Here is a 144,179-nt window from a genome sequence, read left to right on the forward strand (position 1 = left end):
CATGACAAAAGATTCTTTCTGCTAAATAAAATTAGACAAATGAAGAATTAAGCTGGTCTTGTTCATCCTAAGCCAAATTTTTACTAGCAAAGATTCATCGCGTTAGAATGGCGGTGTGTCTGAATAAATTGTTTTAATAATAAACCATGGTAAAAGAATATAAACTGCAGATGTATATAATATAAATAGTTAGTTTAATTTAGAAACCCCGCTATGATTCAGCTGCTCTCCAACTGAACCTCATCTATCCATGAAGTAGAGAGAAAGTGCGTAAGTGATTTCATTGTTATGGGCCCCACTGATGAATAAATGTGCAAATTGTGACTGCAGGGGAAATTGATGAGGGTTTTAGAAATTATTTCCGGAGAGGCGCTGCATCAGTACACATTTTTATACTGGAACCACTGTCAGTGGTGCAGTCGGAACTTCCAACATTTAATTAGAGCGCTCACCCTAATAATAAAAAGCTTTCAATTAATGACCCAGGAATACAAGTTTAAACAGCATTAACATATGGACGAAAATATTAACTTCACTGCAGACAGTGCCCTTCCCTGATCCATAATGTGGTACTGCAAACTGGCAGCCAAAGGGTTTGTGCTGCAGGGGGTTGGGCCTAATTGTCCCAAGAACAAAATACATATGAAAACTTGTTGCCCTTGACCCCAAACAGTATGTCCTGGGCTTAGGAATTCCACATCCCTGTCTGTGCCAATGTTTACGCCAGAAGGTATTTGCGAGGGATCATGGAGGAGGCAGGCATAGATACATCCATGGCTGGGGCGCACTCCACTAAAGGGGTATAGCCTCTAAGGCCTTCCCTCCTAGATGCTGTTTGGAGGATATCCTTAACGCGTTGCAATGGTCTTCAGATTCTACTTTCAAGAAATGTTATTTCAAACAATTGATGGGTTGACATCATTGCTAGTAAGTTAGATTTAAACTTGCATAATCTAAGGCTCAGGCCTTGACATATACTGAAAAATTTTTCTAGCTATAGTGAAGGAGAGTTTCAATTCAATTAATAACACATGCTGGTGCCAGCAGATATACTTTAGCATAGCTTACCCATTTTCAGATGAATCACACCAAGAAAGGCTTCAACATCACCATTTCCTTTGTAGTACTACTGGGATCGGCCCTCTCAGAAATCCTGTTTACCACCTACGTGGTGCTATCACATCATGTATTGTCATTTCATCATACTGGCTATCTCATGTATGTAGTTAATAACCAAATGTACACAATGTCAGTGGAAGGATCTGGCATCCTCAGAGTAGGAACTGCCTGAAAACTGTCCTGCACTGGATGAACCAAAGTTGACTATCTCAAAAAACAGATGCTATTCTTAGAACTAGTACATCTATCACCCTTCTCCTCTTCCTGATTCCAAACCTCTAATTCCATCATAGACAAGCTATCAGGTTATATTTGATTGAAAGCACTTGTTTATACCACAGATCATGCAGTAACCAAGAAAGCATTCCACCACACACACCAACTTCACTAAGTCCTTCTTCTGCTGATACTAGCTAACAAAATAATGTTGAGTACGTAGGCGGTATCCTTGCAATAGGACTACTGCACTTCTATCAATCTAACACTTACAAAAATCTCTATCAAACTCCAGAGAGCCACAACCTAAGTTGCCCGGATCATATTGAATGTGAAATGCCATGATTACATCAAAGAAGCCTGTAAAGTTCTCCCCCGGCTTCCTGACAAAGAAAGGCTACAGTTGAAAACAATGAGCCTGGTTCAACAGTCGTCGCTGCATGATCACATGCTGTGTTATCTTTCCAAGATAACCCAGCCTAACCAGCCCAGAAGTGTGAAGTTTTCCAAATACAACTTCATTGAATACCAGCAAACCACATTCATATGATTCGAAGCAACACTGATTCTACAGTGGCGGGGCTAGGGAGAACATGGCGGCTAGCTAGAGAGACTGGTCGGGAGTGCCGGTCCTAGGCGGCGTGCTACAACGGGTGAAAGACGGGAGGGATTTCAGAAAAGCAAGTAAGGAAAATGATCTGCATAGGTTTGTAAAATACGCTAATCCGCGTAAACCGTGCAATATTAACGTGTGCGAGCCAAAGCCTGAGAGATACTAGCGGGACAGAGACGCTGTGGGGCTAGAGCCCTGAGAGGAGTGAGAGGCGGAGGAGAAACGGCCGGCGAGAGAAGTTGAGGCTGCAGTATATGGAGAACGCGGGAGAGGATAGTACGAGCTGTGCTGCACTAGTGGCAGTGGAAACAGCTGAGGAGGGGTCTGAGAAAGGAGCCACAGGATTGCTGGTGCTACCTTCGCCTTCGCCGAAGGGGTTTGACCGCTGGAGCTGTGCTGCGCTAGAGAGAGGCAGAGGCAGGCGAGCGGCTGAAAGGCTCCAGTTCTCTGCTGGTGGGGCTGTGGGGAGAGGGACAGCGCAAGAGGGAAGTCGAATGCAAAATACTGTGAGTTTGCCACAGAATTCAGCGGTGGGTTTAAAAACCCATAAGGTGCCAGACACACGGCCAAAAGAAAAAAGAAGGAGCCCCCAGAAATTTAGTTACGCTTTGAGGAGCATAGGGAAGCCTGCAACAGAAGGTTTACCCCCAGATAACATACATAATACACAACAAAAGATAAAAACTCCATTTAATTGAAATTTTAAAAAAACGCAAACAAGTAGGATAGTAACACTTGGGAAGAAGAAAATTTCCATTAATCCATCTCTAAATTCCTACTTCAAACCTGTTCCTAAGACATTGGTTCTTGCAAGAGATTGCAGGCAAGGAGAGTTAATAGCTGAGGATTGGGCAGATCACTTGACCCCAAATCGTTACAAAATTTTGGAGGAGGAGGAGGTTGTGGTTTCAGAAGCAGGAGAGGTGATGCCTGAGGTGGACAGTATGTCAGAAACTTTAATAGAAGGGGGTCCTTTGAAAAGCCCGATAGAATCAGGAAATAGCAAGGAAGGAAGTGTTAACCAAAACGGGGGAGAGTTGAAAGGGCTCGAAGAAGGGCTTGAAGAAGAGGGGGCTGTTGCAGGAGATGAAGTGTTACACTCTGCTGCAGGAGAAGAGGCGTTACACTCTGATAGCATGGTTATCGCTCTATTGAGAAAATTAGATCTAGATGTACATCGGGGTTTGAGGAATCTAAAAACAAACAGGATGGAATCAGGGAGGCAGTAGGTTTACTGGAGGCTAAGTTCGATGAGTTAAGTATAAGGACAAGAAAACTTGAACAAGAGGTTAAGGAGATACAGGAGGCAGTGGAAGATAATTGTAAGGAGCTTGATGAGGTTAAAAACAGAGAAAGAGCATACGAGGATCGGTTAGAGAGGTTGGAAAATATGCAGCGAAGAAATAACCTGAAAGTTCTGAAGCTTCCAGAGGGAAAAGAGGGGGAGGATTTAAAAGGTTTTGTAGTCCACTTATTAAAATCTGAGCTGCAGATGGAGGAGTCTGAAGAAGAGATTGCTGCTGACATACAGAGGATCCATCGTGATCCCTTCAGACTGAAGTCAAATCGGTCCAAGCCTAGAAGGGTCTTGATTAATTTTCTTACCTATAGTCTTAAAGAAAAGATCCTTACCATGGCATTGAAAAAGGGCACTCTTACGGCAGGGGAGGCAAAAATTGAGATTAGATCTGACCTGTCGGTAATTACTGCAAATAGACAGTGGGAGCTGGGGAAGCGTATTGAACCCCTAAGGAAGTTGGGGGCAACAGTGCAGTTAAGATTCCCAGCTTTTCTAAAAGTTATGTGGAATAATAAAATGTACTCCTTTAGATTTGTTGAGGATGTAGACAATTTTTTAGAGCACTGCCAAGGCGGTGGTGCGGTGGTGCATAGTTAACCGTGCAGTTCTGTTATTTGTAATTGGTAAATTGTAAATAGAATATAATAACAAAATCAATAAAAAAAAATTAAAAAAATGGGTTATGTATAGAAGCTAGGGTAGCACGCTTGTTGGGGATCGGCACTCAAAGGGCCTAGGTTTGGGCCTTAGGAAGATGGAAGGGTTTTCCCAGGGAGGGGGGGGAGGGGAGGGGGGAGCTGGTTAGGGCTTAGAGGTGGGGGGGAGGGATAGGAAGAAGGGGGGGTGAAAAACAAAAATGTTCTTATATGCTAAGGACCATCTTGAGGGTAAGGAGTTGGATTTCAGTATATGATGGTGGAGGGTAAGAATGTGAGGGTAAAAACACAAATAGTGAAATGGGTGTCATGGAATGTCAATGGTTTAAGGGTAAAAGTAAGAAGAGACAGGATTATGAAGTACTTAAGGGATTCTCCCGCCAACATAATGATCCTGGGGATGAGTGTAAACAATTCTTGGGTCGACTTAGGTGGATAAAGTATTTTTACAGTTCACCACAAACAAGGGTCACCAGAGGAATATTGGTGATAATTAGAAATGGGTTATATTGCCAGGTAGAGAGTAGTATAGCAGATGAGAAAGGTCGATGGTTGATTGTGACTTTAAAGATAGCGGGTTCATTATACAATATCATTGGCTATTATGGTCCTAATCAGGACGATGTTGCCCCGCTGCTGGGACTAACACAAGAGATGACTGGCCTTTCAGGATATATAGTTCTTGCAGGGGATTTCAACACCGTACTGGATGCCAAGCTTGATAGGTCTGTGAACAGCAGAGCCCAGGGAAATTGTAAAATGGCAGCTAGAATTAAAAATATAATAGAGCAGTTTGGGCTCTGCGATATTTGGAGGAGGCAGGCCGGGTCTGGGCTTGGATATACATACTATAACAAAAAATATAGTCATAGATCTAGATTAGACTTTTTTCTGTTAGATGCAAGATTAATTGACAATGTGAAGGAGGTGGTACACGTAGGGGTTCATTTGTCCGACCACTCAGAGGTCTCCCTAGAACTGGAAATTGGGTTCTGTGTTGTGGATTCAGTTTGGAGGCTAGATCGTACAGTTCTGTATGACCAGGAAGCAATGCAGTCCCTTCAACAGGAGCTTGAGGCATTTATTGAACACAATATAGGATCAACCAAATTAGATATTGTTTGGGAGGCCACTAAGGCCTTCCTTCGAGGCAGGCTGGGAGCATTGGGTGCTAAGAGAAGGAGGGCATACTATCAGGAAGTAGAGAGTCTGGAGCAGAATATCCGAAAAAATGAAATTACGATTATAAATTCAGGGGGAGCTCCTCTGGAGGAGACTCTTCAAGAGTTGGAAGGGTTAAAGGAACAACTGACTGCGGTGATTAATAAAAGGGTGAAAGAAAGATGGGAGGCTTCTAGGCAGGACCACTTTGAATATGGGGAAAATTCAGGTAAACTTCTAGCTTGGAAGGTTAGAAAAGATCGGGTTAAAAATAGGATAAAAGAGGTTAAGGTGGGTGCAGAAGAAAAAGTAGTCTCAGATACAAATGAGATTGTGGAAGCATTTCACAACTATTTTTTGGAAGTGTATAGTGAAGAGTTACATCCAGATAAGCAGGAGATGAAAGAATGGGTCAAAGTTCTAAAATCTGCTACAGAAGAACACCGAAGACTCTTGAACAGAGAGATCAGGCAGGAAGAGGTAGAGGAAGGTATTAGGAAGGCAATAAAAGGCAAAGCACCTGGCCCTGACGGCCTTCCTGAAGAAGTATACAAAAGTCTGAGGCAAGGGCTGGCACCATTAATAACAAAGGTGTTAAATGAGGTTTTTTTGGGAAATATGAAGATTCCGGCATCATGGGACCAGGCAAATATAATCATTATACCTAAACCTGGTAAATCTCCAACACATATGGATTCATATAGACCCATTTCACTCTTGAATTGTGACTACAAACTGTTTACCAAAATCTTGGCAGAGAGGCTGGGCAAAGTGATTCCGTACTTTATCCATGAAGATCAAAAAGGATTTGTGAAAGGTAGACACTTGAATGAATTAACATATTCCCTGATAGGTAGCATAGATGTTGTGGTTGAGCAAAAGCTTCCCCTGGCAGTGGTGGCTTTGGACGCCGCCAAAGCCTTTGATCGTGTCAATTGGGAGTTTCTGAAGGTATTACTTGAACATCTTCAGCTAGGGGAAAACTTTCTTCAAGCGATGTCACAATTATATCATACGCCAAACTCCAAGGTCTTGGTTAATGGGGTTCTTACAAAATCAATCAGAATTGCGCGAGGAACTAGGCAGGGATGCCCCTTATCCCCACTTCTATTTGATCTTTATATTGAACCACTGGCCTGCAAAATAAGACATTCAGAGAACATTCCTGCTTTCAGGTTCCAAGGGTGGTCAAAGAAGATAGGGCTATATGCAGATGACATTGTAATTTTAACATCAAATCTGACAAAATCATTGGTGGAAATCGAAAGCATTACTAAAAAGTTTGGGGAAGTTTCAGGATATCGACTAAACTCGGACAAAACTGAAATTATGGCTTGGAACATGGCAATAGAGCCTGGGATCGCAAAAAAACAGATTAGATATCTGGGGGTACAAATTACTCAAGATATAAAACAGTTAACATCAGTGAATCTGGCCAAAGCAAAGAAAGATATTACAGCCTTACTAAGAAACTGGAGTTCAATACCATTGACTATGATTGGCCGGGTAAATCTGGTCAAAATTATGGTGCTTCCGAAGTTGACCTTTTTATTTGACTCAGTTCCCCTCATGTTTGAGAAAGAAGGCCTAGCTAAGCTACAGAGTGAAATTGGTTCATTTATCTGGGGCTCTAAGGGATCAAGGCTATCTTGGAAAAAAATTCGGAGAAAGTATACCAAGGGAGGTTTAGCAGCCCCAGACTTTCAATTCTATTCTTGGGCTTTTTTGCTCAAGAACTGTAGAATGCTTCTTGGAACTCCCAATAGTTCATCAATAGGGGACTTTTTTGTGGCCATGTTGAAAGTAGAAAAATGTCACAAGCCCGGCTTTCTATACGGATTTGCAGATCCAAAATACTTCAAAAAGTTAGACTGAAGGTTTTAAGAGACCTATCCACGGTGTGGTATCGTATTAGACGTGTGACAATAATTCCATATTTTAGCGTAGCTGCACCAATTTGGGAGGTCCCGGGGGCCCCAAGTTGGACGGAAGATGCTTTAGCGAGGGCATTGAAAACAGAGGGCCCACAGGTCTGGGGTGAGTTGTTTTGTGAAGGAGCCCTCCTACCCTGGGCGGTCTGCGAACAACTATGGGGTCGTAACTTTGCAAAATTTAAATACTTGCAGATCCAAAGCTGGGTAGTAGGTAAGGGAAAGTTAATTGGAAGACATAATGAGTTCGAAGAGAAGCTGACTTCAAACATTCAGATGAAAAAAGAAGTGGCAACGTGGTATTGGGAAATTGTCGAGATGGAGGATGGCCCTTTCCTACTTCCAGAGCTCCTGTGGGGAGAGTGCTTGCCGAAGATTGCAACAGAAGAACAATGGCAAGTAGATATGTTGATTCTCTACAAAGTGGTAAAACCTGCAAATTTAAGGAGGAATCACTTGTTTACTCTCCACAGGGCATACTGGACTCCAAAGAGACTTGCAAAATTCAAGGATGGGGGCACGGTGTTATGCCCAAAGTGTAAAAGCCCAAATGAAGATGACATTCACATGTTTGTGACCTGCTCAGAGATTCAAGATTTTTGGGCAGCAGTAAGTGAAATGTTATCAAAAATGTTGGAGTTAAATATTACGGTAAGCTCTGAACAGATCATTTCGGGCAGACTGGATATACAAGGTAAGGGCCTCGATGATAATTCTAAGCTGTTTTTCTATGCCATTTTGATTGCTCGAAGGGAAATATGTAAACTTTGGATTTCGTCAGAGTCTCCATCAGGACTAATGTGGATTAGAGCTATGAGAGTAATAGCTAAGTTGGATATGGCTGGGCAAAATAGCAGGAAGCACCAGTTCTGGAATTTATTTTTAAATCACTATGGGTAAGGGAAATGGAAGCCAAATAACTTTTGACTTCATTGATGGGAGTAAAATAAAATAAGGTCCAATGATTAAGTCACTTCGGAGGCTCTTGGAGGTTAATGTAACCTGTATGCTTTTCTGCATCAGACAAGGCTGTGATACCTTCCACTTTTCTCAAGCCTACAGGTATGTAGTGTAAGCAGTAGGAAACAACCTCTTATAGTTGAGTTTGAAAACCACCCAAGGGCATTACAAGATACGAAGAGGTGGGAAGTGGCGTATGAGGACTAAACAAAAAAAAACAAAAAAAACACTGATTCTACAGCAAAAGTAAAACTTAAAAAAAACTTTTTCAATTTGTGGAAAGGTCTGAAAACACAGCTCTTCCAATCTTGTCCAATCAGTCTATCATAAAAATTCGACCTTCCTTTATAAGCCAATGCAAAACTTTTCAGCACCCAAAAATCTGATCAGATACCTAAGACTAGACTCAACGTTTAGCGCTTTCATGGCTGATGCTTGACCTTCTTGTTTTTTCTCAGGTTTCTAACCACTCTTTTTTTATTATTCAGTCAGAGATCTGCAATGGCATGGGAGCTGGGCAGCCTCGTGTCCTTTCTCTGCATCAGTTTGTGCAACACAATCTGCATGTTGTACTGCCCATAGAGCTCTAAGGAGGCCTCCAGTAGCATGACAGGTCTCACAATTACAGAAAATAAAGTAAATAAATAAACCTTTGTTGGAAGCTAATGTATACTTGTATATATCTTGCTTTTAGCTAACCAGAAACAATTACAGTTACTGAGAAATGTGGGGGTGAGAAATTATAGACACACATTTTTATGCATATTATTTGCAAACTGCCCTTTGACGTGTCATCCTCTGCCAACAAACATTAGGCCACAGAAGAATAAGAACTGGAGTACAAACTCAGATACAATATCACTTTAAAGACCAGGTCACAAATATGTGAAACATAGTCTTTCATCTCCCAGTTATTTCACACAACTTTGTTTTTTATTAGTTGCCATTTGCAGATTTTTGTATGGGATGTATTTTAGATGATGAATGATGCATTATACAGCACTCCTTATAACTAAGGTGCAATCTGTACATTATTAGTGAGTTTGAGGCATGTGGATAAGAAGGTGCTGAACTGGTTAGAAAAATAAAAGAGAATGGAGTCCCATATCAAGGGACTGTTGTCATAGTGGGCCATGGGGAGAAGACACATGAAAACATGTAAGCTCTCCTTTCCTCTAAAGCTTGGATAAATGTAATTTTCAATGGATTAATAGAGCATGTCAAATTTCATTCATATGCCTCAACAGTGCCGATCTTTGTAGGGGACATAAAGAAAACCCAAGCTGTTTCCATCTCAGCCTGTGGATGAAGCTTAATTCTTTTGTGAAATGGGACTTCAGAAAAGATAAACTCATGATTGGAAATATAATATTCATAATGATTCAGCCTATAAAATAAACTAAGCAAAAACTATATGTAACTGCATATTAAAGTGGAATAGGATTGTAGGTCACATCCTCAGTAGCTGAAGTAGGTAAGTGCGCACAAACATAGCAATCTCTAGCATCTAAAATGTATGTGTATTCTTGAACTAATCTAGAATATACATTTAAAGTGAAACCCTCCTCCAGAGCATCTATAAATGAAATCTTTAATTTCTCTAATCTATTGTATGTGCCGGTGGTGTAGGTGCAGGGGTGGATTTAAGTATTACTATCTCAGGGTTGATACTCATACACACTAACGAAACAATGAATACTAACACAACAGCTGTTAAGGGTATAGCAATTACTATCCTACAGCTGCAATACAATTACATACAAAATACAATTCATATCATTAAAAGGGGAAGGACAAAGGCCCCGATAGTATGACTCATATCCTAAACCTAAAAACAAATAGTGCTTTCTACCAAAGAGGGCTGCTAATTGTCCAGACAGGCCCTGGTCCTCACTGAAGATTTCAAGTAACCCACGATGAAAATAAAAACAGTCAGCCTGCAACAATTGCAAATACAAAAGAGCTGGGCGAACCGGATTAAAATTCAACTTCTTTAAAAGGGGGAATAAAAAATATCTACGTGGTACCTCATAAAATCTACAGAACTACATAAAATGTAGCAAATCCTGTGGCGACACACCGTCGCAGCCACAGGTTGCTAACAACTGTTCTCTACTGCACCCTTTCGGAACAGTGAGTAGCTAATGAAAAAACCCAGACGAAACCTGGGCAATAAAAACCGCTCGTATGTAGACAGTGACCCCAGGAGATAAGGCTCTGTAGATGGATTTGTTTTTAGCATCAGGAATTTGTGGACGCTAGGTTTTCGCACTTCTAGCACAGTCAGACTTTCAGTAGAATATATCAGCAGGCAGACTTAATATTCTGTGTTTGATTCTACTTGTGCATGACAAGCAAACCTTGAGGATTACGTTGCAGTTATTTCATTCAGCTTATATACAGCAGTCTTCTTGAGGCATCCCTAGCCCTACTACTTCTAAGAATGTCAACCCTACTCTCACTGCAGCCTTGGGCCCAGGGAATTTTTTTTACTTGTTTTTATTTGTCTTAGTTCTTAAGATATAATTGATATGTTTGTCTATCAATTGTCACAGTTTATTCAGCAGCTCAGTTTTGACAAAGATCATAGTTCAAAGAATTCATTATTGTTGAATTGAATCAAACATCAAGTGAGTTGAGCTTAATTATGAATTTGTTTCAAGAGTTTCAATCCTGTGCTGTGATAATTTGGCATATCGTGGAAGTTCAGCTCTCAGTTTATTCAGATCATAGGCTGTGGGATTAGGCACACTATCTGTATAATAAGTCTATTCAGGTGCTGAATACCTGCGACAAGGTACTCTTGCTCTCTTAGATTTCCTAGGTGTCTGTTGATCTTACTCTGTTTATCACTTATACACTAGATTTTGTTTCTTCGACGAGAGTTTGTGGTATGCGTTCAACAGACACACTGACTAGATTGTACTTGTCTCCTGCTCTTTGTTCCATTTATCTCTCCTTTGAAGTCCCTCAATTTTCAAGCTTGTTCCTTCATTAGAATCATTTAGTAGCCCCTGTAATGTTTCTGCAACGTCCTCTCTTTCAGATCTCAGATCTCCGTCTTCAGGGGATGCTTCCACACCACTCTCCGAGCCTTCAGGAACCTGGAGGGGAGGGACCCAGATGGATGTCACCCCCCTCTGGTTCTTCAGGACATAAGGGAGAGGGTGTGCCATAATGGCCAGAGACGCTGACTGCGGAGCTGGTGATCCAGGTTTGTGTCTCAACATCGGCTCAACATCCTATGATTCTGGGCACATCACTTAATCTCCCTGTGCCTAAAGACAGTGCCTAGAGACTCTTATGGGTGATTAGCCACACTATACAAATCAAAGTATTATTATTTATTATTACGGACACAGGTCACAGACTTGCTTCAAATGTCACCACTTCATCAAGTGAGCAGCTAATCCTGTTGGCATGAGAGGTATGAATCCAGTTGGGTATCCCACCACACCTCACAGCGCCACGTCCACCTTGGCTCTATACAGGATTTTCAAACATGCTTTGTTATTAGGACCTAATCGCTGGGGCCAAGTGCATGGCATTGCTCATGACTTGGGATGGCAGTAGCAGTTTCAACCTAGTGAGAGACAGAAAGTACCATAGCAGCCAGTCCCTTGCAGTTGTCAAGAATAATTTCATCTGTGATATTAACAAGTGCATCTGCAGGCACAGCAGGCAGTCACATCGCACATCTCATGAGTATTTTGTGTGGTGATGATCTTCTTCTTTCAGGAGTGCTTCGGAAACTCATCAACACTAAGGGTAAGGCATCTGGCCATTTAGAAAATGTGATGTGCATACTTTGGCCAAATTAGATTTTAGTGTACCATTAAGTTGTTCGACTATTCCTGAAGCTTCTGGTCGGTAACTGCAATACAATCTCTGTTCCACTTGTAATGCCACACACAGCATTCTAAGAATCTCATTATTAAAATGACCCCTTAGTCTGATGCCGGAGAAACCAGAAATGTGAACCTAGGTATGAGTTCCAGCAACAGCAGTTTGGCTACAGTGAGACTGTCATTTCTCCGTGTTGGGTAGGTTTCAACCCATCGGGAGAAAATGCACACTATGACCAGGATATACTTCGGCCCATTTCAAACAGGCATTTTGATCAAATCCAACGGCATTCTGTTAAAGGGTTCTCCTGAGCTAAGTATGACATCATGGTTACTAGGGTTTTTTTCCCTACATTTATTTGCTAACAGGTCACACTTCTGTGGCACAATTCCTCAACCAGAACTGTAAATTGGGGATTGAACCAATTCTGCTTGAACAATCTTGCCATGGCATCCCTTCCGATGTGCGCAGGGCCATGAACATTTCATGTCAGGGATAATAACAGGCTATCAGACAACACAGATCTTGATCAGCTGAGGAACAAATCTCATTTGCGTTCTTAACACACCCTGCTCTGACCTATCCTTGTTGCTCTGCCTCTGACACTTCTTTCTGAAGTCTCTTAATTTCCTCCCAAGGATTGGCTACTAACAACAGCATTGAGAAGGTGGTGTCCTCATCAGATTTATTTGCATATTCTCCATTAAATGTGCATGCCACAATTGCACAATACTGAGCAAGTTCACCAGCCTATCTGTTTCCACAGTGGTGTGGAATTGCCATATTGTTTGGGGTCAAGGACAAGTGATTATGTTTATTTTGTCCTTGGGGGGACAAGCAGGCCCAAACTCATGTAGCACAAACTCTTTGGCTGCCAATTACAGTACCACCTTATGGATTAGGAAAGGGCATTGTCTATAGTTAAATTAATATTTGTGTCCATATGTTAGTGCTGCTCAAACTTATATTGATGGTTCAATAATGGAAAACTTTATTAGGGTCAGTGCTCTAGGGAAATGTCAAGTTTGGGCTGCACTACTGACAGTGGTTCCAGTTTAAAATATGCACACATGTTTGCGAAGTTTAACAATATGAGGCTACATATACTGCTTCCACAATGCTCTCTGAGTAGATGCACATTTTTGCACAAGCTTGAAAGCAAGATTGCAGAATCTCTGCTTTAAAAAAAGAAAGTTCACAAAAAAATGCAACTCGGAAAGAAAAACATTTTGCTAAACTACTGTGAAGTGTTAGGCACTATTTATTTGAAGCATCTTTTAGTAAAATGTCTTGATGCATACTCTTAGGTCCCCAAAATATTCAGAATGGAAACTCAGTGTGACCAGTTTCAGCAAGAATAATGGGAAAATTAAAATAAACATGCATTGGCAAAGCCAATAAGTGTGGTCAGCTGTTTAGTGCTGTGAAGGTGTGTCTTGTTTTGACATTGTTTTTGTAAAACTTTATTGTTGTGGGAGATGCCAAGCCCTCACCCTTATAATAAACATTGACAAAAAGCAAAAATATTTTAGGTCTAAAAAAGCACACATTACCGCAGTAGTCCCTGGCACTGAACAATACCACTTTGTGTGCCGAAATGCTCCTCGTGAAAGACTGCTGTCACTCGCAGTGAAGCAAGCTGATTAATAGAGAGATAGAATTTTAACCCTGTGGGTGATAATAGTGTGGCAGTTGCGTCCTCAGCTGTGGCGCTCGCATGCTGAGGACGTAATTCTTATGTCCTGGCACTCACCCACGGGGGAAGCGCTCGCGCTCCCCCGTGGCCTCCCATCTGCAAGCCCCCACTGGGGATAGCAGCAGAAGAGTTTCCACTGTTACCCCGATCCCTCCCTTGACGATCTGATGACACGCGCTTATGTCATCAAAATAGCCAGAGACACACTGGAAGCTGATGGCTTCCAGCGCGTTTAGAGAAGAAGTGAGTTTCTTCTCTGAGGGAGGGAAAGAGCTATTCCTTTCCCCTGGTGTCTCATAGCAATGCATTCCTGCTGTGCAATCATGGGTGGGGCAGCGATTGCGCAGCAGGAATGCACCCACTAGTCCACCAAGATTTTTGGGCATTAGGAGTGGCACCTTGGGCAAGGGCCACTTTTTATATAATGGCAAAGTTTGGCCATTTGTGCCATATTTTTAGGCTGATCTGCCCCCAAGGGAGGCAGAAACCTACAAGAAAGCAGGGATATTGCTATATGGCATGTGGTGGGGGAGCTGCATCTTAGGCAAGGGTGCTCCCCTTTTTTGAGGCATTATTTTGTCGGTTTCTGCCCCCTTGGGGACACATCGGCCATATTTTTAGACTGATCTACCCCCAAGTGGGGCAGAAACCTACTAGACACCAGGGATATTGTAATTTGGCATGTGGGGGAGTGACCCCTTAGGCAAGGGTGCTCCCCCTTTTTTGTGCATTATTTTGGCAGTTTCTGCACTGCTCGTGGGCAGATCGCCATATGTTAATGCCGATGTGCCCCCAAGAGAGACAGAAACCCACTAGACACCAGGGATAATTATTTGTTCAATGGGTGGAGAGGCTCCTTTGGCAAGGGTGGCTAACCTTTTATTTGGCCACATTTTTTGGCAATTTTTGCCCCAAGGGGAGCAGAAAGCCACTAGACACCAGGAAGTTTTATATTTACATGTCAGGGAGCGGCAAGGGTTGCTTCCCTTTATTAGAACAAGATTTTGCCCATTTCCTGTCCCCCCTCGTACAGGTCGGCCATAATTTTATGTCCATCAGCTCCCAAGAGGGACAAAACACTACTAGGCGCCAGGGAACGTTTCTGTGTGTGTGAACTGGAGTTTTTACCTATTCTACATGTTAGTCACCCCTAAGGTAGGAAAGGAGAATCCACCCTCGCAGGCGAGGGAGAAGGGTGTCACCTGCCAAATGATACTACTGGAACGTAAACACATCTCAAAAATGATAACAAGAACCAAGCTAGATACAACTTCAGGGAGAATGCGACACAAAATGGATACAAAAATTATAATACAAAAAAGCTGAATTTATTAGAAATACTTTAAATACAATCAATTTAATTTGTCAAGGAATGCATCAAAAAGCAAAATAAACATATTCTGATTCTTTTTAGTCCTTTTACGAGCCAACACATAGATTCAAAAAGTGGAAATATTTCGTCCCCACAAACAGAGGTATCAGCAATAAAAGACGGACCCCAAACACATACACAAATGCTCTCATCCGTTTAGCTAAACACACATTCAAACCAACTCACATACGGCAATGACACCATAAATATAAACAACCAAATGCAAAAGGAGAAAGGCAGACACCAAAAAATAAATAGTGGAGTGGGCAATAGTGCATAAGTATTCAAAGGGAATTCTTGCCCAATGGTCTCTGTCTTGCACGGTGCCAACGCGCATTTCGGTGCTGGGCTAACTAGTAGCCATCACCTTCCGGGAAGGACATGGCTTTTGTAGTTCGGACTGGACTGTTCCCATGGGGCAACAGGGTCAGCGCTGATTTGCATATCGCCATTGTCTAACCCAGGGTGGTGTGGAGTGGAAAAACGATGGATTTGGGCCCAGATCTTTGGACTGGGGTGAATGTGTGACATTGATCCACATTCTGTCCATCATTGTTGTGTTTGCAGTTACCGCTCTAAGTGTACTGGGGATGCTCAGACGTGAGTCCCAGACACTCCACACCACTGGAATCAAGCTAGCCGGGCTGATGAGAGGTGTTACCTCGAAACCGGGCCGGTCCTCGGATGCTTGTTTCCGTTCTGGGAAGGACATGGCTTTTGTAGTTCGGACTGGACTGTTCCCATGGGGCAACAGGGTCAGCGCTGATTTGCATATCGCCATTGTCTAACCCAGGGTGGTGTGGAGTGGAAAAACGATGGATTTGGGCCCAGATCTTTTGACTGGGGTGAATGTGTGACATTGATCCACATTCTGTCCATCATTGTTGTGTTTGCAGTTACCGCTCTAAGTGTACTGGGGATGCTCAGACGTGAGTCCCAGACACTCCACACCACTGGAATCAAGCTAGCCGGGCTGATGAGAGGTGTTACCTCAAAACCGGGCCGGTCCTCGGATGCTTGTTTCCGTTCTGGGAAGGACATGGCTTTTGTAGTTCGGACTGGACTGTTCCCATGGGGCAACAGGGTCAGCGCTGATTTGCATATCGCCATTGTCTAACCCAGGGTGGTGTGGAGTGGAAAAACGATGGATTTGGGCCCAGATCTTTTGACTGGGGTGAATGTGTGACATTGATCCACATTCTGTCCATCATTGTTGTGTTTGCAGTTACCGCTCTAAGTGTACTGGGGATGCTCAGACGTGAGTCCCAGACACTCCACACCACTGGAATCAAGCTAGCCGGGCTGATGAGAGGTGTTACCTCGAAACCGGGCCGGTCCTCGGATGCTTGTTTCCGTTCTGGGAAGGACATGGCTTTTGTAGTTCGGACTGGACTGTTCCCATGGGGCAACAGGGTCAGCGCTGATTTGCATATCGCCATTGTCTAACCCAGGGTGGTGTGGAGTGGAAAAACGATGGATTTGGGCCCAGATCTTTTGACTGGGGTGAATGTGTGACATTGATCCACATTCTGTCCATCATTGTTGTGTTTGCAGTTACCGCTCTAAGTGTACTGGGGATGCTCAGACGTGAGTCCCATACACTCCACACCACTGGAATCAAGCTAGCCGGGCTGATGAGAGGTGTTACCTCGAAACCGGGCCGGTCCTCGGATGCTTGTTTCCGTTCTGGGAAGGACATGGCTTTTGTAGTTCGGACTGGACTGTTCCCATGGGGCAACAGGGTCAGCGCTGATTTGCATATCGCCATTGTCTAACCCAGGGTGGTGTGGAGTGGAAAAACGATGGATTTGGGCCCAGATCTTTTGACTGGGGTGAATGTGTGACATTGATCCACATTCTGTCCATCATTGTTGTGTTTGCAGTTACCGCTCTAAGTGTACTGGGGATGCTCAGACGTGAGTCCCAGACACTCCACACCACTGGAATCAAGCTAGCCGGGCTGATGAGAGGTGTTACCTCGAAACCGGGCCGGTCCTCGGATGCTTGTTTCCGTTCTGGGAAGGACATGGCTTTTGTAGTTCGGACTGGACTGTTCCCATGGGGCAACAGGGTCAGCGCTGATTTGCATATCGCCATTGTCTAACCCAGGGTGGTGTGGAGTGGAAAAACGATGGATTTGGGCCCAGATCTTTTGACTGGGGTGAATGTGTGACATTGATCCACATTCTGTCCATCATTGTTGTGTTTGCAGTTACCGCTCTAAGTGTACTGGGGATGCTCAGACGTGAGTCCCAGACACTCCACACCACTGGAATCAAGCTAGCCGGGCTGATGAGAGGTGTTACCTCGAAACCGGGCCGGTCCTCGGATGCTTGTTTCCGTTCTGGGAAGGACATGGCTTTTGTAGTTCGGACTGGACTGTTCCCATGGGGCAACAGGGTCAGCGCTGATTTGCATATCGCCATTGTCTAACCCAGGGTGGTGTGGAGTGGAAAAACGATGGATTTGGGCCCAGATCTTTTGACTGGGGTGAATGTGTGACATTGATCCACATTCTGTCCATCATTGTTGTGTTTGCAGTTACCGCTCTAAGTGTACTGGGGATGCTCAGACGTGAGTCCCAGACACTCCACACCACTGGAATTAAGCTAGCCGGGCTGATGAGAGGTGTTACCTCGAAACCGGGCCGGTCCTCGGATGCTTGTTTCCGTTCTGGGAAGGACATGGCTTTTGTAGTTTGGACTGGACTGTTCCCATGGGGCAACAGGGTCAGCGCTGATTTGCATATCGCCATTGTCTAACCCAGGGTGGTGTGGAGTGGAAAAACGATGGATTTGGGCCCAGATCTTTTGACTGGGGTGAATGTGTGACATTGATCCACATTCTGTCCATCATTGTTGTGTTTGCAGTTACCACTCTAAGTGTACTGGGGATGCTCAGACGTGAGTCCCAGACACTCCACACCACTGGAATCAAGCTAGCCGGGCTGATGAGAGGTGTTACCTCGAAACCGGTCCGGTCCTCGGATGCTTGTTTCCGTTCTGGGAAGGACATGGCTTTTGTAGTTCGGACTGGACTGTTCCCATGGGGCAACAGGGTCAGCGCTGATTTGCATATCGCCATTGTCTAACCCAGGGTGGTGTGGAGTGGAAAAACGATGGATTTGGGCCCAGATCTTTTGACTGGGGTGAATGTGTGACATTGATCCACATTCTGTCCATCATTGTTGTGTTTGCAATCACCTTCCTCAGGGCACTGAAAATAAAATCTCTGTTACTAAACTACACAAGTGGGGGAAACAAGGCAAGGCAGCAACAACTTATATACATATATATTCAGTCTGCGGCACGGATCCCAAGTCAGGTATACTTTGTGTATGGCCGTCCCGTCAAAATGCAAATCAGGAAAGGCAAACACTTAAAAAGAGCTCCGGGTATAGTGAGATGCACATGTAGCTGATAAAACTCTCCAGACAAGAAAGGGGGCTGGTGGCTTAAATAAGCAATCGAAGACTTAGTCCAAGTGGAAAAGCAAAAAAGCTTGTTCAATGGCTGGACGATGGAAAACTCAGGGACCAAGGTAGAAGCGAGCATGGCAGCCAGGGGCCTCAGCTCAAAGAATGTTGATTCACAGAATCTCATGTGTTTAGAGTTGCGCTCCCATGGTAGCGCCCAGCCGGGCGAAGAAGGCACAAAGTGTCCACGGGTTCCCGGTGTATATAATTTAGGTAATCCTCCAAGAATGGCGGTCAAAAAACGATCAAAGTCCCGGGCTCCAAACACAGGTTACAGCGTACGTCACGTCAATGATGAAAGGCAGGCCCAAGGTATCCCTATGGGCAGGTTGCATTGTATGTGAAAGGTAGGGCATGCCCTGATGTGTCTGGCATGATATGATAGTGAAATGCTGCCAATTTCGTTTTTCATTATTGCAAGGCTATCTGTTCCCATAGGCCAGAATGGGGAGTTGGTTTATAACATCTTATAAACATAACTGACTCCAGGAACAATTTAGGAAAATAAAGTTCAGTATGCCTGAACTCAGAATGTTAAGATGCATCTTTAAGTGAGGGTTATTTTAACATTCGGTGTTTGAAAATACCACTTTTAGAAAGTATGCATTATCTTGCCTAACCATCCAGTGTGCCTCTGCTAGGTTTGGATATTGCATGTCTGGCTTTGGGATGACAGGGGCTGGAGGAGGGCCGTGGCACCAGAAGTCGGCTGAGTCAGGGCTGGGCTGAATAGGCTTGGTCTGCATTTGGAGTGGTGGGAGGAGTAGCATCTTCACCTGAATAGGGCTGTGCCTGCCTTCCACAATGACGTCTTTGTCCCCTGTGGTGTGTCTGTTAGCGTCGCCTCTGTGGCACGCGTTCGAGGGCCGGCCCCCACTGTTCATTTAAATTTTCGTGGCCATCGTACTTATAAGTAAGTAAGTAAGTTTATTGTGTTGATTATTTAAAATCTTACAATGTTACACATTCAAAAAAGGTCAGTAAAAAAAACTGTATTCATACATAGAACAGTTAAAATATCATTCAGAATTTAAATATTTAAAATAGTTACATCTCCTAGTTTCCTTTTAACTGTCAATAAAATTTTTACAAACGTAGTGTTTAAAATAATATCATTCGAGTCCATACACCTTATCAGGGCCTGCCTGCATAACCTTATGCCTCGTGCGTTCAAAGGATTCTTAAGCAGAGTTTTTCTCTCCTGGAAGAGTTTCGGACAAATACAGAGAAGATGGAGGATATCCTCCTCACCGGCGTTGCACAATCTACATTCCGTTTGCATTACCATTCTTAACCTGGGTGGACGATGGCACAGGCCTGGCATTGTTCCGAATCTTGCATTGAGGAGGACCTGTTTATTTTTTTCCGTCCAAGGAGTCACCAAATATTGCTGGATTTCTTTCTTTTTGTAACCATTTATTATTGTACAAGCATGTTTTCTTTTAGTAAGGATGGCTTTATCTTTTAGAATAGATAGGTGGCTTGCAGTTTTGTTAATTATTCTCTTAAATGATGTCTTGGTTATATTTGTATCCCATATTGTTGCCACCTCAAACTCTTTTATTGCTTCCATTAGGTACGACCTTGCCAGAGAGTTCGTGTCATTACATAATTCTTTCCATAAAAGTTGCGATATTTCATTTTAGTGATTAGTTTTTATTTGATTCCATATTTTTATGAAGTGTGCTTGCCTTGTATAGTGTTGGTTAATTAATCCGAACTCCAACCTTACTTGTGCAGGGGAAGCGTTTGCTGGAAGCCGGAATAGAGCCCGATATACTCTGGTTATATTTTTATTCAGGATTTCAGTATCCCTACCCATCGCAGCTTCACTACCGTATGTGATAGTCGGTTCTAGTCTTGCAGAAATAATACTGAGTAGAGGGCCGTAAGTTAGGCTGGGAAGTGATTTCTGCACAATTCTAAATGCAGCAGACAATGCGTTTGATTTCCTTTGGATATCCCTTTTTTGCAGTTGGAGGTTGCCTTTCGCATCAAATAGAACCCCCAGGTATTTATATGACTCCACTTGCTCCAGCTCGATGCTATCCATAAACATTTTAATGGTATTTTTTTGCATTATTTTTGGTAACTATCGTACTTATGGCACTACCACGATACGATGTGGGAAACTACATTTTCCTGTTGCTAGATGGTGGCTGCGGTGTTCTGCAAGTGTACATTGAGCACCGCAATATGTTTTCCTTGTATTTTCCTTTCATTGTCCATTTTCTTTTATGTGTTTTCCTTTTCTTTTTCCGGACGTAGCTATAGGGGGCCACATATCCCAGAATCCTCACACAGCAGTCACTTTGGGTGTAGTCTGGTCTGCCTTTTTCACTGTGGGTGTGGTCTACTGCCTATGGGTGTGGTCTGCCTTTTTCCCTGTAGGTGTGGTCTGCCTATAGGTGTGGTCTGCCTATAAAAGGAGCCACGCCCCATTGGGTGTTGCTCACTATTCTGGAATCCTGCTGAGTGGGAGCAGCCTCAGTCTCCTCTACAGACTTGTGAGTTCATTCCTTTTTATCTTGGGCTTTCAGGTAAGCCTCTGTTGTTTTGAAGGCAAAAGAGAATCTTAATTTCTGCTCTTTATTTGTGATACTCATATTGAACATTGTTGGGATCCATGTGCTTTGGAGCTCATTTAAATTCTGTATTTGGCAAACATACGATCATGCGCTTTGAAGCTCATTTGCATGCTGTAGCGGCACACATACGATTGTGCGCTCTGGAATTCATTTGAATATTGTATTGACACTCTTATGATCGTGCACTTTGGAACCCATTTGAATATTGTGTTGTTGAGTACAGGGACCAGCGATTACAATCTAGAGCCCTGGGCTCATTTGCATATGAAGTTGTCGAGCATAGGGACATGTGTTCTGGGCTCATTTGCATGGTGTATGTGGAACACTCAGACAAGCCCTTTGGAGGTCATTTGCATGTTGTCTTTTCAAGCGTTCGGGCTAGCGCTTTGGGGCTCATTTGTATATTGTGTAAAAACTATGAGCATATGCCTCAAACATTGTTGAATATTGCCAATAAGAAAGTGTGTTAGTAACACATTCTTTAGAAGTTTCTTTCCTGTATGACTAGTATCACGGGCTCATCATGATAAAGTCATATATAGACTCTTTAGCCCACAAATTCCGCATATCAGAGTCCAGCATCTGAGAATTATATATGCTAATTGTTATTGTTTGTATGTGTCTTTATTTGTTTTACAGGTCTCCTTCCCAGCTGTTCTATTCCCCAAACCCTTCCCCCCACTTGGTCACTTCAACTTTCAGTGCTGTAATAGCATCCTGAATTGGAGGTACCGAGAGGTGGGCTCATAGAGCAAAATACAGACTGAGGAAGTGGCGCCTTGACAGTGTCTGAAGCCAGGGCTCACACCGACAAAGGAGGTTGTTGTACACTTGCAAAGTACCCCACAGAACTGGTTTTGGCTGGGTACAGACACTCTCTGCCTTCAGAGAACAAAGGATTTTGGTGTATAAAAAGAGGGGCCCAGACCCCAGACTTTCAGATCACTTCTGGGAAATCAAGAGGAAACCTTTGCCAAGGAGAAGAGCCGGAGAAGCTGAGGAAGAATACTGCCCCTGTGCTGTTTGCTGTCTGGGGTTGGCCTGCAGGGCTGCTTGCTGCCAAGGAAAGGAGAAAAAGACTTTGCTGTTGCTTTGTCATCTTGAGGAAGATCTCCAACGGCTTGAAGCTAGCTTGCCTACTGTTCTGAATTCTCAGGGACACAAAGACTTCACCACCAGCTCCCCTGAATTTCCTTGCTGGGAATTCCAACCAGCAAGGAGGTGCCTGCTGCTGTTTAGGACCTCTAGAGACTGTTTGTCGCTGGGAGCTGGAAAACTGAATCAACGGCGAAGAAGCTGGTCGCATCCGCACCTGTTCCGACGTGTCGCCGAAGAAACCGCTGCAGTGCCTGCCGCAGCTCAAGAAAATCGCTGCATGACGCATCGGGTTCAACGATCTCTGAAGTCCGAGATCACCGCACCGATACCAAAGCAAGCCTGCTGTGTGGCTGCATGAAACCACGCATCATACCGGATTGACGCGTCGCATCAAGGCGCCAAGAGTGTTGCATTGTTGGGGGATGCAGTAAAAAACCGACGCATCACCTCCCCACGCGGTAAAGAACCCGATGCATCACCTCCCCCAAAGCAAGGAACAGACCCATCACCTTCCCGGCGGCCATTTTGTTTGTTTTGCGTGACGCATCCAAGGTACTTTGTGAGAAACGTTTCGCATTTACAACTTGCATTAAACTGAACTATTTCTACCGTTTACAAGCCTTATTTTTAATACTGTGTTGTGGATTTTTTGTCGTTTGGTCTTGTTTTGATTTAGATAAAGATTACTTATTTTTCTAAAATGGTATGGTGTTCATTTGTAGTTTTTTCACTGTGTTACTCTCTGTGTTCACAAATGCTTTACACACTGCCTCTGAGATAGGCCTGTCTGCTCCTGCCAAGCTACAAAAGTGGTGAGCAGGGGTTATCTGAGAAGTGTATCCCCCTTACCCTGACTAGAAGCAAGGGTCCCTATTGGACAAGGGTACCTACCTATGCCAACTAGAGAGCCACATTTCTAACAAGAAGAAAAATAGGACGGTGTGTATCTTGAAGACTATAGGATCTGTTTGGGACTGAGATAGTGCCCTACACCACAGCATAAGTGCCAAGACCAAGAATGGGATTTCACACACTCTCTCAGGATGGATAAGAGGTGAGAAGTGCTGGAAGGAGGTCGGTCTTGTCCTTGTCGTTTTACCCACTCTCCCTCACTCTTTTGTAATTAAAACAGATAATGGTGGATGTCTCTACACATGGGCTAATCTACCTGGTGAGTCGGGAAAAGATACAAAAAAAAGAATATAAAAAGAAAAAAAACGTTTGTAATGAGCCAATTGGGCTGATTCTCCAAGGCCTTTCTGTCTGCTTTATTTTATTCATCACCATGTTTACTGGGACTTTACCTTGAGGGTTTTCTGGCAGTACCAAGTAAAGCGAGGGAGGAAAATTTCACCAAGATTAGAGATAATTAGCCCGCTTTCACTGTTAAATGAAATCTTCCCATTTCTATTTGGCCTCCTGAAATAGGTGAGTAATATTATGTGGCATTGATGTCAGCTTCTTAGGGCTTCTGGCCCTGATCCCACAGTGTCCGATGCGAAACCCGCAGTGTCCGTTCCTAACCCTGCTCCCACAAAGTGTGTCCCCCTTTTAAACAAAAGAGAGATAAAAATGTCCCGGTCACTCACCACCTGTGCCGCAGCGGCAGTCGCACTCCTCCTAGGGTGGAATCCACCAGTCTTCACTCCACTCTTCGGGCGACTCCTCTTCATCCCCAGTTTCGCAGTTTCCACTGTTCGGCTTTCCTCGTTGGCTTCCCTCCTCGGCATTCTCCAGCACCTCTTGGCTCCACCTCTCGACCTCCACTTCAAACTCTTCCTGTTCCAGGGTGAGGCCCTTTTCTCCACCTTGCAGGCTCACAGATTGGTCTTCTCCTAGGTGGGCTCCTCCTCGTTACTGTATGGGAGAGGCCAGGAGGAATGATTTAACCTGTTCTTTATCTTTTTCTTTCCAGGTTCGGGATGTTCTCTGCGTCCTCTGAGTTTTCACGTGGGACAATGGTTTTTTCCCCCAGTAAGTAGTGCACTGCAAGGGAATTGGTGTCCGGCTCTCTCCCACATCCCCATTCCCTAACTTTGGGGCTTGCACGAAACGGATACAAGGGGCACCAGGATAGTTAGTCAGCGTTGGTTTGTTTTTGTTTTTCTATGATGGGTAGTAAACCGAAAGGGTTGTAAGGCCAAGAACCAACTCAAAATCCTGTCATTATGTCCCTTGTTTCGGGAGAGCCACTCTAGTGGGGCATGGTCAGTGTACAGAGTGGACTCCCAGCCATCAAGGTAATACTTTAGCGATTTGATAGCCCATTTGATGACCAGGGCCTCCTTCTCTACAATAGCATATTTTTTCTCTCCAAGAAACAGTTTTCGAGTGATATATATTATAGGCTTTTCTTGACCTTGGGAATCCTTTTGGGACAAGGTGGCCCCCGAACCGTATTTGGAAGCATCAGTTTGTAATATGAATGGTTTGGTGTAATCTGGACTGAGAAGTACAGGCTTGGTTGTAAGAGATTGGTTTAACTGATAGAAGGCTTGCAAGACTTTCTCTGAGGGTTGTTTAAGCTCTTACGTCCTTTTTAGGAGATCTGTTAAAGGGGCAGCTATTTGAGAAAAGAAGGGTATGAATCACCATTGATATATCCCAAGATACCCAAAAAGGCTTGTAGATCCTTTTTAATATGGGGAAAGGGTAGAATAGAAATGGCTGCTACTATCTCCTCTTGTGGTTTAATGTAGCCCTCACCTAAACCCAAGGTATTTCACTCATCGGGCAGCTAGATGGCTTTTGAACGGATTTATTGTTAGTCCTCCTTGCTTTAATGCCTGGATCACCTTCTTAAGGTGTGTAAAGTGTTGTTCACAGAATCACTATAGATAACTATATCATCTATATAAGCTACGGAGAAGGCAGCATAGGGTTTCAGGATCATGTTAATAAGTCTTTGAAAGGTGGCAGGAGCTCGATGTAACCCAAAAAGGAGCAAGCGGAATTGGTATAGCCCCCTGGTGTGGAAAATGCGTTTTTTTCCTTGTCTTGTTCCCTCAGAGGCACATGCCAGTATTCCTTACACAGGTCTACGGTACTAATGTACTGGGCTTTACCCAGTCTTTCAATCATTTTGTCCACTCAGGGTAATGGGTATGCATCAAATTGGGATAGTTTATTGATCTCTCTAAGATCAATACAAAACCTGAGAGAGCCATCAGGTTTGGGTAAAAAATGTATTATTTCAGGAGTATTTGTTTAGCACACTTTTCATAAACAAATTAACAGGGAGAAAAGGACAATCAGAGAACACAAAGGTCCAATTTAAGATATACAGATCTTATGCAGAGAATCCGGGAGGGTTAATCAAGTCCTAAGGGTTTAGATTATAGAGCAAAATCCAGGTAACAGTTGACAAGTGAGAGCAAAACAACATATGGAAATTAGATAAACCCATAAGATATGTGACATGGCGTAAAATGAAATGATAGGAATAAAATGAAACAAGTAAGATGAAAGGGAAAAGAAGGGGCACTAGTAGGTATAGAGACAAAACACATGGATCGGTGGGTAAAATCCAAGGAGTACTTAGAGCATATAAGTGCAGGTGCATTCCATAGAGTATGCTCCACTCTTTTTTGTTTTTTTAAACATAGTTTATTCAATTTTCTCCAATTACAGTACATGAAATTTAAAATTCAAGTAATCATGTTTTGCATAGCAGGATAACACATATATACAAGGTGGTAGAATTAAACACATACTATTACTGCCCAACTTTACTTTGGACCACCTTTATAATCTCGTCTCATATGAGACCCGGCTCTGATGCCTGTGTCTTAATATGGCATCTCTTCTCATCCTGCTATTACATCACTGGTACTATTTTCTTGGATATAGGCAATACAAGTAACACACATTTTGCAAACTCCCTTCCCTCCTCCCCTGCTGATGGGCTGCAATGGCATTTTGAACCCTCAATCTGCAAGGTTGCAACTTAAATCTAGCTTGTAAAAAACAGGAAAAAGAAGAAAAAAAGGAAGTTGGGATGTCCACCCAGGTGGTTGGGCACTAGGCAAAGTAAGGGCAATTAGAAACCGGAACCCATCTTGAGTCCGGTCATCCTCGTGTTTTAGCTGCAAGCTTGAGGATTCCTGTCTGGGCACATGAGTAGTGGTAAAGTGGAATGACTTCTACATGACCTCCTGTGGTGAGGGTGTCCCAACTCATAGCGATCAGTTCCTTTCTGAGGCCTCTTTTTTCCTCTCGTCAGATAGCTATACTTTCAGCCAGTCCCCATCTTTTGACTTCTTCCTTCCAGCTGAGCAACGTTGGCGCCATAGGATATTTCCACCTGCTGGTAATACCTCGCTTGGAAAGGAGAAAAGCCAGATCCGTTAATCTGGCTCGCACCTTGTGTTCTTTACGCCTTCTGTACAGTCCTAGTATACCTGTACCTGCTGTATGCCAGGGTCCAAGGGAACTAATTTAAAGCACAGCGAGGAGAGTATCCCCTAATCTTAATCAATAATAACAACAAACAACCTTGGGTCTATGTTAGCACACAGGAAATATACAACAGGCAGTGTACGTGAGATAGTAGAAGGACTGGAGTAAATCAAACTCTCCCCTACAAAGAAGGGGGGAAATCCCTTTAAGGACGGAAACCTTCACCCACCATAGGTGGCATGCTCCATCATATGGGTTTCTCCTCCCAGTAGGAAACCTAGTCCTACTGAGGGCTACAAGTCCCTCACTGTGAGGAAGGAGGTCAGGGATGTTTTGTTAAGATGGTCATAAACTATCTAGGTTGCTAAAATCCCATATGTGAAATAGTTGTGGTGAGAGTGCTGCGCACTGAAGCGTGATAATGAATATGTGCAGTGGTGGGATAAAACTACCTAGTGGATGCAAAAAGTAATCTTTATTGACTCCCTAGAAGGCTTAAAAAAGCAGTGCAAAGGGTAGTATTGATTTGAAACTACTCAATGGATATAGGTCGACATGTTTCAGCCTTCTAATGATCAATACAATGTATCCAGGCTTTCTTCAGGACCAAGATGAATCAGAAAATTGCTGCTGCTAAGACAAAGTGATAAAAATAGTGAAAAGATAATACAACACCAGTAATCCTATATGTTGATGTCAGGTATTACTGGGGATATCTGTAAGGGTGAGAGAAAACAAAACAAGATACAACAAGTCAAAAACACCAATCTTTCATTTACCATGTTGTGCATATAGTGCTATAAGGTAAAACTTTTAACCTTAAATAGCAAATTCTCTTGTATTATATTAGAGAAAACACACTTACCAATATAGTTAGGATAAGTAGCCTCACCTCTACCTGGCAACAGCTCAGGGAAAAGGGGCCCAGCTCTGTAAAGAACAGAATCATGTGTCACACTTCTCATCTATACATGTGAACAGTGATCTCAGTTATACTGTGTGTGTTCAAGACAGCAGACCATCCAGGACTTCACGTGTAGGGAGCTTCTAAACCTCTCAAAACATATCTACAGTTGTTTATCTGGCTACTAGCTCCAAAACATAAAACCTCATAACTAACAATATCTGTACTGATGGTACTACTTGCAATACATGGCAATATTGGCCAGTAGTGCTTTTCCATATATCAGCTGTACCCTGAGTCTTAAATAGACCTAATTTGGCCATCCTATAAAGTATACAGCCACAAGTACATGGGCATAGGAGGTCTGAATAAGTCAGTATCTTACTAGGGATACTCTCATAAGCCAACAAAGTGCATGCATACCTCTGTCATAGAGAACAATCGCCAGGTGACAGACAGTGTTGGTTATCAGAGGCAAAACAGTTTAAGTTAAAATAATGGCAGAAAACTGCGAGTTTCGACGCAAATACGTTAGAGAGCCACTTTCAAACACCCACAACACGTGCCATTTCTTAAACCAAACTAAATTAGTTACAGACCCCACTCACCTCTCGGTCGGTACCCCATCGCGGTACAGAAACTGCCGCCGGAGGTACCGACCCGAGGGGAAGCCCGCTTTTAAATAGTGATATTAGTCTGACAACAGTGCTCGGCGTTGAAGGCCCCATAGGTGTCCAAACAAGATGCCCGTGCCCTGCTTTGAGAAGTCAGCCCTGGGCATGCTCAGAAATCAGAAGACTATACTGAGTGAAAAGTCTACGTCAATAACAGTCTGCGCATGAGTGCAGGGAGAAATGTTCGTTCCAGTCACAAGTGTGTTTGAATGGAGTAACTTTATCAAGTCACACGCTGATGTTGTAATATTCAAATACAAGAACAATGGTAAAGTGTACAATTATCGAGCGCATAATCGCCACATAATGTACTAAAAAACCTTGGTGGAAAAAGGCATACTGCCCAAAAGTTAGTGATTAGCAGATTGTTCAACGGATGGAACAGTCAATGTGCAAAAACTCTACCATCCAGAATCACTACTTAAAGAGCACCATATAATGTTAAAACAACCTATATGATGTAAGAATGCTAACTATCTGCATGCCCGTGGGATAACACCACAAGTAGAGGATTGTACCACTTGGGGTGCAGTCTTTGCTGCCATATATACCAGGACTCATGGTATTCCTTCCTTAGCAGTAGTACCTGATGTATTAAGACAAATACAAAATGAGTACGAAGCAGAACCTGCCCTAAACTTAGGGATGAAGTTACTAGGTTAGAATGACCAGGTATAAGCCATAATACTAGCTAATATTAAAGGGGAAGCAACTTCAGTGGCTATCTATTAACGCCTAAGGGAGTTCAGTCCTGTAGATCAACAAAACGAACTACCCTAAATAATTGAAAATGCATATGCAGAGCCAGTTTGGGTGGAAAAGCTTTAAAACCACAACTGATGGGCAGTCCTGAAAAGGACACTACTAAGCAGAAACCTACTTCTTCTAAAAAGAAGTGGGATAGCAAAAAACAGCAAAACTTTAAAGTAAACAGATCTCAATCCCGAGGTAGATCTCCTCCACAGGAGCCCTCAGAAAAGAGGTATAATCTCAGGAATAGGGATAATATTAGGAAACCTGACAGGTATCAGGATACTGATTCACGTTCCTCTCGTGCCTTTCAGGGTTCATCAAAAAACTCTGAGAGAGAAGGACGGTCAGAACACAAGGAAGAGCGTACAAAGTCCAGAGACAAACAGCACGCTCAAGAATATACTTCCAAAAAAGAAAAAAAGCCAAAATCAAAACCTCAGTTTAAAAAGAAGAAAGTTGCAGGCCTGAAGATCAGACATGCCCAGAATTCTGAGGACACAACTTCTGAACGGGGAATGGGCTCAGACGATGATAGACAGTGGGGCAGAAGTAACAGTAGCTCGCCAGAACCTGATGGAATTTCTGGTGACAGTGGACTTGAATGATTACATCACGGTGGAAACACCAGATACGAGGGTAAGCGTCCCACATAAGTTATATGAAATAACACTCCAAATGGAGGGGGACAAGCCCAGTAATGTTAAAGGTCTCTTTTGGGAAAATCTGTCATCCGGATATGACATCCTATTAGCTGAACAAGATTGGCTGCCAGCATTCGTTATGGAGTGCCCTAGGGGAGAAACTGTAATTTTTCCAGCCTTCTCGTAATTCGTTCCTATTCACCTTAAACACACATATGCAAGGGAGTGGGCAGTTGCCCTAGCTCCAGCATTGTACAAAAATCAAGGCGGATGGAATGAGAATTCAACCCACCACGTGATCCCGTTAAAAGTTTCACCAAATGCACAGAGGCGATATCCAATAAAGCAAGAAGCTAAAAAACAGATCAGGGAGATCTTAGATCAACTTGAATACTAGGGGTTATGGAAATATGTACCTCTCCAATGAACAATCCTTTGTTTCCTGTCAGGAAACCTGACACGGCAAGGGGATGCAGAAGAAGTCTGCAAGTAATGCGCACTGTTCCCTGGGAAAGAAAATTATTTCCACAATATTTACACAATGTTAAAGTTTTCACATGTTATTTACATTTATTAATATTCAGATCTTCATAAATCATATTTGTATATCATGATTCCATATTTGATTCAAAATCGTGCATGAATAAACATACATTACATCATATTGCCTACTTGTGAATGTATTTTAGTTAACACTATTTCATTCCATAGCATGTAACATTATTTTATCAATGGGCCTATTTACAGAAAGAAATGCAAAAGAAGCTTTTCTTCATAAAGGTGTTATTCTCTCTTTTTGACGCCGATGCCCAATGCATTTCGGGAACTGGTCCCTTCATCAGGGGCGATATCCTATAAAGATGAGTGCAAGTAATTTTAGATATCTTACTTCATATAGCATGAATTGAATGTTAAAGACACAGTCGGGGTGCCCTTTAGCGATAGAAATGCGAAACCTTATCTACCCAACGTTACGAGCAGTTAAAAAGCTTCACCATCAGTGTTAATGTATTTATACCACTTATGCCTGGTCGTGTAAGCTATGCGTGAGTTGTTAATTAGGAAGATAGTCATCAGCAGTGAGCGAGTATCTATGCCCAAGTGTCAAAACCCATCTCAAGAAATAAACGTACTCTCTTGTGCAAACGAGTAAATGTACCTGGAAAGAACAATGCTGGCTTGCTTGTTCTTTAGTGGTATAAACAGAACGCAAGATCACAAATTTTGCGTACGTGGTGTTCCTAAAACGGAGGTAAACGTGCAATTCAACTAAACCTATAATTTAATTGTTCTTACGTTAGATTATCTCAGAGTAATCCAAGGAGTTAATCATGGGAAAAACATCTTTTGAGGTTGATTAGTACCACGGCCCACTTATTCACTGTGTCTTGCAAATATCACTGAGGATGCAGTGATATTAAAAATAATAATCCTGTGTAATAATCTTTCTAATCTGGTCTAAAGAGCAAGGCAAACTGAAAAATTTGATTGATGAATTTCTTACCAGAAATCCAAGAATACAATTTACATTCGCGATCAGCACATCAGTAGTCAATTTCCTAGATGTGTTAATTTCAAAGAATGAAACCTTACACAAATTGACAACAGACATTTATACCAAACCGACAGACATAAACAGCACATTGATCTATTCGAGTTTCCTCCCTAGGAGTTTGCTCACGAACCTTCCATATTCGCATTTTCTGAGAATTAAAAGAATTTGCTCTGAAAATGACATGTTGGAAAGACAACTGAGAAGGCACACTAGTAAATTTGAGGATAGAGGTTACCCTATAGACATTCTGCAACAAAGTTTGGATAGATTGACAATCAAAGACCGAAGCACACTTCTGACTCCGACCGCAAAAAAATCAACCACAGCTTTTACCTTTGTTTCTAGATTTTCAACATCCTCCAACCAAATCAAAAACATCATAAACAAAAGGTGGGATCTTTTAAGGAATGAGAAGGATTTCAATGGGATCTACGAGGAGAAACCAATCTTTTCCTTTTACCTCTCTTAATTGAAAGTAGGCTTCTATATTGGTGTTTTTAGGACAACGCACTTCAAGAGTCAGATTATCAAATGGTCTGCGAATATGGGAATTCGTGGGGACTGATCTAAGTGGAGTACAGGACAAATTATAAAGTAAGTTACACAGGATGATTGCAGGACATATTTGGAGCATTAAGGTAACAACCCGGTACAATTAGGTGTTTATTTATTTTTCTCTTGGATTTAATTAGATTTACATGACAAGATTCTATATTGGATGCTGTGATTGCTGACAGCTAATAAGGATTAACACAATACCCTGAGCATTAGGTAAATAGTGAGAGTGGTCCATTAGATAATTACCTTCATAGTCAGACCCTCGGGGAATATCCAACGGGATATTTGCATTTTAAAGAGATTCACTTTATGTTTTAGATGGGAAGGGCAGGTAATAGAGGTGCCTTTTCTCCCCCAGAGTACTTTTGATGATCATACATCATTACAGATTTTGGGTCGCCTTCTGAAACTGAATAAAAGGAGTAACATTGAGTGGTCAGACAACACATTGTGGGGAATAGAATTTTGAAAGGTGAGCAATGCAGCCATGTTCAGCTTGCTTAAACATGTCAGTTGGCAGAATAATTATACTTAAATTCGACGAATATGATGAATTTGTGTTTAAATTGTTTTCGAGATATCTAGATTGTTCACTAGGCAGATAGCGGTGGACAATTGATAATGTGGAGACAATAGTTAAATATGACAACGGTAAACGTGCTCACGTTGCGCAAAGCATAAGAGGACGCATGTCATTTATTTACATAGCCAGATCAAGATTTGTGTATATATGTTTTCTTTTTATTAATAAGAACAATTTTTTTATTATTGTCTGTATATGTTTTCTCGCAGCCCTGAGGATGTCCCATCACGGGACGAAACGCGTCGGCTGTAGAAATTGTACTGTGAATCATGAAAATCTGTCTAAAAGAATAAAAGAAATCAATGAAAAAATGAGAAGACGTCTCTATGGAATAAGAATTATTGTCAATTTTTGTCAAATACATTTTGTTTTGTGTATGCATGATTAGTACGCTCCTTCCAAATTTTTTCAAATTTAACGAAGTAGATTTTACATACTGATGGGCATCCCATGCACCTATAGGTAACACTATAGAGCTAGTAGACTCAACACCAACACAGTAGATTAGCATAGACATTCACAGGGTCCCGCCCTCTTAGGTATGTTCAACAGAAATAACTATGAGATGAACAATAGATCACGGGAGTCAGAAGACTAAATAATAGTCATAGATTTACTTGAGTTCAAGATACATATACTATCATTGGAAAATGTTATCAAGATGTAAGATGTTGTCTGTAGTAGATTTATGTCCAGTCCTCTGAGTTCAAATAGTGCCTAGTTTGATATATGTACCTTCGCGTAGTGGAGATTTACTTGTTTACACAGCACAATAATGTACTATATAAGACGATGAATGCATTGTTACTAAGGGTGGGCGTAGTTCGCGAAGTAGCGCTACGCGAAGCTACGCGAAGTGCACATCGCACTACGCGAACTTCACGTAGCACTACGCGAGCTGCGTAGTAGCATGTTTGCACTGTGCAAGATGCGTTTTCAATGATTGCACAGTGTGGACAAGCATCCGGCACTGTGCAAGCATTGAAAACGGCATCTTGCACAGTGCGAGCTGTAGTTTTCTGCTGCTCGAGTAGATTATTACTCGAGTGGCAGCTTTCTCAACGCGAACAGGTAGTTTCTCATTGAGAGCGGTCGCGAGCATGCGCAACCACTCACAATGAGAAACCTGACCTCCTCGCGTTGAGAATCTCGCCGGGATGTCATTTTGCTTGCTCGCGGTCGCGAACATGACGTTCAGGACCGCGAACAAGCAAAAAATGACCGCTGCACTACACTACGCTGCACTACGCATGTTCGCACTGTGCTACGTGCAGCTCGCGTAGTGCGAAGTTGCGAAAACTTCGCAAACTCCGCGAGCGTAGCGTAGTGCTTCGCCCAGGGTTAAATGTTACTGCTATATATTTGGACAACGCTTGATAACTTTATTCTTTGCATTTGTTTGTTATACAGGCCGAGTTTGTAAAATAATTGATATTCATTCATTTCTTATCCAATGTTAATTTTCGGTTATTTTCTAATGTGGAGATCCAACTTAGAACAGTATATGTAGTGTTCTATGTAAGAGTAGTGAAATAGGGATCAACTATGTTTCATAATTTTGTCATCATCTATAATGTTATCGCATATACAGGGGTATCACTAGTCGTGAATACTCTAATTTGCCTGAAGGTTGAATTCTGTAGCGGAACTAAGTTATTATCTTTACTTGAGTATCACAAATGAATTATATATTGCAATGTTCTTGGATGCTGTAATTCAACGTGATGGAGATATTCATATTACTTGAAAATAGAAACGTGATATTGGCCGTAATGCATTGATGTAACATGATTTGTGATTATATGTATCCACATGCAACTTGACATTGTTTACATGCATTGGATTTAGTTTAACATGAAAACTATAGGTATGTGCTCGCGTGCTTTTCCATATAACATGCAGATATATTGTGATATATGAGACCATTCATCACCATAACACGATAATTTACAAGCCGGGATTAACGACAGTGTCCAGTCTACAAATTATATGGAGATATACTGGATATTAACTTCACGTGAGAATGCAATGCAATACTACAAGTCCCATAATCCCCACATAACTCATGCCCACGGTCGTTTTCTCTTTTCGTTACCTGCACTTATTTAGAGTTGTATGGTAACCTTCCGCGTTACTTTGCCGGATGGTTTGATGATCGAGCAATACACAGGTTTTGGCAATTCCCGTACTCGTGAATGTCAGCATTATAGGTAAGGATTGAGACACAACCGCATATCTTTATTCAGTTTTTATTGTAACCTAAGCTCCGCACACGCATAATATGGCAGACTATGAAATGTTTGTCTCAATTCGATTAACAGTAAGAAGTTTTGAAGCACCAGTACGAGTACGCTTGGGTTCGTTCACATTCGCGCAAACATTTCCCTGCGAGGTATGTGACCATTATTATCATACATGAATTTGGTTTACTAAACAAATATCAGCCACATAGTTAAGAAAGCATTATTGTACGCACACAGGATTATTATTATTTTTAATATCACTGCATCCTCAGTGATATTTGCAAGACACAGTGAATAAGTGGGCCGTGGTACTAATCGACCTCAAAAGATGTTTTTCCCATGATTAACTCTTTGGATTACTCTGAGATAATCTAACTTAAGAACAATTAAATTATAGGTTTAGTTGAATTACACGTTTATCTCCGTTTTAGGAACACCACGTACGCAAAATTCGTGATCTTGGGTTCTGTTTATACCACTAAAGAACAAGCAAGCCAGCATTGTTCTTTCCAGGTACATTTACTCGTTTGCACAAGAGAGTACGTTTATTTCTTGAGATGGGTTTTGACACTTCGGCATAGATACTCGCTCACTGCTGATGACTATCTTCCTAATTAACAACTCACGCATAGCTTACACGAGCAGGCATAAGTGGTATAAATACATTAACACTGATGGTGAAGCTTTTTACCTGCACGTAACGTTGGGTAGATAAGGTTTCGCATTTCTATCGCTAAAGGGCACCCCCGACTGTGTCTTTAACATTCAATTCAGGCTATATGAAGAAAGATATCTAAAATTACTTCCACTCATCTTTATAGGATATCGCCCCTGATGAAGGGACCAGTTCCCGAAATGCATTGGGCATCGGCTTCAAAAAGAGAGAATAACACCTTTATGAAGAAAAGCTTCTTTTGCATTTCTTTCTGTAAATAGGCCCATTGATAAAATAATGTTACATGCTATGGAATGAAATAGTGTTAACTAAAATACATTCACAAGTAGTCAATATGATGTAATGTATGTTTATTCATGCACGATTTTGAATCAAATATGGAATCATGATATACAAATATGATTTATGAAGATCTGAATATTAATAAATGTAAATAACATGTGAAAACTTTAACATTGTGTAAATATTGTGGAAATAGTTGTCTTTCCCAGGGAACAGTGCGCATTACTTGCAGACTTCTTCTGCATCCCCTTGCCCTTTCAAGTAACGGTGTTAGCCAACACTTGAGTGTAATGCAGCACCCCAACCAGATTCATGTATCAACTAAACTAATTTAGCTTAAAACATTAGATAACTTTAGGTGTGCACCTCTATCTCTTAGCATAATGAAACCTGACACTACATATCGTCTAGTTTTAGATTACAGACATTTAAGCACTTGCACAAAGACATTCGCTGTTTATCTGATGGACGATGTCTTAAAAAGGTACTTGACCAGGGTGAATACCATAATTATAGGATTCGCCTCTGAGGGCTACAAATATAATTTAAAATAATCAAAAATCACCCACCTCAATGTCCTGTTTTTGGGATATGAGCTCTCAAGTGAAGGGAAAAGTCTGGCAGCTAACTTTTTAGAAAAGTGCTTGCTGCTCCAACCTTCAAAATCATTGAAAAATTTACAATCAATACTGGGATTCCTAAATTTCGGCAGAACATACATTTTGGATTACGCAGAAAGAGTTCAACCTTTCTACGACTTAATAAAACCTGACTTTTCAGTTAGACATTGGACACAGCAACACACATCTTACATATAGTACAAGAAGACATGATAGCTTCAAAACACTTACAGACAGGCGTAAACATACGCAATTTAAAGATCTGTGTAATAGCGGGTCAATGTGGGTACACTTACCTAACATTCAATGAAGGCGAAACAGTACCAATCGCTTACAAATCACACTGGTACACAAACGCAGGAATGCGTTTTACTTCAACAAAAATAATACTGACAGCAGTTCAGAACGCCATAGCAAGAGAATGAGCACTGACTCAAGGAAAACGAAAAAATTTCGTAACACCGGTACCAGCTTTAGAAGCTGTTACAAAGGCTAGTATTCCAAATGCAAAAGCTTTACATCTTAGATGGATACAATGGTCTAATTATCTTACTGCAACAAATGTTGAATACAGATGTGATCCAAGTCTAAAAACACAAGCCTTTCTGCAATACGAACAAGAATATCCTCTACCAAATGAAATCTTGCCTCTAGATCAGTATGAACATATTATTTACACTGACGGATCTGATCAACCGGCCATAGGGAGTAAGCAACAATACAGCGCAGCATGTGCTATCGATAAAGGTCGTATGCACGATGGAAAGTTCCATGCAAGTTGCACTAAAACGCAATTTCTAGGAGACTGTTCGGCACAGTTGGCAGAGTTAAAAGCACTGATACTGGCACTGGTAAATACGGATCACGAATTCCCCACACTGATAGTGTGTGATTCTTTTTACCGTGTGCAATCATACAATCAATATTTACATCATTGGGAACAAAATGGGTTCAAAGTTGCGAATGGTGGCACAAATTAAGCATAAAATGCTATGGGAACAAGTAGTTGAGTTGAAAAACGAACTACAGAGGACTCACGTGATACACACACAGAGTCATCAACGTGATGGCGTTCATTTGAAGGTAATTCATTGGCTGATAAATCAAAAAGGGGGCTGTACGCACAGCTTCCGTAGCTGCAATCACTCATTCAAAAATGAGGATAGACGGTGAGATTACAATTGCTGTCACTGCTTCGCGCAAAAGCAGCTCTGCAGTACCAAAGAAATTTCCACTCATGTCACTGCTTAACGCAAAGGCAGCTCAGCAGTACCGAAAAAATTTCCACTCAAGTACACCTACAAGTTAGATGCAAACAACATTCCATATGCTCAGATTCCTGGAGTGGGGGATAGAGTAATACCAAATATGAATCTTAGGCAAGGTTTAATTCTAGCAGCACACAAGGGTTTGGGGTCCGCACATACAGGTGTCACAGCGACTATTTCATTGTTGAAACAGCGCTGCTGGTGGCCAAGTCTAACAAAACAAACTAAAGACTATGTCTTGAAATGTGACATCTGTCAGCAGATGAAAGGCTCCACCATAACACGCCTGGCACAGACACAGTTATTGAAATCAGACAAACCTCTCGCTTGTGTGTATTTGGACCACTGCAGCCCCTTAAAATCAGATGGGGCTTACAAGTATATCATGGTTGCAGTGGATTCATGCTCAAGATTCCTATGGGTTTGGCCTCAGTATTTGGCTGACGCTCAAACTGTTATCAACGATTTGCGAGTCTTTATAGGGACATACGCAGTTAGCACGTTACATTCTGACCGTGGCCCAGCATTTAGCTCTCGGGCTTACAAAGAGGCCATAAAAAGTATGGGCGTAGCATTGCGGTACTCCTCTCCGTACCATCCTGAGGAAAATTCAGTTGTGGCGAGGAAAACACGGGATGTAAAGCAATCTTTAACAGCTGGGGTATTAGCAGGGCGGTAGTTGTGTCAATCACTTATATGGGGTAAAACAAGCTCTCAACAACTAGCCAAGATGTTCTCTAGGGGGTGTCACTCCTTACAAGGTCCTATTTGTGACAGGAATGTGGGTCCCTGATTTGATTGTGAAGGCACAGTGGCAGATGAGAAATCATTTGATATCCACGACCATATGGCTGTTTTACAGGATCTAAATGAATCCAGGACACAACAAAGTAACGTCCACCTGAAACAGATTGCCACTGGGGAAGTCAAGGCAGACACGGCAAGACCTGTCTGGATCCCAAAAGTCGGGGATCTGGTCAGGGAGAAAATAGTAGACAAAAAATAATTTGGACCATCATACAGAAAGCCTGTACCTGTCCTAGCAGTTCAAGGAACAAGAACAGTACTTTTGCCTCCTCTTGCCGGGAAAAGGGAGAAAAGATTTGTCTCAATTGACCTAATCAAACCACACTATGTGGCCAATACTGAACAGTAGGCCTCATGGACTCCACAGTTGTAGACACCCTCCTCATGCTATAATTCAAGAAGTTCAAACAGAAAGACTCTTCACATTCAAAGAGCCTCCTGCACGGAATGAAGGACTATTCAACAATGCTATGGAACTCATTCCTCTTGAACCCGAAGTTCAACTTCAAAATCAAACTAAAAACAACCCACAGGTTGCAATAAGGCCAAACACATGTTTACGTCAAGTTGCCTCGACAAGAGAAAACTACGATTTCAACAAATCCCGATGCAATTCCTACAATTGATCGAACTGCTTCTGGCTACTTCATGAACTTTGATACGTTTTCTTTGGATCCAAGTGAACCTGATATCACGCGCGCCCAAGAATCACGCAAACAGCAAGTTAAAGACTTTCTGAACTTTCTCAAAAAGACTTACCTGGTATCGCCTTGGGTAGAACTCTGGGTAATTACTTCGATACTGTTCTTCCTTTTCTGGCTAGGCTTAGTTATAACTTCTAGCATGCTTATTAATGTACGTACCTTCAACAAAGGCGTGCAGCTGTATTATGCTTTCTAATAGAGGTGTCCTGGCAGTAGTCTGGTCCGGTTCACGACTGCGATCTCGGTTGCAGTCTGGACAATCCTTTGCAAATTTGTAATTTTGCAGGCTTATCCCCGGCCACCAGTATTCTGGTTGTAATTCTTTTAGAGATTTCACGATCTCTTGGTGCCTTAGACCCTCTCCCATATGTGCGTCTTCACTCAAGAAGACTCTCTGGTTCGTGTTTGGAATTACTCTGTCCCCCACTCCTGGGATTTGAGCAAAAGGAACGGAGTTTGCATCAATTATGTATGTATTATTGAGTGGATAGCCGAGAGGTAATGCTGCATAGTCGCTTTTTAATGAGGCTTTTACTGCCAACATGGTTTCTCCGTCTATGTGTTTTTTAGAACGCTTTTTTGTGGCTACGGAAGCCGGTTGAACCGCTTCTGCTGTGGCTCTGTTAGCCAATGAATTCCCTGCAACGTGAACGCCATCACGTTGATGACTCAGTGTATGTATCACGTGAGTCTTTTGTAGTTCTTTCTGTAAAAGAACTACTTGTTCCCAAAGAGTTTTATGCTTGATTGTGCCACCTTTTGCATCTTTGAAGCCGTTTTGAACCCAGTTCTGCAAGTATTCATTGTAAGACTGGACGCAGTAATATGAATTGGACACTATTAGTGTGGGGAATTCGCAATCGGTATTTTCAAGCGCCATCTTAAATGCTATTAGTTCAGCTCGCTGAGCTGTACAATCTCCTAGAGATTGGGTTTTAGTGACCAGTGGTCTTAATTTTCCTTCGTGCCAATGACCTTTAACAGTCGCGCACGCAGCACTGTAAGCTTGTTTACCCCCAACTGCGGGCTGTGCTGATCCGTCTGTATATATTATACAGCCGTAATGTTCCAGAGGCAGGATTTCGGTTGGCAGAGGACATTCATATTCATATTGGAGAAATTCTTGTGTTTTTAAATTAGGATCAAATTTGTATACTACGTCTGATGCAGCAAGAGAATTAACCCATTGTATCAATCTCGGATGTAGTGTTCTAGCATTTGTAATGCTTGCTCTTGTTACTGCTTCTAGGGCAGGTACTGGTGTAACGATTATTATTCGTTTACCTTGTGCTGGGGCTCTTTCTTTTGCTACAGCAGTTTGAACCGGTTAGAATTTTTTCAGTAGAACTGAATTTCATTTCAGCTTGTGTGTACAAGTGTGATTTGTAAGCTATTGGTACCATTTCTCCCTCATTAGAGGTTAGGTACGTGAATCCGCATCTTCCTGGGATGACTCGGATTACAAGGTTGTGTACGTTTTCGCGTGTTTGCAGTTTTGTTTTAGTTAACATGTCTGTTTGTAATGATCTTAACATTTCTGTGTGTTTCTGAGTCCAATTAATTGGTTTGAAATCAGGTTTTATTAATTCATAGAGAGGTTTAACCCTCTCTGCATAATTTAGAATGTATATTCTTCCGAAATTCAGGAATCCTAGTATTGATTGTAAATTCTTCAGCGTTTTTGGAGCTTGGAATACAGCACATTTCTCTAAGAAATTGTCTGCTAGGCTTTTGCCTTCACTTGATAATTCATATCCTAAAAACAGGACAGTAAGGTGAGCAATTCGTGACTTCTTAAAGTTGAATTTATACCCTTCAGCTGCGAACCCAAGTATTATGGTGTTAACTCTTTTCAAGTGCGTCTCCAGGTCATCATCTGTGAGATAGATGTCATCGACATAAGATAATGCCTCATCATCATATATTTGTAGTAACTCTGTTACCCTTGCTGAGAATAATCCTGGACTGTTCTTGAATCCCTGTGGGAGTCGACAGAATTGTTTTTGCGACACCATTGTTGAGAAAGCGGTCAAATACCTGCTTTCAGGTGCAATGTTTTGACAAAAGAATCCATTAGAGATATCTAATGTCGTTTTATACTTTTTACGCACAAAGGTATTCATTAGTGCTGCACTGTGTGAGTTTTGTACTGCAAATGTTTTGCAGCAGGAGTTTGGGTGTCTGTAGTCCAAAACTAGACGATATGAATCGTCCAGCTTGGAGACAGGAAACAAAGGATTGTTCATTTGTGAGGTGCATGTTTCAGTCACCCCCTGATATTCAAGTTGATCTAAGATCTCCCTGACTTGTTTTTTAGCTTCTTGCTTAACTGGGTACTGCCTTTGTGCAGTTGGTTGATTTTTTAACTGGATTTTATGAGGAGGAGAATCCTCATCCCATCCTACATGATTTTTATATAATGCAGGAGCTTTGGCTACTGCCCATTTTCTAGCAAATGTGTATTTTTTATGAATTCGAATATGATTTGAGAAGGCAGGCATAATCATTTCTTCGCCATGTGGGCACTCCCTGACAAACTCTGGTGGCCAGTCTTTCTCAGCTAACAGGATGTCATAGCCTTTTTGAAAGGTTATCCCAAAAGAGACCCCTTACTTTCCTAGTCTTGTCCCTCTCTATACGCAATGTTATTTCATATAATTTATGGCGTTTGCTAACTCTGGTGTCTGCAGTTTCCACTTGAATGTACTCATTCGTGTCCACTGTCTCCAGAAGATTCATCAGGATCTTGCGAGCTATGGTTACTTCTGCTGCGCTGTCTAGCATTGTCTGGGCCCACTCTCCGTTTTTCAGTTGTGTCCCCAGAATCCTCGGCATGTTTTATTTTAATACTAGCTACCTTCTTTCTTGGAAATTGTAATTTTTTACTTTGATGAGCAGGTTCCTTGTCTTTGGACTTGACGTGCTCTTCTTTGTGTTCTGACCGTCCTCTTCTTTCCGATTTCTGTGAGGAAATCTGAAAAGATCGAGAGGGACGTGTATCAATATCTTGATATCTATCACGGTTTCTTAATTTATCCCTATCTCTAAGGTTGTATCTTTTCTCAGAAGGCTCCCTTTGGGGAGACTTGCCACCTCGTTCTGGAGATCTATCTCTCCGTTGAGGAGACCTTCCTCTGGACTGGAATCGTTTTTCTCTGGGAGTGGGATGTTTATTTCCATCCCAACTCTTTTTTGGAGTGTTGAGATTATTTTTAATAAATGTTTTTTCAGGATTTTCAAGTAGTTGGGGTTTTACTGGTTTCCCACCCAAACTATCTCTTCCTAGTTCTTCATAGGATTTTTCTATGATTCTGGCAAGTTCAAAAGGTTGTTCTGCTATATCTGTTTCTTTCAATTTCTGGAGGTATGTTATATCGTCCATAGCTAATTGAACTAATTCTCTATATGCCTTTGTTAATTCTTTTAGTTTAACTAAAAGTTCTCCACTTGACATCTTTTCAATGTCGGGATGTGGTGTGCAGCTGGCTAGAACCGGCCACGTGGCTCCTGGTCTACTTAGTGGACCGAGCCTGGTGATGTGATTTTGATGTTTTAGGGCGCCATTAAACCAGAGCAGGTGCTCTTGGTAAGTTAGTGGGATTTCAACGTCCTCGAAAGGAGCGTATTCATCCAGAGGTTCCTCTATTTTGTAATAGTGGAAATCTTGTGTCACAGCGTGTGCTGCTGGAAAATTTATCCATGAATAGAATACCTCTGTCTGCCGATATTCATGGGCCTCTACCACAAATATGACTGTACCACATCTTGATGATAGTCCATTTTCTATAAGTTTAAGAGTTATAGTTCTTCTTACATTTACCGGAATGATTATAGCATTCGGGTCTTCATCTTGGAGACTTGTGCCATCCGCTATAAGTTGAGCTGCTAAAGCATCTCTTTCTTCGTCACCTTCCGCATTTTACTGACAGAAAGTTATTTTTGCTTTGCAGAGCAAGTTTCAAGGAAAACAAAGATTAGGTGCACAATATTTTGGAACACTGTATCCTTCAACGTTGACTAAACCAAAAACTAATACATAGGAATCTCTTCCTACTAAGTTCCGGCGGATATTAACCTTTTACCCACTCCAGACGTCTATTGGAGTTTTTACGGGAAAATGGGTCTGTGTGAAAAAGCACGACTGAGTTACTCTAATTACTTGCGTTAGATTATCACCTTACCAAACTTTGGGTGCCATGTAGTGTAGTTCCTATAATCCCAATAGGCTCTGCGCATTGGAATAATATAAACAGCAGTGTAGACGTAGGACTGAGGTCATCTAGGTCTCTACTGACTATATTAGACTTAATTAGTTTTTCCAGCTGGCTCAGAGGTCACTAGAAACTTTCTCGAATGTTCAGGAAAGAGTTAACTCTCCTGATTTAGACAAGAAGGGCTTAGTTTCTGACAACCGCATAAACATGACAACTTTGCTCCCTCAGAATAAAGAGTATATCTCTAGAGTCGTGTGAAAACAATAGACAACTATTTCACTCAGTCAATCGTGCATACTTAGTTTCACCAGAGTGCAGAGAACTAGAGAGACGGGCGTTTTCAATAAAAGGTGTTATTTATTGAGCAGTCTTCTTTATAATGCAAGAGAAATGAATTGCCACAGTTGCAATACTTATCATGAAGTAAAGTGCGTACAGTAAAAGGAGTATTATAAAATAATACTGTAAAAGTATTGATATGGTTTCTTAGCCATATGATACTTTAAAATGGATAAAATATATACATACATAAAAACATTGACTAACGTACTCAACTGGTGCTTCTAAGATACGCCTACCCCGGTGTACCTGACCTAAGCCTAATACGTGGGAAGGAGTAAGTAAGTTGCAGTTTAAGTTAAGTTGGTTTTTGCGAAGAATCTGAATCAAGAAATCTCTTAAGGGTTTAGTCAGCTCCATACCTTGGTTCTAGAATGTAGGAGGTCTTGTATCTCTCTCTCAGGACTCCATCTCCCAGCAACCCGCAAGGGTGACTGGAAACATGGGAGCTGGATTTTCTCGGCAGGAGAAAAAGACAGCGTCTCTCTCAGTGCGTCAAGGGAGGGTCGGCTTCCTTCGGCTCTCGCATCAGCTGGGCGTCGGGCAAGTAGATAGCCGCTCTGCTCCAAACCACCGTGTGTTTGCTTAAGGCAACATTGGTATATTTATACCTGGAAGGTGCCGGGTTTGACGTAAGGTTGGACATAAGACGTCACTAAGAACTAACAGTTCTTTCTGGACTCCAGGAGTTCTTGTGCAAATCAAAACAAAAGCTGGGGGAATTCCCGGGCTGCTGGAGGCTTGGTTTGTTTAAAGAACACGTTGTGCTTTCTAGGAGTCTATGGGAGTAGCCTTGCCGTATTTGGACAGCATGGGCTATTACTAAATATGGATATGATTCTTATGCCTTTATAAGGATATTATTTATTATAACCACATAAGGGCGTAAATCGGGAATATTGTATTTAAAATTTCATTAAGTGATATTATTACCTCCAGTACATTTTCTGATGATTGGGACTCTGAAACTGTTAATAACATGTTGTCTGATTTAGAGAAAAGTGCCGAATTTCCAAACACCAAAATGCGAGAAGGTACTTCAGACTATGACACATTGTACTGTTACCAACATTATGGTCATCATTTTTTGCACAAATCCATAACACCTAGAAATGTTTTTGAATACCACCAGTGAGAACATTGCCCAACTCCACCAAAAAGTAGTTCGCAAACATTTGCACAGAAATTCTCATATTTTTCAGGGTTTAACACTTCTGACCCGACATCATTTTATTATAAAGTTACACCGACATCAGCACTGAAAATTATGCTAACACACCAAACAGATTTACTCTGCTTCCTTTATAGCCTAATTGTCTGAACAGGGTTTTGACCTATGGAAGGACACAATAGACTTAAAATCAGTCTGGGGTTCTAGAGACTGGCAAGTCCAGGGAACAGAAGTGCTCTTGAGAGCATGCCTCATTCCACAGCAGAAGCTATTTCTAAATGACACTATGCAACAGGCATCCTGTCTTGGACTAGCCAGGAACAAGGACCTCAACACACCTCAGTTTCCAACACCATCACAGGTGAACAGGTGGCAAAATTCAACTTCACAAGAAGGGGTAGAAATAGATGACATTTTTCGGTACAATGGATCAGATCCTAATTGGAAAGGATGGTTGGTTTGGTCCATAGACACGAACAGATGTCAGCAAAGATTTTGAGGTACCACCAAAGGGTTCAGTATACATAGGCCAGACCCACGCTATGTACAAAGAGAACATCCAGGGGTAGTGACATCCTATAGTGTTAGCAATTTGTGCCTTGAGTGGCTAGTAACCTCAACGCTCACTGAAGTGAAACAGCACTTATCCTTACTCACGCATGACATGGATCTTAGGTTTTTTTTACTAGGCCCCAGGAAACCACATCAGAAACATTTCATATATGCGGGGATTTATGCTGCCTACAATGAAATTTGGAAAATATCCCAACAAGAGGCCACAGAGAAAATAAGGGAAATATACCGTTTTAACTTAGAAAAGGCATTAGCGGTAGTGGATAATGGGTTAACTACTTTGACCTCCAGAATATATTCCTTAGGCAACATTGTATCTTCTGCGGATGTGTGACATTACAACGCATGCTTTTACCACGCATGCTGTTACAACGCAGTTTTTACAACGCATACCATTACAACGCATAGCGCTTTGGGGTGCTGGATAGTGAATAGTTTAATTTACTATTCCAACTCCAATCCCCGTGGACACTAGGGAAGGTGTTGGATAGTAAATTAAATCTATTCTCTATCCTAGAGTGCCCCCCAGTGCAATGCGTTGTAATGGTTTTTGTTGTAAAACCTGCGTTGTAATAGCACTGCGTGGTAAAAGTTGCGTTGTTAAGGATGTTTCCCATCTTCTGCTATTGACATACTGGAACAAGATTTGGCCATGTTATAACACGGGCAATCTCAGTTACGTTCTATTACGTTGTTAAGCTGGACACTGCAGTCTTTGCGTGCAGGCTATGTGTTCTGGCGTTTTATCAACAGTACGTCTCTGCTTTCTGAATACAATCTAATAGATAAACAGATTAAAATGACACAAAGGGGAGCTAAACATACAATGCTGCGTATTGAAAAAGTGGATAGATTACCATTTACGGTGGCCGAATCACCATCCACAGAATGGCTAATCCATTGCCATATAACTCTACCCGTCACTACTTTTCAGTTTCAATATTGCCTTGAGCAACGGCATGCAGGCAAATATGAAAAGATGGGTAAGGAATATATTAAGGAATCTTGGGAGTTACCAAACATATTTCAATGCCAGAGTGGGGATCGAGAGGTGTTTCTAAGCGGTACAGACTGCAGAAATGCTTTAAGTGGTTCTATCATGTGCCAGGATATTTCCCTACACAAAGCTTGTAATAGTTCGGTAGTGAACTTGTCCTGCCACATGAAAGGGACTCCAGCAGCCGTGATTACTCCGGTATTCAGGCTGCTCTCGAATGGGTGTCACTTGTTGCTGAATGATCAAGGTTGTTGTGGGATGCTTCTGGGCATTGCTTATCTGGTCACTGTGAACTCCAGGGTTACTTGCTGTATGCAAGTATGGTTTCCCCCAATGAATACAGTCAGGGAGGCGCCGTTGTGGCCTTCGTTGAATGTTTCCTTTATACAGTTTGATTCTGAGCAGACTGAAAGCCATGCTTTTACAGCAAACTGTACCCTTAACCTCCGCTCGAGAGACCTTTGATCTTCAAATCGCGAGGACATCGACTGAGATACAGGCACTTATACATACCAACTGCCCCTTCATTTCGCAGAAATGGTGGATCATATCTTTTAAATGTCTGATACGAGTACCATTGTACACCTATTTAAGACCATGGGTCAGGATTTCTAAGCACCTTTCAGACAATCCTCCGAGTTATTCCAAACTTTATACACTCCGTATTAGGAAGCATTTTTGGAGATCTTCTGCTGATCCTGTTTTCTATAGCAGGAATCCTGATTGTCATTTTTCTTCTACGCAATGTACGGCCCAATCACCAACGAGATGGAGAAAGCACTCCTGGAGTGCAAATATCGTGAGCGCATGGTGCAACATCTGGGCACACCTCGCCTACAGGAACTGAGCGCCTCTTGGTTCCTATAGTTTAGACCTGTCTGGATGGACTGCATCTTACCTGTTCTTCGATACCTGTTTTGCGGAGAAAAATGCATGTAGGATCTCTGTCTGACACTTGCAACGGACACGCCTACAGACTTGAATTCCAGGCTGGAACCCGTGAGGTCCCATGCTTAGCAATATCCCCAGTGTATTCCTATCCTAATGGCTGCATTCCTCAAGAACCCACAGGTGCCTTTTACTATAACTGGGTTCAGCATTAGCATTCCACTCACACTAAGGTATCAACTACAGCAACAGCTCACTGCACCAGCTATTGGCAGTTCTGAGTATCATCTGTGCTCAATTGACATGTTCTCCGAGGTGTTGTAGGGACCGTCCTCTGCAACAGCGGGCAACAGCAATGTTGCGTCTCCCAGCCAGGACACTTAATCTATAATTGTGCTGGGAAAGAATTCGGATTTTCCATTTGGTTTCAAAACTCAACTAAATTTGGAACATTTTGCTTGTCGCTGAGAAAGCATGGCTTTCTGACGCTTGTAGTGGTTCGACTTATATAAACGAACTCGACTAGGACTTTGGCTTAATGTGACATTACCAAATACTAACTTTGGAAAAACGAAAAAAAAAAACCTTCCCATATTGGACTATTTTTAAATGGTTTTAATGACATTATTTTATAAAGCTCACTGATATTTTTATGCGCTGCTACCTAGTAAAAAGAGTAGTTCACTAACATTTTCATCATTGTTGATTGTTCGGAAGAGGAGTGGGTGTTATGTTTCATATAGGTACCCTTATATAGGCCCAGGTAATACCATACACCTTCTCCTACATTATCTCCCATATACTACACAGTAAAGAGCCTTTAGGATTGAACCTTTATCTAGTTCTAGTCCTGGGCACAGAGGGAGGGTTTTCCCGAACAATAGCGTCCTATAACTTCATCAATGGATTCATACAGTATGAATGAATATTCATAAGGGTTCTTGGAAACCAGGCAGAAGATTACACCACCTGCATAATATCTACGTACAAGGTCCATCCCATTCGTCATCCTCAAATCCAACAATGGCTAATACAACAAACAAGGGACAAAGAAACCCTAGATACTTTTTGTATAAATACAGCACATCTTGCTAGGGTTAGAGGGAAGCGAGACTTCCAGGCGGACACACTGACCAGAGACGCTGAGGCTCCTTCATGCAGACGCTCTAGCTGACAGTGGTCTAACGCATCCCTCGCGGGGTGTCCAAATCGAGACCAGGGCGGGGTCCCACATTCTCTCACTTCAGGTAATGTGGTTAGACTAAATCCTAGAGGGATTCTTGGCTTCACACCTACTCACATGCTAGGTACACTTAGGTACATCTAGATAGGCATCGTAGGAGTAAGCGCACTTTTATCATGCATTTTATATTCATGTATGTATCCATGATTATTGCAAGATGGTAGAACTGTACTATCCATTTATATTTACTGTACTGCTAACCATATGTATCTGCTACTGTCTAACTGTTGTTGCAGCACATCTATTTTACACTAGAAGAACAACTGTGCAATAAATTCTTATTGTAACACGCCCAACTGTTTCTTCTGTGTAACTCTCAGAGACGGAATAAGTAAGCACTAGTGACTGAGCGAAAAGTAGTACATTGTTTCCATGATCCTGGGGGATCAGGGTTGTCATGTTCTAAGGTTGCCAGAAACTACTCTCTCCCTGATAAGAGAAGATTATAGTGGCACTGTGAGCTAGCTAATACAAAACTGGCTAACATTCTCGATGGGGGTGCTCAGAGTCAGTCTGCCACCAATCCTACAGTTTATGTTATCCAAATGTGCAGATCCTGTATAGGGCATATAGTGACTACACGAAAGAGCTACATGTTGCCTGACCCTATCATGGGGCCGCCACAAGGTCGTCACATACTTGGACTGCCCGGCCCGCTGTTGAGTGCTTGCTAGAGACAAATGAGCTCTCTGCTTCTCAGGCCGTCTACCCAGGAATATGTCCTTCTAGCTCTGACCAGAAGTCCACCATAAAGAATGTGTCAGGGCTGGCCAGACAGAGCAGGCAAAACCAACTAGCTACCTTCAGTTCCTCCCCGCTATTTATCAGATTCAGCTGAGTCGATATCACAGTTCTAGGCCATACCTTTTGCATCGATGCTCTTCCGTTCTATTCAAGAGACAATTGGCCTGTTTGCGCCGATATTCCAAGATGGCCGCTCTCTGCAACTATTAGGTTGCCGGTCTAGTGTTTTTTTGTGATCTTTGAGCGCAGCTGTGCTTGCGGTTTTCCCCGAGACAAACTGCGCACTTCAACTGACTTTCCTGGTGAAACGGTCGCATCTTCCTTGCGGCGTTTCGATTTTTAGCATTTGGGGTCCATGAGTAATTATTTGAAGTATTTGAGACTGCCAGTTTTCTACCGCTGCTGCGGTGTTTGCCAGTAATTTAGTTACCCCTGGAGAGCTTTAGTCATTATAAAAGCAGCATTTTCAGGCAGAACTTAGACACTAAACATGTCACCTGAGGCAGAGACTGTTGCGGAAATAAGACTGATAATTAAGTCTCCCTAAGAGCAGTAAAGATTCTATTTACCTCAGAGACTCTTAATTACAGTGGCGATATGAGCTCAATATCGTAGTACAGTAGAGACAGCATAATATTTTTGGAATTCAGCACAAGTCATTCACAGCAGTTTGTTGCAAGAGAAGACACAGTTACCAGATGTCAACAAGTAGGTTTAGTTGCATTCCTGTAGAACTGCTTCTTCTGAGAAACATCAACGCAGCAGGCACCTTGTTAGAACACTTATCGAGAGAACAGATAGCCACTAGGCTGGGACAGGTACCATTACAATAAAGATACGATTTTTAGACTAAGACAGCTCATTGTGGAAATTGCTAGAATTGCTCTGTCTTTACAATAAGAAAATACAAGAATAGCAGCAGTCTGGTCCCACCAGAAGAAGACGTGGCGTTTTCTCTTTCTCCTCCCACTCCCCTTTTCCCCCTCTTTGCTGCCAGGATCTCTATGACCTTGGTATCATAGTTTGGGAATTGAGGAATAAGCATCGGCTCCTGCGGAAGCTCGAAGTTCAGGACAGGTACTTGACAGAATGAAGTGCCCTCCTTAACCCTTCCACTTGAGCAGGATGGCCAAAGGGATAGATTTTAAGACTCTAGCAACTGTGTTGGATGGGATACAGGCACAATTAAGTGATGCTATGTTAGAAAATAAGTCACTTAGAGAGGAAGTTAGGAGGTCTAGCCAAGAGACTCAGTTTTTGCGTAAACGGTTAGATGAGCTATCATCTAGTTCAGTTTCAGGTTCTAAGGAAAATAAGTCGCAAACCTTTGCACCAGCTCCTTCGGCTGCAGAATTAACCACTCAGGTTATTCATGCCATGTTTCCCTCCATACCTTTAGCGGCTCCCGAGAGGTTCAGTGGGGATCCACATAAGGCCCAAACCTTTCTCACGCAATGATCCTTACATTATCTCTGCAAGCCAATTATTTTTAAGGAGGATCAGTCAAAGGTGGCTTTCATGTTGTCCTACCTGAGCAGTGATGCAGCGTCATGGTCGATGCCATTAGTCAATAACAACGACTCCCTTCTGTACGACTTTGAAGAGTTTAAGAAGGAATTTTTGATAGAAGGTCAGTCTCGCAAACCACTGATAACGAGCAGGCGGCATTTGATAGTGTCGATCGGAATCTTCTATGGGCAAAGCTGAGAGCATGGAACATACCAGAGAGCATATTAAGGGGCCTGCTGTTATTCTACTCTGACACCTGGACACAAATCAAACTAGGGGACGGTTCACTATTATCAAGAAAAGTCTATACAACAACCGGCTTAAAACAGGGATGCGTCCTGGCTCCACATTTATTCAATTTATTTATTTCAGATCTCTCAGGTAAGCTAAACAACTGCAATTCTCACTCGCCGAAACTTGGCAACTTACAACTTACACATCTGGCATACGCCAACGACATTGTGCTTATGAGCCTAACTAAAGTTGGTTTGTCCAGATTATTAACAGAACTATCAGAATTCCTGTCTGCGAATAACCTTGCTCTCAACCTGTCCAAAACAAAAACAATGTTAATCACCAATCGACGATCAGCACATCTTAATATCATGCTGGAAGGAAAACACCTGGAAAGGGTATCAAGTTATAAATACCTAGGATTTTATATCGACGACAGCTAAAAGCTCAGAAAAACTATATGACGCAAAGAGCTGGAGCTTTAATATTTGCTCTTAACACTCTGTCAAAAAAACTGGAGGGCCCCTCGTTTAAACCACTACTGACAGTGATTGCCAGCAAAGTACTTCCAACCACAGCATATGCTAGTGTAGTTATGCTGGGTAAGGACGCTATTATTCTAAACAACCTGATTACAAAAATTTATAAAAAGGCTCTCTGACTTCCTAGCTCAGCCTCACCAGCTCAGATGCGCCTAGAATTTGGCCTCATGAATGAAACACTAGGAAGACTCTACACAAGCATCAGGGTATGGTACCGAATTAATACGAATGTAACTGATAATAATCTTAATAGATTTTTATGGCAGGAACTGGAATTACAAAAAAACTCAGAAGCTAACAAATACTTGACTTGCGCTTTGGAGCAAACGTGCACTGCTAACCTGTGGGACAAAAATTTGCCATACATCTCCTTTAAACAGGCATTAAATAAGGCGGCCAAATTTAATTCGTTGATTACTGACAAAGCCATTTTTTCAGACCGCTCCCATTCCTGGACTGGGATCAACGGTTACAAAAAACTTACCCCGGCTGCCTACTTAGACACAACCTATTCCGTCTTTATAAAAAAAAAGCTGATGGCTCTGAGACTAGGTAAATACCCAACCTTGGCTGACGAACCCGCCTGGAAATACTACGATACAGTTGTCTATCGCCTCTGTGGCACCACAAAAGAAGATATCATTCATATCATATGTCATTGCAAGAATCTGAGCCGGGAGCGCACGCTCTTTTTAAAGAACATTTTTCGGGTCAAGAGACTACGCACCTGCAGGACTGCTGTTATTGGTGGTTTGGACTCAACTGCACCTATAATTAACTGCAAACTGATAAAGTTCTTGATAGCCTTTGATAAACGCTTGAAAGCAACTGGTCATGGTTAGATTTAATGAGGCCTCTAATTATTATTAACTTTACTCTTTTTAACCGCTAGCTGATAAAGTTTTTGATGGCCTAAGAACAAAGCTTGAAAGCAATTGGTCACCTCTAGATTGAATAAGACCATCATTTTATCTCTAACCTCTGTTTTAAACTGTATTTTGATGAATTTTACTTTCTCTTTTAAGATTGGATACTTACTGTAAAGGATATTTGTTATGGTTTTAATTAACTAAACAATAAAGTTTAATAACACTGATAACGAGCTGTTGGATTTAAAATAGGGGAATAGAGATTTGGCCGCATATTTGGCACAATACAATAAGATGATTGTTAAAACCAACTTGCCTGAAGCCAAAAGAGCTTCAATCTTCAATCGAGGTCTCAAGGATGAGCTAAAGGACGGTTTGGCCCGGATACCTAAACGACCAACCGAGGTTTCTGAATTGATTTAGTCCTCCAAATTGATCAGCGTCAAAGCGAGAGAAAAAGTGAGAGGCGCAGGGAGGTGAAGTACTTTCCTCCTCATTTTAATCTAATCAAATCCGATAACTGCAAATCAGTTTAGTGCGTGGACCCCTTTCCAAGGAGGAAAGAGAGAGAAGAAGTAATGGTAAACTATCCATGTATTGTGGTGATTCAGGGCATTTTGTGAAGGAATGCTCCAAGAAACCAAAGAATTATACCTCAGTAAAAGACAAGCTCCACCAGTAAGAGGAGTTGCTCTGGTGGGAGCTAAGGAAAAGTCAACTCCCGATCCTCAGTTAATTGCAAATACATTACAATCTTCGGCTCCTCATTTAATTGTGGCAAGTTCAATTGAGTTTGCTGGTGCCAGAGTGGATGATATTTCTGTGATGATTGACTCCGGAGCTACAGGTAATTTTTGTGACATTGGTTTTGCTAAGCAGTTGGGAATTGAGTTTGTCACGAAGGAGAGATCAGAAGCTGTCCGTGCTGTAGATGGTACCAACTTGTCATCCGGTCCAATAATACACGATACTGAAGTGATTAGGTTAAAGGGGCCAGGTGATCATGTGAGCATTTTAAGATTTAGTCTCATTGATGCACCCCAGTTCCAGCTAATTCTGGGACTACCGTGGCTCACGGAGCATAATCCCCAGATAGATTGGGCTAAAACAACCATAGAAATGAGTTCAGAATATTGCCAAAGTCATTGTCACCATTTGAGGTCGGAAGTCCCTTCTGCGTCGTCATCACAGTATTTAGCTAGTCAAGCAAAATCAATTTGTGTGATGGAAACCCAAGAGATCCAAAGTGAGTACTTGGATTTGGCTGCAGTCTTTGATGAAAAAGAGACAAACAAATTGCCTCCGCACCGAGATTACGACTGTAAAATAGAATTGGAACCCGGTTCCTCTCTGCCCTGCAGTCACATATATACTCTCTCAGAAAAAGAGAACCAACATCTCAAAGAGTATCTCGAGCAATACTTGGCTAATGGCTTTATCTGTCCTTCTCAGTCACCAGTATCTTCCCCCCTTTTTTTTATTCCAAAGAAGGACGGAAGTTTGAGAACCTGCAACGATTATCGAGCTTTCAATTCTGTTACCAAAAAGAATAGATACCTGTTGCCTTTAATTTCGGAATTGCTAGACCAGGTCAAAGGGGCTCGAGTGTATACAAAACTGGATTTGAGAGGAGCTCACCATCTAGTTTGAATGGCTGACGGAGATGAATGGAAGACCGCAGTTTGAAACAAGGTTGGGCTTATTTGAGTACCAAGTCATGCCCTTTGGTCTTTGTAACGCTCCTGCTGCCTTTCAGCATTTTGTCAACGATGTTCTGAGGGAGTATTTGGACCGTTTTGCAGACATCTATAATGATGATATTCTCATTTTCTCTTAAAATGTGCAGGAACATATTCAGCATGTGCGTACAATTTTGAAAAAGCTCTTGGAACATCAATTATTTGTGAAACTGGAGAAGTGTGTGTTCAATTCCAGTCAAGTTGAATTTTTGGGTTTTGTACTGTCACCAGATGGAGTCTCAATGAATGACACGAAAGTAAAGACGATCAAGGAATGGCCTTCTCCTCAAAATGTGAAACAAGTACAGAGTTTTATTGGGTTTGCCAATTTCTACAGACGTTTCATTGAAAACTTTTCCAAAAAGTGTCTCCATTAACTCGGCTTCTGAAGAAAGGAGCAAGATTTGATTGGCCTGCCGATACAGAAAGAGCCTTTTGTGAACTAAAGAAGGTCTTTACCTTAGCACCAGTACTTCTGCATCCTGATCGAGATGAGCCTTTCTTTGTCGAAGCTGATGCTTCCAATTTGGCCATTGGGGAATTCTGCCTCAGCAGGACTAATCTACTGGCCAGCTCCATCCAGTTGCTTATAGGTCTCGAAAACTGACTCCAGCTGAGTTGAATTACTCCATTGCTGATAAGGTGTTATTGGCGGTCAAGGATGCTTTTCAGGAGTGGCGGAACTTCTTGCTGGGTGCTCGGCATCTGGTTACAGTGCGCGTAGACAATCGGAATTTTCAGTTTCTAAAATCTGCTCGAACCTTAACACCCAGACAGATGCGTTGGTCATTATTTTTTGCAGATTATAATTTTGTGCTAACTTACAAACCAGGCTCCACCAATGGTAAGGCAGATGCTTTATCATGTTTCAATATCGGAGAGGAATCTCCCAAGTTGAAGGAGTTGATCATCTCAAAGGAAAAGATCATTGGCGTGATTTCGTTTCCTGAATTGGAAAAGGAGTTGGATCAGGCACTAGCTTCCTTTAACTGCAAAGAATGGATCAAACTAGGTGAAAATCGAGAGATGAGGAATGGCCGACCCTATTTCCAAGGAAAACTTTATATTCCCAATGATGACCTTCAAACTAGGATAATACAACACGCACATGATGATTTGTTGGCTGGTCACAAGGGAGTAAAGAAGACGCTGGAATTAGTGCAACGTGATTTTGGGTGGCCGTCCATGGAAGCTCAGGTGGGACAATATGTAGCCTCTTGCGAGGCATGTTTTAAAGGAAAATCTGTTAGAATGGCACCACAAGGTTTATTACTACCTTTGCCCCCGGCTCCCTATCCTTGGCATACAGTTTCCATGGATTATAGAGTAGAATTACCTTCCAGTCAAGGTTTTTCTATCATTTGGGTGGTGGTGGATCATTTCACCAAGATGAGTCATTTTGTACCTTTAAAATCTCTTCCTAATGCAACTCAATTAGCGTCCCTGTTCACGCAACATGTAGTTAAGACTCATGGAATCCCTAAGGTGGTCATTGCAGATCGGGACCCTCAATTTATCTCTCACTTCTGGAGATCTTTCTTAAGGAGATTGGATATTGAATTATGTTTGTCCTATAGTTTCCACCCTGAGACGGATGGTCAAACGGAAAGAGTTAATCAGGAATTGGAGCCGTATCTGCGTTTGTTCCTGATGGATCACGAAGGAGATTGGCCAGATATCATTTGGGCTGCAGAGTTTGCTTATAATAATGCAGAGCATTCTTCTACTGGTTACACCCCTTTTTACTTAAACTCGGCAGGCATCCAAACACATTCGTAGGCAGACAGGAGAGTGATGTTCCAGCTGTTGAGGTGGTAGTACAGAGTCTTCAAAAGGCTTATCAGAAGGCTACAGATAATATAATCATGGCCAAGGCTTCCTATAAGAAACAAGCTGACAAAAGGAGGCTTTCAAGTCCAGTTTATGAGTCTGGGGAGGAGGTTTGAATTTCTACACGAAATCTGCGTTTAAAAGGAAGTAGGAAGTTTCTACCCAGATTCATTGGCCCATTTGTAGTGGAGAAGATGATAAATCCTGTTAGTGTAAAGATTCGACTTCCCCAGAAGTTGAAAATCCACTCAGTGTTTCATGTTTCTTTAGTGAGAAAGAGTCCACCAAGTTTAAGAAAGAAGGGTCCTCCTAAGCCAATTCAGATCCAGTCAGAGGAGGAGTTTGAGGTCAAGCGGATTATAGACTCTAAGTTCAAGAAGGGAAGACTGTTCTACCTGGTGGATTGGAAAGGTTTCGGTCCAGAAGATAGAACTTGGGAACCAAGGACTAATCTGCAGGCTCCTCGATTAATTAAAGAGTTTCACAAGAGACACCCTAATAAGCCCAAGGAGATGGAGAGAGGAGTTTTGGTGGGGGGTACTGTCAGGGCTGGCCAGACAGGGCAGGCAAAACCATCTAGCTATCTTCATTTCCTCCCCGCTATTTATCAGATTCAGCTGAGTCGATATTACAGTTCTAGGCCATACCTTTTGCATCAATGCTCTTCCGTTCTATTCAAGAGACAATTGGCCCATTTGCGGCGATATTCCAAGATGGCCGCTCTCTGCAACTATTAGGTTGCCGGTCTAGTGTTTTTTGGTAATCCTTGAGCGCAGCTGTGCTTGCTGTTTTCCGCGAGACAAACTACGCACTTCAACTGACTTTCCTGGTGAAACGGTTGCATCTTCCTTGCGGCGTTTCGGTTTTCAGAATTTGGGGTCCGTGAGTAATTATTTTAAGTATTTGAGACTGCCAGTTTTCTACCGCTGCTGCGGTAAGTGTTTGCCAGTAATTCACAGCAGTTTGTTGCAAGAGAAGACACAGTTACCAGATGTCAACAAGTAGGTTTAGTTATGTATATATATATATATATTCACTGAAAAAACCATAGGTTTGACACCAGTTATAGTTAGCTGGAAATTTTACTCGCATAAAACCAATGAAATTCATTGAAATTCATTACAAGACCGGAGGCTACCATTATGCATACAACTTTTAATGCAGTCCAAGCATAGCCGCATATGTCACAAAGCAAAAGTTCCAACTTAGAATACATATGAACCAACAATAGCATGAATCACTAGGCAATCCGCCTCTTTTAAATGCGGCTCCAAGCAAGATAAGTCAACTTCTACTTAGCTCCTGATAAGCCTTATACATTTATGGTTTAAGACTAATATTTTATTATTAATTTATGTTTGTTAATACCTTATACTGAATACAGTATACCGTATACTAATTAACCCTCCTTTTCCCCACAGGAGTACTATATATATACAATATACTTATTATATATATCTTATAAGGTACAGTAACACCTTTTGACTTCTTGTAATCGGTTTCCCAACTTCCAATTTATGGAGGTTGGCTTCGCTTTTCTTCCCCTTATTTGTTTTTATCTTAAAGAAATGATAATAAACCTTTTAAAGAAATCGCGCGTGAAATATTTAAAACGCGCACTGACCCGATTTTCTTTTGGTTTGACTAGAGCGCCGCTGGCGTAGATAACTTTACCCCCTTTTGCATTTAATTTCGAGTTTGGCAAGGCTTTGTGAGGATCGACGCTTCGTTATTCCGGCAAGCTCGCTGTTTATTAGTGCGATTCGCTTTTTTGCCCAAAATCGACAATTTATACCATTTAAAACATCCTTGTCCAACATAATTTATCTATCTACGTTACCCTCGCCCCCCCTACCCTTAATTAGTCTGTTAGAATTGATATTACAAATTATTTTAATGGTAATATTATTTTTTTAAAAAGGTATATATATATATATATATATATATATATATATATAGAAAGTTCATAGAGAAAGGTTAAAAGATTTAAATAGGGTTCAGACATGTTTATATACTTATAAATTATTTATTGAATAAATATTATTTATTTATCAAATATGTCTGACTCAGATTCGGATTCAATACATGGTAATACTGTTGAATCTGATCCTTCTACTGATGCCATCAACAAACTAATCCATAAGGAGATGAGATCATGTATGTTTTCTACTCACTCAAGTTATGTCATCTAAGAGATCCTTCATCCATGAAAATGATGATCTATCAGATCTAGACATAACGGAAGTTAATGATCTCATGGAAGAAAGGGGTAAGAGGCATAAAAAAGTAAGAATATTGATTATACCCCAAAGAGCACGGGAGGTCCTAGCACCTCAACTTTTACAGGTCCTCGCACCTCTTTTGCCTCAGGTGTCCCTCGCGACACACACTTTAAAGGTGCCCTCAGCGGCACAAATTTGATGGGTGTCCCTCGCGGCACAATTCACCAAGATGCTCTAGACAATGATCTGATTGATAATGATGATGGCTCAGAATTTCCTGACGAATATATTCTTGATCTAGACGATGATGATCAAGATAAAGATTCCTTTATCTTAAATGATAATAACGGTCCTTCATCTTCTAAGGATAGTATTTTGGACACTTTGGGGGAAGAGATGTTCTCCCCTTTTAACATTAAACACCCTAGGAGCTCAGAGTGGACACCACACGAGCACATATCCAAATTCATATCTAAATGGATTAGAAATCCTTTACAAAGAGAGACTCGCAATCTTTTAGGAGTAGAGTGTACCAGACCTTCAATCGAAGATAAAGTTTGTCAGACTCCGAACCGTGACCCAGAACTAATTACCTACCTATTTAAATTAGGAAGAGACCCGCGTAAAGGCTTGGAAAGATCGCTTAAGGTCTGCCAAGAGAAAGTTCTCGACATCCTAGGCCCCCTAACAAAAATAATCGACGCAGCAGAGGAAAGTTACCTTAATGGCTGCCCTCTTGATACACACTCCATTCGAGGTTGGAGCGAAAGGGCACTTGTCCTTTTAGGCAATGCAAATGCGGGACCTAATTGTGAAAGAAGAAGAGTAGTCCTCTCTAAAATTAGTCCCAAACTAATTGATTTGGCCAAAAAGGAAAACCTCCATTAATTCAAAAGGTTTACTTTTTGGAGAAGATTTAATAAAAAGTTTGGGAAAATACGTATCAACCTTTACCGCTTTAGATAAAGCGCATCAAAACATGAAAAAAGTTTTTAACTACAACAGCAACCTTTTTGGAAGGGCTGGAAGAAGGGGGTAATCTTCCGGCCGCTTTAATCGACTCCCCTTCCCAAGAAACAGAGGCAATTTTGGTAGAGGGTACCAACCACCCAACCAACCACAGTTTTATCCACCCAGAGGAAGAGGTTTCCTCTCAAGAGGATTCCGAGTGAGAGGAGCACCTGCCAACTCCACCCCTCAAAGTGAGTACTCCTTCCCCTTCTCTTTCTTTGAGTCCAAAAGTGGGTGGCAGACTAAGATTCTTTTACCACAATTGGAAAATTATCACACAAGATCACTGGTTTTTCTATAGATTTCATCCAGACTCCAATACAGTACTCTCTTCCAAGACTGATACCCCTTACACTAGATCAAGAAAAAATCATAGAGGAAGAAATTTCCTCAATGCTAAAAAAAGGAGCAATTCTAGAGGTTCCCATGGAATTTATGACATTCATAAGTACTCTCTACCTTGTGGAAAAGAAAGACAAGGGTTGGAGACCGGTTATAAATCTCAGGGAACTCAACAAATTCCTTGTCTACCGTCATTTCAAGATGGAGGGCATCCATCTTCTCAGAGACCTCTTACTAGAAGGAGACTGGCTAGTCAAATTAGATCTGAAGGACGCCTACTTTACAATTCCCATGGCAAAGGAACACCAACCCTTTCTTCAGTTCATTTGGAAAAACCATCTCTTTCAATTTCTGGCTCGTCCCTTCGGCCTCTCTTCTGCCCCATGGTGTTTCACCAAGGTAATGAGAGCAGTTGCCTCATGTCTAAGAGAAAAAGGGATTTGTCTCATCATTTACATAGACGACATCCTGATTCTTTCTCAAGACTATGCTCAAATCATCAAAGATCTGAAGACAGTTATAGACCTCTTAGAAAGTCTGGGTTTTATCATAAACAGGGAACAATCCATTCTAGTCCCCTCAAAGAAGATGGAGTTCCTGGGCTTCACAGTAGACACAACAGAATGTCTTGTCCTTCTCCCTCCCAAGAAGATTGCCAAAATAAGAAAGGAGATAAGGCATGTATTGAAACAAGAACATCTCTCCCTAAGAGAATTAGCAAGACTTTTAGGCCTTCTATCTTCCTCCATTCAGGCCATTTTTCCGGGACCACTGAATTATCGAGCCCTTCAGAGAATAAAAGCAAGAGCTCTCAGGTCAGGTCTTTGGTACGGAGATCGAATTTCCTTAAACCCAGATGCAATCTTAGAACTAACAGGGTGGTTAGACAATCTAGATGCATGGAATGGGAGAGCGATCTTTGGTTCAGCACCAAATTTTATTCTAGAATTGGATGCCAGCCTTCATGGCTGGGGTGCTTGTCTACAGAACCAGAACAGTGGAGGAATTTGGTCGCAGCAAGAGTCCCTGCACCACAACAATTATCTAGAATCAACTGCAGGGCTTTATGCTCTAATGAGCTTCAAACACTTTCTTCAAGGAAGATCAGTCATATTGAAAATGGACAATATGTCTGCCATCGCTTACATAAACCGTCTAGGAGGGACCAAGTCAGAAGACCTCTCCAATCTAGAAAAGAAGCTTTGGTTTTTCTGCCTAGAACACAAAATCTCTCTGAGAGCAGAATACCTTCCCGGGAAGTCCAATCTTGGCGCAGATTGGAATTCAAGATTCATCTTGGATTACAGCGACTGGAAACTCAACTCTTCTGTTTTTCAACTCCCTGAATCATTTCTGGGGCCCATTCCAAATAGACCTTTTTGCGAGCAGATTGACTACCCAATTGGTATCATATTTCAGCTGGATGCCCGATCCCGGTGGTCTAGCAGTGAATGCCTTTCTCCAATCTTGGGAAGGGATCAATGCTTATGCCTTTCCTCCATTCGCAATGATCCAGAGACTCCTTCAGAAAGTGAGACAAGAACACTCCTCAATTGTCCTAGTAACTCCGTTTTGGCCATCCCAAGCATGGTTCCCAACAGCTCTGGAACTAACTTACGATTTTCCCTTCCCAATTCCTCCTCTGAAAGATCTTCTCACAGACGCAGACGGTCAAATTCACCCCTTTGTTCAGACAGGGAATTTGAACCTTCTTGCTTGGAAGGTGTCAGGAGCTCTAACGATCTCGCAAGACTTTCGTCAACAGCTTCAACTCTCCTTGGAGAGTCGTGGGCCCCTGGGACACATTACCGGTACAACAACATTTAGAAAGTCTGGTCACGTTGGTGCTTGGAAAGAGACTTGGATCCCGTGGAGGCACCTATTGTTGATATAATTAATTTTCTTGGAGAACAATTCGACAGAGGTTTAAGTTACAGATCTCTCAATTGTTTTAGGTCTGCTATTTCTGCTGGACATTCTCTAATTAACAATAAAACGGTAGGTAAAAATCCTATTATTTGTAGAATACTTAAGAGTATTAGACTTAGAAGACCTCCTCAACCTAGATATCAATCTCTATGGGATGTTAATTTAATTCTCGACCTTTTCTGTTCTTGGCCAGTTAATTCTCTTCTCAGCAGGAAGAATCTTTCTATCAAATTAGCTACTCTTCTTTGCTTAATTTCATGCAGAAGAGTTTCTGATGTTAAAGCTCTTGATATTTCTCATAGATCTTATGATATGTTTTGGGTTAATTTTGAAATACATAGAAGAACAAAAACTATGTCAGATTCTATTTTCTATCCTCGTTTTGATAGTTGTACTAAACTCTGTGTTGTTCAATGTATGAAAGAATATGATCTTAGAATGAACTCTCTTCGTCCTTTGAATGTATCTCAATTACTCATCTCTTTTGTTAAACTCCACAAAGGGATTTCTTCTTCCTCTATTGCTAGATGGGTTAAGACAGTCATGAAGCTTGCTGGAATCAATCTGAATATTTTTAAACCACATTCTATTAGAGGCGCAATGGCCAGTAAGTCATTCTGGTCAGGTGGTAAGTTAGATGATATTCTTAAGGCTACTGATTGGTCTAATTCTAGAACCTTTGCTCATCATTATTGCAAACCTGTATCTCACATGTCTGATGTTGTTTTACATGGCTACCAACATGCATAATGGTAGCCTCCGGTCTTGTAATGAAATTGCGATTCTCCTATTAACATGACCAGAGAATCTTGATTTCATTAAAGACACGGAGGCTAACATTATCCCTCCCACCCTTTCCATGGGTGGTTGATTATATGATATAATACGGTACCGGTTGATTTTTTATGATATGATATGCTTATTTGAATATTTTACTTACTGCTTACATTCTTTTCCTTTTCAGGACTGTTATTTATAACATTGTTTAATACTCAAATCCTTAATATTTTTATTGGTTTTTATTAACAATCTTTCTTTGCTTTGCAGATAACCTCTCTTGATTTTGTCTTCTTGATTCCACTTCTGGTGGATCAATCGTGGATGGTGTATTCTTCCGCCATCCTTCTTCAAGTTTGATGTTTCATTGGAGTTCTTTGGACATTTCCTTTCTCACTGTCACCACATTTAAAAGAGGCTGATTGCCTAGTGATTCATTCTATTGTTGGTTCATATGTATTCTAAGTTGGAACTTTTGCTTTGTGACATATGCGGCTATGCTTGGACTGCATTAAAAGTTGTATGCATAATGTTAGCCTCTGTGTCTTTAATGAAATCCAGATTCTCTGGTCATGTTAATAGGAGAATCGCAATTCCCACATTATAGTTAGTTGGACTCACTATAACTTGCGCGTGCAATGCACTGCTGATGACGTCACATATTACATCACTCATGACATGGTCAGTGACATCACTCATGACATCACTGATGACACCATCCAGTGAATGTGTGTCTTTTAAAAAAAAAAATATGTGTTATATATGTATATGTACAAGTTGATGGAAGAATAAATGTTTAAATAAGTGTCTACATGGATGTTTTTTAAAAAAAAATTTGATTGGTTAACTGGTTTATTAAGTGTATCTTAGTGAATACATATATTAGAGAGTAATATTTAAATATTAAAATATATGTATTAGTGTTTCACTTTGTGTATAAGTGGTTGCATGGGTTGGTGAGTAGCTACATGTGTATGTATATGGGTTATTAGATGTTTTTCTTAGTATCAGTATGAGTGTTTGTATGGTTTGGTGGGGGTATTACTTAACACATAGATGCATGAATGACTGACTCTCTCTTTGTATGTGTTTTGAAGACAGCATATGTGCAGGACTGTATGGGTGGATGAGTGTGTATATGTGTGTGTTAGTGAGTGAATGACTGTCTCACTAGTGTCTTTATCAGTAACTACATATGTTTTAATCTAGTATATGTGAGTATTGATGTATATAAGTGAGTATATGTGAGAGTGAGGGATTGTAAGAGTTCCTGTTTAAATTAGTATGTGTTACTATAAGTGATTGTTTAAGAGAGTAAGTATGTGTAAGTTTCCTTGGAAGTAAAGTGGAAGTGTGTGTATAGCTGTATATGCAAATAAATGGATGTTCAATAGTTTATTTGCATGTGTGAGTATGTTTGAGAGTATCTTTTGGATGACTGTCGGTGTGTAAGAGGATGTATAGGTGTATCACTACATATGAGGAGTGAGTATATGTATGAGTGACTATATAGAACTGTTGGTGAATGAGTGGATGTGTATATAGATGGTGGAATTATTAAATTGGTTGTTGTAACTGGTATGGATATCTCCATTTTTTTGAAAAATTTAGTTTCTATTTTTGAATATGTGTTTCAAGGGTTACATTACAGTGAAAAGAGGTCTGTCACTCTGTCACAAGGATGGTGTCATCAGTGATGTCATGAGTGATGTCACTGACCATGTCATGAGTGATGTAATATGTGACGTCATCAGCAGTGCATTGCACGCGCAAGTTATAGTGAGTCCAACTAACTATAACGTGGGAATTTCATTGGTTTTATGCGAGTAAAATTTCCAGCTAACTATAACTGGTGTTAAACCTATGGTTTTTTCAGTGAATTTGATAGGTTTTTTAAATACTAATTCCTAACTATAACTGATGTGAAACCTATGGTTTTTTCAGTGAATTTCATAGGTTTTTTAATAGCAAATCTCTATAGGTATGAAATGTAATATTTTTTATAATGAAGTTATACTATTTTTTTTAAGTTTATTTATTTATTTATTTTTTGTGCCTTGGAGCGCTCCCGGGGCGCGTACCGATGCGCTCACCGGTAAGCGCCGTGCTACGGCGCGCCCTGGGGCGCGTACCGGTGAGCCTCCCGTTAGCGCTATTCCCGTGAAGGAAAACAACATTGTGAAGTATCGCGTAGCCGCGTGATGCATCATATGACGCACAGCGTAAGCGCACCCGGAAGCACGCGAGCGCATACGATCGCGCAACGTCCTGACGCGCTTACGCGGGGCGCGCCCCGGGGCGCGTAGCGTAAGCGCGTCGGGTCATGTGATCTGAAAATAACACTTTTCATTGGTCCAGAACAGTTTTGTTTTCCAAATGATGAAAGCCCCCACCTTTTTTCCTTATTCTGACTTTGTCCTTTGACTGAGGACGACCTGTTTGGAGATCTGTCCCTAATATTTTGTACTTTAAAATGGCTACAGTAGCAGCAGCAGCTGGAGCATCTGCACCACCACCACCACCACCAAGAGGACCACCACAACATTACATTGGTGGTCAAGAAGAAGAAGAGGAGGAGGAGGAGGAGGGAAGAAGGACATTCCTGCCAGAAGACAATACCCCATATAGGCCAAAGGAGCACATTGTATGCACCCAAGGCGACTTGCCGAATCTGTGGCTCAGAACTTTCAAGGGGGAACCCTAATAAAAAATATTCATTTGGTAATTACACCATGATTCGGCATATGCAGCGGAAGCATCCCAACAACTATTCTGCTGCAGAGATCAGAGGACTGGCCAGTAACCCTCCCCAATCTTCACCCAGCACCTCCAAAAGAAAGCAACCCACTCCATCGGGACCAGAGACAAGAGAGATGATGCCAATTATACAACCACGGTTTGGTGAATTCAGGGTCACTTGTATTTTTTGTGGTAAGACCATCAGCTATGGTGAGCAGAGCGTAAAGCTCATCGTCCTTGCTGATGACAACCACAATTGCCCCAAAAAACCCAAATTTTTTCCTGATTTTTCTTTGCTCCAGTTGAGCCGTTTACAATTCCCTGTTTTTTGTTTCTCCCCATAAAAAATACCAAAAAAATATAAAACTGTTCAGAAAACCCCAAAAAAGTTAAAAAAATTCAAAAAAACAATAAAAAAATATAAAACAACAAAAAGAATAAAAAACAGTTCTTTTTAGAACTACCTCCAATTTATAAAAAATGCTAAATTTTTTAAAAACTCTGTCATTCTTTTTTCCTTAGGGTACGCGCACCGGGGCGCGCACCCAAAAAAATAGAAAAAAAAATAATGAAGGAGTGAGCATGAGGAAAGGAGACAGAAAGAGTGATGTTAAGAGAAAGAGAGCTAGAGGGAGCAACGCAGAGGGACTGTGTATTACATAGTAAGACAGAGAGAAGGTGTAATAGGGTGTAAGTGAGAAAAGGAAAATGAATAAGGGAGTGAAAGAAGTAAAGAGAGAGGAAGAAAACTAAAGCAGAGGTACCGGGAGAATGTGAGTGGGTGTTGAAAGTACAGAGAAGGACAGTAAAGGATGGGGAATGAGGGGTAGTGACGGAACCAGAGTAAAGGAACAACCGTGATGGAGGGTTAGAAAAGAGCAGTGAGTGTAAGTAAAGAGGGGTGAAAGAGGGTGGATAAAAGTGAATAAGGGTAAGACATGGGGAGTGACAGAGAGAAAAGAGAGAGAGAGTAAGGGAAGGAGTGACTAAAAGGTAGTGAGTGAAGCAGCAAAGAAAGGTAAGTGAGAGAGTGTGGGTGAGTTGTAGGGAGTGAGCATGACGAGAGAGTATTGACAGAATGAGGGGACAGAGACAGCGACGATAAGAGAGACAGAGTGAGGGAACGGAAGTGAGGAACTGTGAGAACAGACGGACTGAGAGAAGGAGTGACAGGAGTAAAGTAAATGATTAAGGGAAAGGGAATGAGTGAGGGAGCAAAGGAAGGGAACAGAGGGTAAGGGAAGTAAAGCAGGGGGACTGAAAGAATTTGAATGTGGGAGGGGAGTTAGGGAAAGGGGAGTAAACATGGAGGATAAGAATAAGTGAGGGAAGCAGAGTAAAGAAACAGGAGTGAGGTAGGGTGAGAAAATAGTAGTGAAGTTAAAGCAAAGGGTGATGACAAACTACATGTTTTAGTCACACTTACCATATAATTAATGTAACTTTAATTACATTTTTTACTACACTTTGTATCTGTTAAAGAGAGAAGAAAAAATAAGTTATAATTAGCAAAATATATATTTTAAAATAAAAGATACAAATGAAGAGGTTAAAAATCATAACAGTGTATTACGAAATAAAGTAAGAGTGAAGGACACAGAAAGGGAAATAAAGTAAGGTAGATGGAGAAAAAGAGGGAAAAAGAAATAGAAGGAGAGCAAATTACTAAGAGTAAGGCATATAGACTCACTAACAGAGAGGAAGAGAAGAAGAGAGAAATTAACTGAAGGTAAGAAAGATACTAAAAGAATGTAAGTTAGCAAAACTAAATCCGGAAACAGGAGTAAGTAAAAAGGTAATGACTGAGAGGGAAATGAGTCTAATTAAGGATGCATTTAGAAGAATGAGGAATGGGAGATAACTGAGAGTAAGTGAAGCAGAGGGAGAGTGGGTTAGTTATAGTGATAAAGTGCAACAATACTGGTGAGTGAGTAAAGAGGAATTACTAAAAGAGCAAAAGAGGAAAAGACGGAAAAGGGAAGTAATACAGAGAGACTGAAAGCTGAAAAGTGATGCAAGGGAGAGAGGGGATGCAGACACTTCACATGGAAATGAGGGGTTGTGAAAGAAGTGCAGTAAACGAATGGATTTGAAATAAAGTCAGAGAAAGGCAGTGTGAGTGAGTAAAGAGAGCTGAAACAGAGAGGAAAAAGGAAAGTGAGTGTGAGACAATGGGAATACAATATAAATTACACAATACAAACTATAGAATAATGTATACAACATGTTTATTTTTGCTGTTCTCAAAACATATTGAATTTCACTAAAATCAGTGAGTTCAAACTATTCATCATATTACAGCGGGAAAAAAACCACAATCAAAAAGATTGTGTTTAAAAAAAAACATATAAACTTACAAATCACATATGTACACTAATCTTTGATTCACTTTCTTTTCCTTTAGGCCAAATAGTACATCATGAAGGTCCTTTTCGTTGGAAGGTACTCTGCTGTTCTCTAAAAAATCCATTTCATCGTCTCTCTAGAAAAAAAGCTCCAAGAACATCTGAAATATGTTTCAATGTTTGCATATACTCCTTCTGTTCAGTCATGACTCTTTGCTCATTCCTTAAGGCCAAATAGTGTCAGATGTATCAGTATATTTTCAAATTACTTAAAACAAACTCTAAAATTACCGTTTTCCCGACGTTCTGAAAGAAAGGCTCAAACAACATTTTCACAATATTTAAATATTCATAATTCCAGCTCTGGCTCTCTCATGTTGAACATTTCCTATAATACTGATATCACTTAATATGCGATCCACTTACCGTACCTTTATGAGAACTATAATTTTTATATTATCTTCATCACTTTTACTCACAATATCATTTTAAAAAGCAAACTAACTTTTATTAACTGCTCCCGTCTTCATAGGGCAATTACCTGTACTTAAATGTTGGTTCTAAAAACACTAGGTATGAATTTTTTAAGTCAAAAGGCAAACGTTGTATGAAAGTCAAATGAGTGTCATTACAGTTAGTCCAACCTTTACGACTTTTTAAATAGCATGTGTAATGCCCTGATGTTGTTGAAGAACCGTCATGATAAATAATAGCTACAGTTGCAAAAGTTCTTCCTGAAATTGATAACTGAGAAGCCACGAAATTTTTAATAGAAGTTGTCAATGTACTTCCATCAGGTCTACATCGTTGGAACATTAAAATGACATACTGACCATAGTTTTGTATAAATAATGTGGACAGCATTGCAGACTTACATTGGGTACACACCAAATTGCGGTCAGCTGCTTTAGCTAGATTATTAAAAGACTATGATTTACAGTCTGGTAAAGTCAAATATATAAATCTTTCAGTGTCTATTGTAGTATTACTTGATAAACTACAGTTGTCGCAGTCATGCTGCCATTGATAAGAAAGGCTAAAAAGATTTTTTATATCTACACCTTCATCTTCCAATACATCAAACATATACATTAAAAATTCCTGACAATCCTGCTGAATATTCTGTGAAAATTGATTTTGACCAGAACATATGTCTAGAAGATTTCGAATTTCTGAAACACTTTCTATTTTTGCTCTATCACTGCTACATTTCTCAAACACAGAATTAAAAAAACAGCAGAATGTTTGATCCCGATTTTCAACAATCTGTTCTTGTAAATTTTGAAGAAAAAAAACAACATTAACTACTACATTAGCATAGCAGTTGACACCAGAACTGTTTTCAAACTGAAATCCAACAACATCTTCAACAGAATCCTTTTTGCTTCTGCTTACAATTACAGTTTCATCTACTTTTTGTCTTTTTGCTACTACCTCACTGCAATTATTCTCATTTCTTCTTTTTCGGCCTACCACACGTTTTTCAAACAGAGGATATTGAGGCAAATGTGGAGCATACTCTCTTCTTAACCTATTGTATTCTTTAACACAATCTAGATCTGCACAAATTTTTGTTTCATCACACTCAATCAAGTACAATCCTGATAAAGTTCTGACTCGTGATAATGCCACATATGCCATACCCTCTTTAAACACAGAACTTCCAATGTTCACCAAAGCACTATCTACACTTAAACCTTGAGATTTATGGATTGTCACCGCATATGCCAAACAAACAGGAAACTGTTTTCTGCGAACATATAAGTCTTTCACAAGCAAAAATCTAGCTGAACAACGACAAATTTGTTCTATTTCATCAATGCCATCAAATATTATTTTTAAAATTTCAATTCCATCTCTATTTTTGTAATTCACAAAATCAACAACATGACCCATTGCTCCATTTACCAGACCTCTTTCAACATTTAAATTCCTTCTCAAAATGATACGACAATTTAAACACACATTCAGAGTCTTTTCAAAACCAGCAGTTTTAGATATAGTCTTCTCTAATGAATCCAATTCTGAATTTAAATTTTCATACAAAATAATTGTTGCTCCCATATGCTCTACTTTATATATAGCTTCCAGTTTCACTATCTCTTCATTTTCTAACTTTAACATTTTGTTGTTGAACATGGAACATTCTTTCAGAGTTAGCATCAAACATATGCCAGATTTCTTCTCGTTAATTTTCTTAAAAATATTCTCTGGAAGAATGTTTTCATTTGGGTACAAATTTTAAATTAATCGTCCATGTAAAGCTTCTTTCCCATGCTGACTTACTTTTCCGATTCTTACATCTTGTAGAATATTTTTATAATCTTCATCCTTTGCCTGCCGCATATTTTGGAGTAGTTCTGCATATTTGAAATTTAACCTTATATTAACGTTTCCAATGCTTCCTAGGCACTTCCTGGTATCTTCATGCGTGACCATTTTAAACACTGGTTGTCCTTTCACTGGAGTCAACTGCAGTAGATCTCCAAAAACAATAATGTGTTTTCCTCCGAATAAGACAACATAGTCTGTTCTAAGAATTTCTTGCATTCTCAAATGCACAAAAGCAAGCATTAGATTTGAGACCATGCTTACTTCATCAATGATAAGAAGTTTCATTTTCTTCAGGACTCTCGAAACTTCGGAACACGCATCTCCAGATAGCTTGTGGTATTGCAATTTGTTATCATGCTCCACTGGCAGCATCAGTAAACGATGTAAAGTAATCCCTTTAATATTATGTGCTGCCAGCCCAGTTGGAGTGGTAACAACACAAGATAGCAGTGATTCAGTCCTTTTCTGTAGATAAGTTGCAATTGCTTTAATCAGAAAACTTTTTCCAGTTCCCGCTTCTCCACTCACGTACAGTTGGACAGGCTTAAATGATGTACATGAGCACTCTTTTTTCTCATGACTGAATCCATGTTCAATCTGTTCTGTGACTTCGTCATATATCTGCTTCTGCTCAAGGTTTAGTTGTTTCACCAAATCTTTTAAGTTAACTACATCATCTTGAGCTTGTTCCATAGCTCTTTCCACCTCATTCATGGCTGTGGCAGCTTCATTTTGGATAATTGGTCCACATAGTGGATTCTGACTCAATGAAGTAGAACTCTGACTGTCTTGAGAACTGTCTCTAGCAATCTCTACAGCAATTGTGTCTTCTTGCTCTATCTCTTCGTTCAACATTTGCAGATAATTTGTAAAAACAGGACATTCTATGGTATCCTTGGTTGCATTAAAAGAATCTTCGTAACAGAGAAAATCTCCAAGTAGTTGCTCTTCTGTACGCCATGGCTTAAAGAGTTGCAAAAGAGCTAAATAGTAAAATTCCCTTTTCTCTGGATTTTCGCAACTCAATTTTCGATGATTAATCAAATGGCCTTTTCTCTGCTTCACTAGACATCCTTCACACCCAATGACAGCATATATTCCATTATTGATATCTTCTCTGATGTTCCTCTTATAAATATATCTTTGCAGAACTTCATAGAGACAAGCGTTCTCAAGGTAAGGACTTCTATTTGGATAGTATGTATCCAACATGTTTGTCTTCAAAATATCTGTACTTTCTGGTTCTTTCTCCGCCAAATACTCTATTTCTTGTACAGATTTCAAAACTCGGTTTCGTGTTGCAGCAAGACCTAGACTCACCCAAATGATGGTTCTAGATTTGGCATATAGACTTGCTGATGACAATCGATCAGAACATTCATATGCTCCAATTTCTCGGTGTGACAACATCTTCAGACTGTAACTGTATAAATTCTTGCTTAGACTCTTTTCATGTGAAATGTCCTCCCACATTTCCTTCAGTTCTGTCTTTTCTTTTTTTGTGATGTAAGACGTCACATATCTAGCCACAGCAATAGAGTTGTCAGCAACGAACTGAATATCCATGTTAGCATTCCACATGGACAAAATTACTGGGTTGTAGTCGTTGATGTACTTGGACTCTTCGTTTCTTTTTAAATTGTATGTATTTTTTGGTGATTTCCTCGTCACAGTATGTCGCAGAGAAGACATCAAATTATTTACTCTTCCTTTAGAAATCACTGGTCGTGGAAACGCGAAACGACATTTTGTATAGAACTTGTCCTTGTTTCTGAATTTTCGACGACAGTACTTTCCACAACGATGGGATTGAAAGCGTAAAACTTGTTGCCTTAAACTGTTTTCTTCGGTAGTTTTCAGAACAGCACATGTAGAATACTCTTCAATGAAGCTCATCACTGTCTCATCCGAATCTGTTCCAAATTTGGGTGCATCTTTAATCCACAACAACATATGTATATGAGGAGCACCTCTCGCTTGATACTCCTTTCTCCAAAAGAAATCCAAAACCTCTCCAAGGGGAGGATTTTTTTTGTTGGTAATAAAAGACATCATAGCTTCAAATCTATGATTGAAATATCTGCATACATTCACTGGATCCAAAGAACACAGTTCTCCAGCAGTTTTGAATTCTATATTTTGTATATTTGCATTTGCCTCTCGTAGAAATTGAAGTAAGTCGTCCCATGCATACTCAGCACAGCTAAGAGTGAGGAACCATGTAGGAGTTCCTAAGTTTCTTAGCATACATTTCAATTCCCCATGACGACGGTACCAATACTCATTTGTACCACGCTGACATGCCATGAGATTGATTAGATGAGATTCCAAAATATTATCTTGCAGATTGACTTTCTCCATAAAGTCCCTCGCCGAAACATTTTGCAGATGTGCTCCACTTTTCAGTATATGGTTTACTGCATAAGAAAGCCCAGACAAGTCACTTTCATACAGTAGATGAAACAAATATGGAATGCATTGACGAAACCTTGGATCTTCAGCATATAATCTTAAAGTTCGATATTCAGATGCAGGAATTTGAAGTGGTCGATCGTCATATCGTCCACCTCGACCTGTTGGAAATAAATGTGGAAAACAACGAGCTTCCAAACTTTCTTCCCATACACTAATAGGACTTCCTTTTGCTGCTTTCATTTGAAACAAGTCAATTGCATTCCCCATCACTTCTTTGGAATGCAAAGGATGAACAGTATAATGTTCATATATTTCTTCACTTCTAGACACATCAACTTTTTCAATTTGGCCTGCTGAACAATCACTGTCTTCATCTGCAGCTGTTTCCTCTGCTCCAACACATACATGTTTGTAGTACTCATTGTTTTTGACCAAATACAACGTTGCCTTTTTGACTTTCCTAACATCCACTAAATCTTGCCAGATTTTCTTACTCTTTGTCGGAACCCCATTAACTAGAATAACCAGAGGTTCCTCTACCACTTTCTCTACACCAATTGTATCAATATTTTTCTTGAAATCTAGAGGCAAATAAACAACTTTTCCCTTTAATCCTCTCTGTAAATCTGAAGGAGGCAATTTCCCTATCTTAGGCTCCAAGCGAACAATTGCCTGAAAAGGATGGACACATTGAATCAAAATAGACTCATATGTATTTAAATCCATCAATTCAGGAGGAATGTCTACCAACTCCAGATTATTATGAACAGCTCTAGCAGGCATTCAGTTTTGATTTAATTTATCATAACAATATTTACAAATACGCTGATCAGAACTCAAATCAAAAGAATTCTCCACCCACAAATAAGTGGCAAAATCCTTCCACTCATAATTATTTATCTTTTCACTTTTTACGTATAAATCAACTAATCTAGTTTGATGCTTATAATGAGTTCGTCGACAACACACACAAGTAAAATTCGGCCTTTCGCTTGATTTCACCTTAAACCTGGTAATTTCCTGGTCAAACTTTTCTGTACTTGAAATCTGTACATTGTCTTCCACATTACCTTGAATTTCTGTGTCAATTTCTACACTGTCCTCTTTATCACCAAAATAACAAATCTCAATTTCTTCACAAATCTTCTTCACATCTAATCCAGTTACATGCAAAAGAGCACTGTTTAATTGTTTAAGTTTAAGTGCTGGACTTTTTGCATAATACAACCTTCTCACTAATTTCCTCATTTTGTTATGATGCACTGCTAACATCCTAAAATGATGAAAAACACTCTGACAGACTTTTCTAGAAAGACAAGCCAGTGAATGCCCTTGCAAACCTGTGTTTTCTCTCACTCTACAAGGATCTAAGGGCCAGATGTAGGAGCCCTAATACTGGTCGGAAATGGCCGATTTTGGCCGTTTCCGACTGGTATTAGGGTTTTTAGATGTAGGGCATGCATTTACAGAATCGGTATTTTACCGATTCTGTATTTACCGATTCGGTAAAATTACCGAATCGGTAAATACAGACTCGGTAAAATACCGATTCTGTAAATGCAGATGTAGCTGGCACATGTCAGAGTGCCACAGGGCTTTAAGAATCTGTATTTTACCACCCAATCCAATTGGGTGGTAAAATACCGAATCCAATATTTTTGGGGTGCCAGAGGGTGTCAAAGTGACACCACCTGCACCCTTGCTGAAATTGGTATTTACCGAATCTGTAAATACCGATTCGGTAATGCCCATTGACTCCTATGGGCTTCAATGCCCATAGAAATCAATGGGCATTACCGATTCGGTATTTACAGAATCGGTAAATACTGAATCTTAACGATTCGGTATTTACCGAATCTGAAATACCTACATCTCCCCTCCTCTTTTTTACCACTTCTTAAATACTGATTCGGTATGAATCGGTATTTAAGAAGTGGTAAAAAAGATTTACCTACATCGGGCCTTAAGTCTTGCAACATCTTCATTTTCTGTTTTAGACTTTTCTTACTACATGTACGTAAGAAATTACAAAACAAATCGATTGATTCCTGTCACACACTACAAATACTACTACACTTCCAAGTGTTCACTGGACCCTTAGTACGTCTCCCTAAAACTTCATCAGTTAACACCTCTTCTGGTTCTCTAGGCACAAGTTTCTCTTTTTCAATCGGACAACCGTCTTTCACCTCATATGCTCGACCACTGGTGTCAACTGCATGCACTAAATCATTCTCCTGGAAGTAACTCTCCTCATTGAAAAATGGCTCACAACTTGAACTGTGCATCCATTCTCCAGAAAAAACTTTACAAAAATGAGTCCGATTAATTACTCTTTTCCATCTACTGTTTGATTTGAAAACATCAATTGTCTTGTTAAGTGTCCTAATTCTATTGATTATTAAAATAAATAATTTTTTCTTAACTTCAAAAGCCTGATCAACAATCTTCTCTACACTTTTCTTTTTCTTATAAAAAGCAGATCTCTGTTTACCTTTTTTAATATTTTTTAACAAATTTAAAACCACCCTATTGCGAAAAATTCGTTTACGAATGTCCCTAAATTGGTTTTGCCTTCTATTCCTATACATATTATTCTCTCCTGCTCCAGTACTAACATTTTTGGGGGGCCTCTCCTTCCTTTTCAAATTTGCTCTCTCCTCCTCTTTTTCTACATTCTGTCCAACATTTTTTTTTTATCTACATATGTTCCGTAAGAAAGACTTAGTTGTCTTACCAGGAGCTTTTTTCCTGTTTTTTGAAGTATTTGTTGAAGAGGAGTACTGTAATTCCGTTGCTGTTTTTTATTTTTTCCGCTTCACATCTTTTCTTCTCCTTTGCCTTGAGGGCATATTTCCTTACTATTGAAATCTTGATTTCAATCTGTGGTAAAGAAAAAAGATAACACATTATAGACCACTATTACCAAACAACAAAGCAATGACAATAAGCAAACGATCTATTCAGGGTTACACATGAGGTGAGGATTGTCCAGGGATGCAGAGGAGGTGAGGTATGTATTGAAAAGTGTAGTGGAAGAGAGATCTGTCTAGGGGTACAAAGGAGGTGAGGCCTGTGTCTAAGAGTGCAGTGGGGGATAGGGTGCATGAAGTCTAGTCCACCGCACTCTTAGACACAGGCCTCACCACCTATGCTCCCCAGGAAAGGCCTCTCTCCCACTACAGTCTTGAACACAGGCCTCCCCTCCTCTGTACCTCTGGACATGTCTCACCTCATCTGCACAATCTAATTCCTAATCTGACATAACACAGGTGACATCATTGTGAAAGGTTGAAATATATTTATTTAATCATGCAGACACTATTTATTCCTTCTCAAAAATGTAAAAGCCATTGATTTGCCCCAAAATCGTTTTTTAAATACCATTTTAGACACAGAGCGCAGGTCCTATGTACAAGCATTCAGTGTCCATGAGTACAGTGGAGAGGACTAACCTCCTCTGACCGTTGGACAAGCCTTACCTCATCTGTGTCCTCTGGACAGGCCTCAATGTATTGAGTATAATTCATGGTAACTGGGTGCAGATGAGGTGATGCATGTCCAGGGGTGTAAATAGGCTGAGGCCTGTCTAAGGATGCAGATCAGTTGAGGTCTATTCAGGGTTGCAGATGAGGTGACGATTGTACAGGGGTGAAGAGGAGGTGAGGCCTGTATTGAAGAGTGTAGTGGAAGAGAAGTCTGTCCAGAGGTACAAAGAAGGTGAGGCCTGTGTCTAAGAGTGCAGTGGGGGATAGGCTTCATGAAGTCTAGTCCACTGCACTCTTAGACACAGGCCTCACCACCTATGCTCCCCAGGAAAGGCCTCTCTCCCACTACAGTCTTGAACACAGGCCTCACCTCCTCTGTACCTCTGGACATGCCTCACCTCATCTGCACAATCTACTTCCTAATCTGAGGTAACACAGGTAACATCATTGTGAAAGGTTGAAATATATTTATTTAATCATGCAGACACTATTTATTCCTTCTCAAAAATCTAAAAGCCATTAATTTTCCTCAAAATCATTTTTTAAATAACATTTTAGACACAGAGCGCAGGTCCTATGTACAAGCATTCAGTACCCATGAGTGCAGTGGAGAGGACTGACCTCCTCTGACCCTTGGACAAGCCTTACCTCATCTGTGTCCTCTACACAGGCCTCAATGTATTGGGTATAATTGATGGTAACTGGGTGCAGATGAGGTGACGCGTATCCAGGGGTGTAAATAAGCTGAGGCCCGTCTGAGGATGCAGATGAGTTGAGGTCTATTCAGGGTTGCAGATGAGGTGAGGATTGTCCAGGGGTGCAAAGGAGGTGAGGCCTGTATTGAAGAGTGTAGTGGAAGAGATGTTTGTCCAGGGGTACAAAGGAGGTGAGGCCTGTGTCTAAGACAACAGTGGGGGATAGGCTTCATGAAGTCTAGTCCACTACACTCTTAGACACAGTCCTCACCACCTATGCTCCCCAGGAAAGGCCTCTCTCCCACTACAGTCTTGAACACAGGCCTCACCTCCTCTGTACCTCTGGACATGCCTCACCTCATCTGCACAATCTACTTCCTAATCTGACATAACACAGGTGACATCATTGTGAAAGGTTCAAATATATTTATTTAATCATGCAGACACTATTTATTCCTTCTCAAAAATCTAAAACCACTGTGCCCTCGGCCTGGTTGCCCCCTCGCTCCCCGCCTGCTGCCTGCCACTTACCTGCTGCCTGCTGCCGATCCATCCCGGCGCCCCAGCCGCCGCAGGGCCGCCCGCCTGATCGCCGATCCAGCCCGGCGCCCCAGCCGCCGCAGGGCCGGCCGCCTGGATTTCGCGCCGGTTTTGACGCGACCCCGCCCCCCCGCCTACCGATAGGCCCACGCGCTCCCCGCCTCCCGCCTGACCCGCCCTCCAGGATCCCTTCTTAAGGGGACCCCGACCCCACTCTTGCAGCGACCACTGTGCCCTCGGCCTGGTTGCCCCCTCGCTCCCCGCCTGCTGCCTGCCACTTACCTGCTGCCTGCTGCCGATCCATCCCGGCGCCCCAGCCGCCGCAGGGCCGCCCGCCTGATCGCCGATCCAGCCCGGCGCCCCAGCCGCCGCAGGGCCGGCCGCCTGGATTTCGCGCCGGTTTTGACGCGACCCCGCCCCCCCGCCTACCGATAGGCCCACGCGCTCCCCGCCTCCCGCCTGACCCGCCCTCCAGGATCCCTTCTTAAGGGGACCCCGACCCCACTCTTGCAGCGACCACTGTGCCCTCGGCCTGGTTGCCCCCTCGCTCCCCGCCTGCTGCCTGCCACTTACCTGCTGCCTGCTGCCGATCCATCCCGGCGCCCCAGCCGCCGCAGGGCCGCCCGCCTGATCGCCGATCCAGCCCGGCGCCCCAGCCGCCGCAGGGCCGGCCGCCTGGATTTCGCGCCGGTTTTGACGCGACCCCGCCCCCCCGCCTACCGATAGGCCCACGCGCTCCCCGCCTCCCGCCTGACCCGCCCTCCAGGATCCCTTCTTATGACGCCCCCTCAGCGACCGCGCAGCGGACGCGCGCAGCGGGAGCACCGACTGAGCGCCGAAGGTGCGCCAAAGGTAAGCCCGTCTGCGCCCGTCCGCGCCTGGCCCGCGCCCAGCGCCAGGACCCCTGTCCTCCGCAGACCCCAGCCCACCCGCCGGACGTACGACGCCGCCACCCTCATCGCACTCAACGACGGACGAGCCCCGGGATGCTACCGTGCCACCCCGAGACGCACCCACGGACCCTTCATCTGCCAGTCCTGCAAGTTCACCTGCATCCGGACCTGCCTCGCACCAGCACCCGCCAAGACGAACACCAGCACCAACCACCTGAAGTGCATCCTGCTCAACACCCGCTCAGTCCACAGACACGCCATCGAACTCTGGAACCTCATCGACACCACAGCACCAGACGTTGCCTTCCTCACGGAGACCTGGATGAACGCCTCTTCAGCTCCCGACATCGCCATCGCCATCCCAGAGGGCTACAAGATCACCCGGAGGGACCGCACTGCCAACCAGATAGGAGGAGGCATCGCCATCATCCACAGGGACACCATCCGCATCACGACCAGCACAGACGACACCCTGACCACCGCCGAACACCTACACTTCCAGATCCACACCGACCCGAAGACCACCCTCAGAGGCACCCTGATCTACCGACCCCCTGGACCACGCACACGATTCAGCGAGGACATCGCCGACTTCGTCAGCCCGCATGCCCTCCCCTCCGCTGACTACATCCTCCTGGGGGACATCAACTTCCACCTGGAGAACAACAACGACCGCAACACCACCACCCTGCTGGACAACCTCGCCAACCTCGGACTCAAGCAGCTGGTGACCACCCCCACCCACCTCGCCGGACACACACTCGACGCCGTCTTCTCATCCAGCAAAGACATCACCTTCAGCCACGCCACTGGACTCCACTGGACGGACCACAGCTGCGTCCACTTCACCTTCAGAAGAACGACGACCCACCACCACCAGCAACAGGTTGCCCGAAGAAGCTGGAGCAAGATCACAGCCGACCAGCTCGCCGCTGCCCTGAGCCAGCACCCTCCCGCCAGCTCAGCGAACCCCAGCCAGGCCGCCGACAACCTCACGAAGTGGATCAGCAACTGCGCGGACGTACTCGCCCCACTGAAGACCCCGCCCAGCAGACCCGGCAGCAAGAAGGCCCCATGGTTCACCGACGAACTCAAGAGCTCCAAGAAGAACTGCCGAGCCCTCGAGAAAGCCTGGAGAAGGGAGCCAACACCGGACAACATGACCACCCTCAAGCTTGCCACCCGGAAGCACCACCAGCTGATCCGCGACACCAAGAAAACTGCATTCAAGGACCGACTGGACAACAACGCACACAACTGCAAGGAACTCTTCAACATCGTGAAAGAGCTCTCCAACCCCAACGCCGGAAACAACGACATCACCCCATCGCAAGAACTCTGCAACTCCCTCGCCTCCTACTTCCACAACAAGATCGCGGACATACACAACAGCTTCAACACCCAACCGACGAACGCCACGCCCGACTCAACCGAACCACCGCCCCCCACCACCACCCTCCGCGCCTGGACTCCTATCAGCACCGAAGACACCGTCCGCACGATGAACTCCATCCACTCCGGATCTCCGACCGACCCTTGCCCTCACCACGTCTTCAACAAGGCCGACGCTGTCATCGCACCCCACCTGCGGGACATCATCAACACCTCATTCGACACCGCCACCTTCCCTGAGAGCTGGAAGCACGCCGAACTCAGCGCTCTACTCAAGAAACCAACAGCGGACCCCACCGAACTGAAGAATTACCGCCCCATCTCGCTCCTCCCGTTTCCAGCCAAAGTCATCGAGAAGACCGTCAACAAGCAGCTGGCCGCCTTCCTTGAGACGAACGGATCCCTCGACCCCTCACAGTCTGGCTTCCGAGCCAACCACAGCACCGAGACCGCCCTCATCGCTGCCACCGATGACATCCGAACCCTGATGGATAACGGAGAAACAGCGGCGCTCATCCTCCTAGACCTCTCCGCGGCCTTCGACACCGTCTGCCACCGCACCCTAGTGCAGCGCCTCTACGACGTCGGAATCCAGGAGAAGGCACTGGAATGGATCATCTCCTTCCTCGACGGAAGAACCCAGAGAGTCCGCCTACCTCCGTACAAATCAAAGGCCACCGAAGTCATCTGCGGCGTACCCCAAGGATCCTCGCTGAGCCCAACCCTCTTCAACGTCTACATGAGCCCCCTCGCGGCCATCGCACGCCAACACAACCTGAACATCATCTCCTACGCCGACGATACCCAGCTGATCCTCTCCCTTACCAACGACCCCGCCGCCGCCAGAGCCAACCTCCACGAAGGAATGAAAGAAGTAGCCGAGTGGATGTCGACCAGCCGCCTGAAGCTGAACTCGGACAAGACGGAAGTCCTCATCCTGGGATCCTCGCCCTCCGCCTGGGACGACTCCTGGTGGCCCCCCGCCCTGGGAACTGCACCCAAACCGACAGACCACGCACGCAACCTGGGCTTCATCCTGGACTCCTCCCTCTCCATGACCAAGCAAGTCAACGCAGTCTCCTCGTCGTGCTTCAACATCCTGCGCATGCTACGGAAAATCTTCCGGTGGATCCCCACCGAGACCAGGAAGACTGTCACCCAGGCCCTCGTCACCAGCCGACTGGACTACGGCAACGCCCTCTACGCCGGAACCACCGCCAAGCTCCAGAAGAGACTCCAACGGATCCAGAACGCCTCAGCCAGACTCATCCTCGACATCCCACGACACAGCCACATCTCCGGACACCTAAGAGACCTGCACTGGCTCCCGGTCAACAAGAGAATCACCTTCCGTCTCCTCACCCACGCACACAAAGCCCTACACGATCAAGGCCCGAGCTACCTCAACAACCGCATCAACTTCCACGCTCCCAAACGACACCTCCGATCAGCCAGTCACGCCCTCGCCGCCGTCCCCCGCATCCGAAGAACGACAACAGGAGGAAGGTCCTTCTCCTACCTGGCTGCCAAGACCTGGAACTCCCTCCCGACCGACCTGCGCCTGACCCAAGACCACCTCGCCTTCAGGAAGAAGCTCAAGACCTGGCTGTTCGGGCAGTAGCAGCACCCCCCCCTAGCGCCTTGAGACCCTCCGGGTAAGTAGAGCGCTCTATAAATGTCTATGATTGATTGATTGATTGATTTTCCTCAAAATCGTTTTTCAAATCAAATTTAAGAAACACAGCACAGGTCCTATGTACAAGCATTCAATTTCACTACTGAAACCTCACCATTTCACAAAATACAAATCATCTATCTTGCAAATGTTGATACCAGGCATTATCTAACAAAATGACACAAACCAACAGCAAATATGCTCAATGTGCTTCCTAGTATGAGGTAACACAGGTGACATCATTGTAAAAGATTCAAATGTATTTCTTTAATCATGCAGACACTATTTATTCCTTCTCAAAAATGTAAAAGCCATTGATTTGCCCCAAAATCGTTTTTTCAATAACATTTTAGAAACAGAACGCAGGTCCTATATGCAAGCATTCCATTTCAGTACTGAAAACTCACTATTTTACAAAATACATTTTCTCTCTCTTGCAAACATTCCTACCAAGCATTATAAAAAAATGACACAAACCAACAGCAAAGAAGCTCAGTCTGCTTCCTAATCTGAGGTAACACAGGTGACATGATTGTGAAAGGTTCAAATATTTTTATGTAATCATGCACACACTATTTATTCCTTCTCAAAAATGTAAAAGCCATTGATTTGCCCCAAAATCGTTTTTTGAATAACATTTTAGAAACAGAACGCAGGTCCTATTTACAGGCATTCCATTTCAGTACTAAAAACTCACTATTTTACAAAATACATTTCCTCTCTCTTGCAAACATTCCTACCAAGCATTACCAAAAATATGACACAAACCAACAGCAAAGAAGCTCAGTCTGCTTCCTAATCTGAGGTAACACAGGTGACATGATTGTGAAAGGTTCAAATATTGCATTTTCAAAAAGCATCACACAAACCAACAGCAAAGAAGCTCAATGTGCTTCCTAATCTAAACTCTCTATCTATATTGAATGAATCATAACTCACCTTTACAAATGCTTTGGGAGATTGAGAACAGTGTCAGATACACACACCAATATTTCTTTAGCAGAGCAAAAGGTATGTACTGCAGGCACTGCAACCATGAATGGCACAGAAAACCTCTAATTCTACACACATATTCCTCATGGTAACCAATCAAAACTCTTCCCTCTCTATTTTCAAACCAACACCCTTCCCCCCCTCAGCCCTTTCTACCTGTTACCATAGCAACTCCCTCCTCACTGAGCTCTCAGGGTTAAACGTTTATTCTACAATGTTGCAAATGAACTCAGCAAGGATGTTTGACCTCTCAATACACCAGCTTATCAGGTGCAATCTTTCTTTTAATGACTTTTTATTAACCATTCAAATTACTTCTTTTACAGAACAGAAACATGCACCCTAACTTTCAGTTTTCAACTATCTGAATCCACCAATCATTGCTTGAACAGCACTGAAACTCCACCGTTTTTTTGCAAACTCCTACTGTTCCAACTGCCATTTTATTCCTACACTTCATCTGACTGCACCAGAACCTCCTCTCACCATGTATTCTGTCTGGATTATTGGACATAGCTACATCCACTGGGCTCAAAGGTATGCAGCTCTCAGAAATTTTCACAACCTTGATTTACCAAATGTGCACATCAAATGGATTGGCCAAAGAGGATTGAGATGTCATCAATTGATACCATTGGTGAAAACCTTTCACCATCTGCCACACTCTGACCTTATAGTTTTGCACTGTGGTGGAAATGACCCAGGCACTTTGACTGGGGTAGGTCTGGAAATGGTTTTAAAGGACACCATTGGGCAATTGATGACACTTTTTCCACAAACTGCCTTGGTATATTCCAATATATGCCAAAGACAGAAATGGAAGTGGTCCAACCAATTTTGTCCACAATTTGAGAAAGCACGGAAACATGTGAATAAATCTGTTTCTGCTTATATGAGAGACTATGGAATGGGTTCAATATACAACAATAACTTGCGTTACAACATGCAAGATATCTACAGAGGAGATGGTGTGCACTTCTCAGATGAGGGGAATAGAATATTCCTTCTGAATTTAAGACTGTGCATTGGAACCTACTTGTAGGTACGTAAATCATCCACAGAACCCAAAAGCTATTTTCAGGGCTACCCTACCTCTGACCACTCAAAATGATTACTTTTCTCTAACTTTTTTCACTGTTTTTCACCAAAGTACGCTCCCCGGTACGCTCCCCGGTGCGCGTACCGGGCGCTTCCCCCGCGAAAAATAAAAAAAAATAGTTTTTTTTTGGCCTATATGGGCCTCCTAAGCCCCCCTCAGAAAACCTAGGGGGTCAGGGGGTGTCTACCGTGCCCCCTTTTACCCATTCCCAACGTTGTTTGTCCTCCATCTTGTGTCTCAAATCTACCGAAACAAAAGATGGAGGACTCCCGTTGCGCTGCCGGTACGGGTACCGGGGCGAGCACCGGCAAGCGCTCCCAAAATTTTTTAAAAGTTAATTTACATAAAATCCACTGGAGAGACTTTCACCAAATATAGAATAGGCCCTACTATATACCAGTCCCTACCATTCCCTACCATGTTCCCAAATTTGGTGGAATTCTATTGAGCCATTTGAGCTGTAGCCCTGTCTAAATATCCTGAGGTAAATTATATGATAAAAACACATATGAAGTGTTAGGATTTACAACCAATTAAAATGTTACTTTCATTTTCTACTTTTTATTCCTGACATTTGATTGGTTATGTACATTAATATAAATGAAAAATGAGAGGGAAACACGGCCATTTCGACTACACCTACCTGAGGTACATCTTGAAAAAATGTTCTCCATTTATCTTCATCACCCTTTAGTAAGGTAAGTTGTTAATTTGTAAGGGGCACTTTAAGTTAATTTGTAAAAACGTTTTCTGATAGTTATTTACTGTCCCTCTGTTATAGTTATAGATTGAGATAGGCTTCTCTGTTATAGTTATGGATTGAGTTAGGCTTCTCTGGTATAATTATGAAATTACTTAGGCTTCTTCACATACACTTTTTTGATATTTCTACTTTCTGCCTGATACCATACACTGCCCAAAGATAACTTCACTTTTAAAAACTCAGAAGTACCTGTCTAAACTTAAACCCAACACTGCCCTAACTCTACTGATATATTTATTTTTAATGCAATTTACAGCAAGAAAATGGAAGGAGAAGCAAATATTTCTTACGAAATAGTTCTTCAAAACAATCCTGAGGAAGACTTTGACTTTATGGATCAGTCTCTAGACGAAGAGTTAGTTAATTGTATGGAAGAAATGGAATCATGGACTGAAAATGAGGACATTCCTGACGATATAATGTTGGAAGTGTTATTAAATTTTGAAAAATCCGAGCAATACATTTTTATTTAATAATTTAAAAAAATTCGAGACATAATTCATTTTTATATGTAATTCATGAAATAGTACCAAAATGAATATAATATACAGTGAGACTTACAGTATACTGTCCAACTTTTTTGTGTTACATAGTAATTTTGCTCATAGTTACTTTCTCCCACTATATTATCTCCAATGTGTATTTGACATCTCTTTTTCATCTCCTGCCTCCATGTTGTTTCTGCTTTCCTGACAGACTATGCTATGGATTCCATATACCACAATAACTTCTGTAACAACATGCAAGATATCTACAGAGGAGACGGTGTACATTGAATTTAAGACTCTGTATTGGTACCTACATGCTGGTACTTAAATCACCCACACAACACAACAACTCTATGCAAAGCTACCCTACCTCTAAGCACTTTAAATTATTATTTTACTGTTTCACTGGGTTTTCCCTCTGGTACGCTCCCCGGTGCGCGTACCGGGCGCTCCCCCGCGAAAAAAAACAACATTAACTACTACATTAGCATAGCAGTTGACACCAGAACTGTTTTCAAACTGAAATCCAACAACATCTTCAACAGAATCCTTTTTGCTTCTGCTTACAATTACAGTTTCATCTACTTTTTGTCTTTTTGCTACTACCTCACTGCAATTATTCTCATTTCTTCTTTTTCGGCCTACCACACGTTTTTCAAACAGAGGATATTGAGGCAAATGTGGAGCATACTCTCTTCTTAACCTATTGTATTCTTTAACACAATCTAGATCTGCACAAATTTTTGTTTCATCACACTCAATCAAGTACAATCCTGATAAAGTTCTGACTCGTGATAATGCCACATATGCCATACCCTCTTTAAACACAGAACTTCCAATGTTCACCAAAGCACTATCTACACTTAAACCTTGAGATTTATGGATTGTCACCGCATATGCCAAACAAACAGGAAACTGTTTTCTGCGAACATATAAGTCTTTCACAAGCAAAAATCTAGCTGAACAACGACAAATTTGTTCTATTTCATCAATGCCATCAAATATTATTTTTAAAATTTCAATTCCATCTCTATTTTTGTAATTCACAAAATCAACAACATGACCCATTGCTCCATTTACCAGACCTCTTTCAACATTTAAATTCCTTCTCAAAATGATACGACAATTTAAACACACATTCAGAGTCTTTTCAAAACCAGCAGTTTTAGATATAGTCTTCTCTAATGAATCCAATTCTGAATTTAAATTTTCATACAAAATAATTGTTGCTCCCATATGCTCTACTTTATATATAGCTTCCAGTTTCACTATCTCTTCATTTTCTAACTTTAACATTTTGTTGTTGAACATGGAACATTCTTTCAGAGTTAGCATCAAACATATGCCAGATTTCTTCTCGTTAATTTTCTTAAAAATATTCTCTGGAAGAATGTTTTCATTTGGGTACAAATTTTAAATTAATCGTCCATGTAAAGCTTCTTTCCCATGCTGACTTACTTTTCCGATTCTTACATCTTGTAGAATATTTTTATAATCTTCATCCTTTGCCTGCCGCATATTTTGGAGTAGTTCTGCATATTTGAAATTTAACCTTATATTAACGTTTCCAATGCTTCCTAGGCACTTCCTGGTATCTTCATGCGTGACCATTTTAAACACTGGTTGTCCTTTCACTGGAGTCAACTGCAGTAGATCTCCAAAAACAATAATGTGTTTTCCTCCGAATAAGACAACATAGTCTGTTCTAAGAATTTCTTGCATTCTCAAATGCACAAAAGCAAGCATTAGATTTGAGACCATGCTTACTTCATCAATGATAAGAAGTTTCATTTTCTTCAGGACTCTCGAAACTTCGGAACACGCATCTCCAGATAGCTTGTGGTATTGCAATTTGTTATCATGCTCCACTGGCAGCATCAGTAAACGATGTAAAGTAATCCCTTTAATATTATGTGCTGCCAGCCCAGTTGGAGTGGTAACAACACAAGATAGCAGTGATTCAGTCCTTTTCTGTAGATAAGTTGCAATTGCTTTAATCAGAAAACTTTTTCCAGTTCCCGCTTCTCCACTCACGTACAGTTGGACAGGCTTAAATGATGTACATGAGCACTCTTTTTTCTCATGACTGAATCCATGTTCAATCTGTTCTGTGACTTCGTCATATATCTGCTTCTGCTCAAGGTTTAGTTGTTTCACCAAATCTTTTAAGTTAACTACATCATCTTGAGCTTGTTCCATAGCTCTTTCCACCTCATTCATGGCTGTGGCAGCTTCATTTTGGATAATTGGTCCACATAGTGGATTCTGACTCAATGAAGTAGAACTCTGACTGTCTTGAGAACTGTCTCTAGCAATCTCTACAGCAATTGTGTCTTCTTGCTCTATCTCTTCGTTCAACATTTGCAGATAATTTGTAAAAACAGGACATTCTATGGTATCCTTGGTTGCATTAAAAGAATCTTCGTAACAGAGAAAATCTCCAAGTAGTTGCTCTTCTGTACGCCATGGCTTAAAGAGTTGCAAAAGAGCTAAATAGTAAAATTCCCTTTTCTCTGGATTTTCGCAACTCAATTTTCGATGATTAATCAAATGGCCTTTTCTCTGCTTCACTAGACATCCTTCACACCCAATGACAGCATATATTCCATTATTGATATCTTCTCTGATGTTCCTCTTATAAATATATCTTTGCAGAACTTCATAGAGACAAGCGTTCTCAAGGTAAGGACTTCTATTTGGATAGTATGTATCCAACATGTTTGTCTTCAAAATATCTGTACTTTCTGGTTCTTTCTCCGCCAAATACTCTATTTCTTGTACAGATTTCAAAACTCGGTTTCGTGTTGCAGCAAGACCTAGACTAACCCAAATGATGGTTCTAGATTTGGCATATAGACTTGCTGATGACAATCGATCAGAACATTCATATGCTCCAATTTCTCGGTGTGACAACATCTTCAGACTGTAACTGTATAAATTCTTGCTTAGACTCTTTTCATGTGAAATGTCCTCCCACATTTCCTTCAGTTCTGTCTTTTCTTTTTTTGTGATGTAAGACGTCACATATCTAGCCACAGCAATAGAGTTGTCAGCAACGAACTGAATATCCATGTTAGCATTCCACATGGACAAAATTACTGGGTTGTAGTCGTTGATGTACTTGGACTCTTCGTTTCTTTTTAAATTGTATGTATTTTTTGGTGATTTCCTCGTCACAGTATGTCGCAGAGAAGACATCAAATTATTTACTCTTCCTTTAGAAATCACTGGTCGTGGAAACGCGAAACGACATTTTGTATAGAACTTGTCCTTGTTTCTGAATTTTCGACGACAGTACTTTCCACAACGATGGGATTGAAAGCGTAAAACTTGTTGCCTTAAACTGTTTTCTTCGGTAGTTTTCAGAACAGCACATGTAGAATACTCTTCAATGAAGCTCATCACTGTCTCATCCGAATCTGTTCCAAATTTGGGTGCATCTTTAATCCACAACAACATATGTATATGAGGAGCACCTCTCGCTTGATACTCCTTTCTCCAAAAGAAATCCAAAACCTCTCCAAGGGGAGGATTTTTTTTGTTGGTAATAAAAGACATCATAGCTTCAAATCTATGATTGAAATATCTGCATACATTCACTGGATCCAAAGAACACAGTTCTCCAGCAGTTTTGAATTCTATATTTTGTATATTTGCATTTGCCTCTCGTAGAAATTGAAGTAAGTCGTCCCATGCATACTCAGCACAGCTAAGAGTGAGGAACCATGTAGGAGTTCCTAAGTTTCTTAGCATACATTTCAATTCCCCATGACGACGGTACCAATACTCATTTGTACCACGCTGACATGCCATGAGATTGATTAGATGAGATTCCAAAATATTATCTTGCAGATTGACTTTCTCCATAAAGTCCCTCGCCGAAACATTTTGCAGATGTGCTCCACTTTTCAGTATATGGTTTACTGCATAAGAAAGCCCAGACAAGTCACTTTCATACAGTAGATGAAACAAATATGGAATGCATTGACGAAACCTTGGATCTTCAGCATATAATCTTAAAGTTCGATATTCAGATGCAGGAATTTGAAGTGGTCGATCGTCATATCGTCCACCTCGACCTGTTGGAAATAAATGTGGAAAACAACGAGCTTCCAAACTTTCTTCCCATACACTAATAGGACTTCCTTTTGCTGCTTTCATTTGAAACAAGTCAATTGCATTCCCCATCACTTCTTTGGAATGCAAAGGATGAACAGTATAATGTTCATATATTTCTTCACTTCTAGACACATCAACTTTTTCAATTTGGCCTGCTGAACAATCACTGTCTTCATCTGCAGCTGTTTCCTCTGCTCCAACACATACATGTTTGTAGTACTCATTGTTTTTGACCAAATACAACGTTGCCTTTTTGACTTTCCTAACATCCACTAAATCTTGCCAGATTTTCTTACTCTTTGTCGGAACCCCATTAACTAGAATAACCAGAGGTTCCTCTACCACTTTCTCTACACCAATTGTATCAATATTTTTCTTGAAATCTAGAGGCAAATAAACAACTTTTCCCTTTAATCCTCTCTGTAAATCTGAAGGAGGCAATTTCCCTATCTTAGGCTCCAAGCGAACAATTGCCTGAAAAGGATGGACACATTGAATCAAAATAGACTCATATGTATTTAAATCCATCAATTCAGGAGGAATGTCTACCAACTCCAGATTATTATGAACAGCTCTAGCAGGCATTCAGTTTTGATTTAATTTATCATAACAATATTTACAAATACGCTGATCAGAACTCAAATCAAAAGAATTCTCCACCCACAAATAAGTGGCAAAATCCTTCCACTCATAATTATTTATCTTTTCACTTTTTACGTATAAATCAACTAATCTAGTTTGATGCTTATAATGAGTTCGTCGACAACACACACAAGTAAAATTCGGCCTTTCGCTTGATTTCACCTTAAACCTGGTAATTTCCTGGTCAAACTTTTCTGTACTTGAAATCTGTACATTGTCTTCCACATTACCTTGAATTTCTGTGTCAATTTCTACACTGTCCTCTTTATCACCAAAATAACAAATCTCAATTTCTTCACAAATCTTCTTCACATCTAATCCAGTTACATGCAAAAGAGCACTGTTTAATTGTTTAAGTTTAAGTGCTGGACTTTTTGCATAATACAACCTTCTCACTAATTTCCTCATTTTGTTATGATGCACTGCTAACATCCTAAAATGATGAAAAACACTCTGACAGACTTTTCTAGAAAGACAAGCCAGTGAATGCCCTTGCAAACCTGTGTTTTCTCTCACTCTACAAGGATCTAAGGGCCAGATGTAGGAGCCCTAATACTGGTCGGAAATGGCCGATTTTGGCCGTTTCCGACTGGTATTAGGGTTTTTAGATGTAGGGCATGCATTTACAGAATCGGTATTTTACCGATTCTGTATTTACCGATTCGGTAAAATTACCGAATCGGTAAATACAGACTCGGTAAAATACCGATTCTGTAAATGCAGATGTAGCTGGCACATGTCAGAGTGCCACAGGGCTTTAAGAATCGGTATTTTACCACCCAATCCAATTGGGTGGTAAAATACCGAATCCAATATTTTTGGGGTGCCAGAGGGTGTCAAAGTGACACCACCTGCACCCTTGCTGAAATTGGTATTTACCGAATCTGTAAATACCGATTCGGTAATGCCCATTGACTCCTATGGGCTTCAATGCCCATAGAAATCAATGGGCATTACCGATTCGGTATTTACAGAATCGGTAAATACTGAATCTTAACGATTCGGTATTTACCGAATCTGAAATACCTACATCTACCCTCCTCTTTTTTACCACTTCTTAAATACTGATTCGGTATGAATCGGTATTTAAGAAGTGGTAAAAAAGATTTACCTACATCGGGCCTTAAGTCTTGCAACATCTTCATTTTCTGTTTTAGACTTTTCTTACTACATGTACGTAAGAAATTACAAAACAAATCGATTGATTCCTGTCACACACTACAAATACTACTACACTTCCAAGTGTTCACTGGACCCTTAGTACGTCTCCCTAAAACTTCATCAGTTAACACCTCTTCTGGTTCTCTAGGCACAAGTTTCTCTTTTTCAATCGGACAACCGTCTTTCACCTCATATGCTCGACCACTGGTGTCAACTGCATGCACTAAATCATTCTCCTGGAAGTAACTCTCCTCATTGAAAAATGGCTCACAACTTGAACTGTGCATCCATTCTCCAGAAAAAACTTTACAAAAATGAGTCCGATTAATTACTCTTTTCCATCTACTGTTTGATTTGAAAACATCAATTGTCTTGTTAAGTGTCCTAATTCTATTGATTATTAAAATAAATAATTTTTTCTTAACTTCAAAAGCCTGATCAACAATCTTCTCTACACTTTTCTTTTTCTTATAAAAAGCAGATCTCTGTTTACCTTTTTTAATATTTTTTAACAAATTTAAAACCACCCTATTGCGAAAAATTCGTTTACGAATGTCCCTAAATTGGTTTTGCCTTCTATTCCTATACATATTATTCTCTCCTGCTCCAGTACTAACATTTTTGGGGGCCTCTCCTTCCTTTTCAAATTTGCTCTCTCCTCCTCTTTTTCTACATTCTGTCCAACATTTTTTTTTTATCTACATATGTTCCGTAAGAAAGACTTAGTTGTCTTACCAGGAGCTTTTTTCCTGTTTTTTGAAGTATTTGTTGAAGAGGAGTACTGTAATTCCGTTGCTGTTTTTTATTTTTTCCGCTTCACATCTTTTCTTCTCCTTTGCCTTGAGGGCATATTTCCTTACTATTGAAATCTTGATTTCAATCTGTGGTAAAGAAAAAAGATAACACATTATAGACCACTATTACCAAACAACAAAGCAATGACAATAAGCAAACGATCTATTCAGGGTTACACATGAGGTGAGGATTGTCCAGGGATGCAGAGGAGGTGAGGTATGTATTGAAAAGTGTAGTGGAAGAGAGATCTGTCTAGGGGTACAAAGGAGGTGAGGCCTGTGTCTAAGAGTGCAGTGGGGGATAGGGTGCATGAAGTCTAGTCCACCGCACTCTTAGACACAGGCCTCACCACCTATGCTCCCCAGGAAAGGCCTCTCTCCCACTACAGTCTTGAACACAGGCCTCCCCTCCTCTGTACCTCTGGACATGTCTCACCTCATCTGCACAATCTAATTCCTAATCTGACATAACACAGGTGACATCATTGTGAAAGGTTGAAATATATTTATTTAATCATGCAGACACTATTTATTCCTTCTCAAAAATGTAAAAGCCATTGATTTGCCCCAAAATCGTTTTTTAAATACCATTTTAGACACAGAGCGCAGGTCCTATGTACAAGCATTCAGTGTCCATGAGTACAGTGGAGAGGACTAACCTCCTCTGACCGTTGGACAAGCCTTACCTCATCTGTGTCCTCTGGACAGGCCTCAATGTATTGAGTATAATTCATGGTAACTGGGTGCAGATGAGGTGATGCATGTCCAGGGGTGTAAATAGGCTGAGGCCTGTCTAAGGATGCAGATCAGTTGAGGTCTATTCAGGGTTGCAGATGAGGTGACGATTGTACAGGGGTGAAGAGGAGGTGAGGCCTGTATTGAAGAGTGTAGTGGAAGAGAAGTCTGTCCAGAGGTACAAAGAAGGTGAGGCCTGTGTCTAAGAGTGCAGTGGGGGATAGGCTTCATGAAGTCTAGTCCACTGCACTCTTAGACACAGGCCTCACCACCTATGCTCCCCAGGAAAGGCCTCTCTCCCACTACAGTCTTGAACACAGGCCTCACCTCCTCTGTACCTCTGGACATGCCTCACCTCATCTGCACAATCTACTTCCTAATCTGAGGTAACACAGGTAACATCATTGTGAAAGGTTGAAATATATTTATTTAATCATGCAGACACTATTTATTCCTTCTCAAAAATCTAAAAGCCATTAATTTTCCTCAAAATCATTTTTTAAATAACATTTTAGACACAGAGCGCAGGTCCTATGTACAAGCATTCAGTACCCATGAGTGCAGTGGAGAGGACTGACCTCCTCTGACCCTTGGACAAGCCTTACCTCATCTGTGTCCTCTACACAGGCCTCAATGTATTGGGTATAATTGATGGTAACTGGGTGCAGATGAGGTGACGCGTATCCAGGGGTGTAAATAAGCTGAGGCCCGTCTGAGGATGCAGATGAGTTGAGGTCTATTCAGGGTTGCAGATGAGGTGAGGATTGTCCAGGGGTGCAAAGGAGGTGAGGCCTGTATTGAAGAGTGTAGTGGAAGAGATGTTTGTCCAGGGGTACAAAGGAGGTGAGGCCTGTGTCTAAGACAACAGTGGGGGATAGGCTTCATGAAGTCTAGTCCACTACACTCTTAGACACAGTCCTCACCACCTATGCTCCCCAGGAAAGGCCTCTCTCCCACTACAGTCTTGAACACAGGCCTCACCTCCTCTGTACCTCTGGACATGCCTCACCTCATCTGCACAATCTACTTCCTAATCTGACATAACACAGGTGACATCATTGTGAAAGGTTCAAATATATTTATTTAATCATGCAGACACTATTTATTCCTTCTCAAAAATCTAAAACCACTGTGCCCTCGGCCTGGTTGCCCCCTCGCTCCCCGCCTGCTGCCTGCCACTTACCTGCTGCCTGCTGCCGATCCATCCCGGCGCCCCAGCCGCCGCAGGGCCGCCCGCCTGATCGCCGATCCAGCCCGGCGCCCCAGCCGCCGCAGGGCCGGCCGCCTGGATTTCGCGCCGGTTTTGACGCGACCCCGCCCCCCCGCCTACCGATAGGCCCACGCGCTCCCCGCCTCCCGCCTGACCCGCCCTCCAGGATCCCTTCTTAAGGGGACCCCGACCCCACTCTTGCAGCGACCACTGTGCCCTCGGCCTGGTTGCCCCCTCGCTCCCCGCCTGCTGCCTGCCACTTACCTGCTGCCTGCTGCCGATCCATCCCGGCGCCCCAGCCGCCGCAGGGCCGCCCGCCTGATCGCCGATCCAGCCCGGCGCCCCAGCCGCCGCAGGGCCGGCCGCCTGGATTTCGCGCCGGTTTTGATGCGACCCCGCCCCCCCGCCTACCGATAGGCCCACGCGCTCCCCGCCTCCCGCCTGACCCGCCCTCCAGGATCCCTTCTTAAGGGGACCCCGACCCCACTCTTGCAGCGACCACTGTGCCCTCGGCCTGGTTGCCCCCTCGCTCCCCGCCTGCTGCCTGCCACTTACCTGCTGCCTGCTGCCGATCCATCCCGGCGCCCCAGCCGCCGCAGGGCCGCCCGCCTGATCGCCGATCCAGCCCGGCGCCCCAGCCGCCGCAGGGCCGGCCGCCTGGATTTCGCGCCGGTTTTGACGCGACCCCGCCCCCCCGCCTACCGATAGGCCCACGCGCTCCCCGCCTCCCGCCTGACCCGCCCTCCAGGATCCCTTCTTATGACGCCCCCTCAGCGACCGCGCAGCGGACGCGCGCAGCGGGAGCACCGACTGAGCGCCGAAGGTGCGCCAAAGGTAAGCCCGTCTGCGCCCGTCCGCGCCTGGCCCGCGCCCAGCGCCAGGACCCCTGTCCTCCGCAGACCCCAGCCCACCCGCCGGACGTACGACGCCGCCACCCTCATCGCACTCAACGACGGACGAGCCCCGGGATGCTACCGTGCCACCCCGAGACGCACCCACGGACCCTTCATCTGCCAGTCCTGCAAGTTCACCTGCATCCGGACCTGCCTCGCACCAGCACCCGCCAAGACGAACACCAGCACCAACCACCTGAAGTGCATCCTGCTCAACACCCGCTCAGTCCACAGACACGCCATCGAACTCTGGAACCTCATCGACACCACAGCACCAGACGTTGCCTTCCTCACGGAGACCTGGATGAACGCCTCTTCAGCTCCCGACATCGCCATCGCCATCCCAGAGGGCTACAAGATCACCCGGAGGGACCGCACTGCCAACCAGATAGGAGGAGGCATCGCCATCATCCACAGGGACACCATCCGCATCACGACCAGCACAGACGACACCCTGACCACCGCCGAACACCTACACTTCCAGATCCACACCGACCCGAAGACCACCCTCAGAGGCACCCTGATCTACCGACCCCCTGGACCACGCACACGATTCAGCGAGGACATCGCCGACTTCGTCAGCCCGCATGCCCTCCCCTCCGCTGACTACATCCTCCTGGGGGACATCAACTTCCACCTGGAGAACAACAACGACCGCAACACCACCACCCTGCTGGACAACCTCGCCAACCTCGGACTCAAGCAGCTGGTGACCACCCCCACCCACCTCGCCGGACACACACTCGACGCCGTCTTCTCATCCAGCAAAGACATCACCTTCAGCCACGCCACTGGACTCCACTGGACGGACCACAGCTGCGTCCACTTCACCTTCAGAAGAACGACGACCCACCACCACCAGCAACAGGTTGCCCGAAGAAGCTGGAGCAAGATCACAGCCGACCAGCTCGCCGCTGCCCTGAGCCAGCACCCTCCCGCCAGCTCAGCGAACCCCAGCCAGGCCGCCGACAACCTCACGAAGTGGATCAGCAACTGCGCGGACGTACTCGCCCCACTGAAGACCCCGCCCAGCAGACCCGGCAGCAAGAAGGCCCCATGGTTCACCGACGAACTCAAGAGCTCCAAGAAGAACTGCCGAGCCCTCGAGAAAGCCTGGAGAAGGGAGCCAACACCGGACAACATGACCACCCTCAAGCTTGCCACCCGGAAGCACCACCAGCTGATCCGCGACACCAAGAAAACTGCATTCAAGGACCGACTGGACAACAACGCACACAACTGCAAGGAACTCTTCAACATCGTGAAAGAGCTCTCCAACCCCAACGCCGGAAACAACGACATCACCCCATCGCAAGAACTCTGCAACTCCCTCGCCTCCTACTTCCACAACAAGATCGCGGACATACACAACAGCTTCAACACCCAACCGACGAACGCCACGCCCGACTCAACCGAACCACCGCCCCCCACCACCACCCTCCGCGCCTGGACTCCTATCAGCACCGAAGACACCGTCCGCACGATGAACTCCATCCACTCCGGATCTCCGACCGACCCTTGCCCTCACCACGTCTTCAACAAGGCCGACGCTGTCATCGCACCCCACCTGCGGGACATCATCAACACCTCATTCGACACCGCCACCTTCCCTGAGAGCTGGAAGCACGCCGAACTCAGCGCTCTACTCAAGAAACCAACAGCGGACCCCACCGAACTGAAGAATTACCGCCCCATCTCGCTCCTCCCGTTTCCAGCCAAAGTCATCGAGAAGACCGTCAACAAGCAGCTGGCCGCCTTCCTTGAGACGAACGGATCCCTCGACCCCTCACAGTCTGGCTTCCGAGCCAACCACAGCACCGAGACCGCCCTCATCGCTGCCACCGATGACATCCGAACCCTGATGGATAACGGAGAAACAGCGGCGCTCATCCTCCTAGACCTCTCCGCGGCCTTCGACACCGTCTGCCACCGCACCCTAGTGCAGCGCCTCTACGACGTCGGAATCCAGGAGAAGGCACTGGAATGGATCATCTCCTTCCTCGACGGAAGAACCCAGAGAGTCCGCCTACCTCCGTACAAATCAAAGGCCACCGAAGTCATCTGCGGCGTACCCCAAGGATCCTCGCTGAGCCCAACCCTCTTCAACGTCTACATGAGCCCCCTCGCGGCCATCGCACGCCAACACAACCTGAACATCATCTCCTACGCCGACGATACCCAGCTGATCCTCTCCCTTACCAACGACCCCGCCGCCGCCAGAGCCAACCTCCACGAAGGAATGAAAGAAGTAGCCGAGTGGATGTCGACCAGCCGCCTGAAGCTGAACTCGGACAAGACGGAAGTCCTCATCCTGGGATCCTCGCCCTCCGCCTGGGACGACTCCTGGTGGCCCCCCGCCCTGGGAACTGCACCCAAACCGACAGACCACGCACGCAACCTGGGCTTCATCCTGGACTCCTCCCTCTCCATGACCAAGCAAGTCAACGCAGTCTCCTCGTCGTGCTTCAACATCCTGCGCATGCTACGGAAAATCTTCCGGTGGATCCCCACCGAGACCAGGAAGACTGTCACCCAGGCCCTCGTCACCAGCCGACTGGACTACGGCAACGCCCTCTACGCCGGAACCACCGCCAAGCTCCAGAAGAGACTCCAACGGATCCAGAACGCCTCAGCCAGACTCATCCTCGACATCCCACGACACAGCCACATCTCCGGACACCTAAGAGACCTGCACTGGCTCCCGGTCAACAAGAGAATCACCTTCCGTCTCCTCACCCACGCACACAAAGCCCTACACGATCAAGGCCCGAGCTACCTCAACAACCGCATCAACTTCCACGCTCCCAAACGACACCTCCGATCAGCCAGTCACGCCCTCGCCGCCGTCCCCCGCATCCGAAGAACGACAACAGGAGGAAGGTCCTTCTCCTACCTGGCTGCCAAGACCTGGAACTCCCTCCCGACCGACCTGCGCCTGACCCAAGACCACCTCGCCTTCAGGAAGAAGCTCAAGACCTGGCTGTTCGGGCAGTAGCAGCACCCCCCCCTAGCGCCTTGAGACCCTCCGGGTAAGTAGAGCGCTCTATAAATGTCTATGATTGATTGATTGATTGATTTTCCTCAAAATCGTTTTTCAAATCAAATTTAAGAAACACAGCACAGGTCCTATGTACAAGCATTCAATTTCACTACTGAAACCTCACCATTTCACAAAATACAAATCATCTATCTTGCAAATGTTGATACCAGGCATTATCTAACAAAATGACACAAACCAACAGCAAAGATGCTCAATGTGCTTCCTAGTATGAGGTAACACAGGTGACATCATTGTAAAAGATTCAAATGTATTTCTTTAATCATGCAGACACTATTTATTCCTTCTCAAAAATGTAAAAGCCATTGATTTGCCCCAAAATCGTTTTTTCAATAACATTTTAGAAACAGAACGCAGGTCCTATATACAAGCATTCCATTTCAGTACTGAAAACTCACTATTTTACAAAATACATTTTCTCTCTCTTGCAAACATTCCTACCAAGCATTATAAAAAAATGACACAAACCAACAGCAAAGAAGCTCAGTCTGCTTCCTAATCTGAGGTAACACAGGTGACATGATTGTGAAAGGTTCAAATATTTTTATGTAATCATGCACACACTATTTATTCCTTCTCAAAAATGTAAAAGCCATTGATTTGCCCCAAAATCGTTTTTTGAATAACATTTTAGAAACAGAACGCAGGTCCTATTTACAGGCATTCCATTTCAGTACTAAAAACTCACTATTTTACAAAATACATTTCCTCTCTCTTGCAAACATTCCTACCAAGCATTACCAAAAATATGACACAAACCAACAGCAAAGAAGCTCAGTCTGCTTCCTAATCTGAGGTAACACAGGTGACATGATTGTGAAAGGTTCAAATATTGCATTTTCAAAAAGCATCACACAAACCAACAGCAAAGAAGCTCAATGTGCTTCCTAATCTAAACTCTCTATCTATATTGAATGAATCATAACTCACCTTTACAAATGCTTTGGGAGATTGAGAACAGTGTCAGATACACACACCAATATTTCTTTAGCAGAGCAAAAGGTATGTACTGCAGGCACTGCAACCATGAATGGCACAGAAAACCTCTAATTCTACACACATATTCCTCATGGTAACCAATCAAAACTCTTCCCTCTCTATTTTCAAACCAACACCCTTCCCCCCCTCAGCCCTTTCTACCTGTTACCATAGCAACTCCCTCCTCACTGAGCTCTCAGGGTTAAACGTTTATTCTACAATGTTGCAAATGAACTCAGCAAGGATGTTTGACCTCTCAATACACCAGCTTATCAGGTGCAATCTTTCTTTTAATGACTTTTTATTAACCATTCAAATTACTTCTTTTACAGAACAGAAACATGCACCCTAACTTTCAGTTTTCAACTATCTGAATCCACCAATCATTGCTTGAACAGCACTGAAACTCCACCGTTTTTTTGCAAACTCCTACTGTTCCAACTGCCATTTTATTCCTACACTTCATCTGACTGCACCAGAACCTCCTCTCACCATGTATTCTGTCTGGATTATTGGACATAGCTACATCCACTGGGCTCAAAGGTATGCAGCTCTCAGAAATTTTCACAACCTTGATTTACCAAATGTGCACATCAAATGGATTGGCCAAAGAGGATTGAGATGTCATCAATTGATACCATTGGTGAAAACCTTTCACCATCTGCCACACTCTGACCTTATAGTTTTGCACTGTGGTGGAAATGACCCAGGCACTTTGACTGGGGTAGGTCTGGAAATGGTTTTAAAGGACACCTTTGGGCAATTGATGACACTTTTTCCACAAACTGCCTTGGTATATTCCAATATATGCCAAAGACAGAAATGGAAGTGGTCCAACCAATTTTGTCCACAATTTGAGAAAGCACGGAAACATGTGAATAAATCTGTTTCTGCTTATATGAGAGACTATGGAATGGGTTCAATATACAACAATAACTTGCGTTACAACATGCAAGATATCTACAGAGGAGATGGTGTGCACTTCTCAGATGAGGGGAATAGAATATTCCTTCTGAATTTAAGACTGTGCATTGGAACCTACTTGTAGGTACGTAAATCATCCACAGAACCCAAAAGCTATTTTCAGGGCTACCCTACCTCTGACCACTCAAAATGATTACTTTTCTCTAACTTTTTTCACTGTTTTTCACCAAAGTACGCTCCCCGGTACGCTCCCCGGTGCGCGTACCGGGCGCTTCCCCCGCGAAAAATAAAAAAAAATAGGGTTTTTTTGGCCTATATGGGCCTCCTAAGCCCCCCTCAGAAAACCTAGGGGGTCAGGGGGTGTCTACCGTGCCCCCTTTTACCCATTCCCAACGTTGTTTGTCCTCCATCTTGTGTCTCAAATCTACCGAAACAAAAGATGGAGGACTCCCGTTGCGCTGCCGGTACGGGTACCGGGGCGAGCACCGGCAAGCGCTCCCAAAATTTTTTAAAAGTTAATTTACATAAAATCCACTGGAGAGACTTTCACCAAATATAGAATAGGCCCTACTATATACCAGTCCCTACCATTCCCTACCATGTTCCCAAATTTGGTGGAATTCTATTGAGCCATTTGAGCTGTAGCCCTGTCTAAATATCCTGAGGTAAATTATATGATAAAAACACATATGAAGTGTTAGGATTTACAACCAATTAAAATGTTACTTTCATTTTCTACTTTTTATTCCTGACATTTGATTGGTTATGTACATTAATATAAATGAAAAATGAGAGGGAAACACGGCCATTTCGACTACACCTACCTGAGGTACATCTTGAAAAAATGTTCTCCATTTATCTTCATCACCTTTTAGTAAGGTAAGTTGTTAATTTGTAAGGGGCACTTTAAGTTAATTTGTAAAAACGTTTTCTGATAGTTATTTACTGTCCCTCTGTTATAGTTATAGATTGAGATAGGCTTCTCTGTTATAGTTATGGATTGAGTTAGGCTTCTCTGGTATAATTATGAAATTACTTAGGCTTCTTCACATACACTTTTTTGATATTTCTACTTTCTGCCTGATACCATACACTGCCCAAAGATAACTTCACTTTTAAAAACTCAGAAGTACCTGTCTAAACTTAAACCCAACACTGCCCTAACTCTACTGATATATTTATTTTTAATGCAATTTACAGCAAGAAAATGGAAGGAGAAGCAAATATTTCTTACGAAATAGTTCTTCAAAACAATCCTGAGGAAGACTTTGACTTTATGGATCAGTCTCTAGACGAAGAGTTAGTTAATTGTATGGAAGAAATGGAATCATGGACTGAAAATGAGGACATTCCTGACGATATAATGTTGGAAGTGTTATAAAATTTTGAAAAATCTGAGCAATACATTTTTTATTTAATAATTTAAAAAAATTCGAGACATAATTCATTTTTATATGTAATTCATGAAATAGTACCAAAATGAATATAATATACAGTGAGACTTACAGTATACTGTCCAACTTTTTTGTGTTACATAGTAATTTTGCTCATAGTTACTTTCTCCCACTATATTATCTCCAATGTGTATTTGACATCTCTTTTTCATCTCCTGCCTCCATGTTGTTTCTGCTTTCCTGACAGACTATGCTATGGATTCCATATACCACAATAACTTCTGTAACAACATGCAAGATATCTACAGAGGAGACGGTGTACATTGAATTTAAGACTCTGTATTGGTACCTACATGCTGGTACTTAAATCACCCACACAACACAACAACTCTATGCAAAGCTACCCTACCTCTAAGCACTTTAAATTATTATTTTACTGTTTCACTGGGTTTTCCCTCTGGTACGCTCCCCGGTGCGCGTACCGGGCGCTCCCCCGCGAAAATCGGAATATTGCCCCACGGGGCCCTTTTATGGCCCAACATCAAACCTAAGGGGTCAGGGGGGCTCTACCCTGCCCCCTTTTGGTCATTTCCCCCTTTGTTTTTGCCACCTCTTGTGTCTCGATCCTACCGATACACAAGATGGCGGCCGCTCCGGACTGTTTGGAATGTTGACAGACACCCGAAAGCCAATCAGCTTTCCGCGCGCGAACTTGCGGTGCGCTCCCCGGTGCGCGTACCGGGGCGCGCTTGTAGATATATATATTTTTTTGAACCTAAATTACTCAAAATCCACTGGAGCACACATCTTGAGACATAGCAAAGGCACATCGGGCTACCAGTCCCTACAATTTTGCCAAGTTTGGTGGAAATCCATTCAGCCGTTAGGGCTAAAAGTGAGTCCAACCGCCCTATGGAAATTAACATGGGGAGAACACGTTTTGGGACCCCCCTTTTATCTCGGCCCCCGCTTGACGAATCCCCCCCAAACTTTCAGGAAAAGAGCGGAGCGCAGTGAGGCAAATTTGAGGAAAATTACAGGCAGATCCCTCAATCTGCGCCAAGGTTATTCCCAATAGAATGTTGCAGATTTCCTATGGAAAACAATCCTAACTATAACTACCTACTGGCGACCGCCAGTAGGTAATATATATATATATATATTCACTGAAAAAACCATAGGTTATAGACCATATATAGTTAGGAATTAGCATTTACAAAACCTTGAAAATTCACTGAAAAAACCATAGGTTATAGACCATATATAGTTAGGAATTAGCATTTACAAAACCTTGAAAATTCACTGAAAAAACCATAGGTTATAGACCATATATAGTTAGGAATTAGCATTTACAAAACCTTGAAAATTCACTGAAAAAACCATAGGTTATAGACCATATATCGTTAGGAATTAGCATTTAAAAAACCTTATTTTACCCACACAAAACCATTGAAATTCCATATATAGTTAGTTGCACTAACTATATATCGCGCACCCGCAATCCACTGCTGATGATGTCACATATTACATCATTCATGACATGGTCAGTGACATCACTGATGACATCACTGATGACATCTCAAATGACATCACTGATGACATCTCATTTGACATCAATGACCACATCACTGATGATATCATTCATGTGACAATACAATGCATCTCCTCACATTTTAATATAACCTTTGTTACACCCAGTGTTAAATACAGAGTATAATTTTTGAAACCATTCACACACCAATACTAGTTACTACATACGCACTCACTGATTCCTACGTCTACACACACATTCACTTATTCACCCATACAATCATTCATACATACAATCACTCATCTTTACAACACTATCATATGCACTCATACACCTATACAGATACTCACACTCTGCCACTCATCCATGGAGTTACTCACACACCTAGTCAGTCCTGTAAAGAATCAATCACACTTCCATTTTTTAATCTATACAGTTAAACATAGAGCACCTTACATTTTCAAACATATACTAACACATACTTACTCTCTTATACAATCATTGATACAAGTACACATTGATCTGCACAGAGTCACACACCTCCCAGCCAGCCACACACACACACTCAGTCTCCCATACAAATACTTGAGCAATCAATCAATAACCCATATAGTTACTCATATAGCTACTGATCAACACATGCAGCAGTTTACAGAACAACAGACATAATGATGCACAAATTAAGACAGTTTAGTCACTAACCCATGCACTAAGTGAGACACATTTAATCACTCACTCATACAGTCAGTCACGCACGTACTAAATCCTTCATCCAGACACTTCTACATCTACTCATTCTTCAATATGTAAAACATATTTAAACTTTACAGAAACACACAGTCACTGGATGTCATTTGAGATGTCATCAGTGATGTCATCAGTGATGTCACTGACCATGTCATGAATGATGTAATATGTGACATCATCAGCAGTGGATTGCGGGTGCGCGATATATAGTTAGTGCAACTAACTATATATGGAATTTCAATGGTTTTGTGTGGGTAAAATAAGGTTTTTTAAATGCTAATTCCTAACGATATATGGTCTATAACCTATGGTTTTTTCAGTGAATTTTCAAGGTTTTGTAAATGCTAATTCCTAACTATATATGGTCTATAACCTATGGTTTTTCAGTGAATTTTCAAGGTTTTGTAAATGCTAATTCCTAACTATATATGGTCTATAACCTATGGTTTTTTCAGTGAATTTTCAAGGTTTTGTAAATGCTAATTCCTAACTATATATGGTCTATAACCTATGGTTTTTCAGTGAATTTTCAAGGTTTTGTAAATGCTAATTCCTAACTATATATGGTCTATAACCTATGGTTTTTTCAGTGAATTTCAATGGTTTTTTAATAGCAAATATCATAAGCTGTCGAATGTCAAGTACGTGGTAAGTAAAAACATTTTCGTGTTTATGCACACTGATCTGCTTTGAATGCTGCCCCCCCCCCCTCATTTCTATTAGGAGTACTCTCTCTTTGCAGATAGTGAAAGGTAGTTAACGCAGGCCTTTGCCCCCGTTGTAATACGTCGTGCCTGCTTCTCTCTCCATTTGATTGATTGTTATCCAAGTATTTACTGTTTTAGAATTGGTTCTCTTTGGTTCATTCTCTATTTACAAACAAACACAGAGTCGCAATACTCTGTTTAGTCTTCGCAGATAACGAAAAATCGTGTAAAAAGAAAAGAAAAGGAATCGAGCAAAATCAGTAGGCCACTAATGGGATCTCTTTTTGACCTCGCTAAAATAGAAACATTAGGAACAACCCCTCATGACAAATACAAAACTAGTGAGATGAACTGAACTCCACACAATGATGGCTGCAAAACAGCTTGGCTCCGCCACCCACCCCGCCCAAAATAACGATAAAGAGCGGCTGCCAGGATTGGTTGCGGAATGGCCACGACGGAGCTACGAAATGGTGCTGCTCTCATGCTAACCCCAGCTTCAGTCTGAATATCCAGAAACACTGTAGACTACCAATTCGATCAGTTCCGGTAGCGCCCCAATGTAACCCGGTAGAGAAGAACTAGCCCTCCCCTCTTTGACTGATGGTTCTTGTTGCCTGTCCCTTCTGTTGTCATTTAACAGAACTATTTAGCCTGCTGAAAGGGGTTGTGTTCCAACCGCTGGTTGGTGGAGACATTTTGACTATATTCTGGACCTGCGTTGTCGCGTAATGCGTCATATGACGCGCCGCGTTAGCGCATCCGGAAGTCATCCGGGGCGCGCAGCGCGTAACGTAAGCATAACAAGTCATGTGACTTGTTAATAAAACTTTTCATTGGTTCATTTTACTTTTCTTATTCTAATGATGAAAGGCTTGGTCATATGACCTAAAAATTACGCTTTTTATTACTTCCGAACATTATTTTTTCTTAAATATATGTTATAATGTTCCAGGCTAATGTACTTTCCCGGAAAATGTACAACTGTCCTGCAAGTAAAATATATTCTTTTTTCGAGAAAAAGAGCGTTTCTTCGTCCCATGACGGAGCCGTTGAGCAAAAGAGGGTCGACCTGCTGTCTTAGTCGCCGATACGCCTGAATATGAGATTCTTATCGATCACTTTATGTTGCAGGAGTAGAAAACACAACAGCCCTTGACCATTTATCTTTACTGCGTTCCTTCGAATTATACCTTTTACCCTTCATGTAATTGGTCTGCTTTATTTCACTTGCCTTTTACTGATTCTAAAACAGTGACTATTATTAAAAACTTTACCAATGTATATACTACCATGTTTTCTTTTAAAAACCTTTATTGTGAAAATTTCATTATACAAATACGAGCCTATAACCACGTGGGCCGGCCACGGAGCAAACTGTAATCGTATATGATGAGTAGACATTTACACTGTAGAGGAACGTAACGGGCGGGCCATTAGGTTGCAAGAACTAAGGTGTCTAACAGTTACGGAATCGGTGGACGTACATTTTATAATTAAAATACGACAGGGCCAGTTACAATAAAATTATCTAGATATACATTTGCGGGCAAGTACCATCGGTGACGTTAATTCGAACTTTCAATAGTACAGTAATCAATAACACATCAGAACTTAATATCAATAGGGATGTCGAAATATTCAATCAATTCTCGTCCCCGCCCGCCATGTGCTTCAAAACTGCATACGTATCTCGTGATTTCAAGGTTCTGCAACCAGTACACAACAAGGAGTTACGAGTCCCATTTATTCCGGCGCCATTTTGGGCGAGAACGGGCAGGTCCAGGATATAGTCAAAATGTCTCTACCAACCATCGACTATGATGATGTTCATATGCTGTATTTATTAGAGTAACACTCATCTGTCCACATGAAATTAATTTGCCACAATCTAAACATGTCATTTTAATCTTTCCAAAGTTCTTCTAAATATTTGGGACCGTTTCCCTTGCCTCTGATGCTGTCAGTGCCACTTCTTTGATGAATGTACTAGCAGGTCAAGGGTTCTCCTCCAAATCTCTCTTTTATGCAGTACTATAATTAATTGGTGCCACCTCTCCATATGACGATGCATGGTATAGTTACCATAACTATATTTTTTTTCGGTTCCTCTGGAGAGTTCATCGTGGCAGATGAAGCGTGTAACGTACCGGGCATTTACCTTTTTTTGCATGTACAGGAAAGGAAAAAAAAAATCGAGCGTCCGAGTTCTAAGGTGTCCCAGGGCCATTTTAGTGGACCAGGCCCAAATCCAAAGAACAGGCCGCCATTTTGAGAGTCCTGTTGCAGCCGCCTGTCGCTGTAGCATCAAGAGCAGCCGAAACTCAGCTGAATGGCAACTGAAACGGTAAAGGGGCGCCCCACTACAGCAGACGAGCCTCCACCTAGGAAGGCCCGTTCACGCCGCCTCCCCCCCCCCCCTTCGGGCACCCCACGCCGTTATTCGGAGCAGTATTGTAGGATGGCCACACCAGTGCGGCAACTTGCTAGACATCACCTCGGTGGTAACCGAATCTCAACGCCTTGTGGTGTCTTCTATTCAGAAAACATTGTTATGCTGCCTTCGACCTATTCGCCGCAAGTGCGCACACAACTCAACTGCATAGCTTCCTAGACACCACCTCGGTGCCATCCGGATCTTGGAATCTCAGCGCCTTTTGGTGTCTTCTCTTCAGAAAATATTGTTGCGCTGCCTTTGGCCCCATTCGCACATCGGTCCGCTACTGACGCCATCTCACAGGCTAATGGGGCGCCACACGCCGACTTTCAGCATTGTAGGATGACCACACCAGTACAGCAACTTGCTAGACATCACCTCGGTGCCATCCGGATCTCGGCGCCCCACTGCAGATGAAGTGCCTCTCAACTATGAAACCACCACGGTGACATCCGGATCTTGGCGCGTTGTGCTGCCTTCGGCCTATTCGCACATCGGTCCGCTACTGACGCCATCTCACAGGCTAATGGGGCGCCCCACGCCGACTTTCAGCATTGTAGGATGACCACACCAGTACAGCAACTTGCTAGACATCACCTCGGTGCCATCCGGATCTTGGCATCTCAACGCCTAGTGGTATCTTCCATACAGAAAATATTGTTGCGCTGCCTTTGACCCCATTCGCACATCGGTCCGCAACTTAGACATCACCTCGGTGCCATCCGGATCTTGGCATCTCAGCGCCTTGTGGTGTCAGTCAGAAAATATTGTTGCGCTGCCTTTGGCCCCATTCGCACATCAGTCCGCTACTGACACCATTTCACAGGCCAACAGGGCGCCCCACGCCGACTTTTACCATTGTAGGATGGCCACACCAGTGCCACAACTTGCTAGACACCACCTCGGTGCCATCCGGATCTTGGCATCTCAGCGCCTTGTGGTGTCTTCTATTCCGAAAATATTGTTGCGCTGCCTTTGGCCCCATTCGCACATCGGTCCGCTACTGCCGCCATCTCACAGGCCAACGGGGCACCCCACGCCGACTTTCAACATAGTAGGATGGCCACACCAGTGCGGCAACTTACTAGACACCACCTCGGTGCCATCCGGATCTTGGCGCGTTGTGCTGCCTTCGGCCTATTCGCACATCGGTCCGCTACTGACGCAAACTCACAGGCCAACGGGGCGCCCCACGCCGACTTTCAGCATTGTAGGATGGCCACACCAGTGCTGCAACTTGCTGGACACCACCTCGGTGCCATCCGGATCTTGGCGCGTTGTATTGCCTTCGGCCTATTCGCACATCGGTCCGCTACTGACGCCGCCTCACGTGCCAACGTATTTTCTCCGCATTTTATACCCTATGCCGCATAACAGGTCATGTGACTTGTTTATAAAACTTTTCATTGGTTCATTTTACTTTTGGTTTCCTAATGATGGAAGGCTTGATCATATGACCTAAAAACAATACTTTTCATTGGATGAAAACTATTTTTTTTTCCCAAACGATGAAAGCCCCACCTTGTTTCTGGATGTTTCAGACTGAAGCTGGCTTCAGCATGAGAGCACCACCATCTCGTAGCTCCGTCGTGGTCATTCCGCGAGCAATCATGGCAACCGCTCCCCACCAGAAGCCTACAGGAGTCGGGGGCCCCCAAAACTTTTGATAAATCCTCAAGGCGGAGGGGACGCTTTCGAGAATGGGGTCCAAGACCTAGCAGACAAGCGTCCGATTTCCAAGGTGTCCCAGGGCCATTTCAGTGGACCAGGCCCAAAAAGGAAGCAGCCTGCCGCCATTTTGAGAGTCCTGTGACAGCCGCCTATCGCTGCACCGCAAGAGTGGGCGCAACTCAGCTGAATTGCAGCTTTTGACACAGTGGACCAAAAACGGACGGAATGGCAACTGAAACGGTAAAGGGGCGCCCCACTACAACAGATGACACTCCACCTGGAGAGGCCCGTTCACGCCGCCTCCCCCGGGGCGCCCCACGCCGTTATTCGGAGCAGCATTGTAGGATACCAAAACCAGTGCGGCAACTTACTGGACATCACCTTGGTGCCATCGTTCTGCTGCCTTGGAACTATTCGCACAACAGTTTGCTACTGATGACCCACCCCCCGCGACGCCCCACGCCAGAAATCTGGACGTTGTGCTGCATTGGGACTATTCGCACAGCCGACCGCTACTTCGTTGTTTTTCCCTAAAAATGTTTATATGTTATTACTGTTTTTGTTTTCTTGTATATATTTATAAGTTATTAAAGTTTTATAATCTTACTACTTTGTTGGAGTGCTATATATTTTTAATGTGACACATAATTGTAAAAACTTTGATGTACAAAGAGTCATCCCTGGAATCTTCCGCTTCAGGCTCGGTCCCCTCCCCAATCACAATACAGGATGGTTTTCAGATAATAGGAACGCGTCTGCTGTGACGGATCTCATCGAGTGTGGGCCTTGATCTACTATAACTCCTTTGAAGAGGGGTGATTCTTTACAGCTGGGGCCATAAACTACATCTGCAGGGCTAGCTGATACCCTAGGACCGGCCTGGACAATCGGACACAGAGGAAAAGGAGTGTCAGAGGGTGCAGTAGTGAATAGGGCGAAAGGGAGGTGTCGGGCGGGCACAGGGTGTGATTCTCAGGGAAGAGCAGCGCAGATGGGGGGTGGTTTATTACCCATGCATAAGACAGAGAGCGGGGGTGACCACTGCCTGGGGGAGATGCTTGCGAGGGTGGGGAGTCATGCTAAGGATCGACAGCGTGCACAGAGTGGGTCTGGTCAAGGCATCTAAAATGACTGCCGTGCACGACAAAAGTGTGGCATTTGAAAAAAGGCAAGATGGCGCAGACAATGTTTTTCAACACTTCCTGATTTCCTTCGAATCGAACGTTAACAGACATTGGGGCATATTACCAAAGTTAAGCGATATTTATCCCTAACGATGCTTAGCAACGATTTTTTTACCGCTAAGCATCGTCAGAAATTATCGCAGATAAACCTTGCTATTATCAAGGTTTATCGCAAATACGATAAAAAACGACCGCAATGCATTAATATCGCTGAAAACTCAGCGATATTCATGCATTACCGAGCTAATGCTCTTAGCCATGTTATCCACCTCCCATTGGATAACATGCCTTGGAACTGCTCAGGGCAGGTGCTAGCTTTTGGAGATATTCACGCTTATCGCGAATATTTCCAAAAGTTGATAATAGGAGATAGCGATGTTAGCGACTGTTTCCAGTCGCTAACATCTTGGCATGCCCACTTTGCATGTCATTAGTGATAAATATCACTCACATGCAAAGTGGGGCCCAAGATGGTCGCTATCTCCTACTAGCCGTCGCTAACTGGTGTTAGCAACAGCTAGGTAATACAGATATAATTTTATCTCCGCGAAGCGGAGCGCTGTTACAGATATATATCTTTTTTTGAACGTTAATCTCTCAAAATCCACTGGAGCACATATATTGAGACCTAGCAAAGGCACATCGGACTACCAGTCCCTACAATTTTGCCAAGTTTCGTGCAAATCCATTCAGTCGTTCGATTATTATTATTTTTTTTTTTTTGCCTCGCGGGGCCCTTTTAAAACCTCCACATCAAACCTAAGAGGTCAAGGAGGATCTACTATGCCCCCTTATGGTCATTTGCCCCTTCGCTTTGGCCTCCTCTTGTCTCTCGATCCTACCGAGAGACAAGATGGCGGCCGCTACGGACTGTTTGGAATGTTTACAGACGCCGGAGAACCAATCAGCTTCGCAAACCTCCGTTACGCGAAGCGGAGCGCTGTTACAGATATATATCTTTTTTTGAACGTTAATTTCTCAAAATCCACTGGAGCACATATATTGAGACCTAGCAAAGGCACATCGGGCTACCAGTCCCTAATATTTTACCAAGTTTCGTGCAAATCCATTCAGCCGTTCGATTATTATTATTATTTTTTTTTTTTGCCCCGCGGGGCCCTTTTAAAACCTCCACATCAAACCTAGGGGGTCAGCGAGGATCTACTATGCCCCCTTATGGTCATTTGCCCCTTCGCTTTGGCCTCCTCTTGTCTCTCGATCCTACCGAGAGACAAGATGGCGGCCGCTACGGACTGTTTGGAATGTTTACAGACGCCGGAGAACCAATCAGCTTCGCTTCACAAAGCTCCGTTGCGCGAAAAGTACGCGAACTGGAGCGCTGCCCGGTCCGCTGTTACAGATATATATCTTTTTTTGAACGTTAATTTCTCAAAATCCACTGAAGCACATATATTGAGACCTACAAAAGGCACATCGGGCTACCAGTCCCTACAATTTTGCCAAGTTTCGTGCAAATCCATTCAGCCGTTCGGGCTAAAAGTGAGGCCAACCGCCCTATGGAAAACTCAATGTTAAAAACACGTTTTGGGACCCCCCTTTTTTCTCGGCCCCCCCTTGACGAACCCCCCCCCAAATTTTCAAGGGCTGCTCAGAAACAAAATGTGCCATTTTCCTGAAAATTTCAGCCAATTCCGTCCACAAACGCCAAAGTTATTAGACATAGAATTTTCAAAAATCCCATAGAGAAAAAATCCTAACTATATATACCTACTGGCGACCGCCAGTAGGTAATATATATATATATATTCACTGAAAAAAACATATGTTATAGACCATATATAGTTAGGAATTTGCATTTACAAAACCTTGAAAATTCACTGAAAAAACCATAGGTTAGAGACCATATATAGTTAGCTGGACATTTTATTGACATAAAACCAATGAAATTCCATATATAGTTAGTTGCAGTAACTATATATCGCGCACCCGCAATCCCCTGCTGATGATGTCACATATTACATCATTCATGACATGTTCAGTGACATCACTGATGACATCACTGATGACATCTCAAATGACATCACTGATGACATCACTGATGACATCTCAAATGACATCACTGATGACATCATCTAGTGTCTGTGTGTTTTTGTAAAGTTTAAATATGTTTTACATATTGAAGAATGAGTGGATGTATGGAAGACTGAGTGTGTGTGTGGCTGGCTGGGAGGTGTGTGGCTCTGTGCATATCAATGTGTACTTGTATCAGTGATTGTATAAGAGAGTAAGTATGTGTTAGTATATGTGTGAAAAAGTATGGTGTTCTGTGTTTAACTGTATAGATGAGGAAATCGAAGTGTGATTGATTCTTCACAGGACTGACTAGGTGTATGAGTGCATATGATAGTGTTGTAATAATGAGTGACTGTATGTATGAGTGATTGTATGGGTGAATGAGTGAATGTGTGTGTAGACGTAGGAATCAGTGAGTGCGTATGTAGTAACTGGTATTGGTGTGTCATGATGTCATCAGTGATGTCATTTGAGATGTCATCAGTGATGTCATTTGAGATGTCATCAGTGATGTCATCAGTGATGTCACTGAAGTATGGTGTTCTGTGTTTAACTGTATAGATGAGGAAATGGAAGTGTGATTGATTCTTTACAGGACTGACTAGGTGTGTGAGTAACTCCATGGATGAGTGGCAGTGTGTGAGTGTCTGCATAGGTGTATGAGTGCATATGATAGTGTTGTAATAATGAGTGACTGTATGTATGAGTGATTGTATGGGTGAATGAGTGAATGTGTGTGTAGACGTAGGAATCAGTGAGTGCATATGTAGTAACTGGTATTGGTGTGTCATGATGTCATCAGTGATGTCATTTGAGATGTCATCAGTGATGTCATCAGTGATGTCATTTGAGATGTCATCAGTGATGTCATCAGTGATGTCACTGACCATGTCATGAATGATGTAATATGTGACATCATCAGCAGTGGATTGCGGGTGCGCGATATATAGTTAGTGCAACTAACTATATATGGAATTTCATTGGTTTTATGTCAATAAAATGTCCAGCTAACTATATATGGTCTCTAACCTATGGTTTTTTCAGTGAATTTTCAAGGTTTTGTAAATGCAAATTCCTAACTATATATGGTCTATAACCTATGGTTTTTTCAGTGAATTTCATTGGTTTTTTAAAAGCTAATATCTATAGCTGTAAAATATATTCTTTATTACGTGACGTATCACGTAGCCACGTGAGACGCCTCATGACGCGTCGCATAACCGTGACGTATCGGCTCTGCAGCGCAAACAAAACCCGTAACGTAAGCATGCCGGAGCACGCTTACAGATATATATATTTTTTTTAACCTTAATTAGACAAAATCCACACGTGCACATATCTTGAGGCCTTGCAAAGGCACATCAAACAAACAGTCCCTACAATTTTGCCAAGTTTGCTAGAAATCTATTCCCTTCATTTTTTTTTTACTGTTTCTCTTGGTTTTCCCCTTGTTACGCTTACCGGGACGCTACCCGGTACGCGAACCGGACGCTCCAAAAACACAAGATGGCGGACTCCCGTTACGCTGCCGGTTAGCTGCCCGGTTCGCGTACCGGGAAGCGCCTCTACCGCGAAAAATCGCGGGGGACTTTAATATCCCCCTCATCAATCCTAGGGGGTCAGGAGGGGTTTACCTTGCCCCCTTTCCTTCATTTCCCCCTTCTTTTTTCACCACATCTTGTCTCTCTAACCTACCGAGAGACAAGATGGCGGCCGCTCCGGACTGTTTACAATGTTGACAGCTACGCTGCCGGTGAGCTGCCCGGTTCGCGTACCGGGACGCGCCTCTACAGCGTAAAATCGCCCCCCAAATTTTTTTTTATTTTTTTTGCCCCGCGGGGCACTTTAATATCCCCCTCATCAATCCTAGGGGGTCAGGAGGGGTCTACCTTACCCCCTTTCCTTCATTTCCCCCTTCGTTTTTCACCACATCTTGTCTCTCGATCCTACCGAGAGACAAGATGGCGGCCGCTCCGGACTGTTTAGAATGTTGACAGACACCGGAGAGCCAATCAGCTTCGCTTCACGAAGTTCCGTTACGCGTCAGGTACGCGAACCGGGGTGCTAACCGGAGCGCTGTCACAGATATATATATTTTTTTAAACGTTAATTTCTCAAAATCCACTGGAGCACATATATTGAGACATAGCAAAGGCACGTCGGGCAAACCATATCTACAATTTTGCCAAGTTTCATGTAAATCTATTCAGCCGTTCGAGCTAAAAGTGAGTCCAACCGCCCTATGGAAAAATGAATGTGAAAAATGCGTTTTGGGACCCCCCTTTTTTCTCGGCCCCCCCTTGACGAAACCCCCCCAAATTTTCAGGGGCTGCTCAGAAACATAATGTGCCATTTTCCTGAAAATTTCAGCCAATTCCGTCCACAAACGCCAAAGTTATTAGACATAGAATTTTCAGAAATCCCATAGAGAAAAAATCCTAACTATATATACCCACTGGCTATCGCCAGTAGGTAATATATACATATATATATATATATATATATATATATATATATATATATATATATATATATATATATATATATATATGTATTGTATACAAAAGAGGCGGCACAACCAGGATACTTTTTAAGCCTTTTTTTATTTGACTTCACCCCACCAACGCGTTTCAGCCACAACTGGCCTTATATGTATATATATATATCCTACTGGCGGTCGCCAGTAGGTAGTTATAGTTAGGACTTTCCATAGGAAATCCACAACATTCTACTTGGAATAACTTTGGCGCCGGTGGACGAATCTTCGTGAATTTCTCCAAGAAAATGGTCTGCCCAGTTCCGCTCCTTCCCTGAAAGTTTGGGGGTGATTCGTCAAGTGGGGGCTGAGAAAAAAGGGGGGTCCCTAAACGTGTTTTCCCATGCAATTTTCCACAGGGACTTTAGCCAGGGCTACAGCCTGAACGGCTGAACGGAAATACACCAAATTTGGCATAGAGGTAGAGTTTGGTTCGTAGATTGTGCTTTTTGTTAAATGGTGTAAATCCGTTCAGTAGTTTCTGAGAAAATTACAAGTAAAATCATAGCGATATCGAGAGACGGAGTTCTACACGCGGACGGAGATCCGTTCAATTACGAGCGCGAGTAGCATGCTGATTGGCTGTGAACTGTCTATCAACACTCAAAACCAGGAAGTGTTGGCAGCCATCTTGTTCGTCGCTAGAACCGAGTCACAAGAAAACAGCAAAACAAAGTTGAGAAATAAGGGAAGGGGCAGGCTAGAAACATTCTGACCCTCTAGGCTTGCTCAGGGGGTCGTACATGGATGTTTAGGCTCTATTTATTTTTTTTAAGGAAAAATCGCGGCGTACGCGTATGGAAATACGTACAATTACGAGCAGGAGCTACATGCTGATTGGCTGTCAATACTCCAAACCAGGTAGTGTTGGCAGCCATCTTGTTTTGTCGGGAGAGCCGAGTCACAAGAAAACAGTAAAACAAAGTTGAGAAATAAGGAAAGGGGGCAGGGTAGAAACATTCTGACCCTATAGTCTTGGTCAGGGTGTGGTACATGGATCTTTAGGCTCAATTTTTATTTTTTTTAAAATAAAAAATGGCGGGGTACTCGTGCAGTACTTGTACGCGGTGGAAAAGGTGAAAAAAACTAGAAGTCAGTTTTATTTATTATGTCCCGGGGGGGCATATTACGGGCCAATTCTTTTGCATAATGGGGGCTTGCAAGGCGCCCCGAGCACTGGGGAACGGCACTCCTCTGGTTTTATTTTGAAGTATGCGGGGGGGTTACGGTCCTACACCCCGCAGTCTCGGGGAGCGGCACCCCTCGCGTCTATTTTTAAAAAAAAAATGTTTTGAGCTCTCCCTCTCTCTCTCTCCCCATACACGTCGCGGGGAATGCCACCTTTCTTGGGTAGTATGTAAAATGACCTTCCAGCTCCAGGTACCTGCATTGTCTGTTTTTTTTTATTAATGTTGGGAGGGTGGGCTTGATAATACGTTCTTGTTAATTCCCATAGAAGCCTATGTTCTGGTGTTAACATGGGCTTCTATATGAAATAACAAGGACGTATTATCAAGCTCATTATCGCCGTTTTATTGGCAGTTTCCTGCCAATAAAACGGCGAAAATTTTAACACCGGTCCTTGATAATATGCACCTAAGTTTACTGGTCAAAAAAAGAGCAATGGGCCATATTATCAACAAAAGGCGATACATTATCGCCAGGAAACTGCCGATAAAGCGGCGATAATGGGCTTGATATAATGCCCTTGTGAATAACCCTAGCAGCCCAGGTTAACATCAGAACCTGGGTTGCTATGGGAATTTACAAGGGCCTATGGTTTTTTATTAATGTTGGGAGTGTGGGCTTGATAATACGTCCTTGTTAATTCCCATAGAAGCCTATGTTCTGGTGTTAACATGGGCTCCTATGGGAAATACAAGGCCGTATTATCAAGCTCATTATCGCCGTTTTATCAGCAGTTTCCTGTCAATAAAACAGCGATAATTTTAACACCGGTCCTTGATAATATGCACCTAAGTTTACTGTTTAAAAAAAGAGCAATGGGCCATATTATCAACAAAAAGGCGATACATTATCGCCGCTTTTATCAGCAGGAAACTGCCGATAAAGCGGCGATAATGGGCTTGATAATATGCCCTTGTGAATAACCATAGCAGCCCAGGTTAACATCAGAACCTGGGCTGCTATGGGAATTTATAAGGGCCTATTATCAAGCCCATTATCGCAGCTATATTGGCGATAATGTATCGGCTTTTGTTGATAATATGCACCTTCATTTCTATGATAGTATGTAAAACTTTCTTTTTTTTGTAGCAGTTATACTCTCTATGCATGCGCAGCCTCGTTTCGAAGCCCATATTTTTTTCTTTTTCTTCAAGTTCAACAAGCAAACATTTCTTTATTTCAGGTAGTAAATTTGTCGCTTTCTTTTCCCGGGTTGTGTGTGTCATCCGCTGCTGTACTTTTGTAATATATTAATAATCATGTTTTCTATATTTATTTGATTGGTAGTGCCGAGGCGCCAAATGTTGATTACGTACTCCGTCCACCGCCATTTTAGTAGTTTTTCACCGTTATTTTTATTATATCTGTTACTTAGACTCAGTAGTTTTCAATCCTAGTCTTTAATATCTTACTATAGTATTTCAGCATTATTTTTATTGTGGACCGTCATACCCCCCACAAAATAAAAGAAGTTTGTATTTTTTTTATTAACTTTTATTAAAACAATAAATGTAAACGAAAGTCATTTATAACTATATTAGAAGCAACCAGAAAAATAACTTTAACAACAAACAATATTGTAAACAAATTGTTAAATGGACTCCAAAAGATGTCCGATTGGTAATCTGCAAAACAAAAAAGAAAATTAGAGTTTAGAATTATGTAGATGTGAGTAAATGAGCTGAAGCATTACAAGTCTTGGTAACTCTACGGTTTTACGTGTGCAGTGTGCCTCGTACATTTCAGTTCTGTTATAGTGCCGCGTTCAAGTGGTGTCTATATGGAAGTGCCTACAGCGTTACTGACACAAAAGTGGCATAACGGAATTTTAAATATGCCGACTTATTTCTAATGCATTGCTATGAAGGCATTGTATATGTAGGCTGCTTGCTTACCTTTGTATAAACACTGTGGAAAAACACTTCGGCCAGTTGAATTCACAACTTCTTTTCAGCAATTGTTCTACATGTCCAAGCAGACAGCAGTGTATATAAGTTTAAGAGAGAAAGAGAAATGATGTCACAGAGAGTGAGAGAAAGAGAGAGAGAGAAAACAACATTAAAACTGTGTCGCAGAGTCTGGAGTTGAGTTTTTTCTTGAAAAGTCAGATGTAGATTTACAAGCTCCTTACGTCACTTGACTTTACCCATGTTAAAAGTGACTCAAAAGTGGCGTAATAAGGTTGTGGATCTGTTTGTCAGACTGTAGTAACCTATCTGTTGTCACTGCTCAGAGGTAATTATAGATTTTACAGAGAAGCTGCTGTACACTACGCACTCTCTCCTTTCACAAATAAAGGTAACACTACAGTTTTACGAGTGCAGTGTACCTGGTACATTTCACTTGTTATAGTGCCGCGTTCAAGTGGTGTCTATATGGAAGTGTCTACTGCGTTACTGACGCAAAAGTGGCATAACAGGATTGTAAATATGGCTATGCCAACTTATTTCTAATGCATTGCTATGAAGGCTTTGTAGATCTAGGCCTCTGTGCTTACTGTTGTATAAACACTGCGGCCAAACACTTCAGCCAGTTGGATTCACAACTTCTTTTCACCAATTCTTCTACACGTCCAAGCAGACAGCTGTGTCTATAAGTTTAAGAGAGAAAGAGAAATGATGTCACAGAGAGTGAGAGAGAGAAAGAGAGAGAAAACAACATTAAAACTGTGTCGCAGGGTCTGGAGTTGAGATTTTTTCTTGAAAAGTCAGATGTAGATTTACAAGCTCCTTGCAACACTTTACCCATGTTAAAAGTGACTCAAAAGTGGCGTAATAAGGTTGTGGATCTGTTTGTCAGACTGTTGTAACCTATCTGTTGTCACTGCTCGGAGGTAATTGTAGATTTTACAGAGAAGCTGCTGTACACTACGCCCTCTGGGCCATATTATCAAGCCTGGGCGATAAAATTAGGCTGAATAAAGGGTCTGCATTTTGAATTTGAATTAATTTTAGAATAATTCATAACTCCAGCCAAGAAGGGCAGCAAGTGTGCAAATCTTCCACTGCCTTTGGACGGGGTAGTTTTTACAACACAAATGTTTGATAAATGTCTAATACCTAATGTTAAGGAAAGTGACGCTTCTGTTTGTTGTTTTTGATGAGGTTGATAGACTGTTTCGTGTAACACAAAAGTTCATTGCAATAAATGCATAGAAATGTAAGTTTACCAAATTGAAGATCAATATGTGAGTATGGACTGTTTGCTGAAGATGCTGTTGCAGTGCTTGATGCAGCAGCAAGTGGGTTGATCTGCAATATCTGTGTTGCAGTGAAGCAAAGTTGTTGGGGTGAAGTTGTTTAAGTGTTGCACTATATTTGCTGTGCCAAAGGAGGATTTTGTGGATTGATCACACCTTGAAAGAGTTGTTTGGTAAATTTAACAGGTTACTAATTGTCGGGCTTGGAAGTATATCCAGGCAGAAATCCAATCTGCTCAGAAGCGACGATAGTATCACTCTCTTTCCTAAAGATATCACCCTCACAGTGTCTCAAGGAACACCAAGGAGAAGGTAAACATCTCACGAAAAGGGAGAGACCATAATCAAAAGGTCTACCAAAGGAAGTGGGAAGCAACTCAGTAGGGGCTTCAGATCAGCGACTCTCACTGCAGTAGGAAAAAAGACAAACACAATATAGCCAAAATAAGTTCAGGTGTACTAAACAACAGATAACCTTACATATACCCCTGGTTGTGTGCTATCCCACACTCACCTGACCTGAAGACCCCCGGGGGCCTAAACCGTGTCCAATTGTGGTATCAAAAAATAAAGAGGAGAAAGAAGATGCTAGAGTTCGGTCTCTCTGTGAGGGCAATAGTAGGGATGCAGCAAGGCTCTCAGGTTTCCAAAGAGTTAAGGTGGTAAAACGTTTCCTCGCATTTTCGTTAGGACGGGAACAAAAGAACAACGCTACTTTGCGTTCAGAACATATAACAAGGTGCCAGGAAAAAGACGCGTCCTGCGTCTATCACGGAAGCGGCACACGAGCCTCTGAGAAGGAACAAACACTAAACGCGTATTCGCGTTTCCAGGAACAAGCGGCACGTCACGGGGAAGCTACAAACGCGTCCTCACGTTTGCAGGACACAGGAAATAATGGCGGTAGGTAAAGGAGCTCCTAAGGGCTGCAGGTAACGAAGCTCACAGTGGCGGCCGGTTACAGGTTTCACAAGGGCCGTGAGTAATGGAGCTCTCGAAAAACTCATGGCAGAAGCAGGCTTTCACGGGCGGCGTTGTCACATCAATGGCGCTGCAACGTACAATAAAGTTCAATGAAAATAAAAAAAAATTCCTTGTTTGTTTGGCAGCGAGGGAAGCCCCCTTCCGATGTAACAGGCAGAGCGTTACAGCAGGCAACGTAGGTTCCCAGTGTGATACGCAAACAAGGGAAATACGAGTCTTTAGGATTCAGTAACCGATAACTAGAGTGGTAGGATAACAGGTAAGGAGTGGAGGATGTCTAGGTATCGAGGAGTCAGCTAGGAAAACCAAGCACTGCCATCTTCTCCGGAGAGGCTTAAGAACCTCCCCTCAGGTCACATGGTAGGTCTCTGAGCAGTATGGGACAGCACACAATCTCCCTCTATGGTGATGCATTCTGGGATTTGTAGTGAGGTGAGGGTGCACAGACCTCTAGTCCTAACACTAATGGTTGGTGTATTTCAGTTAGTATGTGTCTGGACTTTGCTGGAATCTTTCAGGGACACATTACAGCTTTCATAATACAGAAACACTTTGTACTTAGTGACGTCCAATTCTATTTTGTGAAGAACGCTTGAATTCTACATCCGCCTTTAGAACTAGTGGGAGGGTTGCATTTTATTTGACAGGTTACACTACATGTGTGCATGCAGCTAAAGAAAACTTAGCATTGTTATGCATGGGCATCCTTTCACAGAAAACATAGTATTCAGGATTGTAAAAGCTTGACATAGGAGTGACTGATGAGTTTATATATGTCAGTGACAAAAGAAAAACAAGTACGATTGTTTTACATTACAGATATACAGACCTGCAGGACTATGCATGTAAATCCATGAAATCGTTTGTGAAGGTATGGAGGAAAGCAGTGAAAGGGTGTTTAGAAGCAACACTGTCCAGCATAAAAAGTGCATAAGTATGTTTTTAAGTAACATATGATCACATGCAAGATATCTAATTAGATATTTGCACACTCCTGCAGTCTAGTCTTGTGTGCAAATGATCTTAAAAATTAATGTTGAGACACACTTATTTTCACCTGTTACGATTTGCACAATCCTTTTAGAGTTGGACCAGAGTTCCTCTAACATTCCTACTTAATTTTCTTTTTGAAATTGAGCAATTATTTTGTTTACCTGTTGAAATATACATTTAAATCTTCCTCTTTGAAGGTCAAGAAGCAACACCGCTCCTTTACACAATCTGATAATAGAATGAATGATATTTTTACACCAGTATTTCATAGTCCTAATGCAGCCTTATAGCCTGCCGGAGAGGGCTATACTGGCTATTAAAGGCCCTCTCCAGCGTTAAGGGCCCCGAGCCGAAGGCGAGGGCCTTTAACAAGGGAGCGGGACTTTAATAGCCGGTATAGCTCAGCTACGAAGGGCTCTAAGGCTATTAGTACATTCTGCCACTAGAGGGTTGTGAGACGCCGTCCCGGCAACCCCAACATGAACACAGCCCTTCCCCGAACCTACCTCCTTCGCTACCACCGGGTCTGTATCCCCGACACCAAAACGCCATCACAAGGACAAGACTCGAAGCACCAGCCATAACCCGGAGAATCCCGCCCTTCTTTTTCCCACAGGGACCAACCAGAACACCGAGTCTGAGGGACTCAAATCTCGCGGACCTCGGAAGCTCCGCCCCTGTGGCAGCGACAGAACAGGATAAAACAGGGAACCAGGAAGAGAACGGCGTCGGAGATTCGTGGCAGGACCCTCGGACTGGAGGCGGTGAAGGAGAAGAAGCTGGAGACGGAGAGCAGACGGCCGAAGCAGACGTGTGGACCGAAGAGTGGTGGAGTCCACAGGAGGTGGCTGAAGAGCGGCCGTAACTCACCGGAGAGTTACGGCGGACCGCGTGAGTGCCTTACACCTTCCTATTTTCTGCTCGCTAGGAGACCCTGTAAAAATCCCTGTACAGTTTTTCCCCTCTCTTTAGAGTCACGTCCCCTACACTGTAGTATAGTTGTATAGCACCCCACTGCATGCCCAGCCATTCCCTTCACGTCCCGACTGAGCACCCGTTCTTCTTACCGACCTGTGTTCCTACCTCCCGATACCCTCCTTCCCTCACGGTCTCTTTCCGTCCCTCCCACACCACGTCCCGGGCGACGGTGAGCGGTACAGAGCGTCCTGAGACCAGGATAGGACTAACGGTCCCTTGTTTTCTCTTTTTCTTCCGGCCCTCCGTGGATCCTCCGCATCACCGGAGCCGCCGTTGGAACACCTGAAGACAGCGAGCTGTATTCAAGACCCGGAGCGGATCCCATACCCTGAAGCCTTCTTTTGTTTTCCCTGTGTCTTACTCTGTGACTATCTGCAATAAACAGCCAGTATAGCACACTATATACGGCCTCCTCGCCTGCTTTTCCGGCCCGCTGCACACCCTTCCTCACATCTGGTGTCAGAAGTGGGATCCGCTGGAAGCATGGAGGCCGTTGTCAGAAAGATGGCGGAATCCCAGGAACAGTTCGGTAAACTTATGGAGCAGTTCCTAAAGACCGCCGAAGACGACAGGGGACAGCTTCACGACGTCCTGAAGGGACAAGGGACAGTCCACGAGCAAACCATGGAGAAGTTAACAACGGCCCTGGGTCAACAGAGACCACTAGCTTCCCTCCCTTCCGTGGTACTGCAGAAGTACGTCCCGGGAGAAGACCCGGACTACTTCTTCACGAACTTCGAGCGTCTTGCCCAAGCAGCCAATTGGCCAATGGACCGTTGGGGTCAATATCTGGGTCCCCTTCTCACGGGCGACCTACAAGCCGCCTATCAACAGGCCAACATACAGGGCACCACACCGTATGCGGATATCAAGCGGTGCATATTGGAACGTCTTGGGATTGACGATGACACCTATAGACTAAAGCTACGACAGGCAAAAGAGAGGCCCCAAGAGAATCCAAGGGCCCTCTCCTTTCGGATTAGGGATCTTGCAAACAGATGGCTCCGGCCCGAGACCTCCACAAAGGAGAACATCCTTGAGAAGATATATTTGGAACAGTTTCTGAACTCCTTACACCCGGCCACCCAGCGTTGGGTGAGGCAACATTCCAGACTCACCCTGGAAACGGCCATTGAGATAGCTTCAGCCTTTAGTCGAGCACAGGAACTCCAGCGGGGCAAGGAGGAACATCCACACCGGGGCCCGACTGCTGTGCAGTCTCGTCCTCTCCGGCCCCTACCAAATTGAAGACCAGAACCTGCTCCCCTGTTTCCTTCCCCGGTCATATTCCGGCCCCCTAATCCCGGACCCCAGTGCTATGCGTGTGGTGGGTTCGGACACATCGCCCGGATGCGCCCGCAGAAGGAAGAGCCGATGGAGGTCGGCCTTGTAAGGAACTATCTGTGCAACCCTCCCGGGACCACACCACCAGCATTCCACTGTCCTGTGTCTATCGACGGTCAACAACTGATGGCCCTTGCCGACAGCGGCTGCCGTCAGAGTGTCCTGAGGCCTCAAGACCTGGCCCAGCCAGTCAGTCCTACGGGGATGGTTGCCATCCAATGTGTCCATGGGGACACCAAACAGTACCCCACTACCCAGGTGCGTGTCCAGCATCGGCACGACCCCGGAACATCCCTCACCATTGGACTTGTGCCCGCTCTCCCCGAACAAGCCATTCTAGGGAGCGATTATCCGGGACTGCCTATGCTTCTCCAGGACACCTCTGACTCCCTGACACAGTGGTGGAAGGACGCTCCTTATCAGGGACAGACCCATCCAGTGACGGTTCCTAAACCCCACAAAACAAAAAGCCAGAAGAGAAAAGAGAAGAAAGAGTACGTCAGCGCTTTCCCCGCATTTACTGAAGACCACCCGTGGCAGACCGACAGGGAGTTCAGAGCCGCCCAACAAGAGGATCCCCTTCTTCAGGAAGCCTGGGGAAGAGCCCTCGATCACGAAGACCCCTTGCAAGTAGGTCCTTACTTCTTTAAGAAAAACGGGTTGCTATACAGAAAAGGGGGGCCACAACAAAATGCACAGCTACTTATCCCCGGTCCCTTCCAGGACAAAGTCCTCTTCCTGGCCCACAGCCACCTTCTGGGGGGTCATTTCGGGGACGAGAAAACCAGCCAAACCATACTGGAGAAGTTCTATTGGCCCGGGGTGTATCAAAGGATCAAAACCTTTTGTCGTGAATGCATTGTATGCCAGAAAAACAGCCGACACAGACCCCCCAGAGTGCCTTTGCAGCCCCTCCCTCTCATAGACGTCCCATTCAGCCAAATAGGGATGGACATCATAGGACCACTCTTGCCCTCCCGTAGCGGGTGTCGCTATGCCCTAGTCATAGTGGACTATGCCACTCGCTTTCCAGAGGCCATACCCCTACGCCAACCCACTACCCAAACGATAGCTAAAGCACTGATCTCCCTATTTTCTCGGGTAGGATTTCCCCGGGAAATCCTGACCGATCAGGGCACGCCTTTTGTTTCTGCCTTGATGAAACGAGTATGCGCTGAACTCGGAATAAAACAAATCAGAACTTCCGCCTACCATCCGCAAACGGACGGATTGGTGGAGCGTTACAACGCCACCCTAAAGCAGACTCTAAAAAAACTCCTGGGCCTGGAAGCAAAAAGGTGGGAGGACATGCTACCTTTGGCCCTCTTTGCCATCCGCTGCAAAACCCAGAGTAGCACAGGCTACTCTCCGTATGAGTTACTGTACGGGCGTCCCCCTCGTACCCTGCTAGACATGGCACAGGAGGCCTGGGAAGCCGAGCCGGACCGTACACGTCCGCTCCCCGAATATCTTGAGAATCTGAAAACGCACCTATCCATGATCCGGGACATAGTTAGACAGAATCTGGGGAACGCTCAGGACAGCCAAAAGAAGCAGTATGATAAGGGCACCAGGTCCCGCGTCTTTGCTGTCAACGATTTGGTACTCCTCATGATGTCCTCGTCCGACCAGAAACTTCTTGGACAGTGGCAAGGGCCTTACACCATCCTCCGGCAGGTGACCCCGGTTACCTATGAGGTAGAAATAGACCCTACACGTGGAACTTCCCAGATATACCACGTAAATCTGCTTAAAAAATGGGAAGGACCCCGTCCAGTTCTATACGGAAATCCCAACCTCCTTCCTTTCTCTTTTGACTCCTGTCTTGACCCTGAACTGACCCCCGTACAAACCCAGGAGATACGAGAAACCCTGGAACCTCTAAAAAAGGTCTTCTCCTCTTCTCCTGGCCGAACCAGCATTACTGAGCATGCAATAGAAACGGAACCAGGGAAAGTAGTCCGCTTGAGGCCCTACCGACTCCCCGAGGCCCGTCGGGCTGTTATACGACAGGAGATAGCTGACATGCAAAAGATGGGAATCATAGAGCCCTCAGTTAGTGACTGGAATTCCCCTATCGTCCTGGTGCCAAAACCAGACGGGTCAGTCAGTTTTTGTATAGACTTTCGTGAGGTCAACAAGGTCTCTACCTTCGACATATACCCCTTGCCCAGGGTGGATGAAATGATTGAGAGGATAGGAAAGGCGAAGTACATATCGACCCTGGATCTATGCAAGGGGTATTGGCAAATACCTCTCAGGGAACAAGACAAAAAGAAGACAGCCTTTTCCACCCCTGAGGGGTATACCAGTTTCTAGTCATGCCCTTTGGTCTTCATGGCGCCCCCGCCACGTTTCAGCGTGCTATGAACCACGTCTTGAGACCCCATTCACAGTACGCCGGCGCCTATTTAGATGATATTATCATCTTCAGCGACAGCTGGCCCCAACACTTGCAGCATCTGTTTGACGTTGTTTCCTCCCTAGGCTCCTTCGGGTTCGCCATTAACCCCGCCAAAACCACCCTGGTGGCGAAGACAGTAAAATACCTGGGGTATCTTCTGGGGGATGGCTTGATAAGACCCCAAGAAAGTAAAACAGAAGCTATTCGGTCCCTTCCCTTCCCCCAAACAAAAAAAGACCTTCGAGCCTTCTTAGGGCTTCTCGGGTATTATAGACGGTTTGTGCCTAACTTTTCCCAGAGAGCAGCCGCCCTCACGGATCTGCTGAAAAAATCAAACCGATCTGACGAGAAGTTACGGAACCCCTCTCCCAAAGCCTGGCTGGCCTTCACGGACTTAAAAGAAGCCTTGACCTCAAGTCCTGTCCTGATTCCCCCCGACTACTCACTTCCCTTTATCCTACAAACGGATGCCTCCGATCATGGATTAGGGGCCGTATTGTCCCAGAAAGATGCCCTGGGCAACGAAAGGCCCATCCTCTATGTAAGCCGCAAGCTGTTTCCTCGTGAAAAACATTACGCGGTGGTGGAAAAGGAAGCCCTAGCCATCAAATGGGCGGTGGACAATCTGCGATATTATCTGGAGGGCAGAGACTTTGTCCTCTACACCGATCACGCCCCTTTGGAGTGGATGGCCCGGAACAAAGGTCAGAACGACCGGGTCCTCCGATGGTTTCTATCCCTACAGCCCTTCCACTTCAAAACCAAACATCGGAAAGGATCCGATCAGGGCAATGCGGATTTCCTCTCGAGATACCCTTCTTCTCCCTCCAGTACAAGAAGGACAGCTAGGGAAAGGGGATGTGAGACGCCGTCCCGGCAACCCCAACATGAACACAGCCCTTCCCCGAACCTACCTCCTTCGCTACCACCGGGTCTGTATCCCCGACACCAAAACGCCATCACAAGGACAAGACTCGAAGCACCAGCCATAACCCGGAGAATCCCGCCCTTCTTTTTCCCACAGGGACCAACCAGAACACCGAGTCTGAGGGACTCAAATCTCGCGGACCTCGGAAGCTCCGCCCCTGTGGCAGCGACAGAACAGGATAAAACAGGGAACCAGGAAGAGAACGGCGTCGGAGATTCGTGGCAGGACCCTCGGACTGGAGGCGGTGAAGGAGAAGAAGCTGGAGACGGAGAGCAGACGGCCGAAGCAGACGTGTGGACCGAAGAGTGGTGGAGTCCACAGGAGGTGGCTGAAGAGCGGCCGTAACTCACCGGAGAGTTACGGCGGACCGCGTGAGTGCCTTACACCTTCCTATTTTCTGCTCGCTAGGAGACCCTGTAAAAATCCCTGTACAGTTTTTCCCCTCTCTTTAGAGTCACGTCCCCTACACTGTAGTATAGTTGTATAGCACCCCACTGCATGCCCAGCCATTCCCTTCACGTCCCGACTGAGCACCCTTTCTTCTTACCGACCTGTGTTCCTACCTCCCGATACCCTCCTTCCCTCACGGTCTCTTTCCGTCCCTCCCACACCACGTCCCGGGCGACGGTGAGCGGTACAGAGCATCCTGAGACCAGGATAGGACTAACGGTCCCTTGTTTTCTCTTTTTCTTCCTGCCCTCCGTGGATCCTCCGCATCACCGGAGCCGCCGTTGGAACACCTGAAGACAGCGAGCTGTATTCAAGACCCGGAGCGGATCCCATACCCTGAAGCCTTCTTTTGTTTTCCCTGTGTCTTACTCTGTGACTATCTGCAATAAACAGCCAGTATAGCACACTATATACGGCCTCCTCGCCTGCTTTTCCGGCCCGCTGCACACCCTTCCTCACATCGGTAGAATGCTCTAACAAAAAAGAACAAAGCCTTATGGGAGCGTGAGGGGATTGGAATCCCCTCAGGGTCCTTGAAGACTTTGTTCACAGCCAGACCTGTGAAAAAGAAACATTGGAATGTTGGAGCTCCAGGCTTATACCAGCCATTATAAGCCCGGAGCACTCCATTGTTTTCAATGGAGCTCCCAGCATTCCAATGTTCTAATAGCCGGTATAGCCCTCTACGGCGGGCTATAAGGCTATAATAAAGAGATAAGGAACATTTTTTGTAGGGAAAAGTTATCTTCTATTTAATAAAAACTTTTGATAGGTCTGAATTTTGTTACTCCGTGAATCATGACCTATTGTCTTTGTTAAAGGTTTGGAAGTGTATAGAAAATATAGAAATATGATTTTTAGTATGGAGAGTTTACATTTTACGGCACATATGTCTACATTAGATACATTACAAAATTATTTAAAAAGATTAACCTTTAAATTATTTGATATAAAAATTTAGATTGTTTAAACTATCACAACCAGTTATATTTTCCAAGAATAACTTTGAAAACGGACTAATAAATGTTGAAAAACTTGCACTTACCAGAAGTATCCAATGACAGGCAGTATTTGTCGGAATAAGAAGAATGCCCGTTTTCTCAAAAGGTACCTGTAGAGTTAAAATGCAATCATTAATAGCTTTACATTACAACCCAATTACATTCGTTTAGACTTACAAGTATTCGAAAAAGTGAATATTAATGAAGATATTTTCAAAATAAACAATCTTTCCTTGAAAAAGTTTTAAAAACATCTTACATTTGTCATAGTCTTCTGAACGTTACTCAATTCTACTCTTAAACATTAATTCAAATAGAGGTCTGAGAGGGCCATATGACGCAGCAATAACTATTACACATCATTTAAAAGAATACAGGCTTGGGAGTGTCACGTGACGCAGTAATAAATATTAAAACTAATGGGAGAATTAGGAGGGGGCAAATACGATGAACTAGAAAGCATTTATCTACTGCTCTATCTTGAACGACTTATATGTTCCATTCAGATTTATCGAAACATTACATTAAGGGGCATGCGATATACAGAATGTTGGGTAAAACCCATTACGCTATGCTCTAGTGGATCGCTGGCCGGATCGATGCTCACCAATGCGCAGCGCAATAACCCCAACCGGTATTCAAGGAAAAGAGACCCAAAATAACGCCACAAAACACCATGTCAAACTAAGATCTGTTACACGTGCTGTCAACCTATTAAGCGTTCTCAATCCTCTGTGGAATACAGTCCCTGCCTAACAGTGTCAAGTATCGATATAAGCCACAGTTTTTTTTTTTAACAGACTTTATTGATTTCATTATTGTATACAATGCAATAAAATTATACAGAGGCAGTGTTTTTCTTTTTATAGTAGGTACATTGCATATGGTGTATACAGATTCCTCGTATATCGTTCTATGTAAGTTACAATACCAATGATCATGATCTCAAGTAATACTGTTAACAGTATAAGCTGAAAGGGCTCGATATAGGATACATCAGACACAAAGTCATGTATATTTTAAGCGAACAACTAGAACCTGTGTAACCCCAAACTCCCCCCACCCTAACCCCCCCAACTCCCACTTCTGGCCAGTCCTGCTCTCACAGCAAAAGTAATCAAAGGATATCATTATAAACAGCATGCCCCACAGTTTGTAGCCCTCTTGTGATATAGATTGCTGGCCCAGATCATAGAGTCCGAGGTTATCAAGTCAATCATCATAGCTTCCCGCTCCAATGAGATGGGCTGTGTCCTCAATCCCTTCTCTTCTTCTCTAAGAAGAGCTGAGCCCTCTGCTCTTCCCGACTGGAGCAAGTCAGCTTGCCAAATGGATATCGTGGGACATCTGGGGGATTTCCACCTCATGGTGAGAGCTCGCACCGCCAATACAGGGGCCAGGTCTAGACATTTTAGCCATACTTTCTGTACTCCTGAGCGCTTACGAAGACCAATAAGGCAGTTCAAAAAGTCAGTCGGGACCGGTAACTGCGTGAACGCATTCAGTGTGTGGCACACACCCACCCAATAGGATCGGAAACAGGGACAAGACCAAAACATATGCAGGAAGTCTGCCTCCTCTCCTCTGCAGCGGGGGCAGAGGAGAGGAGCTTCAGTTTCGCGTTACGCGATACCTTCTTAGGGTGTTCCAGCATACATTTCCAGGCCTTATCAGTGAGTTCAACCTCAGCATCCCCAGACCATTTCGCCCTCAAGGAGGTGAGTGTGATCGCTGCATGCGCTCGGACACCAGTATACAGCCACCGAACCAAGTGCTCCCTATGTCTCATATAGTATAAGAGTTGTACCAGGTTATGCTGAGTGGGTTCAGTCCATTGCAAGGACCATGTGTTCTTAACGTAATGTGTCACTGTGGCATGCAGTATGTGTTGGCGGTGGGGTGCGCCTGTAGCCCGCACAAAGCAGTCATGATCAAGTAGAACACCATCTCCGAAGAACGCCCCAACATCCTCCACTCCACTATCTGTCCAGTCCTGTATCTTGGCCCTCGTAAGTCTACCTTTTGGTGTGGGGAGCCCTAGGATGGGGATGGTAGGGGCATAAGGGGTCGCCGTAGAAGTGTATGACAGTGCCTTCCTCCAGCAGTGTAATGCTGTTTTTAATAGGGGAGGGCAATCTATGGGAATCTTGGCTTTTGGCAATAGTAAAGAGTGTAGTTCACCCCGATCCAACTTCTGAGGCGTGAACCCAATCTCCTGCAGATTCCTCCCTGCCGTCCAGAAGGAAAGCCATTGGAGTTGACTGGCATAGTAATAACTTCTGATGTCGGGGACGCCCAGGCCGCCACTCTGGGTCTCTGGTTGCAACTTCCGCAGGCTTATTCGTCTGCGACCATTGCCCCAGATGAGATTCACCAGTATAGTATTCAGTGTGTCAAAGAAGGACTGTGAAAGGATCACAGGCAGGTTCACAAAATAATATAAAAGACGATGCAACATCACCATTTTCGATATGGCGATTCTCCCCATCAATGACAACGGCAGAGCGGTCCAGAAGGCTACACTGTCCTGAACGGTAGTTATAGCTCGCACTATGTTGCCTTCAATCTGATCCGCCTGCCTTCTGTAGATATGAATACCTAGATATGTAAGTGTCAGGGACTACTGACAAGGTTTAATTGCCAAACTGTAAGTTAAGGGGGTACGGTATTTCCCGGAAGAAGTAGGCTATCGACTTTCCAGGATTTATAGTCAAACCTGACAGGTGTGCAAAAGTGGCAAATAAATCGGGTAGGGGGGCATTATCTGCTTCCAGATCTCGCAGAAAGAGAAGTATATCATCAGCGTTGATGGAGAGCAAGTGGTCACCGCCATCAATGGGGATGCCAAGCTGGTTCGCTGATCGTCGCAAAGCTATGGCCAGGGGTTCTAGTGCCAACACAAACAGCAGGGGAGACAGTGGGCATGTGGTTGTTACAGTTTTAAAATTGCAGTTTTGACCTGCTTGTGATTGCAAATTTTATCACCTGTTTTGTGTTTTAAACTTGTGGTTTTCCCTGCCCATGATTGCTTGCATTTAACCTGTTAAATTGTGGGATTTGCAGTCCAACCTCTGTAGTTTGTCCCTCTCATTCCTTGGTGACAAATCTGTTTTCCCTCCAAATTTCTCCTTTGCTCTGTGCTAAGGCCTGTGTGTTAAAACAGTGCACCCCCAGCCACCATTTTGTGTTCACAAGCCAGTGAGGCCAGCCCCCCTGCCTCCCCCCCCCCCCAGCAACAGGGATATTGTACATCAGAGGGTGCTTCTGTGAGCTGTTTAAACTGTATTTACTGGGGCCTGTGCACTTTGTTTTTTGGCCAGCAGGGGGAGTAAAGTTTTATTCAAACAGTATTGTTAGAATTAGAGTTAGTGAAGCCTTTACCTGCAGAAGTCCAAATTGTGGATTGAGCCTGTCTGTCTCCTAGGAGATTCTGAACAGGAGAAGTAGCTTCCAACTCCCTGGCCAGCAAACCTTGTCTGAGGTCGCTGGCACCTTATATGGTCTGCTAGTGGTTGGCACATGTGTACACTGATTGGTGGTTGTATCTGGTGCTTCTATTGGGTTAGGGTAAATGTCCTCATTGATTGGGTATTTCACTCTTTTATCCCTCCACTATCCTTTTCAATCAAAATTAACAAACTAGCATGTTCACTTCCCAAATTCGATATTCAACTATACTAACATACTGCCCAAATAACTGAATAACATTTCTACTACTCAAATTACTTCATATTTACACTACACTAATTTTCAACACTAATCCTTTATGGGTTCCGGAGTGGCATGCTACTCGCCAGAAAAGCGCTTCAACAACTATCAGGGGTAACAAGTGCTATATGAATGCAAATCTCTCTTCCCCTTTTATCCCTCCGCTATCCTTCTCACTCCAAGTAACAGACTAATACATTTCTTCATATTTCACCATATTAATTCACCACTAATCCTTTATAGGCTTACTGAATAGCGTGGGTCAACAAGCGATAAATAAATACAAACCCTTGTACTCCTCTATCCTTCTACTATCATTCCAAATCCAAATAACTGACTAACCTATCCACCACTTAAAATGTACTTGCATGTTTCACTATACTAATTCAACACTAATACTCTATGGGTTCCGGAGTAGCGTGCTACTTGCCGAAAAAGCGCTTTGTCGCCTCTTCAGGGGTAGTAAGCGCTATATAAATGCAATTACAATACAATACAATATATTCCACAAAAATAAAGCAAAATAGAGCTGGGAGGGCCACGTGACGGATTAAAAAAAATAATACTATTATGAACGCCCAATTTATATGAATACAGGCTAAAGCATGTGACAGTTCAAAAATACGAAAGCAAAATTTATGCACGGAGAATTTTAAAAAATAGAGGTCTGGAGAAATTGATAACGATTAGGTTAGCATTCGCTGAAGCTAATGCACCTTTCAATGTTATGTTGCCCGTTTTCAGAGGCCATTTTATATTACTATCCACCATTTTGTATGCCTTCCATTGCCTCGTGCTCGCCATGTGCTTTGTCCTACCTCTCTGATTACTTGCTCACGTGTTCTGCTTTGCAAGAATTATTTTTTGCTTTCTATCAAATATGCGCATGCTCTATTGAGCCACATCTGTTTCTGATAAACCATTGTTGAGATGTGTTTACTCAAAACTGATTAAATCGTCAGCTCCTTCCACTTTTTGAATGTGCTTCGAAAATACCCTTATAAGTACATGAATTCGTCTTCTGTTTGTGCCGCCTATTTTCCGAAACCCCTGTGTGGGTATAAAAGGACCATGTGCCTTCCTACCTGGGGGTGGCTCTGGACTCTAAACTCAGCTGGAGAAACCACATAGAGAAGATCTGCCAGAAAGCAGCAGCCAAACTGGCTGCATTATACCCACTCCTGAAGACCAATTCGATGCCCATGCAGAGCAAGGTCCGAGCAATCACCGCAATAATTCGACCAACTATGACATACGCTTCACCAGTTTGGAGTAGTGCCGCTCGCAGCTTCGAAAAGACCTACAGAGACTACAGAGCAAAGCCCTACGGATTGCAGCAGGTGCTCCTATGATCTCACGAACAGCAGACCTCCACAGAGACCTAGGCATTGAGATGTTGGACGACCATTTCCTCAAACCCAACAGGGCATTCTACAAAGGATTGGATCAAAAAGAAAACCCACTGATCAGGAAACTCGCAGACATCTCTACAAACCCATTTGACCGCTACCCGCAGGCCATCGAATCGCTAACCTTGTGAAACTGAAACAGCAACGCAGCATCCAAAAACTCATCAGTGCCTGAAGGCAAACGCCCGGCAGGTACGCAAAACTCATCACTGCCTGACGGTATAATCGCCTCGGCAGGCAACCAAAACCCTTTCACTGTCTGACGGCATAATCGCCTCGGCAGGCACCCAAAACTGAACACTATCAGAAGGTTCTAGAAGGACAAAGACGAGACTCTTTGAGGAAACATGCTGACAACTCTGCAAACTCAATTGACCGCTACCCGCGGCCTATCACTGAGCTGACCCTGTGATACAACCTCAACTGTAACAAAGCATCACACATCAATAAGATAGCCTAAACAGCGACTAAAAAATTCAAAATGAATGTGGAGTAATGAGGCTACTGCCTCGGTATCCAAAAACTCAGCACTGTCAGAAGGAACCTGACAGACGAAAACTAGACGGTAGACGTTCAGTGTGCTACTTCATGCATTGCCGAAGGGTATTGTCTGAATGTAGTTCCACCCCTGTGGTCTTAATAAACTTTGTCTTTTCTATTCCAGTTTCCGTGCCAACTTCTATTTTAAGATTCACAGGTTTTAGCGGCATGACTAGGCCTTGCTGAAAGTGAATACAACATAGTGACGCAGAAAGAAACATTTATACTATGTGCATACAATTTAAAACCATTGAGGGGTAGGAAAGCCATATGATGGAGAAAAAAATAGCATCATGCATAATCAATTTACAGCGGAGGCTGATGTGTAGACGGCTTCTCTTACCTTTGCTTCTGTCGTGTTTTGTCGTGTCTTGAAAGGCTGCGGTTTTGCTGAGTCTGGGGTGTTTCGGGTGCGGGCGCCGCCGCCTCCGCGCCTATGGTATTGTGGCTGGTCGGCAGCAGCAGTGACACCACGTCGAGTGTCAGGAGTCCTCCTCCGCTCGAGCAATCAGTTTGTAGTAAAATCGATGACGACACTCTGTTTGTCACCGCAGCACAGGCAGGCAAAAGAGAGCGTGCTCACGTCAGTGCCCGCATTATATGGGAACCGCGGGGGCTGACCAAACCAAGCCCAGGGCCTTCATTGGTAGAGTTTTTGCGGTGTTTAAGAATGATGGTCCAGGTTTAGTGATAGCAAGCATGCTAGGTGGTGGCATGTGGGGAGTGTGGGCGGGCGTGCAACGCGCATGTGAAAGTGTGAGTGTATGCACTAACAATTAACAACAGAGAGAGAGGGGGTGGTGTTATAATGTGCACAGAGGCAGGCCCAGAATCGGATCTGCAATGAGTGACCACTTCTAATCATTCTCCTTAGCGCGCCCTGAGCTCTGATTTGTCAGTGAGAGGGTGATCGCACCATACTCTGTACTGCTAATCATACTCAGCGTGTACCCGCGTATACGGTACGAATATGCTTTGACATTACACGTCGCATTAAAGCTTCCGTGTGACGTCATGTACAGCGTTCTGTACTCGAAAGGCAGCAATGTTTCTACTTGGTTTAAAACATTTATTTATGTATTTAATGTAGATACTAAGGGCAGACATTTGGGATGACTATGATTTTTTTTAATACTTTTAACAATCATATATTAAGCCGGAGAGGCTTAAGAACCTCCACTCAGGTCACATGGTAGGTCTCTGAGCAGTATGGGACAGCACACAATCTCCCTCTATGGTGATGCATTCTGGGATTTGTAGTGAGGTGAGGGTGCACAGACCTCTAGTCCTAACACTAATGGTTGGTGTATTTCAGTTAGTATGTGTCTGGACTTTGCTGGAATCTTTCAGGGACACATTACAGCTTTCATAATACAGAAACACTTTGTACTTAGTGACGTCCAATTCTATTTTGTGAAGAACGCTTGAAATCTACATCCGCCTTTAGAACTAGTGGGAGGGTAGCATTTTGTTTGACAGGTTACACTACATGTGTGCATGCAGCTAAAGAAAACTTAGCATTGGTATGCATGGGCATCCTTTCACAGAAAACGTAGTATTCAGGATTGTAAAAGCTTGACATAGGAGTGACTGATGAGTTTATATATGTCAGTGACAAAAGAAAAACAAGTACGATTGTTTTACATTACAGATATACAGACCTGCAGGACTATGCATGTAAATCCATGAAATCGTTTGTGAAGGTATGGAGGAAAGCAGTGAAAGGGTGTTTAGAAGCAACACTGTCCAGCATAAAAAGTGCATAAGTATGTTTTTAAGTAACATATGATCACATGCAAGATATCTAATTAGATATTTGCACACTCCTGCAGTCTAGTCTTGTGTGCAAATTATCTTAAAAATTAATGTTGAGACACACTTATTTTCACCTGTTACGATTTGCACAATCCTTTTAGAGTTGGACCAGAGTTCCTCTAACATTCCTACTTAATTTTCTTTTTGAAATTGAGCAATTATTTTGTTTACCTGTTGAAATATACATTTAAATCTTCCTCTTTGAAGGTCAAGAAGCAACACCGCTCCTTTACACAATCTGATAATAGAATGAATGATATTTTTACACCAGTATTTCATAGTCCTAATGCAGCCTTATAGCCCGCCGGAGAGGGCTATACTGGCTATTAAAGGCCCTCTCCAGCGTTAAGGGCCCCGAGCCGAAGGCGAGGGCCTTTAACAAGGGAGCGGGACTTTAATAGCCGGTATAGCCCAGCTACGAATGGCTCTAAGGCTATTAGTACATTCTGCCACTAGAGGGTAGAATGCTCTAACAAAAAAGAACAAAGCCTTATGGGAGCGTGAGGGGATTGGAATCCCCTCAGGGTCCTTGAAGACTTTGTTCACAGCCAGACCTGTGAAAAAGAAACATTGGAATGTTGGAGCTCCAGGCTTATACCAGCCATTATAAGCCCGGAGCACTCCATTGTTTTCAATGGAGCTCCCAGCATTCCAATGTTCTAATAGCCGGTATAGCCCTCTACGGCGGGCTATAAGGCTATAATAAAGTGATAAGGAACATTTTTTGTAGGGAAAAGTTATCTTCTATTTAATAAAAACTCTTGATAGGTCTGAATTTTGTTACTCCGTGAATCATGACCGATTGTCTTTGTTAAAGGTTTGGAAGTGTATAGAAAATATAGAAATATGATTTTTAGTACGTAGAGTTTACATTTTACGGTACAGATGTCTAGATTAGATACATTACAAAATTATTTAAAAAGATTACCCTTTAAATTATTTGATATAAAAATTTAGATTGTTTAAACTATCACAACCAGTTATATTTTCCAAGAATAACTTTGAAAACGGACTAATAAATGTTGAAAAACTTGCACTTACCAGAAGTATCCAATGACAGGCAGTATTTGTCGGAATAAGAAGAATGTCCGTTTTCTCAAAAGGTACCTGTAGAGTTAAACTGCAATCATTAATAGCTTTACATTACAACCCAATTACATTCGTTTAGACTTACAGGTATTCAAAAAAGTGAATATTAATGAATATATTTTCAAAATAAACAATCTTTCCTTGAAAAAGTTTTTAAAACATCTTACATTTGTCATAGTCTTCTGAACGTTACTCGATTCTACTCTTAAACATTAATTCAAATAGAGGTCTGAGAGGGCCATATGACGCAGCAATAACTATTACACATCATTTAAAAAAAAAACAGGCTTGGGAGTGTCACATGATGCAGTAATAAATATTAAAACTAATGGGAGAATTAGGAGGGGGGCAAATACGATGAACTAGAAAGCATTTATCTACTGCTCTATCTTGAACGACTTATATGTTCCATTCAGATTTATCGAAACATTACATTAAGGGGCATGCGATATACAGAATGTTGGGTAAAACCCATTACGCTATGCTCTAGTGGATCGCTGGCCGGATCGATGCTCACCAATGTGCAGCGCAATAACCCCAACCGGTATTCAAGGAAAAGAGACCCAAAATAACGTCAACAAAACACCATGTCAAACTAAGATCTGTTACACGTGCTGTCAACCTATTAAGCGTTCTCAATCCTCTGTGGAATACAGTCCCTGCCTAACAGTGTCAAGTACCGATATAAGGCACAGGTTTTTTTTTAACAGACTTTATTGATTTCATTATTGTATACAATGCAATAAAATTATACAGAGGCAGTCTTTTTCTTTTTATAGTAGGTACATTGCATATGGTGTATACAGATTCCTCGTATATCGTTCTATGTAAGTTACAATACCAATGATCATGATCTCAAGTAATACTGTTGACAGTATAAGCTGAAAGGGCTCGATATAGGATACATCAGACACAAAGTCGTGTATATTTTAAGCGAAAAACTAGAACCTGTGTAACCCCAACTCCCCCCACCCTAACCCCCCCCAACTCCCAATTCTGGCCAGTCCTGCTCTCACAGCAAAAGTAATCAAAGGAAATCATTATAAACAAAATGCCCCATAGTTTGTAGCCCTCTTGTGATATAGATTGCTGGCCCAGATCATAGAGTCCGAGGTTAGGAAGTTACCCGGTGACATGTAGCGCTATGGTGTCGGGGCATCGTGTGGGGGTACTAAATCTATCGATTCCAAGTCAATCATCATAGCTTCCCCCTCCAATGAGATGGGCTGTGTCCTTAATCCCTTCTCTTCTCTAAGAAGAGCTGAGCCCTCTGCTCTTCCCCACTGGAGCAAGTCAGCTTGCCAAATTGATATCGTGGGACATCTGGGGGATTTCCTCCTCATGGTGAGAGCTCGCACCGCCAATACAGGGGCCAGGTCTAGACATTTTAGCCATACTTTCTGTACTCCTGAGCGCTTACGAAGACCAATAGGGCAGTTCAAAACGTCAGTTGGGACCGGTAACTGCGTGACCGCATTCAGTGTGTGGCACACACCCACCCAATAGGATCGGAAACAGGGACAAGACCAAAACATATGCAGGAAGTCTGCCTCCTCTCCTCTGCAGCGGGGGCAGAGGAGAGGAGCTCCAGTTTCGCGTTACGCGATACCTTCTTAGGGTGTTCCAGCATACATTTCCTGGCCTTATCAGTGAGTTCAACCTCAGCATCCCCAGACCATTTCGCCCTCAAGGAGGTGAGTGTGATCGCTGCATGCGCTCGGACACCAGTATACAGCCACCGAACCAAGTGCTCCCTATGTCTCATATAGTATAAGAGTTGTACCAGGTTATGCTGAGTGGGTTCAGTCCATTGCAAGGCCCATGTGTTCTTAATGTAATGTGTCACTGTGGCATGCAGTATGTGTTGACGGTGGGGTGCGCCTGTAGCCCGCACAAAGCAGTCATGATCAAGTAGAACACCATCTCCGAAGAACGCCCCAACATCCTCCACTCCACTATCTGTCCAGTCCTGTATCTTGGCCCTCGTAAGTCTACCTTTTAGTGTGGGGAGCCCTAGGATTGGGATGCTAGGGGCATAAGGGGTCGCCGTAGAAGTGTATGACAGTGCCTTCCTCCAGCAGTGTAATGCTGTTTTTAATAGGGGAGGGAAATCTATGGGAATCTTGGCTTTTGGCAATAGTAAAGAGTGTAGTTCACCCCGATCCAACTTCTGAGGCGTGAACCCAATCTCCTGCAGATTCCTCCCTGCCGTCCAGAAGGAAAGCCATTGGAGTTGACTGGCATAGTAATAACTTCTGATGTCGGGGACGCCCAGGCCGCCACTCTGGGTTTCTGGTTGCAACTTCCGCAGGCTTATTCGTCTGCGACCATTGCCCCAGATGAGATTCACCAGTATAGTATTCAGTGTGTCAAAGATGGACTGTGAAAGGATCACAGGCAGGATCACAAAATAATATAAAAGACGAGGCAACATCACCATTTTCGATATGGCGATTCTCCCCATCAATGACAATGGCAGAGAGGTCCAGAAGGATACACTTTCCTGAACGGTAGTTATAGCTCGCACTATGTTGCCTTCAATCTGATCCGCCTGCCTTCTGTAGATATGAATACCTAGATATGTAAGTGTCAGGGACTACTGGCAAGGTTTAATCGCCAAACGGTAAGTTAAGGGGGTACGGTATTTCCCGGAAGAAGTAGGCTGTCGACTTTCCGGGATTTATAGTCAAACCTGACAGCTGTGCAAAAGTGGCAAGTAAATCGGGTAGTGGGGCATTATCTGCTTCCAGATCTCGCAGAAAGAGAAGTATATTATCAGCGTTGATGGAAAGCAAGTGGTCACCGCCATCAATGGGGATGCCAAGCTGGTTCGCTGATCGTCGCAAAGCTATGGCCAGGGGTTCTAGTGCCAACACAAACAGCAGGGGAGACAGTGGGCATGTGGTTGTTACAGTTTTAAAATTGCAGTTTTGACCTGCTTGTGATTGCAAATTTTATCACCTGTTTTCTGTTTTAAACTTGTGGTTTTCCCTGCCCATGATTGCTTGCATTTAACCTGTTGAATTGTGGGATTTGCAGTCCAACCACTGTAGTTTGTCCCTCTCATTCCTTGGTGACAAATCTGTTTTCCCTCCAAATTTCTCCTTTGCTCTGTGCTAAGGCCTGTGTGTTAAAACAGTGCACCCCCAGCCACCATTTTGTGTTCACAAGCCAGTGAGGCCAGCCCCCCTGCCTCCCCCCCCAGCAACAGGGATATTGTACATCAGAGGGTGCTTCTGTGAGCTGTTTAAACTGTATTTACTGGGGCCTGTGCACTTCGTTTTTTGGCCAGCAGGGGGAGTAAAGTGTTATTCAAACAGTATTGTTAGAATTAGAGTTAGTGAAGCCTTTACCTGCAGAAGTCCAAATTGTGGATTGAGCCTGTCTGTCTCCTAGGAGATTCTGAACAGGAGAAGCAGCTTCCAACTCCCTGGCCAGCAAACCTTGTCTGAGGTCGCTGGCACCTTATATGGTCTGCTAGTGGTTGGCACATGTGTACACTGATTGGTGGTTGTATCTGGTGCTTCTATTGGGTTAGGGTAAATGTCCTCATTGATTGGGTATTTCACTCTTTTATCCCTCCACTATCCTTTTCAATCAAAATTAACAAACTAACATGTTCACTTCCCAAATTCCATATTCAACTATACTAATATACTGCCCAAATAACTGAATAACATTTCTACTACTCAAATTACTTCATATTTACACTACACTAATTTTCAACACTAATCCTTTATGGGTTCCGGAGTGGCATGCTACTCGCCAGAAAAGCGCTTCAACAACTATCAGGGGTAACAAGTGCTATATGAATGCAAATCTCTCTTCCCCTTTTATCCCTCCGCTATCCTTCTCACTCCAAGTAACAGACTAATACATTTCTTCATATTTCACCATATTAATTCACCACTAATCCTTTATAGGCTTACTGAATAGCGTGGGTCAACAAGCGATAAATAAATACAAACCCTTGTACTCCTCTATCCTTCTACTATCATTCCAAATCCAAATAACTGAGTAACCTATCCACCACTTAAAATGTACTTGCATGTTTCACTATACTAATTCAACACTAATACTCTATGGGTTCCGGAGTAGCGTGTTACTTGCCGAAAAAGCGATTTGACGCCTCGTCAGGGGTAGTAAGCGCTATATAAATGCAATTACAATACAATACAATATATTCCACAAAAATAAAGCAAAATAGAGCTGGGAGGGCCACGTGACGGATTAAAAAAAATAATACTATTATGAACGCCCAATTTATATGAATACAGGCTAAAGCATGTGACAGTTCAAAAATACGAAAGCAAAATTTATGCACGGAGGATTTTAAAAAATAGAGGTCTGGAGAAATTGATTAGCATTCGCTAAAGCTAATGCACCTTTCAATGTTATGTTGCCCGTTTTCAGAGGCCATTTTATATTACTATCCACCATTTTGTATGCCTTCCATTGCCTCGTGCTCGCCATGTGCTTTGTCCTACCTCTCTGATTACTTGCTCACGTGTTCTGCTTAGCAAGAATTTTTTTTTGCTTTCTATCAAATATGCGCATGCTCTATCGAGCCACATCTGTTTCTGATAAACCACTTTTTGAAAGTGCTTCGAAAATACCCTTATATGTACATGAATTTGTCTTCTGTTTGTGCCGCCTATTTTCCGAAACCCCTGTGTGGGTATAAAAGGACCATGTGCCTTCCTACCTGGGGGTGGCTCTGGACTCTAAACTCAGCTGGAGAAACCACATAGAGAAGACCTGCCAGAAAGCAGCAGCCAAACTGTCTGCATTATGCCCACTCCTGAAGACCAAGTCGATGCCCATGCAGAGCAAGGTGCGAGCAATCACCGCAATAATTCGACCAACTATGACATACGCTTCACCAGTTTGGAGTAGTGCCGCTCGCAGCTTCGAAAAGACCTACAGAGACTACAGAGCAAAGTCCTACGGATTGCAGCAGGTGCTCCTATGATCTCACGAACAGCAGACCTCCACAGAGACCTAGGCATTGAGATGTTGGACGACCATTTCCTCAAACCCAACAGGGCATTCTACAAAGGATTGGATCAAAAAGAAAACCCACTGATCAGGAAACTCGCAGACATCTCTACAAACCCATTTGACCGCTACCCGCGGCCCATTGAATCTCTAACCTTGTGAAACTGAAACAGCAACGCAGCATCCAAAAACTCATCAGTGCCTGAAGGCAAACGCCCGGCAGGTACGCAAAACTCATCACTGCCTGACGGTATAATCGCCTCGGCAGGCAACCAAAACCCTTTCACTGTCTGACGGCATAATCGCCTCAGCAGGCACCCAAAACTGAACACTATCAGAAGGTACTAGATGGACAAAGACGAGACTCTTTGAGGAAACATGCTGACAACTCTGCAAACTCAATTGACCGCTACCCGCGGCCTATCACTGAGCTGACCCTGTGATACAACCTCAACTGTAACAAAGCGTCACACATCAATAAGATAGCCTAAACAGCGACTAAAAAATTCAAAATGAATGTGGGGTAATGAGGCTACTGCCTCGGTATCCAAATACTCAGCACTGTCAGAAGGAACCTGACAGACGAAAACAAGACGGTAGACATTCAGTGTGCTACTTCATGCATTGCCGAAGGGTATTGTCTGAATGTAGTTCCACCCCTGTGGTCTTAATAAACTTTGTCCTTGTCCAGTTTCCGTGCCAACTTCTATTTTAAGATTCACAGGTTTTAGCGGCATGACTAGGCCTTGCTGAAAGTGAATACAACATAGTGACGCAGAAAGAAACATTTATACTATGTGCATACAATTTAAAACCATTGAGGGGTAGGAAAGCCATATGATGGAGAAAAAAATAGCATCATGCATAATCAATTTGCAGCGGAGGCTGATGTGTAGACGTCTTCTCTTACCTTTGCTTCTGTCGTGTTTTGTCGTGTCTTGAAAGGCTGCGGTTTTGCTGAGTCTGGGGTGTTTTGGGTGCGGGCGCTGCCGCCTCCGCGCCTATGTTATTGTGGCTGGTCGGCAGCAGCAGTGACACCACGTCGAGTGTCAGGAGTCCTCCTCCGCTCGAGCAATCAGTTCGTAGTAAAATCGATGACGACACTCTGTTTGTCACCGCAGCACAAGCAGGCAAAAGAGAGCATGCTCACGTCAGTGCCCGCATTATGTGGGAACCGCGGGGGCTGACCAAACCAAGCCCAGGGCCTTCATTGGTAGAGTTTTCGCGGTGTATAAGAATGATGGTCTTGGGAGACATCTCATTGGCTAATGTATTAGTTTCCAGGTTTAGTGATAGCAAGCATGCTAGGTGGTGGCATGTGGGGAGTGTGGGCGGGCGTGCAACGCGCATGTGCAAGTGTGAGTGTGTGCACTAACAATTAACAACAGAGAGAGAGGGGGGTGGTGTTATAATGTGCACAGAGGCAGGCCCAGAATCGGATCTGCAATGAGTGACCACTTCTAATCATTCTCCTTAGCGCGCCCTGAGCTCTGATTTGTCAGTGAGAGGGTGATCGCACCATACTCTGTACTACTAATCATACTCAGCGTGTACCCGCGTATACGGTACGAATATGCTTTGACATTACTCGTCGCATTAAAGCTTCCGTGTGACGTCATGTACAGCGTTCTGTACTCGAAAGGCGGCAATGTTTCTACTTGGTTTAAAACATTTATTTATGTATTTAATGTAGATACTAAGGGCAGACATTTGGGATGACTATGATTTTTTTTATACTTTTAACAATCATATATTACTTTTAAAAACAATGACTCAAATCGCGGTAGAACATCATGCATACTCGTATCGAAAGAGCTGCTTAAGCGCATCATAAGCGTACGCAAAGCCATGTGACTTTAAAAGTAGAGATTAGATTGGTTCGTAACTTTTCCTATTGCGAATGTTGAAAGTTCCGTCCCATTATAATTATTCGACTTTGACTTTCTAAGAAGAAGTATTTCTTCTGAGAATCTTCTCAAATAGAAGGAAATAAGAGCAATGGATTCATCTTCCAGCAGTTCATCAGAGGGAGATTTCATTCCTGAAGAACCTCCAAAGAAGAGGAAAGAAGCTCTAATTTGGAAGTTTTTTACTTTACTTTCCAGAAGGTCAGAAAAAGGTTATTGCTCCAAAAGTAACCTGTAAAATTTGCCAAACAACTCTTTCAAGGGGTGATCCATGTAAAAAATACTCCTTTGGCACAGCAAATATGGTGCGACATGTGAAGAACTTGCACCCCAACAACTTTGCTCGAGCTGCAAGGCGCAAGTTGCACAAGAACCCACCTGCTGCTACACCAAGCACATCAACTGCTGCAGCAGCATTTTCAGCAAGCAGTCCACACCCACAAATTGATTCTGACTTTGCTAAAGTTAAAATTGTATGCATTTATTGCGATAAACTTTTGTGTTATGGGGAACAGTCTATGGACCTGATAAAACGCAGGATGCAGGATCATTGGTGTTCTCGACATTAGTTGGTTTTTTTTTTCATTCTTTTGTTCCGCTTGGAATTTGTTCAAAAAAATACAAAACAAAAAAAACTGTTCTTTTTAGAACTACCTTCACTGGTCAAAGAAAGAACTATATTTCTATGTTAGTGTGTAAAAGTTTGTCAGAATGAATGTGTAGTTCATAAATGAATGAATTTATATATTACTAGTGTATGGAGAATGTGAAAGTGCAGAACTATAAGGAAGTGCTACAGCATAAATCTATAAGGTGTTTACCTATAGTATAATGTAGTATGTCCGAAGCACTTGAATGTAACATATGTACATAAATATGTTACAAGTCTATGCTTCAATTTGCCCTGCTGGTGAAACTGTCTGGGTGAATTTGTATGTGTTAGGGGCGGATTTACAATCCCCTTGTGCCTCTTTTACACAGCCGTTGCGTCACTTTTGTGACACAGCGGTGGTGCAAAAGATGTGCCATGGTGTGTGCTATTAACAATGTGACGCATCTAGAGGGTGCATTACATTGTAAAGCCCTGCGCCAGAAGAGGCTTTCCTGTGCAGAAGGGGGTGCAGCAACGCCTCCTAAAAGTGACTGAGTGAAATGAATAACATTTCATCCAGTCACTTTTGAGCTTATGCTTCGTCAAAACCTTGCACATGCTTGAAGCAGGTGTAAGGATTGATACAGCATTGTGAGCATAGGGCCGCAAGAGCATTGCTGGAGCTGGGTTATATTTGCAATCGTAGTCAAGCAATAATTAATCCAAAAATGACTTTGCAATTTAGTTTTGTTATTATTTTATAATAAGAATATGAAATATAATCTAAAAAATAAAATAAATATAAATATTTATATTAAAAATATAAGAAACTAGTATATAAAGAAAAACATAATAATTAATACATTTTTAAATTATCATTTACAAAACCTTTGAAATTCACTGAAAAAACCTTAGGTTTCACACACATTATAGTTAGGAATTAGCATTTAAAAAACCTTGCAAAATAATTGAAAAAACCATAGGTTTCACACATGTTATAGTTAGGAATTAGCATTTAAAAAAACATGCAAATTAATTGAAAAAACCATAAGTTTCACACGTTATAGTTAGCTGAACATTTCTCTCATACAAAACCTTTGAAATTCCTCCGTTATAGTTAGCTCAGCTAACTATAACTTGTGCGCCCGCAATGCACTGCTGATGATGTCTCATATTACATCACTCATGACATGGTCAGTGACATCACTCATGACATCACTGATGACATCTCAAACTATAACGTGTGTGAAACTTATGCGGTTCTTTTCCCTAATAAATCCTACCGAGATTTCACAAACCCCCCCTTGAGTGCTGCATCTTTTCTTGGAACGACGAAGAGTTTGAGCGCAATATATATATATATATATATATATATATATATATATATATATATATATACTTACCACCTCTAAAGAAGCCCGTCCTCCATTTATTATCTGAATTCTCTTCGAACTTGGCTGCTGGGTTTTATACCTAAAGAAAAAGAGATATACAACTAAGACACAAGGTTCATTGAGGTAAAAAGAAGTCCTAGGGTACTAACCAGGGTAGATGGTTCATTGCAGAAATAAACTCTTGTTATTGCATTCCTGTAGAACTGCTTCTTCTGAGACACATCAACGCAGCAGGCACCTTGTTAGAACACTTATCAAGAGAACAGATAGCCACTAGGCTGGGACAGGTACCATTACAATAAAGATAAGATCTTTAGACTAAGACAGCTCATTGTGGAAATTGCTAGAATTGCTCTGTCTTTACAGGAAGAAAATACAAGTATAGCGGCAGTCCGGTCCCACCAGAAGAAGACGTGGTGTTTTCTCTTTCATCTCCCACTCCCCTTTTCCCCCTCTTAGCTGCCAGGATCTATATGACCTTGGTATCATAGTTTGGGAATTGAGGAATAAGCATTGGCTCCTGCGGAAGCTCGAAGTTCAGGACAGGTACTTGACAGAATGAATATTCCAAGATCCATTACGCCTGACCCTAAGATGGCCACCACCCATGAGTTTTTAACCTCACTATAGAAGACCTGTGATCTAGATTATCACTCCATTTGCAGAGAGTGATCCCTACTGCCTAATGCCTCTCTTATTTACCCTTAGCTGGCAATTCCCCACAGCTGGCCATAACCAAATAACTTTCAGCACTCCTCAGTGCTACTGGACTAA

This window comes from Lissotriton helveticus, chromosome 6 (genome assembly GCF_964261635.1).
Source record: "Lissotriton helveticus chromosome 6, aLisHel1.1, whole genome shotgun sequence".
NCBI classification, from domain to species: domain Eukaryota; kingdom Metazoa; phylum Chordata; class Amphibia; order Caudata; family Salamandridae; genus Lissotriton; species Lissotriton helveticus.